Here is a 142,606-nt window from a genome sequence, read left to right on the forward strand (position 1 = left end):
CTCCCCAAACTGCCCCTCCCCACTCTGTTCCCCAATTTTGTTCATGGCACCTTCAAACCCCCAGTTATCTTGGGGCTTAAAACTCCAACCATTGTTGACTCCTTCCTCTCTCTTGCCTCCAGGTTCAATCCGTTGCCAAGTCCTCTCCAGTCATCCCCTCCTCTCCATTTTTGTTGTCACTGCCTAGTTCTGTATTTCTCACCTCGACTACTTCCAATGTCTCTTAGCTGCTCTCCTGGGACCAGTCTCTGGCTAGCTCGGTTCTAATTATGTTCAGCCACCTTCCAAAGAACCCATTAGGTTGGCGTTCGAAGCTGTCTATGATTGAACCCAAACTTACCTTTCTCATATTTTCACAAATTCGTAAATGAGTGTTCTGCCGACATTGTAAGTTACTTTGGGTTGACGTTAACAAATTATTCTTTAAAACTGTTATTGCTTTTGCAGGTTCCACATACTAACCTGTGACTCTTCTCTGCAACCTGCAGCTTTTTCACGTGCGTCTTACCGTTACTTTTACTTCAGACTCTCTGCCCTTCCAATTCTCCGCAGTCGGATATTCTCATACCTTGGACTCTTCTGAATATATAGTAGCCGCTTGGCTTGTTGACGTGCCAAGGGGAAATGTGGTTCCAGAGCCAAATTGTGAGTGCCCAGAGCTAAAACCTCATTCTGCTTGCCTTAAGCTCTCATTCCCTCCCCCAGGACACACGCCACCATTTTATTCTGCTTTGGGGGTGATCACGGGCCTAAACATTGGGACCGGAATGCCGCACATTCGTTTCATAGACAAGGGACCCACAGCTCCCTTTCCTAGTTGGGGCCGGTTTATCCTTTTGCTTTGCAGTGGTTTTAACCAGTCACACAGCCTCCTCCCCCCCCCCCTCCCTTCTCCCGTGTGCACAGGGGGTCTACACCCTAGATTTCCCGCTTTTCAAGAACTAGATTTGCCTCCGTCCACTCTGTCCTCCTCTCTACTTAGGGACTTCCACCCTTCTCGCTACCCGCCCGGCAGCCACAGGGCGTACAGTACTGTAAGAAGTGATCTCTTAAAAAAAAAAGAGAGAAAGAAAGAAAGAAAGAAAGAAAGAAAGAAAGAAAGAAAGAAAGAAAGAAAGAAAAGGGGGGGGACAGAAAAAAAGCTTCCCGGGGTTCGTTTCAGCCCGGGCAGGTGGAGACGGACCCCACTGCACCACGAATTCCTAGTGAATTACGGGCTTGCGCGCCGCCGGTAGCCTGCCTCTCACCCCGGCACGAGCCGAGCAGGGCGCTCCCCGCCTCCCGCTGGGGTTTAATGACCTAAGCAACTTTCCTTGCCACCCCCCTCCCCGCCCGGTGTTGGTACGGCCTGTCCGGCGTTCGGCGTTCCACACCCCCCCCCTCTCCTTCCAGGTTGGTTCAGCCCCCGTCTACTCTGGGGTGGTGCTTAGCCGGCGCCAGACCGACCCTCGACTTCGGAGGGGCAGCGCCGTTCCTCTGGGAGCTTCTTCGGCGGCCGCTTCGGCTCCGTCGGCCTCTTCAGCCTCCTCAGCCTCCGCCGGGACCCGAGACGTCGGTGTATGCCCCACCCCTGACCCCGCTAGAGATATGTCCACCCCGGCTCGGCGGCGCCTCATGCGGGACTTCAAGAGGTAAAGCACAGGGAGCGCCGAGGCCGGGGGCTGCCAGGCGGGGCACAGGGCGGGTCCCGAGGCGGGCTGGCTGCGGTAGGGGGCAGCCCGGAGCGGACGCGGGGGCCGGATTGCGGAGCCCCTGTCTGTTTCCCTGAAGGTTGCAGGAGGATCCTCCGGCTGGAGTCAGCGGGGCTCCGTCCGAGAACAACATAATGGTTTGGAACGCGGTCATTTTCGGGTGAGTCTGCGTTCCGGATGGTGGCGAGAGGCGGGGGACGCGGGCCGGCCCAGCCTGCCCTCGGGGACCGGCCCCCCTCGCGAGGGCGGAAGGGGAGAGGGAAAATGTTCGGGTCCGGCTGGGCCTAGGCGCCTCCCCGGAGCCTGTGCCTCGATTAGCTCCGTTCCCGCTGCCAGGGGAACCGTTTGGGGTTCTGAGGGGGGCGGAGCGGGGAGTGGTGGCGGTCAGGCGCGGCGGCCTGCGCCGGGCTTCGGAGCCCGAAACATGGATCTGGACTGGCTTTTCTGACCCAGGAAGCAGCGGTTTACCAGAGGTTCACTTGGCAGAGCTTGGAATAGCCATCTCTTAAGATGAGCCTCTTAAGGGAGAAGGGAGCCCCTTAAGCGGGAACTGACTGTTTTTCTCTGTGTTGCAGGCCCGAAGGGACCCCGTTTGAGGATGGTAAGAGAGTTTCTTTACCCACCTTTCAGGACCCTGGTCGTCTCTGGGGGAAAGGGGTCCCGGTCATCCTGAAGTGCCTCCTACTTAGGAACCCGCTTCTCCCTAGCCTCTGCCTGCTAAAGGCTTGACTGGAATCCAATAAGTGGCCGGTGGTTCTGACCATTGTCCGCTTGACTAGAACTGCACCTTTTTCCTTGCTTGTTTCTTTAAAAAAAAAAAAAAAATCTGGGCAAGGCAGCCGCTTTTTGAAAGGAGCTTCATAGCACCGATGTTAAGGATTTTTGAGGTCTGGGCTGTGATCCTGTTAAATTCAGCTCCCTCCCAAGATACTGAGTTAGTATCAACCCAGCGACTTGCTGATAGACTCAGAGACCCCAGGGACCGCCTAGTTCAGAATTCTACCACAAGGGCAGGAACTGTGTTCAGCAGGTGCTTAATTCGTGTTGGCCGGATGTTGGAGGGGTGCAAGAATCCCTTGCCCAGGACTGTCGGGTTTCTACCGTGGTCTTTCATGGCCAGTTTGAGTATAACATTGTTTCTCGTTTTAAAATGAGTTTTCAGTGTGCTTTTATCAAGACTTTACGGTGAGTAGTCTCCAAGCAGCTTCACAATTGAGGGTATCCTCAATGTCCAGCCTACTTGAAGGCACCATGTGTACCTATAGGTACGTGAGTTTTCATGGATTCAGGTTTGACTTTTAAAAACACTTGAGTTGCTTTTTAAGGATTTAAAAAAAAATTTCTCTTTTGAGATAATTATAGATTCATGTGTAGTTGTAATTAATAATAATACTCCAGAGAGACCTTGTCTACCCTTCACCCATTCCTCCACCCCTCTGGTAACATCTTGAATGACTATCCTACAATATCACAACCGGGAAATTGACACTGATAAGAGTTTTATGTGCATCCAGTTGTGTGCGTGTATGTATGTGTGGTTGTTTTCTGAAAGCTTAAAACATTTAACACATGATTAAAAGTATTTGAACTACCGATCGACATCTTTAATACTTGAGGTATTCAGAAAACAGAAGAATCTTTGTTATTTTTTGCAATGACCATCTCTACTCATTTAGCAGTTGCCACACACACACACACGTGCACACACGCATGCACATAACCCCGTTTGAAAGTAGGAACAAAAATATTACTGCAAACTACTAAGTATATACTTCTGTTACTGAGCTGGATTGCCTTTTGATGCTACCAGCCTACAAGACGTTGTGAGATGGGGCAACATTGGCCAGTTTTATACTTTGCCCGAAATACTCAGGTTTCCCGAGGAGACTGTGGACAGTCGCCTGAATACTTCCTCCACCCCCTGAGTGTTAAATATCACTGCTCCTCAGTGTCGCTAGAAAAAGAAATGACAGCAACAGTGAGTGATTCTGAAGGCACGCTCCTTGGGTGCAGTAGATCATTTGAGCACATCCATACATAGCAAGAGCTAGCTAGACTTCATTTTCCTCTACTAGACTGGTGCTAGTTCTTTGTACCTGGGCACTGTGTGCAGATTAACTGTGTCTTTGCTTTAGCTCCAGCAGACTTTGTTTTCATCGGCTTTCTCCCCCCCCCCCCCCCATTTTCCTCCGACAGCTTCATGCTGGGCACAGCTTTATTAATAGTACATCACTTTGCCGGAGGACTGGCTACTTAAATATTTCAAGGGTGCTTCACTTGTTTTAAGTGGTATGAAATGAGAAGGTACTTAAGGAATCCATTATCTACCTGAATCTTCCCCGTTGATATCACTTGTTCTATTTTTGATGATGTGCCTATCCATACTGGCATTATGGAAAGGAATTACTCCAGCTAAATAACAATACCCTTCTCTGATTCATTCTGTCGAGCAGTCTGCTATCCGTGGATGCTTCCTCAGGTGTCTAGAACACTGATTGTGGGGACAAAACATATTTTGACCATATTTTAATACGCTTTGTTTGCAATGAGGGAATTTACTAGAAAAGACTGATGAAGGACAAGTGTCATAATTGGTTGTGAGGTTTCCAATGTAGTATATAAATCAACAGCTCCAAAACTACTTTTGCTGCTTCCTTGTAAACGCTTTGTGGTGGAAATTTCTGAAACAGCCAGGCCCTACTTAAAGAGATGAAGACTTAAGAAAAGGAACCCTTCAAGGTATTTTGATTTAACTTCACACACTTAAAGTAAGAGGAAGATGTTCCCCACACACTTAAAGTAAGAGGAAGATGTTCCCAAGAACTTACCTTGCTACCAAACGAAACACCGGGGGGCAATGCTTCCTCATCAGAATATCGTAGTATGTATGCTGAATTCAAAGACTATGGAAAAAAGTATTCTCCTTTGCATCATCTAAAAATTATTAATAGACACAGTAAGATACTCGTATTTGCTTTTCACAATAGGTGTATTCTTAAGAATTTGGATGTAAGTCTTTTAAAAATGAATCACTTAAAATTCACCGAGGGTGTTCTTAAGGTAAATACATCCTATGATGAAGAGGTATTATGTTAAAAATCAGAATTTCCAGTTCAAAACAAAACGAAACAGAAGCATGTACTTTGTTTTCTCCTCCGGGGTCACAAGCTGGTGGCCAAATGGCAGAAAACACCTGCCGAGGTGTTTCCTTTGGCCAACATGGTGTTTCCAAAAATTTGAGTTTGTAAATGTCTTTAGCAGAACATACACTCTCTAGTTTAACGATATCACTCCTTATTGCCCTACACCAGCCATTTAATACATATAATTTCCCAGCCCCTATGTATAGACGGATTAACTGATACTTTCTGTACAACGTTTTGTCCTCCTCGGGAAGATGAACACAATCAGTACTGATTGTGTACAGTGGTGAGGCTTAAGTTTTCAGTTAATTTAAAGCCTAATCTAAATATCCAGAGGATAAGAGCACTAGTCTCAATTGCATAACGTTCTAAGATTTTAAATTTCCTTAACGTTTGTTTCGGATCTCCGAAATGGCATTGAGGGTTGTATTAAAGAGATTCTGATTGTTTAATGTGGCCAAAAGTATAAGATTTGGGGGTAAGTCCTAATTTATATTCAAGTACACGTAAGCAGGTGGCTTCACTACGCAAGATACTAAATGAGCTGTTTTAAAAGACTTGATTAACTTCTTTGGTAGCTAGCTAGGTAACCACCTTGTTGAACTTCTGGGCGAGCATTAGGCAGAAAATTCAAGTCAGGAACCTTTTGAGAAAGTTTGAGAGCCACCAACATACATACTCACCTTGAATTCAGCTGTGAGCGTTTGGTGTAGGTCAGAAAGTAAGTACTGTTTAGGATTTGAATTCATTACTTGTATATTTCTTACTGATGGTGAAGTTTGGATTTTTGGTTCTTGCCTCCTTCAGTTGAGCGTTTGCAATTTTTATAGCTACGGTATGTATGGAGCACTTACTTTGTGTTACTGTGCGTATTTTCCCCTCCTTTAAACCTCACAACAATGTTGTCTGCTGGTTACTGTTCTTGATCCCATTTTACAGATGAGGAAATTGAGGTTTAGTCGAGTTGAGTGGCTTTCCCAACTAGTAAGTAGCAAAGCAAGGAACTGAGCCCCCGTCTTGGTGCAAAGATGCTGTTTTCCCCACTGTGCTCTACCGTTTCCACGCACGCCCGCCTTATGCGTTGCTTTACCACTTTTAAGCTATCCTCTTGAATCTAAAGTACCTGGGAGCTCTGTGTGCTATTAAATCCACCCAATTTTAGAGCAATTCCTTGATGATAAATCTCTTACCTATAATCTAATCAGATTTCAACATCGAGCCAATGTGTTTATACTTGAGATACCTAAGGAAGCTCAAAGTTTTGGACTAACACTCATTCCCACTTTCTCCTGCGTATTTTAATATCAGTAGTACTGACAAGGATGAACTGCTATTTTTTTCCCTCAAAAATAGGAAGATTTATGACCAGGTGGTAGGTTAATAAAGCAAAGTAGGTTCGGATGGAATATAGCATGTGTGTCCATTCCAACATATTTTCCTTTTCGCTCTTAGTTATAATGCATAGTATCTTCAGATCTAGCTTTGCACACAGCTTAGGGAGTAACAGTAGTTTGGGGGAATAGGTCTATGTTACATTTTAAATTATTCTAAAACCCCGGGAGACATGTTCATACTAAGGGCAGCTTTGTTACCAAATTGTTTCCTAGCAGTGTGCTGGTAGAGAACAAACTTTGGTATTGTTACATGTAACAGATCTAGCAACAGAAGGTAGTCTTTTCTTTTTTCTTAAGTGGCGGATAAACCTATTCACGGAAGGAGGAAATAAATTGCCAACTCTAAAGGAACCGTTAGCAGGGTATACTCCACGTGAAGGGTGGTCTGTGGTTTCAGAATAAATGTATTCAATGGACCAGAGTAATACAGTAGAACATCCATCACCTTAGGCCAGACAGTAACTGATTCCTTAAGATAACCTGAAGAGATTTCAGTCAGGAAAAAACAATCGCCCAATTGTTTTTTTGAATTTATTAAACCCAATTTAAAAACTGTTTGGGAGGAAATAGTCTCCCCCAATCACAACATCCTATGATTCTTGAGTGAGATCCAGTTTGTTCATTCCCTATAAATAAGTCTGTAGTATACTTTAGGGCCTCCTGCTACCTTCGTTGACGCGTATTCAAGGGAAATAAATTCATTTCACTAGTGGCCTAAACAAACAACATTAGAAAGGTAAATTTGCTGGAGACGTGAATGCAATCTAATGTGATTTTTTAATTACTTCTGCCATTAATTCCCTCTATTAGTGTGAATAATTGAGTTGATTTTATAGTGAAGTACCTCGTGAGTCATACTTAAGGACTTTTGAGAGAGATTGTGAAGTTTTTCCTGGCTTGCGTTCAATTATGTTTTCATTATAGTGTTGCTATTATACGAAAAGGAGCCAGTGAACACTTGTATACTTATTCCCTTCCATGTTAAAAAATAATTTGGTTATCGATTTGTATTTCTAGCATGGATTCTGGAACCTCTGTACTCCGTTCTTTTCTAGTCCATTTCCAAATCACCGGAGAGTTCAAGATGGAGGCCGGTTAAAACAGGCCTTTGAGGCCTTTCAGCCATCTAAGGGAAGAGGGCCAAATTCTGGCTCTTGTTTCTGGTCATTTTGAGGATGTCTTCAAAATGTACAGTGGCTAAAGTTATCCTGCAGGCCATAATTTTGCGTTTAAGATGGCTGTGTTTAAGTTCGGGGGAGAATGATGGCAAAAGAAAACAAAACAAAATCCCCTTTGGGCGGTGGTTCCTACCCTATCTATTTTTAGAGCAGTTTCTGGAGATCTTGCCTTCCCCCCTACCTGGCCTCTCTTTCCTCTCTGCAATATACCTTTGCATTATTTCATTTAATACTGGAAAAAATGCCACGTAGCATTAAAAGAAAGTGCTACTGAACAAAGTGATAAATCTGTTTCTTAAACCTTTCTTTTCCAACTACAGGAACATTCAAGCTTACAATAGAATTCACTGAAGAGTATCCAAATAAGCCACCCACGGTTAGATTTGTCTCTAAGATGTTCCATCCAAATGGCAAGTAGCACTCTTAATGCAACATTTTAAACGGGTACACTGTTAATTATGGAGGTGTCTCACGTTTCCTACTTATCGGTCTATAGTACCTGGGCATTTGTTTAGGCATCTTGCTGTTTCCTGAAAACTGAACTCGTCCGTGAGGGTCTGTTGCTGTCTTGATCTCTAGTCACAGAACTGAAGCAGTGAAGGCACTTTGCCTTTGCTTGGAGCCTGCAAGCCGCCTGGTGCTGATGATCTTTGTCATCCACTTATTGCACAAAAATAAGGATGCTCTTGATGTTTCCTTTTAATGTCAGGCTGGGATTGGGGTAGTCTTGTGGCGTGGTTATTTTCACGTTAGAACAGTTTATTTATTTAGAACAACAGTTTTCAAATTTAGATGCAGATCAAAATTACCGTGGAACGTTTTCAAAAATACAGATGCCTTGGCCCCACTCCAGAGCCAGTGAGTATCAGATTCTGTGGCTGAGGGGCTACAGTGTATCGGAAAAGCAGCACAGGCGATCCCTACCTTACCTTCTGCCCTTTTTTTTTTTCTTTTTCCCCTTTCTCTCCTCGTAGTAAGCCTCAGAACAGCTTGCTTTTCATTCAGGTTAGTAAAGTATTTTCCAGGATATCAGATATTCTTATCTTCATGTCAAGGAGACTTTGCGAAGTCTGCGCTGTCGTTATTTCAGATAAGAGACCGAGTTTACACATTTCGTGGAATAGATTTCCCCCAAATCGGGATGCCTAGGGACCCTGCCGGAAAAACGTGTGTGATATCCTGGATAATACGGCAGTCTTTTCAGAAGAAAGAGCACAAAGTAGCTTCTAGTTTCATACCAATTCTATTTGGCATTCTCGGATTATTTCACTAGCAGTGATGAGGACTCTTTTTAGGAAGCTAAGTGAGAAGCAGTTTAGGAGTCTTTAAGCCTCACGAGCAAAGTAGTCTTGACTGTACTTGTCTTGACTGTGTTACAATGTTAACGGGTTTTATTGTGTTTAACGTACCGCTTCTATGCTCTCAGTCTATGCAGATGGTAGTATATGTCTGGACATACTTCAGAACCGTTGGAGTCCAACCTATGACGTGTCTTCCATTTTAACATCCATACAGGTGATTGTTCTTTAATGTGACCACCTATGGCCTTTGCTGTGTGTATATTAGCCCTTGAATTGTTTCTGGCACTCCTACCTCAAGGCAGAGGGCGGGTCATTAAGACCCAAGCGCCCCGAAATCACGTATTTGCCTAGCGAGCAGCGGATTGATGGTACTCTAGGTTAGGATGCTAAGAGAGCCAATGTAGTCGTTACTTAGGACAGTTCAGCGGGTTGTTTGGAATATATACCTCTTTGCATCGAGGGACTGACCTGTTACAAATTGTTTCTATAGTCTCTATTGGATGAACCCAATCCCAATAGCCCAGCGAACAGCCAGGCTGCTCAGCTGTACCAGGAGAACAAGCGGGAATATGAAAAACGTGTCTCTGCGATAGTAGAACAGAGCTGGCGTGATTGTTGACCCGGGTGCAGCGAAAGAAGAGGCCGGTCAAGAGAAAAATCTATAGCGATGTGTTTGTCACCTCCCTATTCTTCAGTGTCATTACATTTACTTTATTAAAAGCAAAATAGCTGTTGTGCTGTTTCCATCTTCCCTTGCCAAGCTTTTCCTACCCCTTCTCCCCTCTCCTTGAACATCAGAAAACACCCTCTAGGAGATCAAATGTACTGTACCTGGGTTACGTGCGAAATTGACTAATGCTCAACTCCTTTTCTGTTGTGTCTCATCTCCAGTTTTAGGGCAGGATTGTGCTACTGTGCTTTACACTGAGCTTTTAAAGTGAACCGTTACACAAGTGGTGCTTGCGCACAGCTCGATGACCAGGATGTTATTTTTAACAAAATGACTGCTGAAGTGTTTCATCCTGGCCGGCCCTTCACTCGTGTTGGATGTAGGCGCGAATGTTTGCAATATGGCCTATGGAAAACGGGGGAACACATCCATGTAAACACCCATTTTGAAAGAGCAGTGGAAGCCCCACACGCTAGGATGGTAAGGTCCGACCGGTACGAATGACAAGATGGTCTTTACCGGTAGGAAGGGAACGGTCAGTGAAAGGGCTCCGCCCCAGGCGCGCAGCGATCGCCGTAACTGACACGTCCTCTCCTTGCGGGATGCTCGCCGGGCTCACCCATGCTAAGTTTCAGAAGACCTAGAGGTTTAATCAGCCCAAGGAAGGGAGCCTGTCTGTGGCAAACTGTTTTTCCACTCGACTCCTGAGTTCATGCTGCATGCTTTTAGTTTCTTCGTCCCTTTCAGTATTATAAGAACCTTAATGTTCTTTCTGTGGATATTTATACTTTAGATAGTACGTTTCAGCAGCAGCGTGGGACAAGGCTTGTACATGTTTCGTCTACTGTTCCATCGTCCCCTTTTGTGCATTCGTCACTCCTCTAAATCAAACTTTGCACAAGTAACCCATGTAAAAAAATGTACATTTTTCAAAACTTGTAAATAAAACTAACCTTAAAATTTTGTAGTCAAGGTATAATTATATTTTAGCTCACTATGAACTTTTAGTATTAACTTATTGGAATCTCACAGCTACTCACTTTCCCCCTTGAAATAAACATGGTGAAAGCAAAATCACAACACTCTGCGAGAGGAACAAGAGGAGTAGATCTTGTTGGAGAGGACCTTCTTTCTTGTCATAAGTGTTAATGCTCTGTTCTCTTTTTAACGTTTTAACAAGAATGTAAACCTGTTAAATAAAACGAAGTTCCTTCAGCATACAGTATGGTCAATCAAGCGAATGAAGCGGGGTCGGGGGCGTCGACGCACCTGGGTGTTCCCGGCACCCTCCCCTACCGAGACCTAACTTGTCGATCCTGACATTCCACCCCTTTCGAAAGCCCTGGCTTGTAACAAATAGCACAAACTACTCTACACCGGTACTTTAACCCCCGCATGAAGTTGGGGCGTACAGGTAGCCTCAGTCTGCCCTTGTTTAAACAAAACCGCTCTCTCCCGAGGAGCAGCCTAGCTCGCGCTAAAGACGCCAGAGCAGTGACTTCCTAGAAACTCTCCTCTCTCGTTCGGGGTAGGGGCGAGATGACCTTAAACGGAGTCTTTACGGTGTGTGTACTCACTCAGCCTCTAAGACGCGGCACTTAGAGGGGCCTTCCGTGGCAGAGAGCGTTCAACACGTCAGAGGCGGCAGCATCCTTACATGTGCTCACGATTTTCCCTTGAGTCCATTTCTGCTTCGAAGTAGAGCCACGTTACATTGCTCTTTATTTGGTAGATTAGTTTGACATTACCTTTTTCACCCTACCGTGGCTGGGTACCTTAAATATGGACACTGTTCGTCACACTTGAAAAAATTAAGGTGAGACGCGGAGTGCGCAGATTTAATTTTTGTTTTCTTTTCACACACCTCCTGAGAAACCCTATTCCCAATTTGTTTCATGGGATAATCCTTTGAAAACCTTACACCCGAGTCAACAAGCTGATGAAGCTGATCTCTGAAAAGCATCATATCTCGAGGTCAAAGGCACTACAAAAACCATTCATTCAAACATTTAATGCTAATTTGCCTTTTTTTCTTTACAATTTTTTTTTTTTTTTTTTACAAATGCCACAGGCTGCCTGCATATAATTATAACCAACAAGTTAAAACAGATTTGGAGGTCCCTTTATAAAATGACAGTGTGATTTGAACTTGAGTCTTCAATTCTGCACCTGCTGGTACCGGGGTGGGGGTATGAGGAAGAACCAAAGTTGTAATCAAGAGTCCTTTATTTATTTAGGACCCATCTCTAGCTTCAGGGGTTATCACAGCAAAGTGAATGCATTGTATTCTACTAAAAATAGAATCCCAACAGAATGCATGAAATTCCCATTCATTTTGCAAAGGGGAGGAGAAAAATCTAAAAAGTGAATCTGTGAGACTCAAGGCTATATATAACTGACAGAGTTACTTCCTCAGTATAACGTATGTAAGTAATTCAAATAAAACTTGCAGCAGCTCATGTATGCGTGCTGGTTTTATAGCAAAGGTACTGAGTTTAAAATGACTGCAATTTTGAAGAAAGGGAAAATACAGGAGCCAACAGAACGGGGACAAAATAGAGCAGCAAGGTTGCCCAACAGCTCATTCTCATTAAACCCATTTCTCAACAGATTTTATTTTCAAACAGAGGTAAGTGACTTCACCCTAATTCCACGTCAATAGGAAAGCTAACCTAAGAAGTTAGGAAATCTGGACCCTCAAATCCAGAACCAAACATATACTTGTCCCCCACCCTCCACAAATTGTGTATGTATGCATATATATGTACACACACACACACACACACAATTTGGCCCAATTATTTGGGAGCCTTAACTGTGACCACATTAATCTTCTGTTCCGTTGAACTTAATCTAAGTAAACCAGATTCATAGATAACATTTCCCTACTTCCCACCCCACCCACCCAGCCCCGCCCCCAAAATCATGCTGGGAAGAGGAAAGCAACATAAAGAGAGAAAGGAGTTCTCTCACACCCCTTGATCCCCAAAGCCAACTCCTACTCAAGGGAACGAAGGCTGGCTTTTCCAACTCACTAGCTGAACCGCAGCTTCTCAAGTTTGGCATGAGCCTTGTGGGGTGAAAAAAAAAAGAAAAAATCCTGTAAAATCCATAAACATGCCGGCTTCTGTTCCCTTTGCTATTGTTAAAATGTGAAGGGCCAAAACAGAACGCACACCTCGTTGCTCTTTCTACCAACGTCAGGAAAGGCCACCCACTGTAGGAAGAAAGGGAGTCAGTGAGAAGCAAACATCACACACAGTTAATCACCGTGGGTGACTAAAAGATGGAGATCCAGGTGTAAAAGTGAATCCCTTTATATGTTTAAAATATCGGTTTAACTACCATGGACAGCTTCTTCATGCAAAATGGAGGGGAAAGGAAATTACTGTTTATGGTGGGCCGACTGCATGTCAGATACGGTGCTAAACGTTTTAAGACACTGTGAGCAACCTAACTGCCCTGTCATTTCGTTGGGAGTGTTTAACTATCGATATGAATAGTCCTCTCTAAATAGTAATACTGTAAATATTAATACCTGCTCTGAGATACAAAACCCAAATCACGTAAAAGTAAACAAACAGCCTGAGATCTGGTTGCAGCCAGCAGGCTGGGCCATAGGAAAACGTGACGGGTGACTGGCTAGCTGTTCGTATCTGCCAACTCCTTTTATGTTCATCCACATGCGCTCTGGGGTGGAAATATTTTGTGCAAACACCACTTCCCCCCTCCAAAGATCCAAAGTGTCACCACTAGGCTGCTGCCCGGAAATAAGCACGCCACCATTTTGATCAACTTTGGCTCCTTTTTATTCAGGAAGCATATGCTAATTCTTTTTATACATTTTTTTTTTTTTTACATTCCAGAAATAAGCGAAAATAGCAGTTTTAAATATGTTACAAAGTTGGCTTTTGGGGCTTGGTAAGCTTTTTGAGAGAGGGACCGGCCAACTGACCTTTTCATCAAAGCACCAATGTATCTGCAGTCTTTTTACCAAGTTCTACCACGGTTGTGGCCGCCTCGGACGTGCGGTACGTCCAAACCGTGTGAAAAAGCTATAACGGAGAGTTGCTGTGAGTCTCTCTGCAAGGCACCAAGAACAAACAGCTCCAGCTTTCTTTCTTCAGACTGAATCAAAGTTTTTGAAACTTTTCAACGGCTCTCTCAAGTAGTGCTCTCTCAGCATGAAAACTAGAATTGGTTAAAACTCCTATATCACAAGATACAGTAAATCACTTTCAATATTCTGGAAACCACATGGTAGAAGTTATAAATAAAGGAACACTAAAATTACTTTAAGAAAGTTTTACATCATTTAGTCGGTAAGGACATTTACACGTACAGCACAATTTACTGTCAAACATTCTTTAACTGGCTTCACACAGAGATGAAAATAGTAATACAAAACGATCTGACATTTTCAGTAAGTCTGGAATTAAGACGGTAGTTTTATTGTCGTCGATATCAACTTTACATATTGTTGCAGATTGCTGTGCTATGCCCTTTCAAATGAGAATTTCTCTCTCGGGGTGAAATTCCATTTGGACATGTGTTCTCGCTTTGTACAAACTAGCAAAATCTGAGGGACACAGCGATATCAGAGACACAAACAATAACCGCACAGTATCCTCTGCCGAATGAAGCTAATACAAGTGGACCGAATTCTTCGGGTTCCAATACCTAATAAAGCACTATATGAAATGAACAAGGTGAAACATCTTAAGAATGAATATACTCTGCAGTCAGGACATGTAGCATTTCTTTAATTCACAAATCTGCCTCGTCGGGCATTTCCAAAATAAATTAGCAACATCTCAATTTGCTTGAGGCATCACAAGCTCGTAATGCCCCACCTGGCCTTCCTGTTTGAGCTGATCTAGGAGGTCTTCCTTCCGTCTCTTTCTACCTACCACCAGGTACCTATCGTGGCCTACCCCATGCGACTTACTCTTAAGACCGTACTTCTGGGCAATCTGATGTATTTGCTTCCGCTCATCGTTAGTCAGCTCCGTAGAGAAAGTCAAATCCGTGTGGCTCTCCGAGCGGGCATAGTTTCTGATGATCTGTTCAATATCTCTCTTGGCGATTTTGTTCACCCTCTCTACATCGAGACCCAGCCCTTCTCGCTTATGCTGCTCTTTGACGGAGATGGGCTCCCGAATGCCCTCGCCAGATTTACCTAACCCGCCACCCGTCCAGCCCATCTTTCTCAGCAGCTGATTTCCTATGTTATCTTCCTTGATTTGTTGTTTGTAAGCCTCCTCTGCCGAGCGGCCCTGGATTTCATTTCTTGAAATCACGTCTTCAATAGCTCCTTTCTTCAAGTTGTTAATGACGGTCGGCTGGGTCTTTTTGAGGGTCTTTACAGCTTCTCCAGCAGCTTCGTATTTGACGGTTTTCTTCACCCCAACTGCTTCTGCAATTACTTCGCTCTCCAGAATCACCTTGCACTTCCATCGGAGGCCCGTCATCCTTTCGTACACGTACTCGACCGTCATCCGGTTAAACTGAGCGGTGTCGTTCAGCGTGCACACCGGGTTCGAAGAATTCTCATAAACTACGAGATCCTTTATATCCTTCTTCTTTCCAGATCCCCTGGGGGAAGAACCTGTTTGGCACTGTGAACTTTTGACAGATGGGTAAGTGGGCTGTGTTTTCTGAAGGATTTTCAAAGCCTCATCGGCAGCTGCGTGCTTACTTGTTTTTTTGGTTCCGTAACCTTCAGCTAAACAGTGATCTTGCAAGAACACTCGACAACGCCACGTGCGATTTGGCATCATCTCGTACTTGTATTCAACTGACATTTTGTTGTATGAGGCAGAATTGTTAAGGATGCCAATGGCATCGTTTGCATTTTCCGTAAGGACAAAATTGGTCCAGTGTTTGGCGGAAGCATTAAAAATCGGCTGCCCAGAAGCATCTTTGGCCAGCACCACCAGCTCTTCTGGTGGTTTCAGAGCTGGAGGAAATTCATAGGAAGGCATGCCAATCTGACACACCACAAGGTCCTCCCCGATCGTGTGCTTGAATTTCCGTCGGACAACTCTAACTTCAATACGTTTCTGCAAGAGTTTTACAGCTAGCTCAGTAGCGCGATCCCTGGACCCATTCTTGCTGCCGGCATAACCTGTGGTTAAGTAGATATTTTGGCATCTAACTTCACAAGCATAACCATCTGTTAGAAGTTTTTTATTTTTGGGGATGTCAGCAGGAGGGATTTCTTTTAAAGGAGCGTATATATACTCAGGATTTGTCTTACATGCCTGAATACACCGAGTTAACATATATGTGTAATTAATTTTATCAGATCCAGAAGTCATCTCTGGATTAGAAAGGTTCTTCCAGATAGTCGCTGTTAATTTTTCAATAAAATACTGCTTCTCAGCTACCACTGACTCAGGAAATGTCTGTGACGGTGAAGGCTCAGGAGCTGACTGAGAGTTTGCCTGCTGTGATGTGCTGCTTGGGGCAGGGTTCCCACTGTCAAAATACATGTTGGCTGTTACAGGCTGGTCTTTTGTGAAAATAAATCCCGATGAATCACAATACTGAGAATTCCCATCTTGTATACTGAAAGAGTCTTGAGTATAATCTTGGTATATGTCTCTCGGCATGCTGGCAAAATGTGTTTGTTCATTTACCTCTTTTGTCTGAGGGCCATAAGGATCTTCCTGTCTTTCATCTTTTGAACTACTAGCTACAAAATGTACAGGCTCAAAACGAGGTCTCGCATGGAATTTGGAACCGGCTTGCTTTTTAGGAGGATTTTGACCTATAGAATGAGTGAAATTTACAATTCATTAAAGAGGGAATATTTCAAAGGAAGCAAACAGGAAAAGAGCACCAACTGTATTATTTGCAAGTGGCACTGTCGGTACAAGATACTTCCCATCACAAAAACTTCAGGTCATCTAGGCAAAGGGAGTCAAGTATCAACGTAGGATTCCAGCATAAGGACGGATGTTCCCTGTCCTAAGTGTAAGGGAAGAAACTTGATAGAAAATATGCCACTGCATCAAGTACGCAGGGCACCACCACACGTGACTGGTGGAAACTTTTGTAGCCAATGAGTTCAAGCACAGGTGAAGTGCACTGAGGAAGAGGTAGTTCCAGTATACTCTCACAACACCTGTGCTGAAAGGCGCCCTTCTGAAAACCTGCAAATGGAACAGATGGCTCTGATGCAAAAGAGATGACGGCCAGTGGTGTTTACACAGCCTCTCTCTTTGGTACCAGGGGTGAGTGACTCTGTGATCGTTCTCTACAGACCTGTGACTAAAACTCAAAGAATAATAATCATCAAAAGACCCCAAAGGTTTTCAAGTCAAAATCTTAGTTCCAACCTATTCAGCACAAAAGGGCGGTTTGCTATGTTTCATTTCTAGAACAAATAGCAGCTGGGAACTAATGATTTATGGGGGATATCAAATTTAAAGCTACGGAAGAACTCTCTGTCGAGGCTACAGCAGACACTAGAGCTTCCTCCCTGTAACACCGTTCAGTAGAAAGCTGGTCCATCTTGGACCCATCCAGGAGGATTTAGTTACTTAGATGTTCTAATGATCAGAGTAATAAGGCTGTTCTATTTGGAGGGAGGTTCCATGGCATGGACTTCAAGGATAGCATTATAGTGTGACCTCAGTATGCTTAGTGTTCAGTTCTATTTACCATCCTCGGGAAAAACAACAACAAAATACTGTACATAACTAAAAGTTAAAACTCTTTTACGTAAGTCCAATGTTACCCATGCTATTTAAAATCACATAGCACGCTCATATCATTCTGAAAAAGCCATGTCGTTTCTTCAAATCCCACCTTCCAGAAACAAGCATACTCACCATCACACGTTGAGAGGTGACGTTTTTGACCTTTGGAAGGTTTGGACAGCATCAGATCATATGAAGGCATCTCCCCAATATCAATACCTTCAGCCATTTGCAGAATTTTTTCCATCAGGCGTGGGCTGTACCTATTTAAATTAATATAATCTATAGTTAAAACAGACAAGAATGTCGTTTTGAAAAAAGCTTCTAAATGAGCCAATCTTGTAATTGCTCCCAGAGGACCTTATCAACAGAGCATCTTGGCTATAAAACTGAAGAATCTACTCTAAAACATTTACCTATCAAATGAGTAATTATGTTATTTCATTAGAAGACACAAAACATAAAATCAAGAAGTTTAAGTGGGGGCGCCTGGGTGGCTCAGTGGGTTAAACGTCTGACTCTTGATTTCGGCTCAGGTCACGATCTTCACTTCGTCAAATTCAGGCCCACACTACCAGCGCAGAGCCTACTTGGGATTCTCTCTCTCCTCTCTCTGTTCCCCTCCACCCACTTGCACTCTCTCTCACTCTCTAAATAAATAAATAAACTTTAAAATATTTAGGGGAGATCTTATCTTTGATTTGCAAGTACTCATATAGACTCATGATTCATTTTTTTCTATCATATATGTATACTATATGTAAATAACCAGTTTATATATTTATAGAAGTACTAAGAGTGTTAAGAGTGGCTGGGTTGTTAACATCCAGACTGTGGTCTCTGCCATTTCCCACAAAAAGGAACCGGGGTCCTTAGGGGAATGGCTGATTCCAAGTCTGGAGCAGGAAATGTACAAGATGAACGTGGGAGAGATTACTGTGCTTGGAAACAAGAAAGCTATGAAAGACCTCATGGGTTGTGTCAAATGGACTCAGAAGCCAATCTGAATACACTACTACCGGCAAAGTGAGACAACTTGAGCATCAGTAAGGGAATCAAGTCATTATTCCAAAACAGGTAGTATTAAAGGAAGAAAGCAAGCATTTATCTGGAATTTTCCTGTATAAATCGTACCTCTGAGCAACTAAGAAATAATCAGCAACGGCTGCTAAATCTATTAGGTAAAAAGCTGATGGGGAAGAATCCAGAAACAACTCCCAGAAACATGCTCAACTAATTGTTGACAAAGCTGCAAAAGCAACTCAACAGCGGAAGGACAGCATTTTCAACCAATGGTGCTGGAGTAAGTGGGCATCTCTAGGCGACAAACAGAACCTCAACCTACAGGCTCCCGGCTGGCTCAGTCGGTTAAGCATCCGACTCTGGCTTAGGTCATGACCTCACGGTTCGTGAGTTCGAGCCTCACATCGGGCTGTCAGCCTGTCAGCACAGAGTCTGCTTCAGATCCTCTGTTGCCCTCTCTCCGCCCCTCCCCCCTTGCGCCCACCCCAAAAATGAGTAAATGTTTAAAACAAACCCTTAACCTAAACCTTACTTCTCATCCAAAAATTCATTTGAAATGTATCATGTACTTAAATGTAAAATGTAAAACTACAAAACTGATTGAAAAATACAGGATAAATCTTCAGCATCTAGGGCTAGGCAAACAGTTCTCATACTGGACACCAAAGGTATGACCCATAAAAGGCAAAATTGGTAAGAAGGACTTCATCAAAATTAAAGCCCCTGCGAAGAGGATGAAAAGACAAGCTACAGACTGGAAGAGATATCTGCAAACCACACACTTGACAAAAAACGAGTATCTAGTACAAACATCTCTCAAAACGCAACCGTAAAAAATATGTATTTACAAATGAACAAAAAGACGTGAACAACATTTAACCAAGAGGACAGGTGCACTGCAAATAAGCACACAAAAAGATGGTCAACACCATTAATCGTCAGAGAACATGTAATTTAAAACCATAACGGGGTATCACAACACACCCTCAGAATGGCTAAGTAAAAAACAGCGACATCAAACGCTGACAAGGACACAGAATGCGGATCATTCATATGTGCCGGTAGGAGTGTAAACTGGAAGGGCCATTCTAGAAAACAACTTGGAAGCTTCTTACAAAATTAAACACACAATTACCACAGGACCTAGCAACTGCACTTTTTTCGGGCCGTTTATCTCAGAGAAATCAAATCTTATGTTCACACAAACACGTGTACGTGAACGTTTACAGCAGCTTTATTTGTAACAGCCAAAACGTGCAGTCAGCCCAAAAGTCCTTCAACAGGTGAGTGGTTAAGCTCTGGTACATACACACCTCAGAACACTACTCAGCAATAAAAAGGAATTAAACAGATACACACAATATTGCATACGAGGGGCAAGGAAAGGGATATGCTTATAAAAGGGTCACGAGAGGGATCCTTGTGGTACCCGAACTGTTCAATATCTTGACTATGGTAGTGGCTACACAAACCTACACATGTAATAAGCTGTACTCAACTAAGTAAGTTGAGTACACACACGAGTACTAGTAAAACTGGGGGATCTGAATAAAATCAGTGGATTGTGAACAAAGGCATTATCCTGATTGTGATATTACACAATAATTTTGCAAAATGTTATCATTAGGGGAACTGATTAAAGAATGCAGGGCATCTCTGTATTATTTCTTACAACTGCGTGTGAAGCTACAATGATCTCAATGAAAATTTCAATTCAAAAAAGTGGATGGGAACTTTATAATCTTAGTATCACGAAAAATGAGACAAGCAGACATGTGTCCCCTTACGTGATGACAGGAATTTCAAAGCACTATCTATAAAGTATTCTGGCCCTCTAAATAATCGAACTCAAACCTAATCAAGCCCCTAATTCCCAGGAATATGTTAAACATCACCACAAGAACATAGCCAGCCAAATCCAGAACGAAGGAAACACTATGTGACAATCCAATTTCTTCATCAAATAGCGTGAAAATAAAAAGGACAGGGGAATGGGTTTACAGGTTAAAGCAGACAGATCAGCCAAATACAACGTATGGACCTGGTCTGGACCATGAATCAAACAAACCAACTGTAAAACACATTTTGAGGGACACCTGGCTGGCTCAGTCGGTACAGCATGCAACTCTTGATCACTGGGGTTGTGAGTTCGAGCCTCACGTTGGGTGTAGAGATTACTTAAAAAATAAAATCCTAAAAGAAATACATTTTGAGACAAATGGAGAAGACTGAACATGGACATTGGATGATTCTAAGAAATTATTGCTCATTTTGTTGAGTGTAAATAATGGCGTTATAACTATTTTTAAAAATTCTTGGGGTGCCTGGGTGGCTCAGTTGGTTAAGTATCTCACTCAATTTCGGTTCAGATCATGATCTCACAGTTCATGCGTTCAAGCCCTGCATCAGGCTCTGTGCTGACAGTGTGGAGCCTGCTTGGGATTCTCTCTCCCCCTCTCTCTGCCCCTTCCCTGCTCTCTCTCCGTCACTCACTCAAACATATAAACTTAAAAAACATAAATTAAAAAAATTATCTGGTACAGATACATACTGAAGTATTTGGAAAGTTTATTTATTTAGAGAGAGAGAGAGAGAGAAGAGAGAGTGCAAGGTGGGGGCAGAGAGGGAGAGAGAGAATTGAGAGTCTGATGCTCAACTGACTGAGCCATCCAGGTACCCCAAGATTTTAATATACTCCAGACTATCTCCCACAAGGAACGGGGGGCATAATAGATGAGCGAGAAGGACAGCATGACAGACTGTTGATATTTCCGAAGTCAGGTGATGGGCACGTGGAGGTCCATTAAGGTCTTTTACTTTTGTGTGTTACTTTAATTTTTTTAATGTGTATTTTTGCGAGACAGAGAGAGAGAGAGACAGACAGACAGACAGCACGAGGAGTCAGGGAGGGGCAGAGAGAGAGAGGGAGACACAGAATCCGAAGCAGGCTCCAGGCTCTGAGCTGTCAGCACAGAGCCCAATGCGGGGCTTGAACTCAGGAACCGTGAGATCATGACCTGAGCTGAAGACGGACGCTTAACCGACTGAGCCACCCAGGCACCCCAAAACGATTTTTAAAAGGGCTCCTTATAAAGCAGATTGGCTGCTTGACAGACTATCATATAACTGCAGAGAAACAAACATACGGGCTCAAGTGAAGTTTTTGTTATCATGGGGACCTACTCACCCTGCCTACCTTGAGAGCCTTTCCTGGCCAATGACCAAAAGAGAGACTCTGGGTGCCATTTGGGAAGAAAGTTCTGAATACGAGTAACTATCACCCCTTTACATGAATAGGTTCTGAACTTGAAGGAGGGTAACGTTTCCCACTTTTGGCACAACCGGTTCCACACCCATCGGACAGCTTTCCTCGCAAAGCGGAGCATCGAGACGCGGCGGCCTTCACAGACAGATTACCACAAGCTAGCTCAGTCATAACCTGCACTCTCCACGGATAATTGCTACTGTTGCTGCTATGGAAATGCCAAGAGCAACCTTGTGTTCACTTATTCTTATCTAAACAGCAGAAAGTAGAGCCTCAAACGCTGTACTTTCTATATATCACTTCCATCCATATTTGGGAGTTCAATTTCCAAGGTATAGGATGAACACAAATGACTGTGAAAATGAAAGTCTATAAATCTTAAACCTGTAATGCCACTTTTGCTACCTGAATTGGTACTATACTCAAGCCACTCACCTTGAGTTCCAGGCATACCCTCCAGACCTTCAATTCCGGCCTGATTCCAAATATGCTGTACAGCTGTAAATGGCATGCATCCGGTGCTCATTCCATTCACTTTTGTCTCGGGTTTCTTCCAACAGTAGTAATAATTATACCTACTTGCTGTTCCCTGTTCATTACATCTGCCACAAAATTCAACATCACCCATGGGCTATAAAAATAAACCTTTGCACAGGTTGTGAACACAGACAGCTTAGTATTAGTCATAACACTGAGGAAACCCAACCAGCTCAAATAATAATGGGAAAGACTGTATAGTCCCTAACTCTCAACATTTCAGAGAACAATGCAAATATTAACCTAGAGTCTTTAACAAGACCCTTAGGATTGCATTCCCATAAAATACTTCTTATTTTTTTTAAGTTTATCTTATTTGAGAGAGAGAACAAGAACAAGTAGGGGAGGGGTAGAGGGAAAGGGAGAGACAGAATTCCAAGCAGGCTCTGCCCTGTCAGTGCACAGCCTGACGGAGGGCTCAATCCCACAAACTGTGAGATCAAGACCTGAGCTGAAATCAAAAGTCTGATGCTTAACCAACTGAGCCACCCAGGAGCCCCTATTATTTTTATTTGAGAGAGAGAGCGAGCGAGCATGAGTGCGTGAGCAGGGGTGAACCTTTTTTTTTAATGTTAATTTATTTTTGAGGGAGAGACCTAGCAAGGATGAGTGGGGGAGAGACAGAGAGAGAAGGAGAGAGAATCCCAAGCAGGCTGTCAGCGCAGAGCCTGATGTGGGGCTCAAACTCACAAACCGTGAGATCATGACCTGAACCGAAATCAGACGCTGAACTGAGCCACCCAGGCACCCCAAGAATCTTTAAAAAAATTTTTTTTTGATGTTTATTTATTTTTGAGAGAAAGAGAGAGCATGCGTGCAAGCAGGGGAGGGGCAGAGAGCCCAATGTGGGGCTCAAATTCAGGAACCATGAGATCATGACCTGAGCTGAAGTTGGATGCTTAACGGACTGAGCCACCCAAGCACAGAGGGAGACAGGAAAGGAGAAAGAGGATATCTTTGTTTTTTTTTTTTGTTTTTGTTTTTTTTTTTTGAGAGAGGGAGAGGGAGACACAGAATCCAAAAGCAGGCTCCAGGCTGCAAGCTGTCAGCAGAGCCTGACACACGGCTCGAACCCATGAATCATGAGATCATGATCTGAGCTGAAGTCAGATGCTTAACTGAGTGAGCCACCCAGGTGCCCCAGAGAGAGAGAGTATCTTAAGCAGGCTCCATGCTCAGCATGGAGACGGATGCAAGGCTTGATCCCATGACCCCGGGATCATGACCTAAACCGATATCAAGAGTTGGACTCTCAATCAACTGAACCACCTAGGCACCCCTGGTTCCACAAACTGAAATTTTTTTTTTAATGTTTATTTAATTTTCAAAGGGGAGAGACAGTGTGTGAGTGGGGGAGGGGCAGAACAAGACGGAGACACAGAATCCAGAGCAGGCTCCAGGCTCTGAGCTGTCAGCACAGAGCCTGACATGGGGCTCGAACTCACGGACCGAGAGATCATGACCTGAGCCGAAGTTGGACGCTCAACCGACGAAGCCATTCAGGTGCCCCTGGTTCCACAAATTGTAAATAAGCCAAGCCAGTAAAGCTTTCATTACTGTTTTCCATTATATTTTTTCTGTAGGTGTATATATATATATATATATATATATATATATATATATATATATATATTTATACTTTACTTATTTTTAAGAGAGAGAGAAAGCAGAAGAGGGGTGGGGGGTGGACAGAGGATCTGAAGCAGGCTCTGCGCTGATAGCAGAAAGCCCAATGCAGGCGCTCAAACTCACCAACTGTGAGATTATGACCTGAGCTGAAGTTGGATGTTTAACCGACTGAGCCACCCAGGCACCTCTGTAGATTTAAGTAACACCTTTACTCCAGAAATTTTAGAGAACCTACCAAGCAAAGCACCTGCAAATTCAACCACTGATAACTTCATTAACATTTTGGAGTTTACTTTTTATTCCTTTTTTATGCTTTCCATACCACTCCCCAAAAAATTCCTATCAGATCATCTATATGCAATCTGGTAGGGTGACGGCATCGTTCTTACAGTAAGTTTTTTTCTACGTCATTACCACGAGTTTTTTTTTAATTTTTTTTTAACATTTATTTATTTTTGAGACAGAGAGAGACAGAGCATGAATGGGGGAGGGTCAGAGAAAGAGGGAGACACAGAATCTGAAACAGGCTCCAGGCTCCGAGCCATCAGCACAGAGCCCGACGCGGGGCTCGAACCCATGGACCGCGAGATCATGACCTGAGCTGAAGTCGGCCGCTTAACCGACTGAGCCACCCAGGCGCCCCTTACCACATGAGTTTTAATGGCTATACAATATTCTCTTACGGAGAGACCATGATGTAAATAAAGGTCATTAAGACAAATCTAATCAAGTGATTTTAAGATGCATGCGTATTATATATTTATGTCTATTAATTTACCCACTTGATCATAAATGCTTAAAAAACAAAGCCAAACAACCTCAGCAGGTTTTTAGAGTCTTCAAAGACAGCTTATTATGTACGAAGCTTTTGGAAATCAGGACATTATTCAAGTCCCCTCATGCCTGGCATACATAAAGAGGATTTATAACAGACAAAAACATTTCACCTTATGAATGTTACATTCTTTTTATTTATTTATTTTGAGAGAGAGAGAGAGACAGAGAGAGAGAGAGAGAGAGAGAGCATACAAGCAAGCAGGGGCGGGGCAGAGAGAGAGGGAGACAGAGAATCCCAAGCAGGCTCCATGCTGTCAGCACAAAGCCCGATATGGGGCTTGAACTCACAAACCATGAGATCATGACCTGAGCCAAAATCAACAGTTGGACACTTACCCAACTGAGCCACCTAGGCAGGTGCCCCATGAATTTTACATTTGTGAAAAAAAGATACGTGCATACTTAAGATCTACAGTGGCACTTGAAATTTAACAAACATTCAGCAATGCTTCCAAAATTTTATTTATTTATATTTTAAGGTTTATTTTTGAGAGTGAGTGGGGGAGGGGCAGAGAGGGAGGGAGACAGAGAATCCCAAGCAGGCTCCACACTGTCAGCACAGCACCCAACACAGGGCTTGAACTCACGAACCATGAGATCATGACCTGAGCCGAAATCAAGAGTCTGGCACTTAACTGACTGGGCCATCCAGGTGCCTCAATGCCTCCAAAATTGAAAAAAAATTATTAAATTGCTCTACTAGGTTCAAAAAAAAAAAAAAAAAAAGCTGAGGTTTCAAAACTAAGCAAAGATCAGAATTCCCAAGTATAAAATTATTTACTCAAAACTATTAATAAGACTCCTAACATCGTAAGTGAATAACACACAACCAGATTATTGATCAATCTTTTGAAAGCTCCCACTCCCACTTCTTTAGCTGGTGGCTGATGCATGCTACCGACGTGCAAAGTTATTTTCACAACGTGAACGCAACTGGCCACCTACCTTCCAGAAACCAGTCTCTTATCAACAAGGAAGAGACAAATAATCAAGGTGGCACACCTGGTTTCATCTTAAGATCTATTTTTTCCTATTAACATCTCATCAAAGATCAATAGGCCAGGATTCTTCTTCTGATCCTATCGATGAAGAACGATTGGAAAAGAGAATGCTCCACTTAACCAAACATTCTGCTTTATTAAATATGGTGGTTGCATTATCTACAGTTTTTAAGTAAAACACTGCACGGTTCCCTAGGCATTCATACAAACAATTATATAAGTGCTGTACGTGCAGCTGATTAGAAGACTGTGCTAACTTTTCTTTAGCCACAGGACATATCTTAGAAATTGCTTGCAGAAACAAATCTTGAGAGGTCGTTTACTTTTATGAAACAGACAAATAAGAGTGAAGAGAAATAATTTCAGCTATTTGAGCTTCCTGGCTGCCCGGAAAATGATGAAAAAGCTGACTGGAAAACATTGCTTATCCTATAAAGCAGTGGTTCTCATAGTGTGGACTGGTATCACCTATAAAGCAGTTGTTAGAAATGCTAATTTGGGGGTCCTGCCCCATACCTCCTGAATCAGAAACTCTGGGGGTGGGGCCCAGCAATCTGTGTTTTAACAAGCCTGACAGGTGATTCTGAGGCTTCAGTTTGAGAACCACTGTTACAAGATACTCAAGCTTGTTGTGGGGAAAATCACTACTATCGCCAAAAGGAATGAAACATGGTTTGCCTCCCTGATCATGTGGGAGCTCCTCCCGGCTGGGTCCTATGATCAAGAAGTTTTCAAAGCTATCCTTGACCTAGGAGGAGTTATTTCAGCCCCAACTAAAACAGAACACAGAAAGTCCTCCAGTGGGGGAATAAAAGTGCTATTATTTGCAACCTGTTCTAAAAGTCAAAGGATGAACTTTGAACAACAAATTAACAATTTAAATTTAGAACGGGCTGTTTCACCATGTATTCTGCAGTTCTTTCGACAAAACAGTCTTCTCTCATGGAAGAGACCAGAAAATGAGCTCTGCCAACATCAACCTTAACAAGTACTGGAATATAGATTTTACCCACCTGAAGATGACAGCTAACATAAAGCCTGACTCAAGTGGAAAACGGCACTTGGTCCCTAGCTTCCAAGATTCTTTCTTGCCTTTGCCCTTTCTCCTGTATCTATGTGATCAGATATAATGCAAACATTACTCTTCAGTTAAGCTATTCGATAATGTTATGGCAATTCTTGTATGGATGGAACTGACTTAAATGTGACATGATGAAGAATGGTGTCACACACACAAAATGTCCTGAATGCTTGAGCTTTTAACACCAACTACCAGTGGCCTGTTTTGTGTTGTTTAATGCCCTAGTTACATAAAGGGCTGTTGTTCTTGGAACGAAATCCTGAGATATAATAATGATGTGACTTGTGTCAGTTACTTGCTCTCACTCCTGGTCCATCCTTCCCAAATATGGCAGCTGTGTCTCAGTGGAAAGAGCATCAGAAGACCTGGGTACTGGCCCCAACTGCGGGACCTTGGAAAAGTCTCTTAACTTCTTGGCCTCCATTGATTTAGCTGTAAAAATGAGACACCACCTAATTCCCAAGGCTGTTGTAGTAAACGAGAGACATAAATAATGAATACATTTTGTACAGTTTAAAGCTATATTCATCTGTTCACTCCACACATATACTGAGTGGCTATTACGCAGAAGACACTCTTCTGGGCACTGAGGATAAAGGTGTGAACAAGAAAGTAAAGACCTCTTCCCCAAAGGAGCTCACATTCTAGAGAGAAGGTAAGATTTATTATTAACACAAAGGATAGCTGTTCTCCCCCATGTACATTTTTTCTTCAGGATTCAGATTTCCTGGGACTTTCTATGATATCAAGGAGATCTATAATTACAGGATAAAAGTACATTTTCAACTGCAAACAATAATATTGTTAAGTGAAGGTCAATTAGATTTATCTAAATTAATAACTGAGGCTTCCCCAGTTGTAACCAGTTCCTCCAGTGAAATCATTGTCTCTGGAGGCAGAAATTATACTAACCTAGAGAAGATAGGAAAAAAGTAGTGAGCAAAACAAAGTATATACTGGATACTACGTTCAACAATTAAGGGTAGATGTGGACAATCCTATTTCTCTGTATCTGTTATGGTCATTCCTAGAACTGAATTGGCTGAATTTGATCTGATCATTTTCCAGAATTTCTCATCCTAATAAAAAATTCACCGTAAGCCCTAAGTGTCAAAAAAAAAAAAAAAAGCCTCTCAAGTCTACCAAAGGCATGATTAGTTTGGGGGGTTCCGAAGGACACAGGTCCAAGTAGTCTTGTTTTGTTTTGTTTTAACGCGTTGGAACCATACTGCAGTCTCCATTGAATGCAAAGAGCTTTCAAAGAGGCCTGTTCAGAACATGCACCAGGTTCTAGGAAAGGGCCACGGACACAGACACACGCACACACACCCACCCACACCCCTAAAACCTCACCCACAGGCCAAATGTTAATCCTTCTGATCACATGCAAGGTGAAAGGAGAGCAATCCATTTTTAGAATAGATATATCCATCTCTTTGTTTGCGTCCAGGCACATTATGCGCAAACCTACAAGCAAGGCGGACCCTGCAGCTAAGAGACCTCATACAAACCGCCTCCCCAGCACAACACAGTAAAACCCCGCCGGGGGGCTGGTGTTGTTTTATTTAATGGGGCTGGAAAGAGGGAGTGGTCAGGAGGAGACTAGCAGGGATCCCTCCCCTCCCCCTCGCCCAGCAGACCCTCGAAGCCCCGACTGTCGAATATCTCTGCGGCTACCGCATCCTTGGAAGGTCCTACGCAGGTCCGAGATTCTGCTATTCGTCATTTCCCACGCCCTCCCAAACCACCACCACAATGACCACCTCTCATCAGTCGTCTTCCAGGTGCTGCTTTATTTCCATCCCTGGTCCTGGAGGAGCTGCTCCCGCGATTCCCGCACCCTCTACCACCTCGCGCGGCCAACCCCCCAGACCAATACCGAACCCTCTGGAGTCCTCCAGCACCTCCCAATCTCCATCCAGCCTCTAAGTCCTCATCCGTATCCTGCCCCCGTCTCTATCCCGATCCCCATCACCGAGCCCCCTGCCCCGGTCCGTAACCCCACCCTCACACCTTCCTCACCTGCAGCCCAAGAAAACGTGGTTGGTCCAGGCGGCGGAGAGCGCGAGGAGCTGGTCCAGGGCAGCCCCGGGATAGCTGTGCAGGTGCCGACAGATGAAGCTGCGCCGCAGAGCCCACTGCCAGTCACTTTCGTGGCTATAGCGCCACTGCTCCAGCACTGGCTCGGGCGGGGGCGGCGGGAGGGGCGGCAGCGGCGGCGGCGGGAGGGGGGGCAGCGGCGGCGGCGACAGGAAGTCGCCCCCCAACAGCAGACGTCCGCCAGCCATCTTCTCCGCCCCCAAGCAGGGACCCCGGGGATGAAGCCGGCTACCCACCAGGAGCGAGCGGGAACGGGGTGAGGGGGGGGGGGTCGGTGGGAGGGGCCGGGTGAGGAGGGGGTGCGCCGAGGCGCGAAGACCAACTCTCAGGGGACTGGAGTGTGTGCGTGGGGGGCGACCGTTAAAAAGGAAACGGCGAGCACGCGCTCACGTTCCGACGCCGGGGCGCACGCCCGCGGCACTCCTCCAACTCTCGGAGGCGCAGGACGGCGCCCGCCGCAGTCACACGCGCACCGGGGAGACCAGGCCAGGCCCGGTGCTCCGCACCTCTAGCGACCCGCAGACCCACACACTGCGCGGCGACCGGGGGAGACACCAGCACGCTCTGCCTCCCCTCCTCTGGGTTCTAGCCTACCTACCCGCGTGCCGCCCCGAGGTTGTGAGGCCAGTACGCGTGCGCCGCGGCTGTTCCCTAACTTCAAAATCCCGTCGCCGAATCTCGCGCGACGTACATTTTTTTTTTCCTCCTATGACGACTACGGGCCTTTGACGCACTACGGAGACGAGCGGGGGGCGGGGACTTCGGGAAGGGAATTTTGGAAGGTTCTCCGACGTTCGGGAGCTTGAGTCCGTGAAATCCCTGGAAGGCGCCCGCTGACGATTGCTGGCACGACGGCTCGGCCGACGCTTTGGCCTGGGTTTCCGAGCGGGTGCGACAGTGGGACCGTGCCCTTTGGGGAGGGACTTCGGTTTGGATTTCACACTTAAAAAAAAAAAAGTCAGCTCGCCCAGGCGCCTTTTCTTCAGAGGCTAGCTTGAAAACCTCTGCCCCGTGCGTCATTAGCTTTGTATTTTATTGTGAAAACGTAGGGGAAAGGTCACGCTTGCAAAGAAAATCATCCACAGCGCCGCGTCTCAATCCAGCCACTTGTATCGTCCGTACGCCATTCCAATTGCGGACAAATGGAGACACCATGTTGACACGGGGCTGACCGCAGTTGCAAGCAACTCTGTATACCATGTACCAATTTAAAACGCGCAACATAGTGCATTCCAAAAGGGGCCGAAAGAAGAGGGGGGAAAAAGCTGCACAGTAGCAAATGGCTAAATCACTCTGGAGTGAAATGTGTCACTCTACCTGTGGAGCTTCTTCCCTCAGTGTCTGCCGCCAACCCGCGCTATTCAAGTAATCAAGAAGTGTCTCTCAGCGGGAATTTACACAGCACCTAATGTATGCTCAATATAATGGAAATACAAAGGAAGAAGGAACAGGGGTGTTTCTGTTATCCTAGAACTGATTACAGTCTTGGTTGGGGGGGAAATAGTCCTGCGTAAAACTCAACGTCCCGCTGGCAGGACCGTTGGATGAGGTGACTTTGACCCATTGCCCTCTTTAAGTCTTTAAATGACATACTTAAAAAATATGTTTATCTAGGGGCGTCTGGTTGGCTCAGTGGGGTAAGCATCTGACTTGGACTCAAGTCATGATCTTGTGGTTTGTGAGTTCGAGCCCCGCGTGGGGCTCTGTGCTGACAGTTCAGAGCCTGAAGCCTGCTTCGGATTCTGTGTCTCTTTCTCTCTCTCTGCCCCTTCCCCACTCGTGCTCTCTCGCGCGCTCAAAATATTATTTATCTTTGAGCGAGACAGAGAGCGAGAGAGCATGAGAAGGCAGGTCAGAGAGAAGAGAGAAAGAGGATGCCAAGCAAAGAGATCGGGAGAGAGAATGCCAAATAGTGTAGATCCTGACGCGGGGCTGGAACCCACCAACCGTGAAATCACGACCTGAGCCGAATCAAGAGTGGGCACTTAACCGACTGAGCCCACCCAGGCGCCCCTAAATTGTATATATTTTTAAATGACATATTTCTCATTGCGTGACACATCTAATGTGTAGGGGTGTATGGACTAAGAAGATATAGCACTTTTTACAGTTTCATAATGATTTATTTCCACATCTGTCCCATTACACAGAGTGCGCTTGGTTTCTCACTCAATGGTAAGCATTCAGATTTATCGACGTCATGGTGGTCTTCAAATCAAGTCAGAGAACACGATACTAGGAAGGAAGCTCAGAGCTCATACATTCAAGTCACCCTTGTATGAGTCACAAAAATAAGGCCCGAGAGGTAAAGTGACTTGCTGAAGGGTGTAGACCATTCCCGGCAAAGCTGAGATCAGAATCTCGGTCACCTGACTCCTTAGCCAGTGCTCCCCCAGTCATTTGCACTGCCCTGAGTTTGTTTTGCTTTGTTTTTTTCTTCTTCCTCACAGAATGTATCACTTTTTGAAATTCATTTTGTACAGCTTGGCTATTCCCGCCCTCCCCCAACCATGGCCGCTCCATGAAAACAAGAAACTCATCCATTTCGGTTTTAGCACCACCAACACCTGGCTCCTGTAGACGCTCCACAGACGCTCCACCAACACCTGGCTCCTGTAGACTTGTTGAATTAAATGAATTGCTGAATGAATGAAGGCTCTTCCCATTGTCCCAATCTCATGAAATTCATTTTCTTGGAGCTTACATTTTAAGCCGATTTATTATTTCACAGCTGGGTTAATTTCAGCCTAAACTGCCAACTTTTATCAAAATCAGCATTGTATTCAATACACATCTCTCCTAGAAAGAGATTTGAAAAAAATAAAAACTCCTTCCTCTCAGCTTGGATTAAAGCTTTCCCACCATATAGCAACAAATAATTGCAGTCTGAGTTTTGAACTTGGGTTATAAAATGAAAGGCTGGGGCACCTGGGTGGCTCAGTTGGCTAAGTGTTGGACTTCAGCTCAGGTCACAATCTTGCCTTTCGTGAGTTTGAGCCCTACATCAGGCTCTGCACTGCAGAGCCTGCTTGGGATTCTCTCTCCCTCTCTCTCTGTCCTTCCCCCGCTCTCTCTCTCTCAAAATAAATAAAGTTACAAAAAAATGAAAGGCAATGAAACTGATGTTAGGGGCCATTTCCCCTGGGACCACCATAACTGGATTCCATTTGTAATTCCCACTATGGAAAAAAACACTTCCATCCTCTAGAAAATGAAACAAAAACTTGCATGATATTCCATGACCTTCTTTCCCTGGTAATCCTTCTGATCAAAAAATCCTTCAGCCAACCTATCTTCAGCCCAGTGAGTAAGAGCTGAAACCTCTATGCAGAATTATCTGAACAATGGTTGAAGGGAGGTGTGGGAGGGAGCAATGATAAAGTCAGCCATCCCAATCTTTTAAAACAATTTTTTTAATGTTTTATTTATTTTTGAGAGAGAGACACAGAGACAGAGTATGAGCAGGGGATGGGCAGAGAGAGAGGGAGACACAGAATCCGAAGCAGGCTCCAGGCTCTGAGCTGTCAGCACAGAGCCTGACGCGGGGCTCAAACCCATGAACCACTGGATCATGACCTGAGCCGAAGTCAGATGCTTAACCAACCAACTGAGCCGCCTAGGTGCCCCAAGGCAGCCATCACAATCCTAAAATGATCCAGAAACTTGGTGTAATCATCCATCGTCCTCTCCTCCATCATCTTTCTCTGCTCTAACACAGGCCCTTGCCACTGTCTTTACACTACACACACACACACACACACACACACACACACACACTGACAGCTCTGAGCTGTCCTTTCCCTGCCCTTTCCTGTGGGGGAGTCAGTGAGTGATGAAAAGAGGGAAACCTGGAGCCTGGCCCTACCCCACGCCCATAAACGACTCCAGAAATTAGATCACCGAAAATTCTTGACCACAGTAGTCTACACTACAATATCCTCTTGCGGAATGTTTCCTAGTGGATCAAAAGCAATAGCTGAGTGCTCCCACTGATCAACTCTTGGTAATTTGAGCACCAAAATTATTAAGGACAGCAATGAACTATTGAAAAAATAGGAAGCCCTAAGTCCACAGCGATACGAAGTAGATAAAGAAGTAACGTGGGAGAAGGGAATGCCCTCACTTACTATGTGCTGACCAGTAAAAATGAAGGGAGTGCTCGAGTTGGAAAATCGTCATTATGCAGATTGGTTCAGGCAAGAATTATCAATAGATACTAAATCTAGGGGGGAATTTTTGAGGAGCAGTAGGATATGTGCATGAACTTATGGTTTCCCCCCACAGATTATTAGTAGCAAAGAAGGGGGAAAAAGCCCCAGTAATTATATAGTGGAGAAAGTGGGCAACACCTTGACCTAAAATGAAAATAATCGATTTTTTTAAGATTTTGTCTCATTTAAAGTTTATTTATTTTGAGAAAGAGAGAGAGAGAGAGAGAGCAAGCAGGAAAGGGGCAGAGAAAGGGAGAGACAGAATCCCAAGCAGGCTCTGTGCTAACAGCCTGATTGCGGGGCTTGAATTCACAAACCATCAGATCACGACATGAGCCGAAACCAAGAGTCAGACACTTAACTGACTGAGCCACCCAGGTGCCTCAAGTGTGTGGATATACTTTATAGTATTCTCGTAACTTAATTCCAAAATTAAATGTTTGAAAAGTGCAATAACTCCCTACATTGTTGGAAAATCTCAATCTAGCTACCTCTTAATTACTTTTTATTGTGTGTCCAACTTTACTGGGCTCTCTGAAGCGCTATAAATGATGTTCCTACCCTTAGGAAGCTTAACATCTCTTGGGGAGGGATGTCTCTGAAACAGGAGGCAGCAAAGATAAAAGTTCAACTAGGAAGTTTGAAAATGGAGAAGAGATCAGGATACGTGGATGGGGTCAAGAAGGACGTCAAGGAGAAGGTAGGGCCTGAGCCTCGAAAGCAGGATTTAAATCAGTAGAGGATATTTTAGACAAAGTCACCAAATAGTTTCTGTAACTCCAGGAGAGGCCTGTGCAGACTGAGGGACTAGAATGAAGACTGGGTATCAGGAAGGATTGAAGCATCTGGTTGAGTAGATGAGATGCGGCTAGCCTGTAAGTTCCTCAAAAGCAGAATCTAACTGGATCTCATGCAAAAGCATCCCCCATAGCATAGGGCACTGGGCCGAACCCACAGAAGGTGTTCAGTATATCCTTATTGTTAGATTGAGCACAAGTAATTCAAGCCCAAACCCAAAATAAGGAGTTTGGCCCCAAGTCTATACATAACAGATAGACATATACTTTTTTACAGGTGTTGAGCCCAGGGCAGGGACTTTCTAAAGCCCAAGCCAAACAAGCTAGGAGGTGGTGCAGGATCTGGAGAGACACCAGTGTAAGGTAGGACCAGGCAGCAAAACCACCGTGAGGTACCACTGTTCTGATACAGAACTCTTTCAAGGGGTACCCACATTTGAAAAGAGTGGCTTTGCAAGAAAGCTGTGCTTGTGGCAAAGAGAGGAGTCTCCCTAAGTGGGGGCATTTCAGATAGCAGAGGGTACTGCTTAATCTCAGGGCTTACAACTGGAGCCCTGGTTGCTAGGTCTTTGTTGAGGGTTCCAGGGGCCCAGCTCTCTCCCTAGAAGCAGTTGGCATTGTCACCTGCTCAGCAGTGCCCCAGGAGCACGCCCTCATGGCCACAGCAGGCCCCTGGCCCCACCGATGCTCCAGCAAAACTGTATGCACATTTTAGTTAAACCCATCCCCCACGCCCACCCCACCCCACCCCCCACTACCTTGCATTAAGTGTTCAGCCGTTTGTCTTTATTTCTGATTTCTCTCGACGGGCCAGTTACTTCTAATGCCTTTGGGTTCGTTGGTGCATCACTAAGCACTAAAATGCATTAGAGGTGGGGTCGGCAAACTACAGCTCACAGGCCCAAACTGGTCCCACCGCCTGCATCTGAAAGGCCCTCATGCTAAGAATGGTTTTTACATTTTTGGATGGTTGGACAAAATCAACAGCAATAATTCAGGACATGGGAAAATGAAATTCGCGCGTGAATTTTATTTTATTTTTTTAATGTTTCTTTATTTTTGAGAGAGAGACAGAGACAGAGTATGAGCTGGGAAGGGGCAGAGAGAGAGAGGGAGACACAGAATCTGAAGCAGGCTCCAGGCTCAGCACAGAGCCTGACGCAGGGCTCAAACTCACAGACCGCAAAATCATGACCTGAGCCAAAGTCAGACGCTCAACCAACTGAGCCACCCAGGCGCCCCTCACGCGTGAATTTTAAATTTCAGTATCTATAAGTAAAGTCTTCTTGCACCCAGCCTATGCTCAGTCCTTTTACATAGTTATCTATGGCTGCTTTTGTGTTTGTGCTATAGTAACAGTTGAACAGGTTGCAGAGGCCACATTGCCTGCAAAGCCTAAAATAACTTACCAGCTGGTCCTTTATAGAAAAAGTTTGCTGACCCCTGGCTTACAACAATGGTTCTCAATATGGGACGATTTGGCCCCCCAGGAGGCATTTGGCAACATCAGGAGACATTTTTGGTTATCACAACTTGGGGGGAGAGGTGGGTGCTACTGACTTCTAGTAGGTAGGGACGCTGCTAAACAGGCTACAATGCACAGGGCAGCCCCTAGGACACAGAAGTCTCTGCCCTCAAAAATCAATAGTGCTGAGGTTGAGAAACCCTAGATTAGAGGAACCTAAAGTACTCCAAGTAAAGGGAAAACTCCATCCTTAATAAGGGCTGTGGCTTATGGAACAACCAGGTCGTTAAGTTACATTAGCTCACGTAGCTTTCACAATCACCCTGCAAGGGAATTACTTATATTCTCCTTTTACAGAGAAGTTTTTAACCCAACTTGCCCCGGAGCACACACGGATAGCAAGGGTGCTTGGCTCCAGAGCCTGTATTTTTCCACACCTAAGTGCCCGCCCCTGCTCAGTGACGTCATAAGCGAGTGTTTCTCTCTCTCTCTCTCCCTCTCTCTCTCTCGACTGCCCCCTAGTGTGTGAGCTGCGCAGACGCAGGCCAGTGTCGTTTCCTCCGGTACAGAGAGAGAGGATAGGGACCACGCTAGGGTCTCCCGCATCTGACCAATAGGAAAATGAAGCCGAGGAAAAGAAAACCCTACCTCGACTGCAACCGGAATTGTCGAAAACTGACCGTCCTCCCCTCTTGTCTACTTTAATGCTGGGGACAACAGAAGGCTTCCCTCCCTGGTAGACCCAGGACATAAAGTCCTACTTGCTATCTATAGAATGCTTTTCCAGTCATAAAGAACAGTCATGTTCATGAATTTTCGGGATGCTCACATCACAGGGTTACATGAAAGAAAACATGCGGCGCAGAGTTCTGAATTTGCTTCAGGAATCAAAACTCATCCCAGAATCTTGGGAGGATCTGGCACTTCATTTCCAAGACACCTTTTATCCTGGAGGATAATCAGCTCAATGCAGCAGTTAAATCCACGCTAATGAAGGAAAAGAAGAGGACTTCCTGCCCCACCCCCACCCCGCCCCGTGGGAATTTCAGGCCTAAATGGGGAGGAGGGGCACAGCAGGGCCCACCTCCTAAGACTGCACACGGGCTCACCTCCCTGAGCCCCTTAAGTCATCCACTTGGAAGGCAGCCACCCACCCCGCCCAGGGCAAACCGTGGTGGAACGCATCCCTTAAGGATTTAAGATCAGATCACACAGCCATCGAGCATTTCTTTGAATTTTATTGAAAATTGACATGGACATTAGAAAGGTACCAAGCTAAACAGTGCTGGTTTCGGGAGGTTTCTCCTGGCGAATGAAAGCCCCAGAGGGGCAGTGACTGGTCACACTCTTGAGCAAAAAAAAAAAAAAAAAAAAAAAGGGAACGAAGGAGAAGAAAGGAAAAACAAACACAGATTCTGGAAAACATGCAAAGAGGCTCTCTCAGGAGACCCTGGACAGCGGAATGGCGATGGTGGTGGGGCTATACCGGAATAAGCACACTCACATACATGGTATTTTGATGCAAGTTAAACCAATGAATTCAAGGCAGATTTCTCAACATCAAAGCTCTCCTTGCAGAACCCGGGTTGGACGGAACCCTCTCTCAAAACCCCGACTAGCCTTGGAGGGTTGAATGAAGTCATTTTGCTCTAAGTTTAAACCCGCCTCCTGTCTCTCCCTTCCCCACCTGAGTGTTAGTGGATCCACTTCCCCCCTTGCTGGGAGGGGAGGTCTGCAGAAGGTCTGTGAATGCTGAAGATAGGACTGTCGCGTGGCTTTCTCTTCCGTATTCAAAGATGTTTAATAGTGGCCTTAGACAGTCAACCCATCGAACCGGAGAATTGGCATTTAAAGAGGAAAAACAGAAAACTTGTGAACAGCACATCCACACCCACAGCTGAGGTCTCCGGCCCCAGTCACTTACACTTGGGTGAGTCGTCTGCAGTTGTCTCTCTGAGGTCACATTTGGTCCATTCTCCAGCTCTGAAGGTTCTTTTCCTGCCTTGTTAGGTTAGGATATTTCCATTTAAAATACCAAGTAAGTCAGGAGAGAGCTTCTTGCCTGGACACAGGGACACATGAACACTTGTGGAGTGTGCAGTGTGTGTGTGCGCGCGCAGTTGGAGGGGAGAGGGGGTTGGTTGGTTTCTGGTTTGAGACAATATGGAACCCTAACTCTTCTATAATGGCAGTCTTCTCCTTTAGACTTAGTGCAGCTGCTGGAGACAAGATTAAAAAAAGCTAGAGAGGGAGAGAGAAAAGAGAAAGAAAACACGAAATTAGCCGAAGAAAAAGGACATCCAAAGTTAAGACAAGGCAAGGGGAGTGGGCAGTGCGAGGTAGCAGAGATTATACTTGGAGAAGACAGGTTAGAGATGGGGACACTGATAGACGGCAAACACTGGGAAATCTGCCGAGAAGGTTTTTAAGAACACCACACACCAGTTTAAAGCTTCTTGTTTTAATTAAAAACAGCCACATGTGAATGCCAAATGATTAAAACCAAAACCAAAACCAAAAGTGATCTGCACCTCAGGTAGGAAAAGCAAACTTCTCGGCTTAAGAGAAATGAGGGTGTGTGTGTGTGTGTGTGTGCGCGTGTGTGTTTGTGTGTGTGTTTGATCGTGATCGTGATCACGTGGGGATTTTCCAGGAAAGCTCGGACCATTCCTAATGACTGGTTTTGTTTCACCTGAAGTTAACAGAGTATTTAGGGTACTTAAGAAAAACAATAACCATTGTACTAATTTAATAGCCTTTTCACTGCAGAAGGAAAAAAGAAACCCCTTTCTGTCTACAGTGAGAAAAGCTACCCAATAAAATAACTATTTTAACCCTTTTAATCGGCTTTCTAAAGGCCTCATGTTCACTCCCAGGTTAGATTTGTTTACCAAACTTCCTTGATTACGAGGATCATCTAGGGCACCTGGTAAACATTCGCAGGCCTGGGCCCCACTCCAGACTTCCAGGAAAGCCGACCAGCCAACAGGCACCGTCAGCAGAAACACTCAGTTCAGGAGCTGGCCTGGTCCGCTGCTTTGCCCGCCCCTACCCACTCCATCCTCAGATATTTTTCTCTGGGGGGGAAAAAACCCTTCAAAGGCCCTGTAATGCTAACTATTCATTTTCTCCGAACATCAAAAGACCTGGGTCTCCAGGAACCTATAGGAACAGGTTGAATCCAGTTGTGAAACGGATCGGGAGTCAGGACACACTGAATGTCGCCTGGCTTCTGCTGTGAAACAGAACTGGGACATCTGGCAAGTCCCTGGACCTCTCTGGGCCTCAATTGCCCTTACCCGGGAGGGGCGGGCGAAGCGGGTCATTATCTGTTTAATGGACCGAAATTTCTCCCTCGAGGTGAAATTTCTGCCTAGTCCCTGAAGTCCTCCCAAAGGCTGGGTGGGCTACTACTTTTGAAGTTTTCGGAACTCCTCAGGTCTCAAGTAGTTAATCCGTAAAGAAATGTAAATGAGGGGGCCTCCTACTTGTAATGCAAATAATAACCCAGAATAACGGGGGTCCAACTGGTTGTTTAAGTTTGAGGTTCTAGGGGAAATAGCCGTAAAACCGGACACGGAGACATCAAAGCTGCAAATAAGATGCCTTTCCCATGGAGACTTGACAGCTTTAACGTAGCATCTCTCTGAGCTACTGGCTGAGTATCCACGTTTTTGTGTGTTTTATACTGTTTTGAACCTCCAAGCACGGGGTCTCCAAACATGCTCCACGACGAGACTTTCTAAAGGCCCTTTCTAGTTTCTCAAGAAACCAGCTTATATTTCATACTCGCCTCTGGTCACTAACCAATCAGTGACTCACCAAACAATACACAGCAAAACTGCGCGCTTGTTCTGCCAGCAAGAAAATGTAAAGTGTGTGTGTGTGTGCGTGTTTGTTTTTTCCACTTTTCGCTTCCTACCATGGAAGAGAGGAAACCCCCTCCCCATTCTCAACACTGCAAAAAGCCCGGAAAATTTGGCATAGCCCGGTTTAACTGTGTGTTTTTGAAGAAGAAGGAAAAAAAAAAGGCGATAAGGAAAAAAAAAAAAAACCTCAAAAAAAAAAAAAAGATATACAAAAGAAGGTCATGATCAGTGCCAGTGGACTCGGAGGCAGAACCCAAAAGAAGAAATGGGGCTCAAAGTGAAGTACACGGCAGGGGTGGGGGATGCTGCCTGGCACCCCAAAGGAAAGCTGTCAGTTAAAATAGGAGCCTTGGCTTTAAAAGGCTAAATGGAGTCCAGTCCAGCTGTAGCAGGGGATACTATTCAGTACACAGCCATGGATTACTGCAAAGGAAGGGCAGAGAAACGGCGTGTTAGCCACACATCATTGCCAGGTGACCTTCAGCTCGCTCGCTCGCTCGCTCGCTCTCGCTCTCGCTGGCCAAACACCAAAGGCCACACTGTACCTCGTGGCCCTGACGTTGGAGGGCTCTTTACCTCACACGGGTTCCCAAAGTCACTATCAGGTGGGCCCGTGATAAAAATTGGGGCTGGAAGTTTTAGACTGGAGATAAGGTTTGGGACCTTCCAAAGCACAACACCTGGTGTTTGCCTCCCCAACCGATTGTCTCACCTCTTCTTATGGGGGCGGGGGGAGTGGGGGGGGGGGACACATGCAAAATACGGATTAAAACTCCTGACATGCGCTAAATAGACGGGAAGACCCATCAGTGCAAAACTGAAGACATTGCTTCTTTGACCGCTCGGTTTGGCAGTTTCCAACATGGGCCTGCTACTGGCTCTGCCTGATTGGGGTGCTGTGGAGCCCTAAGGGAGATTACAAAGATACTGAAACACCTCAGAAGAATTCCAGAAGTCTATCATTGAAGACACTAGGCTGGTGAGAATATTCAGGTTTATTCTCCCTTCTGCATTTGTGGGGTACCCGGCATTATAGAGAGGAGAAATCTATGCTATGTTCTTCAGCAGTCGAGTTTTCTGGAAAGGCCTCGGCATAACTAAACGCGTTCTGGATTAACGCCACTCGAGTGCACTTACTCGGAGCGACTCAAAACTGGAAAGGGCCGGGCTCAGAGGCCAGAGGGAAAAGGCACCAGAGGACCTCCTACTGGAGCCCCCTCAGAAGGGGCCGTGGCCCGGTGCCTGGGGACCAAGGGGAAGAGCTGTGCCGACTGGCTCTGACCCAGCCACGGTGGACGCAAATACTTCAGGGGAACAAGCAGCAGTCACGAGCAGGGAAGCTGGTGGTGGGGAAGGGCAGATGGGACCATGGAACGTGTCACAGTGTGGCAAAGATGGCCGGGGAGAGGCCGGCGGGGGAGGCGCCAGGAGGGGGGCTGGGATGCGCCAGGCATCTCCGAACCACGGCGACCGCTGGCTTCTCGACCAGAGGCCACACACCATCCTCAGACTCCCGGGCTTCTATAAACTTTGGCAGGAAGAGAGGGGAGGGCACAGGTGGCGTGCTCCCCCGGACGTGTTAAGGGGGAGTTAGAGAAAGGGAGGCCCAGCTCTGTTGCGCAGGAAAAGGGCGTCTACAGGAAGCCCAAACTGAAAATGAAAAGAGAAGTTGGGTTAATGAACGGATGGATTAATGTACCAAAAAAAAAAAAAAAAAAAAAAAAAAAGGTTAGAAGAAAATTGTCATGACGACTAATGGATAATTAGAATACAGCTATGTTAGAATAGGGTCTTACTGCATTGGCTCCTGGGAACATGCTTTCTCTCTCACACACCCCCACACACCTCTGAATGGCAGGACAGTGGCGTTAAGCTGGCAAAATCATTATCAACAGCCACCAGAATACTTTCTTCTGAATTACTAGGTCCTAATGCCCCCCCCCCCCCACGCAGACACTACAGGAATCCTGTCAGCAAATCTCCAGGTGGCCTCAGGCCACTGGATAGAGCGCCAGGCTCTCAGGCTCTCAGCCACAGACTGCGCGGTCCCTTAGGGGAAGCAGAGGGGGTGGAGCTTACTTGGGAGCAGCCCCAGTCAACTGACTGGTGCCCCGGGGCAAGACGGTTCGAGAAGTATCCGGGGATGGTTGAGGGGTTCTGCAATAGGGTCCGGACCACAGTTATCTGACAAACCTGAGCTACGGCAAATCCATTATGGGTTTGCGTTCGCCCAGCACTTTCACCTTGCTGTCATTTAAACTTTCATGCCGGTGACATTAGCAGAGCAAGTAGCATCAATCCCCTTTTGAAACTTACGAGGAGACGGGAACAGAGATACCAACGGACGGTTCCGTGGTCACAAAGAAAGAGTCACAGGATCAGAACCTGAATCCTTTGGCTCTTTGATCAAGACTCTTTCCATCACACTGACGTGTTCGTGACAACTCCTTGCCTGTGTTTCTAGCCTCCGTTTTATTACCCGCAAAGAATACGTTTATCTCATTAAATAAAGGCTATTAGATGTTTGCGAGGGATAGTTAAAAGCATATGCAGATGTGAGATGTGAGTATATTTGTAGTCACTTCCTCAGAGTGAACATATCCACGCACCCACACATTCTCTCCCTCTCATGTGAATAGCCATTTATCCCAGAAATTAGGCGTTCCGCATTCTTGTTCCAGTTCTGCCACTCACTCACTGTGTGACCCTTGGTAAGGCTCCGAAGTCGCTCACTCCTCCATTTGCTCATCTTGCAAACTGAAGATTAATTATTCCTTCCTTCTCTACCTCCCAGGATTGTTGCAAGGTGAAAAGACTATGTCGTCTGGAGACACGCTCTGGAAAGTGTTAAAACACTATACAAAATGCTCACCTCTTATTTTAGTCTGTCTACTCCCGAGGGGAAGAGAGGCCTCAACAACACTGCGATGGCCTATGCTCTGGGCTGCACGGGAAGGTGGATCTATTTGCGCATGTGTGTACTGTCCACGTGCTGCACGCCCCCCCCCCACACACGGGTCAAGGGGCCAGTAGCCACCGACATACGGTATCTGCGGCTGCGTATGGGTCACAGAGGAATTTCCCTTACAATTGCAGACAGCAGGCCGCAGCACCTCAAGCAATTTCGAAAGCAGTGAGGAAACAGAGAGCCTCCCTCTGCTGGCACTCCAGTTAATGAGGGGTGGCCTTTGTGATCCGCCCCTGGACCGAGGGCTTTGGGGAGGGGGCAGGCTTCCTTTGTGGCTTTCAGATCCCATGGGGCCAAGGCCTCCCTCCCTTGTTTGGATTGGAACCACTTTCACGGTCTACTGGGGAGAAGCCTGCCAGGAGAAGCCGACACTCGGGGTTGGGGTTGGCTGTTCCCACCGTGTGCCAATCGCTTCTCACTGGTACGGCGCGGCTTTAATGATCGTTTCGCCAGAATTCATTTTCATAATGGCTACCGACAACGATCTACTCAGGGAAACCTGACCCGAGTTGTGACAAGCCACGTGCACCGAAACCCGAATCAACTGAGACCTAAGCTACCGCGATACAGCTTTCCTGCTGTCCTCGCTGAAAATGGGGGAACAAAGAACGGAGCTGCTCTGGGCGTCAGCCACTTGGCTGGGCACCAGAACTACAGCAGCGGACACACGCTGTAGGAGCTCGTGGCCTTCCTAAGTGGGAAGTCGGCCCTTTCATTGCTGTCAACTAACAGGGGCTCCGAGACTCGCCTGTCAGCCAGACAATATACCATCTCGTTGTTCTTTGAGGGTTGTTCCCTTTGGCTGTTTCAGGGGCTTTATGTTTCAGAAGCCTGCCTGGACTTCCTCTCGAGATTTGCTTGAAAGTAGGATGTTTTGCCAGCTGTCCAAAGTCCCCAGAGTAGTAGCTGTGGCCATCGGTTTGGCGACTTCACAGCGGGCTTGCCATTTAAATCATAAACTACATTGGTGAGTGGGGAGAAGTCTTCTCAGTATTTTATATTCCCCGACCCAAACAAACCACGCGGAACAGGCATTTATGAGACAACTAGAGTATTCTGAACACTGACTAGAAATTTTATGTTAACAAATTGTTAATTTTGTAGGTGTGATAATGGTAGCGTAGTGGTTATGTTTGTTTGTTTGTTTGTTTTTAAGCATCACTGGCTCTTAGAGCTACATGCTAAAGTATTTCCAGATGAAACGATGTGGGTTTTGCTTTCTAGTGCTCCAGCATGTTTGGGATAATAGAGGAAATGGGACTGGCCAGATGTTGACAGTTGTTTGGGGGCAGGGTTTGGGCACACGGGGCTGCGTTATACTATCTTCTCTCTTCTTTTGTTCCTGTTTGGAAGTTTCTATGATAAAGTGTAAAAAACAGTATTAGGCCTAATTATGTTAAATGAAACATATTTATGTTTCCTCCCTGCTCACTGAGCCTAGAAGAATAGACAGAAGGTGCTTAATCATCGCTACAACCAACCTATAAACCACATGACGTCAAGGACGGCTTTTATTCAGTCTGTAGACGTAACGCCTAGCCCTCAGGAATCCATGTTACCAAAGGTTACCTTCTTGTCAAAGGCGCACATGAAAGCTGGTATTCATAAAATGAAATGTGAGGAAGTCTCTATAATATTTGAAATCTCTTTTCTTCCACTTTTACTATAGGGTTTTTTTTTGGGGGGGGAGGGGTGCACATAGCCAAAGGGAATTTGAGAACTTGAACCCCTTGAATAAGAAACAGCCACCACAGGGAAATAGAGAAGCAAGTTTCCATTGACTTGGAACATACCCAAACCTGGGGTCAATGCCAAGTGTGACATTGCAGGACAGCCTCGCAAACCCAAAAGCTTCCTCGTCACTTACACGTTAGTTAATTTTGAAAGCAATGACTAAGGCACTTGTAAGAAAAAAAGAACGGCCACAATTGAAACCTCAAATATTGAGGACCCACGGGATCCTCCTGCGCTACTCAACTCTTCTAACAGCGAGTCTGAAAACGCTCCGCTTTGAACCACGCATGCAAACATTCCACACGTACACCTGAGACCACAGCAAACTATGTCCCCATACTGTAAAGTCCCAAGAGCTAGGACAGTGGAGCGGCTTCTTGCGTGATTAGATGTTGGGTGGGGAGTGGGATGTGGGGACATGTGTTCTAGAAGCCACTGGCGTTTCTATTTAGAGTTAATAAAGCTTACCAGGACCTTGGGTCTCATGCAGCATGCAGCAAACAGCAGAGTTAACTGTAAAACAGTAAGAGCTGATGAAGAGGGAGTGAGCTTGAGGAGAAATCCAATATTATGAGCTGACACAAACAATGATGGGTTAGAGATCAAAGGAAATGAGGAAGAGTGGGGACGGGGAGGAAGGGCGGGCTGGGAGGGACCCCGGGAACACCAATATTCTTTCGTAACCTCTTTCAGGGCAGCCAATGGAAATTCTGAGTATGTGACTCTATTACATCCAACCACCAACTCTTAAGAAGTGCCTCCTGCCACCGCCTCTACCCTCCAAACCTCCCCGCCCCCCACCAGCAGCACTATGGGAGCAGAGTGGCCCAGATCTAAAGAAGGGTTTTCCAGAATTTAGCCAACTGTTCATGGCATTACAGAAGAAGCCCAAGGAGCACCTGGGTGGCTCAGTCAGTTTAGAGTCCAACTTCGGCTCAGGTCATGATCTCATGGGTCGTGAGTTCAAGCCCTGCATGGGGCTCTGTGCTGACGGCACAGAGCCTGGAGCCCGCTTCGGATTCTGTGTCTCCCTGTCTCTCTCTGCCTCCTCCCCTGCTCACACTCTGTCTGTCTCTTTCTCTCAAAGGTAAGTAGACATTAAAAAAAAATTATTAAAACAAAAAAAGAAGCCCAGGCCTGGGCCATTTCTGTGTCTGGAAAGATGGGAGACGACAGTCTATTTTGCCCTGATTGCTAATATGAAGTCCCACACGCCAGCAAGGTTTTCATACGTCTCGGAATTGGACAAAGGCGCCGTCACCAATTCCAAATATTCCTGGAGACTGGACAGACACGCCTCCCTATATAGGGTCCTCTGCCTGGAGTGAGAGAGGGGGATCAGTTCATGTGAGACAACTAGGAGAGAACCTGGTCTGACAGAAACTTCCACTGAATAACTGAATTGGGAGTATTTATAGTTTAGTGTCAGTGCGGTCCAAACACAGGAATCTCCTAGTTCCGGCAAGCGGGCCATGAAGTTGCCCCAGGGATTGAGTTGACAAATACCACAGGCTATGAAGGCAGCCGGTTGGAGCCGGAAGACACATTTAGGTTTTTCTGATCTTAAAAATAGGAACCCATTCCTGCTGGTGCAACTAACACACAATGCCAGATCAGTGTGTCCAGTGACACTTCTTTTCTGGTTAGTTAAAGCTTATCCATCAGGTAACACCAAAAAAAGTTCATTAGGCAGTGATCTGACACCTAGTGGTTTAACTCCGTAACAAACATCTCTGGACTGATTGGTGAAAGTGTTCAAATTACACTTTGAGTCATTGGATTGCCAAGTTGAGTGCCTACAAATATTAGATCTTTTACTGTTGTACGGAAGCCACTGTTTCACTCCTAAGCGATTGGCCAGGCACAGAGGCAAGTTAGGGGTTTCCTCCTTCCGGCAAATGTCCAACAGTTGAGTCAGGAACAAGTAGCTAAGAACAGAAGGCAATGACCCTGGACACCTTTCAGACCCTCAGGCCCCTTTAGTAAGGACATCGCCCAACAGTGCCTCCAAGGGCTCCCCGAGTCCCACTGCAGAAACTAGAGCAAAAGGGACGACCGGACAGTTCCTGGGGTTGTGTACGTCCCTCTGGAAATGCTTCCAGACTGTCCTCTGGCTCCGGGATGACAAATGGGTGACTTCGGCAAGCAAAGCCTGGCATTGGGTCAGGGTTACGGACCCACACGTAGGCAGGAATCCACGCTAGCCTGCCTTACCAGATCCCAGGAGACCTAGACACCCTGTGCAATCACTCTCCACCTTGAGGGTGGGCCACACGGAATCTACTAGCATCTGAGGTCTCCCCACCAAGTTCTCAGCAGCCCAGGCCTGAAAGAGCTAAGCAGCTAAGAAGGATGGAGAGGACAGGGTGGGAGACCAGGACTGGGCAGCAGCCTTCAGTAGCAGCAATTCAACTGTGCTGGCTGCAGCTAAGTGAGGATGGGGTTGGGGGGGGTGGTGGCTACAGACATGGGGAGGTGAACACCTCGGACACAGGATGAGCAGGCCGGACCGTGAGCCAGATCGGCGCCAACCTCTGGGGAGAAAGGGGGTGCCCAGAGGCTCCGCCAAGGCGCTCTCTCTCCCCCCGACCCTCTATCTACCCTTCCTTTCATCCATCTCTTTCTTACAACTCTAGAGCTCTTTTGATTTCCTTCTTTCTTCTTTGTCCCCTCCCACATTCCGGTTGCCTCTCCTCTCCTGTCCCTCCCTCTCCCCCTACCTAGAGCTTTGCAGGGCTTTCCTAAGCGGCCGAGCACAGGTGCCGGGCCTCTGGGACGTCAGCCATCCCCTACTCTCAAGTCACCCAAACTCAGGGGACACTGAGACCAGTTCTGGGCCCCCAAGTGCATCTGTCAGCCCACAGCTCACCTCGGGCCACCAGCCCTCAGGCCCATCTGTCTCCAGGCCCTGCACTGAGGGGGGAGGAGCAGGAGGAGAAAGAAGCCAGAAGCCCAGAGCAGCCTAGCACTTACTTTTTCTTCTCTTTGTCCCTTTTCAGCGTCTGGGAGCCTCCGGCCTGGGAGCCCTGCGACTGGAGCAGCTCAGCCGCCGTCTTTCTCTGTTTGAAGGCATTCACTTCATCGTCCAGAGATTTCTTCTTATCCTCCAGTTTCTTCTTCTCGTCCTGGTGTAGCTTCTTCAGCCGGTCAAACTTCTCATGCAGCTGGCGGGGGGCACAGGGAGTCTGAGGACAGTCCTTGCTTATAGTGAGTTCCCAGCTGAGCCGGCCCGGGGCGGGTAGGTACTGGTGGGGGGGGGGGGCGTCCTTCAGGGCCCTGGGACCTTAGGAGACTCTCTGCCAGGAACTGATATGAGGGCCCCAAAGGGCACTGTGTTCTGGAGAGTTCCCTTCTCCTGCCACTTTACCTCCACGTTTCTGCTCTTGAATATGGGCAGGGAACTATGACTGGCCATATTAATTGTGAGTATCAATAGCCTTTCTGTTATCATCTGTACGTCACGAGGAAACAGAAGGTTGGAGAAGTTAAGGAATTTGTCCAAGGTGAAACCATTCTTTAGAGGATGATATTGTGAGATCTCCCGATATGAAAGGGGCCCCTGCCTTTTCTTATGCGCCTTTAATCAAGGAGGATCATCAAGGATTGCAGAGAAGACTTCCGCAATGCCAAAGCTGGTCAGAGAAAATACTTGTCCTCAGACATGGAAGGAGATAAAAGAATTTTATAAAATAGAATGAGTGCAGAGACCTCAGCTTTGACCAAGGGGAGACCCAGCTAGCTCTGAATAGAACCAGATACCCAGGGGACACCTGGGTGGCTCAGTCGGTCGAGCGTCTGACTTGGGCATAGGTCATGACCTCACGGTTCGGGAGTTCGAGCCCTGCATCGAGCTCGCTGCTGTCCGTGCAGAGCCCACTTCGGATCTTCTATGCCCCCCCCCCCCACTCTCTGCCCCTTCCCGGCTTGTGCTCTCTCTCAAAATTAAGTAAATTAAAAAAAAAAAAAAAAAAGAATCAGACACCCAAAGGAGAATGGGAAGAATATTCTGGCAGGCCATTGTGGTGGCAAACTAGAATGTGATCGATTACCCTGAATACTAAGAATGGACCAAGCATAACCTCACTTGCTTTTGGAGAGAACTTGGGATTCTGTAGCACTCGAAGCACAGGACAGAGGGGGCCAGGTCTCCGGGTCCTACAGGTATTTGGGACTGCCACGTAGTGAGGGCCGGTGGGTGCCAGGCTTGCCGTGTAGACCAGCTTTCAGTAGCCACTTGGGGTAGGGTGGTGGAAGCCCTGCCCATCAGCTGCTCTAACCTGGCTTTTGTTCCTTGGCCTTTCATTCATCCATCTTTGAGATCTCCTCACAACTCCCTCCAAAACTACTAGGTGACATTTTTCTTTTGGAAAGTGACACTGAAATAAAATCAATATCCATGCCATGGACTTTGGTGATGACCCTAGAGAGCCACAGCAGATGACAGGGGGAAGAGACTTGGGAAGTAAGTAAGTGCTTCCCTTTTATTTTTTTTTAAATTTTAAAAAATGTTTGTTTATTTCTGAGACAGAGAGAGACAGAGCATGAGTGGGGGAGGGGCAGAGAGAGAGAATCAGAAGCAGGCTCCAGGCTCTGAGCTGTCAGCACGGAGCCCGACGCGGGGCTCGAACTCACAAACCGTGAGATCATGACCTGAGCCCAAGTCGGTCGTTCAACTAACTGAGCCACCCAGGCACCCCCCCCCCACTTTTTTTTAGAGAGAGAGAGAGAAAGTGAGCACGAATGGGGCAGGGGCAGAGAGAGAAGGAGAAAGAGAATCTTAAGCAGGCTCCCACCCAGTGCAGAGCCCAACGCAGGGCTCAGTCTCATGAACCGTGAGATCATGACCTGAGCCAAGATCAAGAATCAGACACTCAACCAACTGAGCCCCCCAGGTGCCCCGGTCCTTCCGTTCTGTATGGGTCTCAAGGCCCAGAGAGATGAAGCAGTCACTGATGGCTAAAACCGTAGCTGAGGCCACTGACTTGGGCAGCCGCAGGCAAACCAGTAGTGGACCTTGGGGACAAGGCAATGGTTGGAGGACGAACTTCACTCTGTCAGCCATGACTTACCTGATGAAAACCCCAGATAGACCAACCGGAGTTTAAAAACTTGCCAGGGCTGCACAGATGTTCCCTCACTGCTAATGTGAAACGGGACCGAATATCCAAGTGACCGGGGAAATGCCCCAGCTGTCACTGATGTAGGTTTCAGTAAGGTACTTAGGACCGCCTGGGAACACCTTTCCCTGTGGCTGTCAGAGCAGGTAGCATGGGGTGGGACAGCCAAAAAAGTGATCACCTGTCCCTACCGAGCTCTGACCTGCCAGGAAGAGGGAAAAGAATGAGTCTGCACCTGACTCTGAGGGGGTAGGTCACGTCTTGATTCTTGAGCAGCGTTGCTCACTAGAACTTTCTGCGGTGATGGAAATATTCTGTACCTGGGCTGTCCAATCCAATCGCCACTCGCCACATGAGGACTGAGCATTTGAAATGCAGAGGAACCGAGTTTTCAATTTTACTTAATTTTAATTCATTTAAATTTAAATAGCTCCACGTGGCTAGTGGCTACCACATGGGAGTGTGCAGCTCTAGAGAATTACATAGCTCAGAGAACGAGAACACATCCTGGCCTTGGGGAATGAGGGATCAAAAAGACATGTATCTGGGGCTGCCTGGGTGGCTCCATTGGTTGAACATCCCAACTTCGGCTCAGGTCATGACCTCGCATTTGAGTTGGAGCCCCACGTGGGGTTCACTGCTATCAGCGGACAGCCAGCTTCGGGTCCTCTGTTCTCCTCTCTCTGCCTCTCCCCCACTTGGGTGCACCCTCTCTCTTTCTCTCTCAAAAATAAAAAAACATTAAGAAGAAGAGAAGAAGACATAGATCTCTCAGTGCCCTCGGTGCCAGCCAAGGCAGGGCTACAGATACCGCACCCCTTCCTGCCTGGAAGCTGCAAGGCTCTAGCTGGCTGTGCCCCTGGGGCAGAAGCCCCTGCTGTGCCCAAGCTCAGCCCCCTCTTTCTTGCCTCCTGGGCACTCAGGGTTGCATTTACCTCTTTCTCCGCCTCTTTAAGTTCAGCTTCCTTCTCTTTGACTCTCTGGACGAACATCTGTCTCATCTCTTCCTCTTTCTTCTGGAGCTCCCCTAGGAACTCGTTCCTTTTGGCCTCATACGTCTCCTGTAAGCTGCAGACACGGTCAGGTTAATCCCCCTGCCTCTGGAACGGTTCCCATTCAATGAAAACTGGCGCCGGCGATCCTCCTCGGGTTCCCCCCAGCCTCCCCCAATTCCGGGACAGGTGCAAAAACAGAACCGCAGAGCTGCAGGCAGCTTGCCTAGCATGTGACTGCAGGATCACAGGGCTGCTTGAGGGGGACAGGGCAGCCCTGGTGAACGGACACAATATTTGGAACCGGACTTAGAACATCTGCTTCTGTGCCCTGGTTATACAGGCGAGGAAACCGGACCAGAGAGGTGAGGTGATTTGCTCAAGACCACATGGCTAGCCAGGCGAAGGGCAGGGACCGGAAGCTGGGTCTCTCATCTCTTAATCTGGATCCTTCCTCTGCATTGTGCTCCCAGGTGCTGGCTCTGAAACTGACTGCAGTTTCAGAGTTAATAGTTAATGAGCTATTAACTAGCTATAATAGTTCATGAGCTATTTCTTTCTTTTTTCAAGTTTATTTTATTTTATTTTTTTTGACGGGGGGAAGGTCAGAGAGAGAGGGAGAGAGAATCCCAAGCATGCTCCATGCTATAAGTGCTGAGCCCAACATGGGCTCGATCCTATGACCATGAAATCATGACCTGAGCCTAAATCAAGAGTTAGACGGTCAACTGACTGAGCCAACCAGGTGCCCCTTAATGAACTATTTCAAACACTTGGTGAGACTCCATCATGTGCTAGACACAGAACTAAGTGACACTATGCTAGTCACTCAACATCTAGAGCGGACAGCCACTATGCCCACCATCAAGGAACTCATGGTCTACTGGGAGATGCCTAGGCCAAGTCTCCCTGACCCCAGCCTGGACTCAGTTTTATAGAGATAGGAGTCAGCCTAGTGAAGAAGAGGAGGAATCATGCTCTGAAGAGGGCGGCATGTGGAAAGGCACGTGTGGAGAAAGGATGATGTACTTGGGGAACCAGGCGTAGTTCAACATGGCGGGAGGGGATCAAGCAAGCTGTGAAGTAGAGGGCGTTGAGATTCCTGAGTCTGTCTGACAGGAGAGAGTAGGTGTTGGACGCTGTGTTACAGACTTGGTCATGTATCCACTGCGGGGTTTTAAGCAGGAGGACTGGTTTTTTTTTCAGGCAATTTGAAAATGAGAAAGACCACTCTGGCTGCTGCATGATGGACAGACTTCCCAACAATCCAAATAAATGATGGGATCTCTGCCTCCCACACACAAAAAAAGCCACACACACACACAAAAAGAATGAGATCTTGCCATTTGCCACAATATGGATGGAGCCAGAGGGTGTTAACGCTAAGTGAAATAAATCCGTCGGAGAAAGACAAATACCATGAGATTTCATTCACATGTGGGATTTAAGAAACAAAACAATCGAAGAAAAAAAGACAAACAAACAAACAAAAAAACCAGACTCTTCAATACAGAGAACAAACTGGTGGTTGCCAGAGAGGAGGTGGGTGGGGTATGGAGGAAATAGGAGAAAAAAAGAAAAAGAAATGATGGGATCTGAATGTGAAGGGCTGGTAGGGACAGAGGATTTGGGGGAAGTTAGGGAACAGTAAGGGAAGCAGAACTCCTGGAGCTTGGAAGCACTTTAAAATAATTCGGGGGGTGCCTGGGTGGCTCAGTCGGTTAAGCATCTGCTCTTGGTTTTAGCTCAGGTCACGATCTCACATCTCCAGGACTTTGAGTCCCACTAACAGCACAGAGCCTGCTTGGGATCCTCTCTCCTTCTCTCTCTGCCCCTCCCCAGCTTGCGCTGTCTCTGTCCCTCTCAAATAAATGAATACACTTAAAAAAAAAAAAAAAAAGGAGTAAGCTGAAGAAAATGAGCGTGCCATGAGGCCAAGAAGGAGTAGCGAGAGAAGGACTCAAACCAGACAGGTCGGTGCTAGAAAAGCCAGGGCAGAGAGAATTTCCGGAAAGGAGGCAGTGGGGTAGGAATATCTAATGTTGAGTTTAAATCAAAGATGGGACTCGGAGCCCATCTGAAAGCTTTCTTAGCCCGCAAGTATCTCCCTGACTTCCTAATTGCGGCCTGACATTTCCTGAGAGGGGACTGAGCTGTAATAAAGGGCACCACATAATTTAAAATGTGGGGCTTGGGGCGCCTGGGTGGCTCAGTCGGTTGAGCGTCCGACTTCAGTTCAGGTCATGATCTCACAGTTCGTGAGTTCGAGCCCTGCACCAGGCTCTGTGCTGACAGCCTGGAGCCTGCTTCACATTTTTGTCTCCCTCCCTCTCTGCCCCTCCCCTGCTCACACGCTGTCTCTCTCTCAAAATAAATAAAGATTAAAAGAATTGTTTTTTTAAATGTGGGACTTATGTCACGCCGCATGCATACAGATCAGACGATGATACTTGGCGTGTGGTTCCTGTCGGCATAGCAAACCGCTTTGGAAACAGTCCTCTTCTCTGAAAGCACCTCAAGTTCTGATTTGAGACAGACGTCAATGGTTATTAACACCCGGTCGTCAAAACCAAACTTGCGCCTGAACGCCAGACACTAGGGACAGCGCCTGAAGGGCCTGAAGTTCACTGATACGCGTGCAATGACGGCCACCTGGTTCCACCTGGTTTGATAATGGGAAGGAGGGGAAGGAGCGGATTGGACACCCGGCAGGGCAGTCGGAGTCTGCTGAAGGACGTGGGTCAGAGGACAGGCACAAACTGCCACGTTGCAGAAAACAGCCTCGGCTCCGGGGTCCCCTCTGCTAGAGTTGCCCGCGGCTAGTGCGCATGTGCGTACGTGCGCGCGCAGCAAGGAGCTTGGGCGCCCCCCCCCCCTCCCCCGGGTCCTCTGGGCCTCCGGGGCCAGGCGCTCGCCAAGCCCGCTCTGCCACAGCCGCGGGGGCGACAGAGTGGACCGGGCAGGTGACAGCCCTGCTGCTCTAAGGTCTCGGCACCTGCGTCTCGCCTCCCGTGTGAATTCTCCCGGGCAAGCCTTCCGCAGCCCCTGCGTGGGCTGGGCTGGCCAGAGAGGTACCTGAAGGGCTTGCTGTCGGGGTCGGTGTCCTGGAAGCCCATCTCCTCCAGCTTGCAGCGGCGGTACAGCTCGTAGTGCCGGCTGTGGGTCTGCTCCCGGAGGTCCTCCATGTTCACCCGAATCAGCATCTCCCGCAGCTTCACAAAGTCGCAGTGGGCCTCGTTCTCAACTGCACGGCAGGGGCGGGGGCATTGAAAGCACACTGAAAGGCAGGCTAGGAGCAGCAGAAACGGACAAAGCGACAGGCCAGGCGCCTAACAGCGACATCGCCTTTCCACCTCGCGTATGCAGAGCCCGCGAATGTGCCTCCTGATTCACTTTCCCGCTGCAAACGCCCATGAAGAGTCACAAGGATGACAGTAAGGGAAGATTGCAAGACGGCCAAAAAATACCTGGGAAGACATTCCGTAGCACCCCGACCCAAATTCGCGGAGCAGACACTCACAGGACTGTTTGTTTGCTCTGCACCGCTTTGGGGATAATGGCGAATGCACATTCAGCCATCTGTCCCAATACATATTTGCGGCATCTCTGTTCCCAGTATTGTATGAGGCGCCGGGAATTCAGAAACGAAGTCACGGAGTTTTGCCCTAAGGAGCTTAGTTTAGTGAAAAAGTAGATGCAAAGAGACGAATATAATACAATGTAAAAAATTACCAACATGGAGGTGTATGGCCAAGGCACAGTGAAAGCCCAGAAGAAGGGGGCGGCGAGGGGGGGGGTGCACTAAGAACTCCTAGCAGAGTGAAGCCTTCACCAAAGAGGCAATTCTTAAGTTAACTCTCGACGGAAGAATCTGAATTTATCAGGCAGATAAGGAAATAGCCCATGCAAGGCCTCGGTAAGGGCAGGCAAGGTTATGTGGCTGGTAAATTGCAGTTAGGATTCAGACGCAGGCAATCTAAAGGCCAGGCAAAGGCTCTGAGCAGGTGCCACGTCTAAAGAAGGACATCTATAGATGGCAGTGACAAGGAGGGGTGTGGACCGCAGGTGTGGCCCACCTGGACGGTAGGTAGTAGCTTCAGAGGAGGTGTTTTTTAGGGGGTGGATAATGGCCTGACAGCAGCAACGTGGCCAGGACAAAGTGGACCCCACTTTCCGGCCTCAATGACGAGCCCCCTCCTCAAAAGAGTATGGCATATGGCAAAGGGTCTGCATGCGGGGCAGTGGCCAAGAAGGATGGAGACACAGACCAAAGCAAAGCAAAGTGGACTTCTGGTTGGAAGGCCAGGCTGTGAGCAGCCTCTGGCCCGTGTCTCCTCCAGGCATGGCTCCACTGGGCTGCTGTGGCAGTGTCTGGCCTGACCATGTGGGGACGGTGGTGTCTGAGACCACCAACAGGCACACTCACCCTAGGTTCTGTCTTACTGGGCCTGGGAGAGGGTAGTGGGCGCGGGGAGGGGGTCTGGGACGACAGGGTGGGGCACAGTTGCAGCAGACTGCCTCGTGGCTATCAGAGCAACCTTGTCAGAGCTCAGATGGGCTCACATAACCCCTCTGCTTACGACCCATTGCCTTGGGGCGCCTGGCTGGCTCAGTCCAAAGAGCATGTGACTCTTGATCTCGGGGTCTTGAGTTTGAGCCCCATGTTGGGCATAGAGATTGAATAAAACTTTTTTTAAAAATCAAAAAAGACCCATTGCCTTGGGGCTAAAGCCCCTCGCTGCCATAGAACCTAGGCTAACATTCAAAATCACATCAGGGGCTCCTGGGTGGCCCAGTCAGTTAAGCATTTGACTCTTGATTTTGGCCCAGGTCATGATCTCGCAGTTCGTGAGCTCAAGCCCTGCACTGGGCTCTGTGCTGACAGCACGGGGAGCCTGCTAGGGATTCTCTGTCTGTCTGCCTCTCTGCTTCTCTCTCTCAAAAACAAATAAACACTGAAAAGAAATCACATCAGTCAGGCAACCTCTCAGGTCACTCGAACACGACAGCGAACTCCAACTTCTAACAAAAACTTTCGAAAATCCCTTTGTTGGTTAGGTGTGTGTGATCTAAATCGGACGAAGTCACTGGAACCACGCCTGCTGCTTTCTCCTCATTTTATTTCAGGTTCCCGTCTCTCAGGCCACAAACTCATTCCCAGTTAGGACCGTGAGTCCAGGAACCATTCACAAATGTTCCTAGCAGAGGATCTCAGCCCCAGATGGCAGAGAAGGACCACAACCTAGCACAGGTCTGATAACCAGTCTTGTCCTATCTATGGAAAATCCAGCTATCACTGGAGGGTCTTTGGTGCGCCCTAAAGCATGCCAGCCTTGCATGGGGGTGGACAACTTCCCACCCTCTTTCTGTTGTTTGCTCAGTGGCAGGGACAAGTGTACTGTGAATCAGCGTCCCTCTGGCACACGGTGCCCCCGTGCTCAGAGACCCAGCTTACAGCTGAAGACTTGGAAGACCAGACACCTTCCACCCATGGCAGTGGCCTAGGCCTTGCTTTATCCACAGAACTGGCTAGCCCCAGGGACGACTTACAACATGTCAGGCAGACCACAAAAGGAAGTTTCCTGAGTGTACATACAATACATCTGGGCTCTTTTTTTAGAGACAGAGAGAGCACCAGTGGGGGAGAGGGGCAGAGGAGGAGAGAGACAGAAGCCTAAGCAGGCTCCACGCTCAGCGGGGCTTGATGCCGCGACCCTGGAATCATGACCTGAGCCGAAATCAAGAGTCGGATGCTCAAGCGGCTGAGCCAACCAGGGGCCCCACAATACGTCTGGGTTTGTTTTTTTTTTTTTTAATGTTTATTTATTTTTGAGACAGAGAGAGACAGAGCACAAGTGGGGGAGGGCAGAGAGAGAGAGAGAGGGAGGGAGACACAGAATCTGAAGCAGGGTCCAGGCTCTGGGCTATCAGCACAGAGCCTGACGTGGGGCTCAAACCCACGGACTGTGAGATCGTGATCTGAGCCAAAGTCGGACGCTTAACTGAGCCACCCCAGGCACCCCAATACATCAGTTTTTAAATTGTAAAATAATCCTATATATACAGAAATAAAGAAGTAAAAATGAATACCAATGTATGTACAACCCAGGTGAAATAGTACCCACACCTTGTGTCCCTTCCTGGTCTTGAAACGGGACTTAAGCACTATCCCGACTTTGGGCTTTATCATCCTTCATTTTTCCTTATAGTGTTGGCACTTACGTATGAATTCCTAAAAATATATTTATCTTGTTTAGTTTTGTCTACTTCCGGAATTCATATAAATGGCATCATGTAGTCTTCTATGATTTATTTAATCCAACGTTATGTTTCTGAGATTCATTTATGTAGAAGTAACTGTAATCCATGCATTGTCACCACTGTCTAATATCCCATCATAGGAACACTTTGCAGCTCATCCAATCTATTCTGGACGGGTATCTGGGTTGTTTGTTAATCATTTGCTGTATTCTGGTACATCTCCTGATACACCCGGGCCAACACACACGCTTCCTTGGCACGCTCCTTACCTTGCCTCACGTACATTTGTTTTTGTTTTGGGAACGCTTTCTCCATTAGAGACAAAGAGAGCTTGCTCGTGGCAGAGAATCGAGGTATGGGGCCAGAGCTTGCCTGTGGCTGTTTGAAGCCCAAGCCGAATGGGTAGAGACCCAGGACAAGTTAGACACTGGTCACACAGAGGCTGGAGACAAGCAAAGATGCAGACGGTAGGGGCTCCCTTGTCCCGGTCTCCTGGAGACTCACTCACCTTGCACTGTGCCCCAAGGATACTGCCGTGCCTTCATCATCTTGTTGCCTATCTTGAGTTCTTCTGTGCTGCCGATGACAGCAAACGGCAGGTGCGCCTGCAAATAGAAGGCAAACCAAAGCTCAGAGCTCCAGGGGAAAGGCACCGAGCGTCCCTCCATACGACTGCTGCCTGGCTCTGGGGCCTCGGGCCCTCATACTGTGGTGTCCCTCCCTGTCGTCATCAGGAGGCATTTCTTTTTTGTTAATTTTAAAAAAAACATTTACTTATTTTTGAGTGAGAGACAGAGTGCAAGCAGAGGAGGGGCAGAGAGAGAGGGAGACACAGAATCCGAAGCAGGCTCCAGGCTCTGAGCTGTCAGCATAGAGCCCGACACAGGGCTTGAACTCACGAACACGTGAGATCATGGCCTGAGCTGAAGTTGGATGCTTAACCGACTGAGCCACCCAGGTGCCCCAAGAGGCATTTCTTAAGCTCCGAGCTGTGTGGGCATAAGAGGCCTCACCCAGGCTTCTCCTGTTCAGAAATTCACAGCAGGTGATATTGACATGGCTGAATGCATACAGAACACGCAAAGGTGGAAAATAAGGAGAATAATGAGCAGATACAACGATTAGCTAGTTACTCAGAATTCACAGGTGCTGATGGGGAAAGCCTTTGGAAGATGGGGGAGTGGGATGAGGCACCTACTTGTGGATAGAGAGGCTAAAGGGGACCGAGGGGGCTAGAATCACCGCCCCCTCCCAGAGGGTGAGAGCTCCTGGAAACCGGTACATACCGGTGACTGAGCTGTATACTCCTTGTTCTCATCCTTCCCCGGAGCAAGAGCTCACACTGAACACTTGAGCCTAGAAGTCAAGTCCACAAGTATTTTCCCACATGCCCATGACTGTGCTGGGTTCTGTTTTAGGTGCTGTAAGGGAGGCAAAAGAAGTAGAAGACACACTCCCTCACCCTCTAGGAGCGTACAATCTTGTTGGGGGCACCTGAATTACATACCCAGACTCGTCTAAGACAGAATATGACCAAAGGTTCAAATGTATGGTCCCATGCCCGCACATAGTAGGTGCTTAATAAACACTCCATGAATGACAGTAGCAGGGCCATGAAAATAGTAGGGAGGAAAGAAAGACAAAGCACACACAGGGGTATGAGCGTGGTGCTTGCAGGGGTAATGAGGAGCTAGGTCCGGTTGATGAAGGTTTTGTAGGTCAGAGAAAAGGCAGCTGACCCCAACTGGTAGCGTGGAGCTTGGGGAACACAGCGCCCTGTCTCCCAGGGAGCTGGTCAGGTTACAAGTGCCGGGACCACTGGCCAAGTGGAGCCACTGAATAAAATAGTGTTTACAAACTAGGTGATCCTGGGTGGGGCTTTACCCAAAAGGGCTTTACACAGACAAGTAAAAGTCCGCTGGGGGAAGCTTCCTTGGCCTGCTTGGAGAAATAGGCCTCAGTCTCAGATATTTGGACTCATTTGCTTCCTCATGCATTCTACAAATATTTACTGAGCCTCTGCTATGTGCTAGGCATTAGTAGTACCATGTTGAGAAGGCTCAGAGCCTGCCCCTGGAGAGCGCACAGTCTGGTAGGGGAGAAAGACATGCCAGCAATAATACTACAGTAAAGTCTAGATTATAAACAGAGATTCAAGAGCTGCAGGAACAGAGGAGGGAGCAGCTGACTTCGTGAAATCTAAGCGGGAGGAGGTAGTAACAATTGAATCTTTCCAACAGCACTGTGAAGTTAGGTATTATTATCCCCATTTTATAGAGAAGGAAACTGAGGCCCAGTTGCCAGCAGAGACACCGTAGTAAGGACCAGAGCCAGGGACGGAACCCAGGGTCTATCTGGCTTCAAAGCCCACCACTGGTCTGCCACTCCCATGTAGGGGGTTCGAGCAGCAGATGGGCTAAGCACTCTAAACCCTGGGGTGAACTTGGCCGGGCAAAGCCAGATTATAAGAAGCAGTTCAATTCTGGAAAAATTCAGGGGGCGCCGAAGTCCTGAAAACCCTGCCCAAGGGCCAGAGCCTCCCTGACTTCTGCCACCCGGCTTTGTAGGAGGGACATCGGGGCACAATTCATTCCCACTCAGGGCCCCAAGACGTGTTGGGAATCTCAAATCCACCCTCCAACACTTTCTGGGAAAATGCTGTCTCTCTTGCACAGAAGAGGTTCCAAAGCTTCAGCCACGTGACACAAAAGTGCCAGAGGGCGGCGATGCCTGAGGGCTAGAGGAAAGGAGAAAAAAAAAACCAAAAAACACCAGGAAGAGAATAAAGGCATAAAAAACGTCAGGTTTTTATTCCCTTGGGCCTGTTGTTTTTATCTCCACAAGACATTGTTAGTTAGAATGACGGGGTCACTTGCTTCCCCTCTGCCTTACAGCGCTGTCATTTTATCTGTCCCCGCTCCAAGACACAGCCCCCGCCAAGGCAGCTTCAGAGAGCTCCTGAGACCTCCCACAGCACACTTTGCAACTGGCATCCAAGTCCGTCCGGATAAGTATATGCAAGGTATCACTTCCGAGGGCCCCCAGGCAGATTTCACTGGCTTGTCTCAACAGCCCTACTGGGCGGTTATCATACATCCAATTCGTGATTTGGGGGAAGCGACCTGTCTAGGTCCCTAAGTCCCAGGCCCAAATCTTTCTGGGGGGCAGGAAGGACACGGCACTTTAGCTGCCAGCCTCTCCCAGCCACCCACAGGAGCCTGCGCTCTGCCTCCTGGCTTAGATGGCATCTGCCGGAAGCCAGCTAACCATGAAGGGCAGGGAATCACGGGGCCGGGCTCTGTCTGGCCCTCCTTCTGCCACTCTTGAGAGCCCAGTGGCTTTGACAACCAGGAGGAAGTCAAGCAGAGCGGGGAGACGCTAAACCAACCAACCACACTCCCGGGGGTGGCACTTTGTATGTGGGGGCCCAGGGAGGAGACTCTGAAGGCCACAAGATGGTGCGGTGGCTGAACCATGGGCAGATTTGCCCCCCAGGTGTCAGAAGCCCTAGTCCCAGAAAACGCAAGAGATACTCTCAAGCCTCCTCTTGGGAATCTGTTCTCAGATTCACCTCGTGTCTACCCTAAATTCCTCTCAGTATGTTTTACAGTGCTTGGTGCGGGGCGTCTGGGTGGCCCAGTCAGGTAAGCATCCGACTCTTGATCTCGGCTCAGGTCACGATCTCACGGTTTCTGAGTTCGAGGTCCACCCCGGGCTCTGCGCTCAGGGTGCAGAGCCGGCTTGAGGTTCTCTTTCCTTCTCTCTGCCCCTCCCCAGCTTGTGCCCTCTCTCTCTCTCTCTCTCAAAATAAATAAACTTTAAAAATTAAAAAAAAAAAAAGTAGGATCCTAACCTAACTTAAAAAAATAAAGTGTTTGATGATCCAATTGGCACGAATTGTTCTATTCCTGCTCCAGTACAACCATTACGCTTGGGAGGCTGGGTGACCGTTCGCCTCAGCCTGGTGAAATGGAGACTGTCAGGACCGTTTATTCCTTGTCTGATAATAACCTGATCAGGAGTGGCTTCCTCCCAGGGTGGACAAGATTTCCCATTTCAGGCTCTGACTGGTGATGCTCGCCAAAGGATGCGCCAACGTTGGAAATGGCACTGCCGCCTCAGGAGAAGGGAGTGGCTGCCGGCTGTGGGTCTCCCTGCGACCCTACTGGTGACGTCACCCACGTGCCCTCAACGGGGTCGTGTGCCTTTGGGGGAGCCAAACCCAAGACCTCACAGATGGCCAACCAACTGAGCCGAGTCAAGTAGCTGGGCTTATTTCCTGGCCCCTGGCTGCGGTTTGAGCCATTCAGAGAACAACTTTCAAGTTGAACAACGTAGCAATTTTTAGTATTTTTTTAAAAATTCTTTTTTTTTAATATGAAATTTATTGTCAACTTGGTTTCCATACAACACCCAGTGCTCATCCCAACAGGTGCCCTCCTCCATGCCCATCACCCACTTTCCACTCTGTCCCACCCCCCATCAACCCTCAGTTTATTCTGTTTTTGAGAGTCTCTAAAGGTCTGGCTCCCTCCCTCCCTAGCTTTTTTTTCCCTTCCCCTCCCCCATGGTCTTCTGTTAAGTTTCTCAGGATCCACATAAGAGTGAAAACATATGGTATCTGTCTTCCTCTGGATGACTTATTTCACTTAGCATCACACTCGCCAGTTCCATCCACGTTGCTACAAAAGGCCATATTTCATTCTTTCTCATTGCCACGTAGTATTCCATTGTGTACGTAAACCACAATTTCTTTAATGTTCATTTTATTTTTAAGAGAGAGACAGAGCGTGACTGGGGAAGGGGCAGAGAGAGGGGGGAGACACAGAATCCAAAGCAGGCTCCAGGCTCCGAGCTGTCAGCACAGAGCCCGATGCGGGGCTCGAACTCACGAACCGCGAGCTCACGACTGGAGCCGAAGTCGGACGCTCAACCGACTGAGCCCCCCAGGCGCCCCGCAATTTTTAGTATTCACGTCCACAACCCTGAGAGTTAGCAGAGCAAGGGTTGAAAGCGGCGGGCAGCCAGACCTCTCAACGCCCTTCTCTCGCCGACCCCCAACCTGAAGTGGTTTCTCAGACCCACCCATAAGCCAAGGCGGAGGCTGTGACCTCACTATTCTTATTTCCTGCCGTGAAAAATCCCTAGAAAATCCCTAGCGGGGAGCAGCGGGATGGCGGCACACTCTTCTCCACTTAGGCAAGAGGCTTCTACCTCCTCCAAACCAGTCCCCGTGACAACTGGCTGGGGTGGCTGAGGCTATGGGGCTGGAGTCAAATCCAGGATTGAAAGGCCAGCACCCATCCCTCCTGCCACCCACGCCCGGGTTTCTGATGACACGGCCCCGTACACCACAGCTTGTCCAAAGACCTTGGGGGCTTTCGACACGGCTGTTCTGGTGGCCGACAGGCTGAGCCATCCCGTGTATGTATTTCAGAGCAGCCACTCCCCACCCTTTCTGCCCCTCACAAGGGGCATTCACATGCATGGCCCCCTCCCGTGGGCATTGCCCAAGTCCAGGCCTGCGCTTTCCCGCTCAAAAAAGCATAGCGGGATGTCGGGGAATGGGTGCTGAGTGGTGTTATTATAGGGATAACCCTAAAGCCGCTCAAATCTAGTTTTTCAAAGTGAAACACTGGCACACTTGTAAGGAATGACCCAGAACCTCTTCGAAGCCAGAGCAGCGTGGCTGAGAACCGTGGCTTCAGGGCACGAGAAGTTTCCAACCTTGAAGCTGAGCCCCAAATGACTGTCACTCCTGATCCGCAAAGGAGTGAGAGGTCGTTTTGGGGGACGCCTCGAGATTGCGGGGAACTCTTTACCTTGTTTGTTCTTAGCAAAGCAAACCGCAAGCCTGAAAGCTACCTGTAGGTAGCTGTAGGGAACCCAAGGGTTTTTTTAAATAATTTTTTTTAAGTTTAGGGGCACCTGGGTGGCTCAGTGGGTGGAGCATCCCACTTCGGCTCAGGTCATGATCTCCCGGTTCGTGAGTTCGGGCCCCACGTCGGGCTCTGTGCTGTCAGCTCAGAGCCTGGAGCCTGCTTCGGATTCTGTGTCTCCCTCCCTTTCCGCCCCTCTCTCGCTCCCTCAAAAATAAATGAACATTAAAAAAATTCTTTTAAATAATAATAATTTTTTAAGTTTATTTTATTTATTTTGAAAAAGAGAGAGCGAGAGAGAGGGAACACACAGCAGGGGCAGAGACAGAGAGGGAGACAGAGAGAATCCTAAGCAGGCTCTGCACCCTCAGCGTGGAGCCCGATGCGGGGCTTGAACTCACAAACCGATAGATCACGATCTGAGCCGAAACCACGAGTCGGACGCTTAACCGACTGAGCTGCCCAGGCGCCCCAGCAGGGAACCCAAGTTTGAACGTTATCTACGGGGCCTGATGCTCTGAGGTGACTGAACGTTTCCGGACATCAGGGCCAGTGACACCACGTGACCCTTCTCTCTAGGCTCCCCTCGTTCTGCAGGCCAGGCACCCTTTCAGGTTTTCTCTTGACAGAGCCTGGCTTCCATCAACACGCCCTGACTGCTTGAGAGAATAAGCACCCATCTCTCTGTTCACCGCCCCCCTTCTTTCTCCTGCTCAGATCAGTCAGAGGATAGAACCCCGCCCATCACAAGCCACAGAGCCTCGCTCTCGGGGCCAGATTTGTCAGAGATGATGAGGGACTCCTCGTCACGAACATATCTCAGGTGTACGGATGGGCAGGAAGTCAGGCGGAGACCATGATTTACCGCCCCGCTACGCTCATTTGTTGGCCAGTTCATAGGAGGTGGGCAGCTGATGCCATAATGATAACTTGGGGGCAGCGGCGGCAGAAAAGTTTTCTAAAAACGGCTTTTATTACCAGGCTTTCCTGAGTTTGGCTATACCCAGGCATTATGTCATCAGGAAAAACTGATGCCTCTCAACAGGGAGGAAAAAAAAATCTGTTCCCAAAGCAGAGGCTTTCTGAAAGCCATTAGCTGTCTCCTTGAAATCACAACATTGAAGATTTCACAGCAACAGCATCAACACGTTGTAAAGAAGCACGAGGACTCCCCGCCGTCCCTCGTTACTCATTCCTCCAGTTGGGGGCGGGGGGCGGAAATGAGAAAGGAGAGGAAAGATGGCAAGTCGGGGTGGTTTTTTTGATTCATTCACACTTAATAAAGCAAAGCATAACCCCGAAACTTAAAAAGAACATTTCTCTAGTCACCAGACAAATCGGAGGCTATATGTCATTTTTCCTCCTGGGGGCAGAGGGCTCCGTTCTCCGAGTACGGATTATCCTGCAGTCTCGGGAGCAAGCCAACTTTTTGGCCGTGGTTGCCATGGCATTGTTTGGGTCAGAGATGAAGACCGTTTGCCTTTCTGGCGGTCCCGTGGGGGCTGGCTTAGACCAAGGCGGCATCAAAGAGGGGGATGGCCAGAGAGGTCCAAATTCCCGGCTCCAGACTCTTCCTGAAGTTGCCCTTTCCCTCCCTCGGGTCTCTGGCAATTAATCTCTACATCTCTGAGGCTTTCAAGCAGCCACCACTAGGGGAGAGGAGCTGTTTTGGTTCTGGATCCTTCCTCACAAACCCCTGAGACTCAGATGATCAAGAGTTGAAGACACTAAAACGGACAGGGATGTCTAATGGCTAGTTTGTAAAAATAATAATAATACAAATAAACAGCAAATGGTCAGAAAGTTGAACCCCTGTTGAACTCACGTTCATGGTTCCATTGATCTCTGCCACGGACTCGTCATCTGTCGGGAACTGGTAGATCTGAACCCCGTTGCTGACAAGTTCACTGGTGATTTTGATTTTGAACTTCGTTAGCTCACTCTTAGAAATGGCATCTGATTTGGCAATGATGGGGATGATGTTCACCTAGGGAAGGAAGGAGCAAAGTGGGATCATTGCTGGTGATCTGTGGCTGAGAGAAGCGTGACAGAGGACCTCCACCAGCTGTCAGAAGGAACAGCTCAACCCAATGGTCTGGGACTGGCCCCCTTGTAGCCAGGTTACAATAGAATAAATGACAATGGGTGCTGTTTGCTAAGTGCTGAGTACATGGATTAAGCCAACTCATCCTGACAACAACCCTCTCGTTTTACAATGAGAAATTGAGGCACAGACAGGCTAAGTAACTTGTCCAAGGCAACAGAGCAGGTAAGTAGCAGAACTGGGATCCAGATCCAAGTTTAGCCTTATTCCTAAACCCATAGTCTTAACCAGCTCAGACCCAAGCTCATGAGCTGTGTGATATCTTAATATCAATAGCACTGCTTGGGTGATTCATTTTTTTTTTAACGTTTATTTTTGAGAGACAGAGAGAGACAGAGCACGAGCAGGGGAGGGGCAGAGAGAGGGAGGCACAGAATCCAAAGCAGGCTCCCGGCTCTGAGCTGTCAGCACAGAGCCCGGCACTGGGCTTGAACCCATGAACCATGAGATCACGACCTGAGCCAAGGTGGGACACTTAACCGACTGAGCCACCGAGGCACCACACTGCTTGGGTGATTCAAAGCAGAAGGATGACAGCTGAGAATCTGTGGTTGATGAGGGGGGAGGTGGCCACTCCTTGTTAACAGTGAATTGTCCCAACCTATCCAGTGCAGGCTAGCCCCAGTCACTGTGACAGTGACCCACCCACTCGGGTGACGGCACGGAGGGGAGGCAGGGCAGAGCTCGGTAAAGATGCACACCCAGCCCCCTTCTGGCAGCAAACTTATGGACCAACCCGGCTGGATGAAGGGGACCCTCTCAGTTACAGTCTGATCGAGTCTTCATGCAAAAAGGGTTATACTGCCCGAGTTCCACGATTAGTTTCCGCATAAAGCAAGCAAGTAGACATGCCTGATTTCAGACAGCAGGGGGAGGGCCCAGGGCCACCCCAAAGTTCAATCCACCTGAACCCTGCTCCTTGAAATTACTCCAAGAAGGCACAAGGCTTCTGCTGCTGGAAAGTAAAGAATCGTGAAATGCACATGCCTTCGTGAGACAGGGCACACCCAAGCTCAGGTTCACACGGAGACCACAGGCGTTCCTGCCAGCAGGCTCCGGCACGGCAGCATGGGTGGTGCTTGGGCCCCGAAAGGAGCCCTACACTTGGAAGATGAACTCTGCCTGCTCGGCACTTTGCCTTAGGAGAACCTCTGGAGATTGCCGCCAGTTTCCGGTGCTAGGTGAAAGGACTGGACCCTGCAGGCACCTCTCGTGAAGTCTATTCAGGAGGCTGGTTGGGGGGAGGTCAAAGCCAAGGTGGGACAGCAGGCAGAGCAGATCCCCCTTGTCTCTTTTCACCTGGTCCCCACAGACACACCTGCCAAAGGCTGCCTACTTAACCCAACCCAGCCACCAGGCCACCAGCGCGTGGCTCTCTGCTGCCCTGTACAGGACATGCAGGGCATGATGACATTTCCAGAGCAGGCAGTTAGTCACAGGTTGGCGAGCTCGGTGCTGCAAAAAACTGAAAAAAATTACTCCTGTTTTGATCATAGCTGAATGTCGGTTTTTAGCGCTGAGGTGCTAGTAAATAGCGCATATAAATTAGACTTTTGTAAAGTGAAAACTCCTTGGAGTCAGAGAGAGCTAGGTCCAAATCGTAGACCTATTACAAGCTGTCTGACCCGGAGCAACCTACTAGGCTCTCTGTGCCTCAGTTTTCTCATGAGTGAATGCGAATAATAGTATCTGCCACCCTGGATTACTGGAAGGAGGAAAATAAAATATTGCATCTCACGTACTGGTCCCAGTGCCAGGCACATATGAAATGTCAGGGGGGAAATGTATTTTTTTTTTTTTTTTAAAGAATCCTGCATCGATTCTTTCGGAAAGGAAATAATCCTTTCACATGAAGAATTCTTGTCCAATCTGGTGTGGGACTTACATTTTCCAGTTTCTCTTAAAGCGGGACGTGCCTGACCCCCCCCCACCACCACCTTTCTCCGGAATGGAGGTCATATAACTCGGTGTCACAGATCTGAGTTCGAATCTAGATGCTGCCGGGAGCTGGCTATATGGCAACAGGCAAGTCATTAGTCTCTTAGAGCCTCAGTTTTCCCTTCTGTAAATGGGGGATGATAGCGTTTGCCTACAGAGTTGTGAGAATCCAAGGAGATGTTCCATGAGGTCCCCACACGGGAGTGGCATAGGACGAGGATTTGACAAGCAACAGCGGTCATTGTTGAAATAATTACGGATCATAGAGAACAGTAACTCTCAAAGTCAAGTTTTGCACGTTTGATCCTAGGACAGGCCAGTGAATACTGGAGCAAAGGAAAAACACCTTTCCGTTGCCAAGGGCTGAGCCCCCTAGGCCCAGCCGGCCACCTTGCCTGTATCCAGCCTTGTCCTAACCAAGAGGGATCAGGGCCGAAAGACGGCTCAGGATAAACCCATGCCCAGCGCTGGCAAAACAGATCGCGAAGCACACAACACGGGCACTGGGTCCATGACACCATCTTTCTGGGACACCGTCTGAGGGACAGGGAATGAAGGAGAGGGGGAGGAGGCCACAAATCCTCTCCCGGAATCTGGCATCCGCGTTGCACAAGAGACCAGTAAGCTAGATTTCCCACCTGCCCCCGCCCCTGCCCCCGCACCTTACTGTCCAGCTTCTTCATCGTCACGAGGTCCAGAGACTTCAGGGAATGACCCGTGGGGGCGATGAAGTACAAGCAGGCGTGGATTCGGGAGTCATGGTAGGCGTGCAGGACCCTGCGGATCTTCAGCTCTTCCTGCAGGTAGGCCTCGAACTGGGCGTCGATGAATTCCACGATAGGCTTGTAGCTAAAGGGGGGAGCAGGGAAATGGCCTGACGGCTGCCAAAGCTAGGATTTCGATCCAGCCCCTTTTATCTTAGTTTAGTTTTTAATATTTGTTTATTCAGGGGAGAACACGGGGGGGGGGGGGGAGGGGTGGGGGAGGGGGACAGAGGATCCGAAGCGGGCTCTACGCTGCCAGGCTGACAGCGGCGCGCCCGACGCGGGGCTCGAACTCACGAACCGTGAGGTCATGACCCGAGCCGAAGTCGGACGCTCAACCGGCTGAGCCCCCCAGGCGCCCTGATCCAGTCCCTTTTAGAAGTTTAAAATGCCCTCGGTAATCTGACTCTGCACATCCTGCTAGGTTTCTCCATCTCCCTTCAATGGGCCTCCGATCCCGACAGGCCGGCCACCTCCTTGGTCCGCGCAGGAGCCAAACTTAGGCCTATCCGTGTACCTTCACTCTGGAATGCCCCACTTCTCTCTTCTCATCCCAATCCTGCACTCCCAGACCTCAGGAGCCATGGAATGTCCACCTTCTCTCCCACACAGCCTTCCCCGCCTCTGCCAGAAACCCCTTCAGTGACCTCAGATCGCTTACTCTTGCTTCACGAGGATCACCGTTCCCTCAAATAGACTGCGTCCCTCTGAGGGGCAGAGACCACGACGGGCACGTCTCTGTCCCCCATGGGGCCCCGATGCAGTGTGGCGTTCACTGGCATCTCTGGGGGTTGGGGGGGGTGCTGATCATGCTCCAGACTGGGTCCCCCGTCTTTGCTTCCTCCGTCTCCCCCCAGCGCCTAGTATGGGAGCTGGGTCCCAGGGGGTGGCCAGGACGGGGAATGTTGGCAGAAGGCTCTGGGCTCTGCTCAGTCTTGCTGGGTTCATGGCACTGCCTACGAGGCTCCCCCGAGGGCCAGATAGTTTTCTGGTTCTCATTTCCTTCAAGAGCGTGACTTTAAAACCTAAGCATTTGGACAAAATTTGGTAAAGACACTCCCCTCCACACCCTCCACACCCTCCACACATGTACGTACACACACACACACACACACACACACACAGCTCACTGAGTCTCCACACAGAATCCCCTTTATGACCCCAAGTCCTGCCAGGGCGTCTTAAACAAGAGCCAGCCCTCTGCTCCTCCCTGTCCTGGGAAGCTCGTCTCTTTTCTCCCAGGCCACTCCTGCCGCCCCTGCAGCCTCTTTCTGCTCTAACTAGGTCAGCTTTGCTTCGGCTTTGCCTCTGCTCTTATCTCCCCGTCTCTCTGATCTGTCTCTCTGATCTCCCGGTCTGTCTGCAGTGTCCGGGGCTTCCTCCCTTCAAGCTAGAAGAGGTTTGTCATCCAGCCCCGGGGAACTGAGTTTGCAGATCCCACTGCTTGATGGAAACGTGATCAAAGGGGGTGCGGGGACCAGCCAACGCTTCCCACCTGCAGGAGGCCCCCAACTTGAGCCTTTTTGAAAGATCCTCCAGTAGAGAAGGGAAAATAGCTTTAAAAAAAAAAAAAGAGAATCACCAAATCCTAGATTCTGAGAGCCACATACAGAGGAGAGATCCATGCAAGGTATCTCTGGAGCTCCAGAGAACAATCTAAAAATAAGATCCTTTTTTTTCTTCCTTTGATCCCTCTGAGCCAAACATCATTCTGAAGGGTAACAGCATCCAAGAATCTCTTGGTTGCAGACATCCTTAGAAGGTTCTTGAAGAATTAGGAGTAAGGGGGGGGGTGGTGCATCCCTTAGACTTATCTAATTAACTTTTGGGTGATGGGCTCATTTGTCTCCATTATATAACTCTTTTCTTTTTCTTTTTTTTTTTTTTACTTGATTTTTTTGGTTCTATGAAAGGAGCGGAAAGAGTGCATTTTGAGCTTTTTCTACCCCCCACTCCAGTCCCTGGTAATACCCTGGGCCTCTCTTTCAGCTCCTGCGTCAGGCTCTTAGGGGTCCCCGAGGCGGTGCCTGGATCAGACCAGCCAAACCAGGCAATGAACCCACAGCGTTCGGTTTAGACTAATCCTGAAGGGGTGATCTACCTTTGTCTTACTCACCTGTGTGTCCTCGGTGTCCAGCATGCTGATCTGGAATAGAGTAAGCGTTCCACCCCACTCTGCTGTGCTCACTGGTCTCCAGTCCATGATAAACAAAACCCCTTACTCCCGGAGACAGTCTCTGCACAAACGTTCCCTTCTCCTGGGTGATACCTGACTCCCCTTCAAAGATGCGGCTTCCCTCATAAACCTTCTCAGCTGGGCAGTTCTACATCTCTCACAGCCGAGCTCTGTGGAGGGGCGGAGAGGGCACCTTTCTTCTTGCTCGTCATTCCCCGCCTCCCTACAATCTCTTCCATCTCCTCCAAAACCCATCGCCAGCATAACCCACCCCTCATCGTCACTCATGTTTTAGGACACAGGCTTTTCATCTGGGGTCCACGGACCTCCAAGGGGCCTATGGATAGAATTCATAGGATCCACGAACTTGGGGTAGGAAAAGAACCACCTCGTTGCCACTAAGCTCTCCCGAAAGCTTAGCAATTTCTTCAGGCACAAGGGTACTAACGAGCTACAGGAATTTGAGCAGCACGTGTGATTTCACGTGCTGGAAATCACCGATATGTTGATTTCCTATCGCAGTTGTTGCAAATATCTCAAAATAGCCTTTATACTTACACACCTTCTAAATGATGAGAGTTGTGGACCTGTGTATAGATATTCTAGGAACTAATAAAGGACGTGGATTACTAAGTCACAGTTCGAAAACATTTCGGGAACTGTATTTTTAGTATAAGAGTCGTGTTTTAGGCATTTAAAACCGTTATTCTAAGAATGAGTCCCCAGGCCTCACTGGCTAGCTAAGGAGGCCAAAAGCACAAAACAATTCCTTGCCTGGACATTATTACTTACTCCTTTCAGATAGTGATGTGTTCTGTGAAGACAATAAGATAATGGCGATAAAAAGTGACCAGGAGAGGGGCGCCTGGCTGGCTCAGTCAGTTAAGCTTCAGACTTCGGCTCAGGTCATGATCTTAACAGTTTGTGAGTTCGAGCCCCGCGTCGGGCTCTGTGCTGACAGCTCGGAGCCTGGAGCCTGCTTTGGATTCTGTGTCTCCCTCTCTCTCTGCCTCTCCCCTTCTCGTGCTGTTTCTGTCTCTCAAAAATGAATAAATGCTAATAAATAAATAAATAAATAAACAAACAAAAGTGACCAGGAAGGCTTCCCTGGCAACGTGACCTTTGAGCTGCACCAATGGAAATAAGAGAGCCATGAAGGATCTGGGAGAAGAGCATTCCAGAGAGGAATAATAAAGGTAATGGTCCAGGGGAGATTTCCAGTAGGTGCAAGGCAAGGGAGCTAGCTGGGAGCGGAAAAAGAACAATGAGCTATTCACAACTGCCCAAAGGTGAAAGCAACCCAATGGCCATCCACCATTGGCTGGCTGAATAAAATGTTGGATCTCCAAACAATGGGATGTTACTGAGTCCCTAAGAGGAAGAACAGACTGATATGCGCTGCCGTAGGGACGAAATCTTGAAAACACCCTTCAAGTGAAAGAAACCAGACACAAAAGGACAAACATTGTCGATTCCACTTAGATGTGTGCCTAGAATAGTCAAAGTCACAGGGAGAGAAAACAGAATAGCAGTTGCCAGGAATTAGGGGAGAGGGGAAAGGGAGTTATTCTGGGGGGATAAGAATGTTTTGGAACGAGGCAGACGTGATGGCTGCACGACACTGGGGATGTATTAAATGGCACTGAATGGTTCACTTTCAAACAGTTATGATTATGAGGGACGACTGGGCGGCTCAGTCGGTCGAGCCTCTGACTTCAGCTCAGGTCAGGTCATGAACTCACAGTTTGTGAGTTCAAGCCCCGCATCGGGCTCTGCGCTGATGGCTCAGAGCCTGCTAGGGATTCTGTTTCTCCTTCTCTCTGCCCTTCCCCCATTTGTGTGCGCGCTCGCTCTCTCTCTCTCTCTCTCAAAATAAATAAATAAACTTAAAAAAATTGTTTTTCAGATGACCTTGGGTTTCTTAAACATAGTGTAGAAAACTAATGATTTTACCGCTCAACGAGCACTTTTCAGTGGTCGTCCTCCTTGACACTGTTGACCAATCCCTTCTTTTTTTTTTTAATTTTTTTTTAACGTTTATTTATTTTTGAGACAGAGAGAGACAGAGCATGAACGGGGGAGGGTCAGAGAGAGAGGGAGACACAGAATCTGAAACAGGCTCCAGGCTCTGAGCGGTCAGCACAGAGCCCGGCGCGGGGCTCGAACTCACAGACCGCGAGATCATGACCTGAGCCGAAGTCGGACGCTCAACCGACTGAGCCACCCAGGCGCCCCGACCAGTCCCTTCTTAAAAACACTGCCCTCTAGCTTCACTGTCACCAGAATCTCCCGCCTCTATAACTCTTCTCACTCGCCTTAAACCTTGGCCCGTCTGGAAGGTTCCATCCTGCGCCATCTTTTGGTGTCTTGCTCTGCATTGCACACGCATTCTCTGTGTGCCGGTCCTCCGTGCGGACGCAGCCATCCGAGCTTCCCCTGCCAGAGACTCACGAGGCCTGGTCACAGACACCGTGCTTGAGCACAACCGTCTCGGACAGCAAAACCAAGGTGGCACAAGGTCAAGTCTACTGGAACAATGCCCAAAGTGATAACAGCTAATTCAGTCTATCACCATCCCTGCAGGCACCTCTTCTTCCCTCTACCCCCGTCCCTAGTCCGCTCTGTCCTCCCTGGACTCATCCCCACCCCCCCCACCCCAGCTCTCGTCCTGTAAACACGCTCCCACTATGCCCTTTGAACCCTACCCCCCCCACCACCACCACTGAGCCACGATAAACACAATTGCCTACGGCTTTGCCACTCGGGCATGAGGTCCTTGGACCGCAGGCACGGGCATCAGCTGAAGGCTTGCTGGCAATGCAGTCAGTCCCCAACCCAGACCTACAGGACCAGAATCTGCATTTTCTCAAGAGCCTCAAGGCCTTGTGTGTGACATTAAAGTGTAAGCAGTGTTGGCCTAGGTCATCTTCCTTTTCAGAGAACTTGCCTACCTCTTTGCCCTAATGGAAACCTAATTCCGCGCTCCCCACCCCCACCCCAGGATGCTGCAACCCTGAGGGCATCTGTACCTGGCGGCCGTCTCTAGCACAAGCAGCTTGTTCTCCCACAGCCTGTGTGCCTTGGGGTCAGCGGGGTGGGCATTCGTGCCGCCCCTCAGTGCCACTCCTGGACTGGGACTCCTCTCTACCTCGGTGTAAAACCCTTTCTCCTTTTGACACGCACACCACCCTCCTCTTAAAAAAGAAAAAAAAAAAGTCTATTTTAAGAGAGAGAGAGAGCACGCGCAGGGGAGGGGCAGAGAAAGAGGGAGAGAGAGAAAATCCTAAGCAGGCTCTGAGCTGTCAGCACAGAGCCCGACGCAGGGCTCGGACCCACGAACCGTGAGACCGTGACCGGAGCTGAAACCGAGAGCCGGACGCTTAACCGACCGGCACCCTCTTCTGGTGTCACCTGACCCACAGTCCTTCTCCCCATTCTGGGTGACTGCAATGTGCTTGCGGACAACCCATCAACCTCTAGCCTCTTTATTCCTTGATTGTCTGAACTTCACAACTGTCACCTCCCCCTGCTCCAGCCAACTCCATGCCTTACCATTAGCCAGACCAGCTTCACCCAAGACATCCTGCCTCTAACACCCCGCTCTCTGACCACGGGCTCACATCTTTCCAACCCCCTTGCCCCTCCGATCCTCCTAAACCCGGTCTTTCACCTCATGGAGTCCTCTGGGGCCTTGACCACTGTTATCTCACAGGCTGTCAGCCCCCTGTTGGCCTCATGTCCTTCAGCCCGGGCCGAACCCCATAACTCACGACGTGAACCACTCTTTTATCAACACCTTCATCTCCGTTGCACTCAGCACGTCGTAGGCTATTGTCTGCCCTCGTCGTCGGCATCCTAGCTGACACGTTCAATGGATACATTTGGTCTTGAAAGGTAAACACTCAGAAGGGTTTTCTTTGTTTTAGGTTTCCCATCAATATAGATTTCATTCACTCGACAAATAGGTACCGAATACCCACTGTATGCCAGTTGGCTAACTCATGCTAGATCCCCCACAACCATTTAGTTGCTCCGTGTTGTGGATTCTTTCTCTCACATCCTCAAAGGTTCTGCTCCTGTTCAAGCCCTCAACACCATCATCATCATCATCTCTCTCTCTGCCTCAAAAACATCACCCATGGGGCGCCCAGCTGGCTCAGTTGGAGGAGCATGCGACTCTCGATCTCGGGGTCGTGAGTTCGAGCCCCATGTTGGGCGCAGAGAGGACTGCAAAAAATAAACTTTAAAAAACAAAAAAGAAGTCGCCCTGACCTCTTTGCCTCCCCCTAGACAGTGCCTTATCTCTTTCTCCCAGTCCAGGAAAGCTTTTTAAACGAGCGGTCTACGCCCACTTTATCTGCTTCCCTTTTTTAAACTTCACTCTGTTCTAAATGTATTTTTAACTATGTGACCGATACATGTACTCACTCTCCTCTCCTAGGAGGTAACTACTATTTTCAGTTTGTTGATTCTCCTTGCCGATCTTTTTTTCTGTGCATTCATACGGGGCCGGGGGCGGGGGGGGGGGGATGTGTTTGCTGTCTTATTGTGAAAGGTGGATTTATACCAATGGCATCACGATCTGTGTCTCATTCTGTAACTTCTCTTTTCACTTAATGACATGTCCATGTGAGTCTACGCAGACCTACCACATTCTTTCCAACTGCCAAATACAATGCCCTGGGGCGGCGGTACCACAGCTCACTTCGTGGCTCTGTTGGTGGAAATTTAAAGTGTTTAAAAGATTTTTTTATTCCCCTATCCAGCGCTGCAGTGAATACACTTGTCATGAAGTGTGCAGTCGTTTCTCTAGGCCGTATACCTAAAAGTGGAATTGCTGGAGCATAAGGTTTTCGCATTGAAAATTTTGACAGATCTCACCATATGTGCCCTCTAAAAAAATCTGTATCAATTTACATTCCCGGCAACATAAATGAAATCAGCTGGTGTTAGCAGCCATTGCATTATCATCTTTTATTTTTTGCAAACCTGATGGATGAAACATCTTTTTCATGGTTTCCTTTTGCGCTTCCCTAATCACCGTGACCTTGGGTGAGCATCATTTCATATGTTAATTGGCCATTTACGTTGCCCTTTCTGTCAATTACCTGCGTCTCATTGAATTGTAGCTCTTTTTACAATTGAGAAAGATCTTTTGTCTGTGGTATAGGTTGCAATCATCTCCTCCCCGTGTGTAGTCTGTTCTTACTTTTGTTTATAGTATCTTTCAATACAAAGGGTGGTTTTTTAATTTTAATAAGTTTAAATCTGTCGGTCTTTTCTTATATGGTTTTTGGATTGTGTCACAGTTAGAAAAGCATTTTCTACCCCTAAAGCTATAAAAATATTCTCCTATATTTTCTCTTATATTTTTAGAATTTGTTTTTAATCCAACTGGAATCTATTTTTGTGGCCAGTGTTTGTGTGGGAGGGTCTCATTTTATTTTTTCCTAAAGGGTGGCCTATTTTTTTTTAAAGATTATTTATTTTGAGGGGGGAGGGGGAAAGAGACCGAGCCCTAGCAGGTTCTGCACCTTCAGTAAAGAGCCCATCAAGGGGCTCGAACTCACGAACAGTGAGATCATGACCTGTGCAGAGATCAAGAGTCGGAAGCTTAACTGACTGAGCCACCCAGAAGCCTGGATGGCCTATTTTCCCAGCACAATTTCCTGAATAGTCCATCCATTCCCTGCTGACTTAGATATGCAAATTCCCATGTAAATATGAACTTGATTTTGGTCTCACTTTTCTGTTCTATTGCTTTTTTTTTTTTTAACGTTTATTTATTTTTGGAACAGAGAGAGACAGAGCATGAACAGGGAGGGTCAGAGAGAGGGGGAGACACAGAATCTGAAACAGGATCCTGGCTCTCAGCTGTCAGCACAGAGCCCGATGTGGGGCTCGAACTCACGGACCATGACCTGAGCCGAAGTCGGATGCTTAACTGACTGAGCCACCCAGGCGCCCCTGTTCTATCGTTTTGCTACTTTTTTTTAAGTTTTATTTATTTATTTTGAGAAAGAGAGAGAGCGCGCACAAGAGAGGTGCAGGGGTGGCGGAGAGAGAGAATCCCAAGCAGGGGATCCAACGCGGGCCTCCAACTCAGGAACCGCGAGACCATGACTCGAGCCGAAATCAAGAGTTGGACACTTAACCGACTGAGCCACCCAGGCGTCCCTCTTTCTGCTATTCTGATGCCTTTATTTACTTACCTTCCATTCACTCATGGCAATTGAACTTCTACCCACAACCTCCCTGGAATTGTTATTCCTTAATGTACTAGTGATCTTCATGTTGCCAAACCCAGTGGATATTTTTCAGTTCCATTTATTATTCCCTCCCCAGATGCTACATGTCATGATCATAACAATATCTTCTGTTCTTGAGTTACTGTGCCAGGCACTGTTTAAGCATTTTGCACACCAGACCGGTCAACTGTGCCTCACCACAACCCTCTAGGGTAGGCACTGGTATTATCGTCATCCCCACTTTACAGGTGAGAAAACTGAGCCCTAAAGAATGGAAGTGTCTTGGGGCGCCTGGGTGGCTCAGTCGGTTAAGCATCCGACTTCGGCTCAGGCCATGATCTCACACTCCGTGAGTTCGAGCCCCGCGTCGGGCTCTGTGCTAACAGCTCGGAGTCTGGAGCCTGCTTCGGCTTCTGTGTCTGCCCCTCCCCTGCTCATGCTGTCTCTGTCTCAAAAATAAATAAAAACATTAAAAAAAACTAAAAGAAAAAAAAAATGGAAGTGTCTTGCAGTGTAAGCTCCAGAGAGTTGGTGTTTCTTTTTTGCAATGCAAGTGCCAGAGGCATCCACTTCAGAGATGACTGATTATCTCGAAAAAACACGGGTTGCCAGCCACCTAAAGGTAAAGAGCCAGCCACCCCTCCGCGCCCGCCCTCCACCCCCCCACCGGGCTCCTTTGTTTCAGAAATCTCGGTTGATTTCCTTATGTGACCATTTGGGCCATTTGCTTTTCTCTTCCAGCACTTTAAATTCACGATCTTATGTTTTAAAGTCACCGATCTAGAGCGAGCCCACCAAAGCCTGGGCCTAAACCCCCCACCTAGATAAAAGCAGAACCAGGACCTGTGAATAATAAACCTTTTTGGTCCTCAAATTTCCTGATGGTTATTGCTGAAGGCATCTTGTTAGCGTAAGAACCACAGGGGCCGGTCCAGCCACAACATTAGGCTGAGAGCAGCACAAAATGTTTGTCCAAGATCTCTGGGCTAGTAAGTGCAAGTTGGGATCTGAACTCAGGTCTGAGAGCAAAGCGTAAGTTCCTAAGCACGCCTTTTTCTAGCCTGGCTCAATCTCCCTCTTGCTCCTACATCTTTTTTTTTTTTAATCTTTATTTTTGAGAGAGAGCATGAGTGGTGGAGGGGTGGGGGGGGCAGGGGATCCGAAGCGGGCTCTGCGATGACAGCAGCAGGCCCCATGTGGGGCTCGAGCTCACGAACCATGAGATCATGACGTGAGCCAAATGCTCAACGGTCTGAGACACCCAGGTGCCCTGCTCCTACATCTTTTAAATAGTGGCTTTCCCCAGGATGTGGCCTGAATCACTGCTCTTCGTAGTTGACCATGCACCCTGAGTAAAGTATGGCATTCTGGTGTTCTGCTTTAATGAGGTTGCACGGACATATCTGTGCCCAAATGGCCCCGTCAGTATGGAGAAAACACCGCTTTTTATTACAAATCCCTGGATCTTACTCCACCCTTACTCCATCCCTGGGCGTATCTTACTCCGCCCCAGCCCACTTTCTGGCAGGCTTTTCATTTCTACTTCTTCGAGTTTGTATTATTTGATTTTCTATTAGTACGTATCATGTTTATAATCAGGAAAAACAATGAGAATATTACAAGTGTAACGGAAATAGATTAGCCTCTAAAGTGCCGTAGTCGGTTCAGTCCTCCCAAACCATCATTACCAGGGCTGTTTCCAATGTTAGACATGCTGAATGGGGGCACCTGGGCGGCTCAGTCCGTTAAGCGTCTGACTTTGACTCAGGTCATGATCTCGCAGTTTGTGGTTTTGAGCCCCGCGTCGAGCTCGGTGCTGGCGGTAGGTGGTATGTATGGAGCCCAGTCAGGAATCTCTCTTTGCCCGGCTTACTCTCTCTGCCCCTCCCCCACTTGCACTCTTTCTCTCCGTCAAAATAATGACTAAACTTAAAAAAAAAAAAAAAAGATATGTTGAATGTGTGTTACTGAGACTTGCCAGAAATTTAATAGAAAAGATCCTGAGCAGTCTGCAGCTGAGATGACCCAAAATATCCCCTTTTCCCCAGGGTCCAATTTATTCTCAACCAAACAAGATTAGCACAATAAGCAAACCTATAAAAAGCAGAGGTGTGTCCGTCTAGAATTTCAATTTTTTTTTTTAACGTTTATTTTATTTTTGAGACAGAGAGAGACACAGAGCATGAACGGGGGAGGGGCAGAGAGAGAGGGAGACACAGAATCGGAAGCAGGCTCCAGGCTCTGAGCCATCAGCCCAGAGCCCGACGCGGGGCTTGAACTCACAAACCGTGAGATCGTGACCTGAGCTGAAGTCGGACACTTAACCGACTGAGCCACCCAGGCGCCCCTAGAATTTCAAATGGAAACCAAAATTCGGTTCAATCACTAAGAAGCTAAATCTATTTGTTCGTTAGAAGGAAATGAGTATGGCTGTTGGAGCTTTAAGGGAGAAATAGGAGCGGGGCGCCTGGGTGGCTCAGTCGGTTGAGTGTCCGACTTCAGCTCAGGTCAGAATCTCGCAGTTTGTGAGTTCGAGCCCCGTGTCGGGCTCTGTGCTGATGGCTCAGAGCCTGGAGCCTGTTTTGGATTCCGTGTCTCCCTCTCTCTCTGCCCCTCCCCCGCTCGTGCTCTGTCTCTGTCTCTCAAAAATGAATAAACGTGAAAACCAAATTTAAAAACAAGGGAGAAATAGGGGAACCGGGGATCCAGTTCATCCAGGAAGCAAGAGAATCCTCAAAGGATGAGCAGACCCTTCTCAAAGCGATGAACGGCCTTTTCCAAGACAGGTACGTGTGATAACCATGTGACATCTAGTTAAATCCAGATGGTGCCCGACCCCCAGCCCTCCACACACCCCCAGCTCTGAGGCACCCCACCCCTCACTCGCGCACCATTCTGAATAAAGCTGATATGAACATCATAGTCAAATTTGGTAACAACCCCCGCTCAGTCTCTCTGCAGAATGTCTTTTGCTCCGTTTGCTCAGTCAACATCCTAAGGTGTTCGTCTTTAGCCCAGCATTCTGATCCCTGGATGGTCTTACGTGGCTCTGTGGCTGGAACACAGCTCCCTATACCTTGATAACCCGAATCTTTATTTCCAGTGCAGACCCTCTGCTGACCTCTAACCCTGTATGTTCCCTTGCCTCCGCCTCGAGGTCATCAGGTCTCTCGGTCCCCAGACAGCTCAAACTCGACATGTCTAAAACACAGCTGATTGTTTTAGAACCTTGGTCTCTTATATTAATTCTTTCACTGAATACCGCCACCATTTGTAGACCCTCCAAAGCCAGAAATCTGGGCCTCATGCTAGATTCTTTTTTGCCTTCACAACCCCACACCAGGTCTCTGCTGAGTCCTGGTGATTCTACCTACTCAGTATTTACCAAATCTGCCTCTTTTTTTTTCCCTGTCTCGGCATCTGTGTCACCTCTGGCCTTGATCTAATTGGTCCAACAGTCTCCTAATTGGTCTTCCTACTCTCCATACCCTTCCGAAGAATCCTCTTCAAAGGTCGGACTATCTCCTTCTACTTCATAAAACTCAATGGCTCCACGTCTGCACATTCTAGAAATTCCTCCATGATCTGACTCCTGTTGACCTCTTCAGGCTCATCTCCCCCTACTTTCCTCGAGCTCACGCCAAGCACTAGCCCAGGGGCAGACCCAGGTACTGTGGGACCTAAAGCTTACACGATTGGAAAGGCCCTCCAAGAAAGACAAAACAACATTATGACTAAAAATCAGTCACAGGGCCTTGGAAGGGCCTATGTAAGAGGGGGCCCCGAGGCTTAAGTTTCATTAGCTTCACAGTAAACCTGCCTCTGAGCTAGCCAAACAGAGCAAGTGACAGTTCCTTAGAATGTTCTTCCACACTTTTTTTTTTAATGTTTTATTTATTTTTGAGACACAGAGAGACAGAGCATGAGCAGGGGAGGGGCAGAGAGAGAGGGAGACACAGAACGGGAAGCAGGCTCCAGGCTCTGAGCTATCAGCACAGAGCCCGATGTGGGGCTCGAACTCACAAACCATGAGATCATGACCTGACACAAAGTCGGACGCTTAACTGACTGCGCCACCCAGGCGCCCCTCTTCCACACTTCTTTGTCTCTGTACCAACAGTCCTCCCAGCCTGGACTGCCCTTCCCTCCCTTCCCTTGTCTGTCTGGCAAGAGTTCATCCTTCAAGGGCCAGCTCAGGGGGCACTTCCTCCGTGAAGGCCTCCCTGACGTCCCCACCTGGAACTGACTCTTCTCTCCTTCATGTGCGCATGGTAACTTGACCTTCAGCTCTTTGTCCCCTGTCCTTTACAAAGCATATCGCACTCGATGGAACTTATTTGCTCAAAACCGGCCTTCCCTGTGACTGCCTCAAGGGCAGAGACAAAGTCATTCCGTTTTGGGTTGTCAGGGCATGGCAGTGCCCCGGCATGTCTACCCAATGGAATGGAGACCTCACCCACGTATACTGGAAAGACACCCTTCTTTTGGCAAAGCGGGCCGAGTAGAATGGTTGATGTAAACAGGGACCCCGGGGGGAGGCGGCGCTTGCGTCGGCAGCCTGCACGCGCCATTTGGGGAGGACGTCCAGGAAGGACCCCGTGGGGAGGTCCTCCCCGTGGCTTCCCACCAGCCTCCACACCCCATGGCTTTCCTTACCTGTCTTCCTTGTTGATCTGGTCCCCAAAGCCCACTGTGCTCACAATTGTGAGCTTGAGCCCCACGTTGCTCTCTTGGAGGTCATAGGTGTTGGACCGGAGCTGGACACCCGGCTGCGTGTGGGTGGCTGGCTCCCCCTCAAACTTGGTGTTGAACAGGGTGTCCATGAGGGTCGACTTGCCCAACCCTGTCTCTCCTGAAAAGCAAAAGGATAAATGACGGTCTGTTCACACAGGGACCCTGCACGCATTCCGTATCAGGTTTTGGATGTCTTTTCATTGACATGGAAACATGTACATGATGAGACAGTAAATGAAGAGCGTATGAAACTATACAGACGAGGGGCACCTGGGTGGCTCAGTCGGTTGAACGTCGGGACTCTTGATTTCCGCTCAGGTCATGATCTCAACAGCCCTGGGATGTATTAGCCAGTAGCATCTCAGGGTAGTGGCATTGGGGTAATTCTTTTAGTCTTCCTACTTTTGTGTTACTTGAAGGTTAATACGCATTGCTTTTATAGTCAGAAAAAGAAACTACGTACAGGCAGTGATGGAGAGGTAGGGTTATACCTGGGAAAAGTCCGGAAGGAAATACAATATACTCTTACCAAGGGCTACCACTGGGTGCTGGGCTTATGCTCGGTTTTCATCTCTCCCTTTAAATGCTTTTGTGTATTTTCCAGGTTGGCTATGTGGAACACAGATAGCTTTTGTAAGAAAAATTAAAGGGCTATTTTCGATTTTAAAAGAAAGGGACAGTGGTCCCTTGTCAAATAAATTATCTTCTGAGGATGCCCAGACGTGTACCCCAGGAAGGGGGGGGGGCATTTTTAGCTAATGGGGAGGGAATTTAGCAGGCCACAAATTCTCCTCCTTCAATTTCAAACAAACCCGTCGTGTGTTTGTTGAACTAACAGGCTGCAGAATACTAATAAATTAAACCACAAGAATCTCAAGTCTTGACTTTCACACCAGGGAGACGAGTCGGGGAAAGGCCGTGGGGACCGGCAAAGCATTCGGGAGGTCATTCCTGGGGGATTGGAGGGGATGTCAAGCCTCTGCCAGGAGCTAAGGGGTCTTCAGGGAAAGAAGACATTGGGGGAAACTTGGTGGCATGGCATTTGGGCAAGAATGTCCCATGAGGCCACAAGCTGGGCCGGGTACTACAGGCCCTTATCATCTCCATGGATCCAGACTATTTGGGCCTCCGCCCCAACGCCCGGCGATTCAGGCATGCCAGGAATAGAAGAGTCAGTAGCTAATTACCCTGGATTGCCTCTGGAATACCTAGACCACCCTGCTATTCCGGTATCCTCACCCTTTGCTCCCCTTCCCCCCTCCCCACCCCTGCGATGTCTCCCCAGGGGGCAGTGGGTCAGCACTGGGCAAGTCCTGGCCTGGCAAATCGCCCCCGCCCTTTTGTGACCGACAGTCCAAATCTGCAAGGGGGGGTCCATGGCCAGGGTTGGAGCTACAGTGTGTATAAATGCACAACGGCCCGTCTGCTCCCCACCCTCTGGGAGGAGGCCATCTTACATGCCTTCTATCGTGAATAATGAGCTCTGAATGCAGGACGTGCTTTTTCAAATATCTGTCAACGATGAGAGAGCTTTCTGTGTGTGCAGAGATTGGGTGAGAGAGAGAGAACAAGAAGAACATTCAGCTCAGCCCGGCTCCCCAGCCCCCCAGCCCAATTCCACAGCCAGGTCTGACTAACGTGGTTGATTGCCAGGGTGCAGGAAACTGGTTCCTCACACAGATCATGTTTCCAGCCAAGGTCTGCTATACCTATTAGCTGCAAAGATTCTCCCAGAAGAGGCCCCTTTTTCTTCCTCCCTAAAGGAACAGGAAGTATTTGGGGCTCAAGAAAAATTTGGTGAGGTGGGGCCTTTGCAATGGGAGGTGACAGAGTTGGCCAAGCACCGGAATGTATCACCCCCCCCCCATCCCCGCCCAAGGTGGGGGTGTGGCACCTCTGAGGAGGGAACACAGCTCACCCTTAAATCACCTTCCCTCCGGGCGCTGCCGTTCAAGCTACATTTGAGCCCATCTTTCTTTTTTAAGTTTATGTATTTATTTTTGAGAGAGAGAGGGAGGGAGGGAGGGAGCCGGGAGAGGGAGAACCACCGGGGGAGGGGCAGAGAGAGGGGGACAAAGGATCTGAAGCGGGGCTCGAAGCACCGAACCATGAGATCATGACCTGAGCCGAACCATGAGATCATGACCTGAGCCAAAGTCAGACGCTCAACCGACTGAGCCACCCAGGCGCCCCTTGAGCCCATCTTCATGCATGCCTGATGACTTTTCCATGTGCGTCCGCACCTCCACCCCCTTCTGTTCCGTGAGCTCTTTGCTGAATGCCCCGCAGCTCCTAGAGTGGTGGGCCTTGACTCCCCCGCACCCAGAGCTGGCTCCTTGGCCCCCCACCCCCCATCCTAAGGATTCGAAGAGACCAGGGGATGGGGCATGTTCCCGCACTCCCGGGCGCGCCCGACCAGGGCGCACACAGAGGCGTCAGGAGCAAGGTACAGACTGCCTGCAGGCTGCTCTGTTTGCACAGCTGGACGGATGGAGGCCGGCCAGGCAGGGCAGGGCAGGGCAGCAGGGAAGAGCAGCAGGACAAATGACCACCCGAATGCCTGCCAGCACGAAAGGGCTGTGGAAATTAGATGCCCAATGATGAGTGGAAGAAAAGAACCTGCGGGTGTCCAGGGAATCGTGATAAATGCAACATGAGAAGCGGGCAGAAAATCAAGCGAGCCGGTGCCGTGGCTATCGAGTGCTCCCGTTCCCATTTCCCATCACTGTGGAGCCTGGGGGGCGCGGGGGGGGGGTCTCTCTTAATGGTTGGCGCAGACCCAGCCTGAGCCTAGGATGCTGTCTCCTCCCACGCTGCCCTGGGCCCAGCATTGAGGAAGATCAGGTCAGCCGCCTCCACACCCCTGCAGGAAGGTGGGGACTTGGCAGATTCCAGCAGGAAACCTCGGGAGCCCCGAGGGGTCCATTTCTCTCTCCTCCTCCCTCCTTGTACAGACGGCAGGGTTTCTGAGCCCTTTTTAAACCATCACCACCGGCCAGGAGGATTCCATCTCACTTGGCTTAATGTAGACGGTATTCTGGAAACACCAGGTTTTTTAGAAAAGAGTTGCAGTTTACAACACGTAGTGTGAAATACGCCGTCGCAAACTATACCCCCTGGGATCGTCCCATGTCGACCTCTCTACTTAGCCCTTCTCCTCTGCGTCCTCTGGCACCTTGTGTAAATAAGTCCTTGCAAGCGATGAACTGCAGAGTCCCAGCCGGGTCGTCGGTGGATGCCCAGCCAAGGGTGTTCCCCTCTCTGGGCCCCAGTCTCTTTTTCCATAAAATGAGCAGGTTGGAGTAATGATAATAGCTATGGTTTCTGGAGCACTTACTATGTGCCAGGCACCTGCTGGGATACTTCTATTTTCTTATCCATTCCCCACAATAAACCTATGAGAGCTACTACCGTTTGCCCTTAATAAGAGTCAGCCAAGCCACTCCCCAGCCGCGTGAATTCGCCCCACTCCTCGGTCTCTCCGCACCTCACCTTCTTCATCTGTAAAATGTGGAGGGAAGAGCTGGTCTAGGGTCACGACGTAGTAAGTAACCGAGTCAGTACTGAATCCAGTCAGTCTGACACTGGAGCCCATACCTCTGACCCACATGCCTTCCGTGCGTCCCGCAGGCGTGCTATGGTGGGGTTCATTTGGTCACTGGACCAATGTTCACGGAGCCTCTAATAGAAGCCACGCGCAATTTTAAGGGGCTAAAGAGACAGCGATGAACAGGACAGCCACAGTCCCTGTGCACACGGAGCTCAGGGTCACATGAAGCTAAAGTGCCTGCCAGCTCCAAATACTGGAATAAACCAAGAGAGCGGTCCGGGAGTTCAACAAGGAGGTGATGTTCAAAAGGACACCCTCCAGGAACTCTAGGGAGCCTACGGACAAGGACAAGGTCATGCCTGGCTCTGTGAGCTTCCCGATCTTCTCTCCTTCCTGATCTTGCCGAGGCCTGGCCGACAGGGGCGCGCTGCTCCCCCAGCTTCCTGCAGACGATCCCAACCCCTCGTGCAACCACGTCGCGTTGGCACCTTCAAATCAGCTGAAGTGGGCAAAGGCTACAAACCAAAGCGGCGTTTCCCCCGAGAGAGGGTTGCTGCACGCTCTCGCACCACGGCTCGCAGCCCGCCTTCGACAGGTGAGCGGCTGCCCTTCCCAGAGATGAACGCGTGACGCCATCGGCCCCTGACCTTGACAGAAGGCTAGCTGTCCCTCCCCGTCTCTCCAGTGAGCCTCAATCCTGCTTCGCTCGCGCGTTTCCATTCCAAGTTCAACACAGCCAAGTTGAGCCTGGAATCCCGAGCAGCTTCAAAGTAAATATTATCATTATGACTCTTTGCACTCCTCACAGGCATTCCTGCTGCTGGCACATTCGGAAGGCTGTGTCTCTTCGGAGCTCTTTCCCAGCAGTGCAAAGCAACGGGCCCCAGAACATGGGTACTGCTGGTTCCGGCGGCTCCTCGGATGCCCTCCTGTACTGTATCTAGCTAGGATCATGGGACCTTTGCAATTTCCAAAGCTAAGTGACTAGTATGCGGGGTTTTTTTTTCGTCAGGGGAGTGGGAGGGCGAGGGGAACCTCATCCCATTCAGTAATTATCGCCAACCATAGAAAATCTGCTCGAGGGGAGTCATGATATGCCCACACGCATGTGCCTCGCCCTCTGAAAATAATAACTGTGCAGCACCTGGGTGGCTCAGTCAGTTGAGCGTCTGACTTGGACTCAGGTCATGATCCTGTGGTTCGTGGGTTCGAGCCCCACATCCGGCTCACCGCTGTCAGCCTGTCAGTGCGGAGCCCGCTTCGGATCCTCTGTTGCCGTCTCTCTGCACCTCCCCTGCTCGTACTCTCCCTAACCCAAAATAAAAATAAGTATCTAAAAAAAAATGGGGCGCCTGGGTGGCTCAGTCGGTTAAGCATCCCACTTCAGCTCAGGTCATGATCTCACGGTTTGTGGGTTCCAGTCCCGCGTCGGGCTCTGTACTGACAGCGCAGAGCCTGCTTGGGATTCTCTGTCTGCCTCTCTCTGCCCCTCCACCCCTCAAAAATAAGTAAGTAAACTTTTCAAAAAATGTTTACTTATTTTTTGAGAGAGAAAGAAGAGAGCGTAAGCAGGGGAGGGGCAGAGAGAGAAATAGAGGATCCGAAGCAAGCTCTGCCCTGTCAACACAGAGCCTGAGCAGGGCTCAGAACCACGAACCGTTGAGATCATGACCTGAGCCAAAGTCGGACGCTTAACCGACTGAGCCACCCAGGCGCCCCAATAGATAAACGTTTTTAAAAATGCCCTATGAAAAAAGAAGAGAAAATCCTTGGGGGCATATAGTCTATGCCTTAACAGAATCATTTTATAACAGTCATTAAGGGAGTAAACCTGATAGTTATGCACAGGCGGTAAGCATGACAGAATGGCCACGGAAAGTCCCGCGAGAGAAAAGGTCACCTTCGCCAGTCAAGCTGCGGACCCTTCACCAAGTCAGTGACAGTACCCGGCCCCATGGCTGAGCTGAGATTGCAGCCTTAGAGCCATTCTAAACCACACGTGACCTTGGCCCAAATTGTGGGTTCTCTGAGCAATGACGGGGTTGTGAACACAGACAGAGAGCAGGATGCATGAATCACAGGCTGTTTGGGATCAGGGATGGGGAATGAACTTAACCCAGGCCAGGTTGGGGGCATTCAAGGCAGGCGCCTGCGGCACCAAGAGAGGGGCTCATAGGGCTATTTCCGAGACCTGGCAAGCAGGGAAAGAAAGAGAGGGGGTGGGTCTTCGGGGGCGAGGGTCTCTTTCCGACTCTTCCCCCTCCTGAAGGGTCTGGGGCGGTTCCCCAGCAGGTGCACGCGGAAGCAGCTGTAGCCGTCCAGCACCTGGGTGGGAACTGGAGGACAGGGGCTTACTATTTCTCCCACCCACTACCTGGAGCTCGGCTGCCTCCTCCTCTGGGCCCTAGGGGAGCCCGTGGTCCCCAGATCCCATTGCCCTTCACCTCTCGCCCTCGGAGAGCCGTTCTGATTTACATGGCCTCCCTCCTGAAGCTTTACTCACCCACCCAACTGCACTCGGTTGAAAGGCTGCTGAGGGCGGGCCTGTCATTTCACCTTTCATCTCCTCAACTTCAGTACAGGTCATACGGAGCTCTGGGAGGAATGCCAAGGGAATCCAATATGTTTGTGCGGAAATCTTTCAGTAATCAAGTATTATGCGAAATAAGTTGGCCAATAGCCAAAGACTGGAGAGGTTTGGCAGTGCTAATATTGGATGTGATAGCACCTTGCGGTTGATCACCGTGGCTTCTGTTGATTTTGTGTCCTTCTCCTAACAGCATCTCATCATAACCACGAGCAGGCTTCTGGCATTTGAAGAATTAATGGCCTCGCTGTGGACTCTAAAGGCCCGTGACGCGTCATTCTGTAAAGCACACATTTCCATCTCACGGGCTCCCAAGCTGATGTGTGGGAGTGAGTCATTCGGCTAGTGAGTGAGCCTAGCTGACTGCCTGTCGTCCATACTGAGAAGTGGCCTTCTTCTCTCTTCATCTTCCAGCGGGCAGTTACTCACCTACAGAAAACGATCTGACAAAGGGTGCTAAGGGTAGAGGAAAAGAAAAATAACAAGTCCTAGAAAATGAATGAGCTTAGACAGAAAACAGAACTTTAGGGGCGCCTGGGTGGCTCAGTGGGTTTAGCGTTTGACTCTTGATGTCGGCTCAGGTCATGGTCTCACGGTTCATGAGATCGAGCCCCGCGTCGGGCTTTGCACTGACAGCAGGGAGCCTGCTTGGAATATTCTCTCTCTCTCTCTCTCTCTCTCTCTCTCTCTCTGCTCCTACCCCACTCGTGCTCATGTGCTCTCTCGCTCTCTCTCAAAATAAATAATAAAAAATAAGAAAGAAAACAGAACTTTAGACTACATTAAAAGAGTAAAATATCCAATTCAGCAGTGGTTCAGAGCCTCAATGAGAATGAGTTCCCCATACACTCTCTACAAAAATAAGGAAGAGCAATTAGCCAAAGTGTGTGAGTGTACCAACCAGCGGGAAAACGGACTCTATTATGGTATTTACACAATCGTTAAGGTTTAGAAGTAGGTCGCTGAAAATACGCAGGTACACTTTACTGCACTGTGGAGTGAAAATTATATGCTGTGATTGTGTTTGCAAATTTGGGATTCTTTTAAGGTCTTAAGGAGAGATTCTGAGAGACTGTCAAGGAGCTGTTGCTCCTCGGCTCCAAAGTGCCTTTGTATTCTCAAAGGATGTCGCGCTGCCGCCCCCCCCCCCCCCCCCCCCCCCCCCCCCCCCCCCCCCGGCAGTTCGAGAAACAGTGGGAGGGGCCAAGGGGGTGGGCCAGACCTGGGGCTTTGTCCTGGCTCCGCCACTTATTCTGGGCTGCCTCCCCTGACTCTCTAACCCTCCCCAAATGTCTGGGTCTCCACCTGCCCTGTGAAGATACAAATGCCACTCGCTCCCTCTGCTCGCTTCGCAGAGTCCTGGTAAGGACTCAAATTGCTACCATGCTGAAGTGTTTGACAGGGATAACGAGTGGTTCCTGTGGGCTTAACTCATTCATTCATTCATTTCAGAAACATTCCTGAGCTCTCTTTGTGCTGTGATTGGCACATTCGAAGTGACTAAGAAGACATGGTCCCCACACTGGAGACTAGAGGTCCAGGTGGAGACAGGCTATAAGAGAATAAAAGAACTTGTTGCTCGGCTGTATGGTCCCTGAAGTTGAGCTCCAACTGTGGCAAGCACAACAGGGCTGCAGAGGAACAGACAGCCCCAACCCACTGCCCACAGCTGGTGGGCAGGCACCCTTCCACAGCCACTACCTCCCCCGCCACCCAAATTCTGTCCGGCTCCGGTTTTCTCAGTCCAAAGGAACTTGACAGCCGTAGCTGAGCCAGCCAGCACCCTGACCACATTTCCACAGGGTGTCACAGCGCTCAGTTTCCCCCAGGGTACGGCCACGCCTTCTGGTCTGGCCAGGGAAAAATATAATCACAAGCCGGCTGCTTACAAAAGCAAACAGAGGGATAAAAGAGGAAGAAGTGGGGAAAGCACTTTTGCAAATAGATCAGAATGGCTCAGTATTTAACCTAATTACCTGCAAAGCCACATCCAGCCATTAAGGATCCATATTCTGTAATAGAATTTCCTGCTATGGAAATACTCACCCACGCACAGGATGTTGAAGCAGAAACCCTGGCTGACTGACTTATTCACCAGCTGGTCGGGCAAGCTGTCAAACCCCACATGTCCAGCCAGGGGGACAGTTCGGCAGCCTTCACCCTAATTTGGAAGGGGAGGGAGGGGAGAAAAGGAAAACGTGCTTAAAAGCAACCTGGGTCTCACTTCTCATCCAAACGATCTCAGAGCGAGGAAGTAACGCTCGCCCAGGCCCCGTGTGTCTTATCTTCCCATAGCTACTCCCGACTCCAAAGCAGAATGGCTTAGAAATCACCACCGGCTTAGAAATCACAGATTCTTGGGGCACCTGGGTGGCTCAGTCGGATGGGCGCCCGACTTCAGCTCAGGTCATGATCTCGCGGATTGTGAGTTCGAGCCTCTGTCAGTGCAGAGCCCGCTTCAGATCCTCTGCCCCCCTCTCTCTGCCCCTCCCCCGCTTGAGCTCTCAAAAAGAAATAAATATTAAAAAAAAAAAAAAGAAAGAAAAGAAAGAAATCACAGATTCTTAGGTACGGGCATCTCCAGGCTCCGCGATGAATGTCACCCTAGTTCCAGACACAGCAAACTGCAGAGGGGGCTCACGACAGGTGGGAGGGCGGGTTCAGGGGTTCACGGACTTGGGTTAACTCTTGCCTCCACCACTTATAAGCTGGGTAACCTCTCGGAGACCCCGTTTCCTCCCACGTCTGTCCTAGGAGACAGAGGGTCTCGAATGTGCCACAACGTACAACGAGCTTTAAGCACAACGCCTGGTCCATGCCTCTGTGCTCAACGAACATTACAACAGGACTTCAAAAAAGCAGTTAGTCCTGTCTCGAGGGCATTTTGGGCAACCACAAAGGTGGCTCGGTGTAGAGGTTAAGAGACTAGGCTTTGACCTCTGACAGGTCTCTGTGTGAGAATCCTGCCTCCTTCACCTTCTGACCTCGGACAAGTTACTTAACTTCTCAGAGCCTCCCCACCTGTAAAATCGGGGACGCGTAGTTCCTAGCTCATAGGACAGGGGCGAGGAGGACACAGGATAATGTTCCTCAAGCACGGAACACGGTGCCTGGCCTGTGGTGGGCACTCCGTCAACAGCAGCACCTGTTTTTCTTGCACTGTGAGATCACCCATGTACTCGGACTCCCCCAAATAACATGCGATGCCATGGAACGCCTGTGTCTCCCCCCAGCCAGAGAGAGCGGCCTCCAGGCTTCCGCGGGACCCCTGGTCTCCACAGGGGTCGGCCAGGCCAGTCGCAGCCCCGCAAAGCAGAGGGCCTTTGCTTCCTTCACCTGCTAGTCCCAGAGCTTCCTATCGTTAATGGTTTTACACCAAGATTTCGATAAACCGGAAAGGCGCCAAGAGCAGTCCAAGAAGGGCATGGTTAGTGCCAGGAGGCCCGCACCGGCATCCCGGGCTGTTTGTTCTAGCAGGCCGTCTTCGTGGTCGACTGCACCTGCTTTGAGCCTAGGTCCCACGGAGAGGGATGGGCTGGGCCCCCTCAGCAGGTCTTCCAAGAGCGAGAGACAGGATCAGGGCCGGGAGCGCCATCTGCCAAGTTCATTACCCTCACGCGTCTCACCCCTCCCCCCACACTCCCGGTGGAGTATTCCTGACACAGCCATATGCCACAGTCTGAGTTGGCGTATTCTGGACCCCAGAGGGGCGCCTGTAAACAGCTGGGTTTCATGCGTGGCCCACACCACTCGGGGCTTGTTCTACACACACCCCTTTCTGCTTCCCCTCACCCTCCACCCCTTTTCTCCTTTTTCTTAAAGCAGACGAACGAAGGTGGAAGTTTCCCACCGTTTGCTCTCGGTCCTCACCACTGCAGGGGAGAGAGACTTAAGGGCCAATATGCTTTCTCGATGGATCCTCCTCCGTAGCGGGTATCGGAAATTGGGACAGACTCAGAGCTGAGGTTTCCTGAGCCGTATTTTATCGCCCCTGGCCGCCTCTTCCTGTGTCCAAATTCAGCACCGTGCAACTCTGGCCTCTGGTCCAAGGGCCAAAAGGAGAGGAAAGGGACTTTTCAAACTGAACGCAGTGGAGAGATGGGGCGAGCCCCACACCTGATGCTTAAAGACTTACGTCATTGTCAACAAAAACTCACAAGAACCTCCCATGTGCCCCTTCCCCGTTACCTCCCACCTAGCACAGTGCCGTAAAGAGTAGAAGGAAGCGTGTATGGGCTTTATTCCCTAGGCAACGGGGTGTGGGGGCCCTTTGAGTGTCTTGAGCGGGGAGAGCCATGATACAGGTTTTTGAAAGATCATTCCAGCTGCGGGGTGTTTGACTGACTGATTGGAGAGAGCGAGCAGAGGCAAGAAGACAGAGGACTCCACTAACACGGACCTGGCAGAGAGGCATCCAGGCACCGTGCCAATACGTGCTGCTTGAACTGAGCCGATCTGACTTGGGACTCAGGAGGGAGGAACAAACTTGAGAGATGTCCTAAAGAAGGGCGATCACTCAATCAGCGATTGGTGAAGAGAGGGTGAAGGGACAATCAGAGCTCTAAGGCTGCAAGGTTCTAAGCCTGGGAGCTTGGATTGGTGATGGCACCACGGACAGAAAAGAGAGAAGCCAGGAAAGGGTGCTCGCTTAGTGGGGAAGTTGAGGATTCTGGTTTTAGATAAGCTATTACGAAAAAATTACGTGCTATCGGGCTTTTTATTTTCTAAGAAGTAGCAAGGTGCACTGTAGAAATTGTAGGACATAGGGAAAATTGTAAAGGAGAAAACAGCAGTCACCCATAACAGCACCCTCCAGAGATAACCACTGTTAATATTTACATACATTTCCCTCCGGTCTGTATACCTTTTGTTTCTTACAAAATAGGGATAATTCTGTATGCTCCTTGACAAAACCTGGCGCATAATATAGTATGGACCTTTTCTTGAGAAATGAAGCATACTTCTAAAACACTATTTGTGTTGGCCATATAGCATTCCATTGTAGGAATTCACCATATTTTCTTAAGTAATCTTCCACTGCTAGACGTTTAGCGTGTTTCCAAGTTTTAAACAGTATGAACAATAATTCTCTTTCTTACAGGTGTGCATAGATCTTTGATTATTTCCTTAAGTTGAACCCCTAGAATTGAAGCCTGCTGGGTCCAAAGGCACACACATTTCAAAGACTTCAGTACAGGGGCACCTGGGTGGCTCAGTCCATTAAGCATCCGACTTCGGCTCAGGTCATGATCTCACAGGTCGTGGGTTTGAGCCCCGAGTTGAGCTCTGTGCTGACGGCTCAGAGCCTGGAGCCTGCTTCCAATTCTGTGTCTCCCTCTCTCTCTCTACCCCTCCTCCCCTCAGGTTCTGTCTTTCTCTCTCTCAAAAGTAAATAATCATTACAAAAATTTTTTGAAAAAGAAAGACTTCAGTACACGCTGAGGAATCACTCAACAGAGAATAAATAGTACAAAGGTCTACTTCGGCCACCAATATGCAATAGTGTCTGTTTGCCCACACTTAGACCAACACCAAGTTTCTGAGGCTTTTTAACCACTGGGAATGGAATCATTGAAAACTGGTATCACAACATTTAGTTTGCACGTGAAGGGGAACATTCCTTTTATTGTGTATTCTGTATTGTGTATCTATACACGCATTGTGCATATGTACACATGTATGTGAGTTGCCTATTCAAGTCCTCGCCCATTTTTTAGAACATAGGTGTCTGTCTCTGTCTTCTGGATTTGTAAAAACATTTTATATGGTAAGGACAATACTGAAAAGCCATTTTGACTTTCTGGTGAGATATGCAAGAGAAGAAATCTAACAAGTACTTAGCAATATGGGATTGTAGGCTCAAGGAGAATTCAGCACTGGAGGATGAATTTAGAAGTGGGAGGAAATTGGATGTGTTCTTTAAGAGATAGTACAGGGAGAAAAGAGCTAGGCACTGAATGCAGGAAATGTCCATAAGTAAGGAATGGAAGATGAAAAGGAGTCTTCCAAGACGGGGGAAATGATCGGAGAAGTTGGAGGTGACCCAACAGTCTTCTAGCACCAGAGACCAAGGTTGAAATGAGGAAGAATTACAGAGAGCTAACCATTAGTCTGGATTTGATGAAGGTCACTGGTGGCTTTAGAATCCCTATTTTTCTCTGTATCTTTTTACCCAGTGTCCATCCAATACACCAAAATTAACTGGAAGGTTATGGAGACTTGGAAGCATGGGAGCTGGTTACTGTGTTCTTCCTGCTAAAGATTTAAGCAGCAAACTGTTTAAAAGTATTTATTTATTTTGAGAGAGAAAGAGAGCATGTGCACAAGTGGGGGAGGGCCAGAGAAAGAGAGAAAGAAAGTATCCCAAGCAGGCTCCGCACCGCCAGCTCAGAGCCAGATGCGGGGCTCAATCCCATGAACCATGAGAGCATGACCTGAGCAGAAACCAAGAGTCAGACGCTCAACCGACTGAGCCATTCGGGCGCCCCTAAGCAGCAAACTTTTTGTCTCAAGGCTTAGAGTCGAGAAAGCTTCAGAAATGTATTTGTATATATATTTCCTGCTTTAGGAAATCCTGTCTAGTGAGCACTATTCACTCTTGTTTTGATGAATCTTATAAGATGTCAAGGTCATCATGAGTGTCAGTTCTCATTGTTCAGAGCTAAATATGTGGAGGTAAAAAAGGACATCGGACTGAATGTACACTGACCCCAGGACAGCTCTGGAAGTTTCTTCCCCCTCTCTCACTAAAGTTCTGCTATCTCATCTCTCTCCTCTTTCTCCTTAAGGTGGCCTGATGAATTGAGGTCTTGATTACAATGTGCACCAGAGAAGATGGAAATGACAACCCAACGCTACTATCTCAAGTTATCACCTGAGTAGCAGGTGGTGTCACGTTCAAGGCTTGAACTGAGAGGCTAGAAGGATCACAGTCAACAAAATGTTAAAGGGCCCGTTTCCTGTCCCCCTGCAACCTCCCCTGGGAATCTATTCTACAGAAACTCACGTGTCTGTGCAAAGATCCACGTATAGGGAAATTCATCACAGCCTCGATTACGATACTGAAAAACAAGGGGGAAAACCCACAGATGTCTGATAATAGAAAAATATTGAACTAAATTGTGATACATGCATAGTCTGGAATATTCTGCAGCCATTGAGAAGAATGTGGTAGGTCTGTATATTCTGATGCAAACATCTCCAAGACATATTTATATTGTAGCAAAAAGAAGCTCGTAGTACAATAAGCACAGTAAGAGCCCATATATGCAAAAAAAAAAGCCCTATATATGTGTATTTGCACATAAATGTATGTGAGTGCATAGAAAGGGGACAGAAAGGAACCCACTAAACCAGGAACGGTGGCTACCTCAGGGGAGCAAGGTGGAAATGCGGGGGTGGGGGGGCTTCCTCAGGGGGACATTCAATGTGCTTCTGTATTGTTTGATCCTTTTACAGCATGAATGTATTCACACATTACCTGTGTCATTTAAAAACATGTTTAGTACAAGAAAAGAGTTCTCACTCAGCTTTGCAGCAGAGGTAATTAGGATGCAGAGTCTGAGAAGAGCTAAAAGAAAGGCAAAATGAAAGAGGGCTCCCTCGAATCGAGAGAGCCCCCCCTCCCCTCCCCTCCCCAATTCCATTTCCTGTTTTCTCCCCATCTGCAGTCACCTGCGGTTTGAAATACGTTATACCACATTTCATATCACAGGCAGAAGCTCTGCTCTCTTTCTCTTCCGCCTCCTCCCCTGAGGACACACCAATCTCATTTTTTAATTGAATATTCAAAGGTTCGCGTTACGAAGAACGAGTTATGGCGGTTCCAGCTGTGCATCTTCCTCTCACTGCCGTTATTCGGAAAATAAAGAGTCCCATAAGCACCCAAGTGGGCAACCCCTGGCCCCTTCTACCCCCCCCCGCCCCGCCCCTCTTCCAACCTTGGTGGCATAGGAAGCAAACAGTATATGAGGCCCTTGGGAACTGAAGGTGCGTCAATATCAATGGAGTTTCTGGCCTCCTGTTTCAAGCCCCGTGGCTAAGTCAGTAGCTGACGTTCTGAAGGATGAGACCAAAACCAAAAGGTTGGAACTCATTGCCGACCACTGGCCTTTCCCTAAACTTGCTCCTCTGGCCTCTCTGCACCTCGTCGTAGACACACTGAAATAGGATTCTCTCGTGGGCCTGATCTCTCACACCTTCCCTTTTCTCCATCATAGACCCTGCAAACCTTCAGGATGATCAAAATCAGTGAATAGTTCAGTGATGCACAACGGAATATTAAACAGCTGATACAAATATCTTCTAAGAATATTTAATGACAAGGGAGCACCTGGGTGGCTCAGTCGGTTAAGTGTCCGATTTCGGCTCAGCTCATGTTCTCCCAGTTCGTGGGTTTGAGCCCCGGCGTCAGGCTCTACGCTGACAGCTCAGAGCCTGGAGCCCACTTCGGATTCTGTCTCTCTGTCTCTCTCTCTCCCTCTCAAAAATAAATAAACATTAAAAAAATTAAAAAGAGGGGCGCCTGGATGGCTCAGGCAGTTAAGCTGACTTTGGCTCAGGTCATGATCTCACAGTTCGTGGGTTTGAGCCCCATGTTGGGCTCTGTGCTGACAGCCCAGAGCCTGGAACCTGCTTCAAATTCTGTGTCTCCCTCTTTCTCTGCCCCTCCCCCGCTCTCTGCCTGTCTGTCTCTTAAAAATAAACATTAAAAAAAGTTTAATAAAAAAAATTTAAAAGAATATTTAAGGAAAAGGAAAAATGATCACCAAATATGATCAAGCAAATAACAAAACAAAACCCCAATCATTCCAATCATGGGGGGCGGGGAGTGTATATGTTATTTTTGAAAGCTTGGAAGAATATTCAGGTGACCCTTGAACAACACAGGTTTGAAGGGCCTGGGTCCACTTATACGTGGATTTTTTTTTCAATAAATACAAGGTAGTCCTATAAATGTATTTTCCCTCCCTTATGTTTTTCTTAATAACATTTTCTTTTCTCTAGTTTACTTTATTGTAAGAATATAAGTATATAATACATACAACATACAAAGTAGGTGTTAATGTTACTATTTATGTTATCAGTAGTAAGACTTCCAGCCAGCAATAGGCTGTTAAGTTATTAAGTTTTGGGGGAGTCAAAAGTTATACGTGGAGTTTTGACTGTGTGGGGGTCAGTGCCCTTAACCCCTGCCTTGTTCAAAGGTCAACTTTACACCAGAATGGTGACAATGGTTACTTTTGGGTGGAGGGAATGCAGGTTGTTGCTTTTCTGTGTTTCCCAAATTTTCTACAATAGGCATATTTTACTTTGGGGGGGGCATAGTTTACTTTTATAACCAGAATAAAAAGATTCCTTTCTAAAAAAAGATTCTATGATGATACTTTCCTAGGCAGGGAAGCAGCCTCGGCTTTTGTGGCAAAATCTTCAGCTACAAGTACCAAAAAAGGTGCTTTAACATACAGATAACTAGAAAATTCGGTTAAGTATTCAGCTTTCGGGCAGTTTTATTGTATGTAAACACTTACTTTAACAATAATACAATAAAACCCTATTATTATCCTTATTATAACATTACTATTATATCTACATAACTTATTATTATACGGTATAACTTATTATTATAAGGATTCATGTGAACCAGCAGTCGAGTCACATATCCGGAAACATGCCGCTAAAAGACTTGATGAAGCAATCAGGTGGATGAGAGCCCGATCTGCTGCCTCCAGCGCCACCAAGAGAGCGGATGCCACTGTATCATCAGCCATAAGAACCCCCAAAAGCCCCAGAAAAGCCTTTTGGTGGGGGTGACGGGGGGCCGGGCAGCTTAGGGGGCCCTGGGGAGGCACGAAGGAAACCATGCTTGCCATACAGGGAGAAAGGTCCGTTTGGGGCAAATCCAGTAGATGAAACTCTGGATTTTAATACACCAGATCAATTCCTGAGTGGCTTTTCATTCTATAAAAGGACTCGCAGCAGGATTCCATTAAATGGCCAGCTCTCCTAGCGCATTTAAGATGGGATTCAATAGACAGAAATTCAGCTGTCGCGTACCTCTATAAGACGACAATGGCAACACACCCCCACCTGGACAGACTGTCTGAAGGGCTGTTTCTATTCCACTTAGAGAGACCCTGCTGAGCTAAAAGCACAGACTTGCCTTTTCCACAACTCTGTCTCTCCACCCAGCTCAAGGAGTCAAAGCAGGGAAGAGATGGAGTTAACCACCTCGGTCGGAAGCAGAAGCAGGCAAGAGCCTCAAAGAAATTCAGCTGCGGGACCAGGAAACACTCAGAACCACACAAGGTTGGAGCTGGTAACGCCCTTCGGGCTCCGACCCACTCCGACCCGCTCATGTTACAAAAGGGGAAACAGAGATTCAGAGAGAGGAAGTGACCTGTCCAGAGTCACAGAGTGATTTAGTGGCCGAGGAGTGGTGCTGGGCTCCAGGGCCCTGTCGAGAGGACTGCTACTCTCAAATGGAAAAGCTGACTGCAGTGACAGACTTCTTTACGCAGCTGAAATGTGAGGGCATGGGGCCTGTGGCCTGATGACAGTCCAGAGGGAGGAGGGTCACGGAACACGACCTGGAACCCTATGGGCTCCGCAAGGCGGCTCCCACCCACAGAAGGCAACTGAGGCAGCAGAAGCCATGGAGGGGCTGGTCCTCCTCTTCTGGGTTCCCTCTGCCCTTTCTCTCCCTTCGGACTCGGGCCTAAGCCTCCGGCCCGGGGCCACTCCACCCAACTGGCCAGATTCTAGGTACAACAGCTCTACCTCAGGCCAGGGGCGACCCCTGCTCAGGGTGGGTCAGCCTCTCCCACAAGAGCCAGACTTCAAGCCAGGCTCTTTAAACAGAGTTTTCTAGGTGTTCTGGTCACTGTTATCTCCAATCTGCTAAAAAAAAGAAAAAAAAGAAAAAAAAAAAGAAAAAGAAAAGAGAAAAAAAGAAAAAGAAAAAAGGTTTACTCACAGGCCTCTGGATGAATGCCCAACTGTCCTCTAGGGAGCCTGAATTTGCCTCTGCCTCCATCTGGTCTCATTTAAAGTGGATCTGAAAAAACCCAGTTCCTGCCTCAGCGCCGGTGTTCAGAGCTGGGGGCCTCTGCTGGGAAAGGAAACCCAACACTACCTCACACCTCATCAGGGTCGCCAAAGCGGGGTTCTGCTCCCGCTCTCCCCCACCCCGGGGTCTTCAATGGGGGGGGGGGGGGCTCAGAGGGGGCCCTGGCCGGAGAAACCGGAGCCCTGAGGCCTGCAAATCTCTTCCCCAGTCCCCTGTAAGTGAATGGAACGGATGACCCAAGCCCAGGGCGAGCTGACAGCACGTGTCACAATTCAGCAGATGGCTGCCTTTAATGGGGAGACACAGGACAAGAGGATAACATTATTTCTCACCCTCCTGAGCATGTGGCCTCCTTCCTCTGTGCAAGCAGCGGAGAAACCCACGGTTTCAAATCCCAGCAAAAGCCTTCTCCTGCCAAACCGAGGAGGAAGGGTCTGTGTTTCTAATTTATTCTGCACCCCCCCCCCAAGTTGTTACTTAAAATAATCCATCATTACACGGCTGGTGGCTCCAAGATTTTTATTTAAAGCAATATGGAAAGAAAGAAAAAGAACGAAAACCCACACGTAACCCGTGGCTGTGCTATCTGGGATTTAAGCTGAGGATCTTTTTAACATCACCGAGTCTTCAAAGAACCCAAGTATACTCTTCTCTGACCCGAGTGTGCTGGCGGGGGTGGGGGAGAGGCGGTGAAAAGAGGGGGAAGTTGGGGTAATGGCAGGATTTTTATTGCTTAGAAACATCACGAAAAGGGCAGGTTTGGCTTTTATTTATTTATGTATGTATGTATGTATGTATTTATTTTTTTTTTAATTAATCTGTGTCATCTGTTATGTGTTTCATTGTTTCGTCCACTGACCAGCGATATCGCTTTGGACTAAGTCACATGGTCTCCCCGTACCCATAAATGAAGAAAACAGGAATACTTGTTCAGGAAGCTGTTGGGAAAAATGAAATACAGATGGAAGCATTTGGAGATCGCTGAAAGAAACATGTTATACTTATCTATGGTATTCTCTGTCTTCCTCTTCTCTTTCTTTCTTCAATGGGGTCTTAAAGTACATGCAACTTAAAAGCCCTTCTCAATTGTTCATGCTAATACGAAACCACGGCTCTGATAATCCAGAAACCCAGGCAAGTCCAGAAATCAGTCCTATTTAGTTTTGGAATACCTTTTTCCAAGGGGCTTATCTTCCTAATTAGTTTTGCTCAGACTAATGCTCCGGGTTTGTTCCCTTACGGCACACAAAGGGAGGGGCCATGCTGGGTAACAAAGCCAGCAATTAACAGAAAATTTACAGCAGAGACTCCACAAGGTAAATGCTATGCACATGACTGCAGATCAAAATCTCATTATGCTATACAGACAAATCGCTCAGCTGTAATGCAGTTTTGTAATAAGAACACCGCTACCACTCAACATTTCCAGGATTTAGGAAATGAAAGGAAACGGGACTGATTCCTGCCTGTCATCTGGAAGCTTTCGGAGGGCACGGTCCTGTGTGCCTCGGCACCACCATATCCCCGGCACCTGGCACAGGGCCTGGCGGAGTTGGTGCCCAACCAACTCTGTTGGAGGAATGAATGAATGAGAACAGAAGCGTGTGAATTAACAAATGAGATGTCCCCGGCCAGGGAGCAGGGTGAGAGCTCAAGCATCTTCACACCTACCCCTTTCTTAGCTGAAGCCCTCAGGAAGCCTTTCCAGTCACCCACCGCCCCCGTTCACGGCTGGATTAGGTCCACTTGTAGTGAATTCTCACAGTAGGCGGCAGCTCCTTGTGCCGCATGGACCACAATGGTAATCACATGGCTATTGAAATCTGCCTCCATTATTAGATTGTAAACTCCCTGAGGGAAGGAAGGGCTGTGTGCCTTTGGTGGGGGGAGGGGAAGACATTGTCGTCCCCCCCCACCCTTTTTCTTTTGAAAAGTCTCAAACACATAGAAGAGTTAGAAAAATGGTACAATGATCACCCATATACCCTTGACTTAGATTCAATAACTTGTTCTATTTGGGGCCATGTAAATTTTCGTCTGTGCTGTATCTTCAGTGAAGGTATGGGTACATACTGGGGCTTTGCTCTCCCGGGTCGGGGTATAATATTACTTTTAGTGTGAGGTGGTAGATATGGCTGAGGCTGGAGCTTCAAGGGAAATCAAGGGTTAGGTGCCATTTGGTAGCAAAGATCAGAATGCAGAGACCAGCTTCTCCCCGCCTAGAGGTGGTTGCCCTGAGACAGCTGCCCCAGACCAACCCCAGGTAAGGCAAAGTTAGCCCCTGCAAGATCCTTCATTAGGGAGAAAGACCATTACCGGGCTGCCAGTGGAGGAGAGCATCGTTGCCCACATTGTGGGATTGGTTCAAGCCAGAACCAATGAGCCGTTCTTTCTATGGGACAGCACTTACAGTCTGGACCCCAAAACACAACATTGAAAGAAACAGCTCGATGAAAGGCCCAGAAGATACCGCCCCTGAGGCCTGGGCTGTGCCTTGCTTGGTTACCATGGAGAAGTCATATGACCTCAAAGAGTACATCCTGGGGCACCCAGGTGGCTCAGTTGGTTAAGTGTCCAACTCTTGGTTTCGACTCAGGTCACGATCTCACAGTTCGTGAGTTCGAGCCCTGCATCGGGCTCTGCACTGACGGTCCGGGGCCTGCTTGGGATTCTCTCTCTCTCTCTGTCCTTCCCACACTCTCTCTCTCTCAAAGTAAATAAATAAACTTAAACAAAAAGTATATATTAATAGCAGCCCAAGCCACCTCACGGGCAGTGGTTGGGAGTGGGGATATCCCAAGAATCTTCTACAGTTCTCTATTTCACAGCAGCCACAACTGGTCTCTCCAACTAGACCATAAGCTTACAAGCCAGAAACTATGTCTACTACTTTTCTTTTTTCGTATAGTTGACCAGGGCTAGCCATAGTGCTGGACACTGAGCAGTCAAAAATAAACATCTGTGGACGCAATGGAGAGAGAGTTTTGTCACACAGAATCTTTGTGGTGTTCATTCAGATGGGATCGTGTTGTGTTGTGTACGCCAGAGCTGAACTTCCAAGCTCCGTGCATGCCCAAAGAAGGGTCCTATCCAACAATTCTGTGGCCTGTTTTAAGTCACTAATGATGTTGCCTTACTAGCCATGGTGACCCTCAACCACACACACACACACACACACACACACACACACACACGCGTGCCCCAGAGCAATGCATGTGTGGCACCATGTCCCGGAGCTCATTCAAAAGAACTCCTGAGCTAGGTTTATTCTCCAGACTTCTCTTTCCAAACCCCGCATGCATATTCCTTGGAAGAAACAAACAGCCATCAGCCGTCCAAGGTCTCCTGAGTTAATTCCATCTTCCCCAGGCGAATTACAACTTCTTGCAGACACAAAGAGCAGAGAGACAAATGACACATAAACAAGAGCTTTACAGCCTGGGGGAGGGGGGCAGGGAGAGTGACGTCAGTTTTCCCAGAAACCCATTTATCCTGATAACAAGGTTTCAAGTGCTTGGGCTGCTCTTTCAGCTTCAGAATCTGGCATACAATTAAGTTCTTCACCGTGCAGTATGGGCAAGGCCAGCCAGAGCAAACGGGGACCATGCAAAGCAAACCAAATGGCCCTAAACCACCCCCAACTCCCATCCGCAGAACAAAGGGGACCTCCGGGTGGCCCAAATTGTGCCTGAGGTGAAGCACAACCTTCTGGAATGTTCCCCTTTACAACATCTGCCCTGCAATCCTAATCCAGGCGAGGGGGACTGGCGGCAGAGTATGGACAGGTCGATGCAAATTAATTAGCTGACAAGAAAAATCATTAGCATCCTTTTTGGTCACTAAAAATGGAGCAAATGTAATCCAGGAGAATAATCCCTCGACTTCGGCCATGCCATCTCTAAAATGCAGGTAACAGGGAGCAGAAAAGCTCTCTGAGAACCCTCAAGATGCCACAGCAATAAATATTACAGTGCCAATCTTAGAGCGAAGAGAATTCTCTCAAATTCCACAATCACAGAGCACTGTCTCCTATCTACTGGTCCTTGCACATCAACATAAAGAGCTGGGTTGAGGTCTACAGGGGTTGGGGAGGTCCAAATGAAATCACCGTGCCCTTCCAAACAGGGACCAGAGGGGTGTCATGAATTCATGTATATCCTGTAGAGAAAATGCTATCAGATTCTGAAAACAGATTTTGAAAACAAATCAATTTCAATGGCACCAGATACCTAGAGGCTTTTTTTTTTTTCTTTCTTTTTGCACTGGAATTGCAGTGCATGGATTATTTCCCTGAAGAAGTAAGCCACAGGGTTTAAAAACTTGCGTGTGTGTGTGTGTGTGTGTGTGTGTGTGTGTGTGTGGTTCGGAGATTTCCATCAAGTAGCATTTGATGTTCTGGAATTTCATCTACCTCTACTTCACTCTCCTTCCTCACCAAAGAGTGTAGGTAACTGTGGGCTTCTTAAAATCTCAGACACCCATGGATGAAAAGAAAGGCTAGATTGTTGCCCCAAATGGAATCATCCCCTCCCTGTACAACCACGCCTCTGGTCTGAAAACACAAAATAAAATAAATAAATAAAAACCAAACAAACAATCATGGAGCCTCAGGTCACTTCAGTATGATTTCTCTGAACATCCCAGGCTGGAAAACTTCAGTTCTTTAAAAGAACATTTTTTTTTCCCCCAGAGTCTGCTGCCAACAAAAAGAGAGACGGCATCGCTTTTACAAGCCTCACACTTATTTTCCTGAGTCCCCGCAGAAAGAAGCCGGCTCCACAGGTTTTGGCATACCAGCCCAATTACACCGAACACGGAATCCAGAGACACCCAGTGGCCCGCAAAACCCGGGTCAGGTAGCCAGAAACATGCCAAAAAACGCAGCCAGCCACCTACAGGCCAGCGAACTGCACCCCCGCCCCCACCCCCGACACACACAAATGGGACCCAGAGGCAAACAGCACAGAGGAGTCGGGACACACGCGCACACACCACGGGGGTGAGCGCACGCAGAGAAACAGGCGGACTCATCTAGGGTCACAGACAACCCGGGCGCCGCCGCCCGCCGGGGAGGCACGAGTGCGCGCGCGTGCACTCACACGCACACGGTGATACACACACTCAGCCGCAGTCACATATGTAATGCACATGGAGAAACCCTACCCCCCGCCAGTCACCTCCCCGCCCCCCTCACCGCTCACCGCCTCCTGCCCCAGGCTCACCCCAGCCCCGCGCCCCTCTTGCAGGGGAGGCCCGGGTCCCGGCCGGCGTCTGGGCTCCGGGGCGCGGCCCGGCGCCAGGAGGAAGCAAGGCCCGGGGGGAGGGGAGGGGGGGCGGGGGGGGGCCGGGGACCCCGAGGGCTAGGCGGCTGGCGCGGCCATTCATTCGGCAACGCCCAGCGGCGCGGCGGCAGCTGCAGCGAGGGAGGCGGCGGCGCTCGCTGCGGCTCTCGGGCAATGCAAGTTCGGCCGCCGGCCCGCAGCCTCCGCCGGGGCCCCCACCCGCCCGCCGCCACCGTTCCCGGGGAGCGGCCGGGAGAGTGAGCCGCTGACCCCGGGAGCAGAAGTCCCGCCGCGCCTCGGCTCCTGGATGCTGCCCGCTGCCCTCCTCGCCGCAGTGGCGGCGGCGGCGGCGGCCGGGTCTCCTCCGCCCTTCCCAGGCTCCCGGCACCCCAGCCCCGCACTCACCACCTGGCGAGCTATATCGGTCGCTGCCATCGCTCCTGCGTCCGCCAGGGCTGCCACGGGTGCCGCCGCCACCGGAGCTACAGCACAAGAAACAGCGGAGCTCCACCGACAAAGAGAAAGTGTTACACTTCGGGCGCGACCAAGTCCGGTGGGGGGAGGTGCAAGGGAGGGGCCCCCGCGCCGCTGCTCCAACCCCAGCCTCCCCTCGCTGGCCCACCCCTTCGGAAGTGGGGTACGGGGAGGGGGCGGATTTCACGTGCCGCTTCCCCCTGCGGCGAGCCCCGTTCCAATTCTCCCTGTAACCTCGGCTGTAGGCCTTTGCGAAGGGGGGCGGGGGCTCCCCTCGGTGACCACGTCCTCTGCCCCCCCCCCCGCCACTGGGCTCCGTGGTACGTCCCGACCTCTGCTGAATTGTCACACCCCCCTGCTCTCGCCTTACATCCCCGAGTCCCCAGACCCCAGAGGCTGGGAGGGAACCCCCGCCCCTCCCCCTCCCGCGCACAGCTCGGCGGCTGAGCTCTGCAGTCGCCCCCCTTCACTCCTCCCCGTCCCCCGTCCCCCCTCTTCTTGTCCTCCCAGATCTCCGGGTGCTCCGGAGGGAGCGCCTGCGGCTGGGGACTCGAGGCTCCAGCACACCTCCTCCCCCCGCCCACCCCCCCCCCAGTGGCCCGGGAGTGCGGCTGGGGCCGGAGTGGGGTGGGGGGGCAGCTGCGGCACCTGCCGCTCCACGGTGGAGCTTAGAAAGGGGGCAGTTGGGGGGAGCCGCACTGCGGCCCCGCAACTGAGCTGTGACGTGCGGAGTCTGGGACCAGCGGACTCGAGGTCCCCTTCTGCCCTGGGGTTTCCGAGCCTCGGATGCTGTGGACTATAATTTCGTGGAGGCGAGCTCACCACTGTTGGGTACTTAATACAGACGGACCCCACGCCTCCTCTCCCTACCAAGCCCTCTCCCTACAGGCGCTCAGAGAGTGAGCCGGGGCTCAGACCACCACCCCCTTCTAGTGCCGGGGCCGCCGGGGAGTCTCAGAGGAGGAGCGTGGGAGTGACGCGGGGCGGCCTCCGGTGGCTCTGTCCCGCCCGGATTTCCCCTTCACCTTCGCTCAGCCCGGGAGAAGGCGGCCGGCTGTGCGCAGTGAGAACCTCCGAAGGCGGAGGCTGTGCCAGCCTGCTTTCCTCTTCCTCTCGGCCAACCGCCGCCGCGGGTCCTCTCCCTTGCCCGCGGCACCCCTCCACCTCTCTGGCCCTGAAGCCCCCCGCCCCTCTCCCGGGAGCGGCTCCTTCCTAGCTCCCTGGGACTAGCGAACCCTGGCCCACTTGGCGTGCCCGAGGTTCTAGCGGCCGGACACCCTGCTCCGCTCCTCAATAGGGCTGGTGCCCTGGTCTCGGAGAGGCACCCAGACCCTCGAGTGGAACCCGGGACCGCAGGGGTAGGCCGGGCCATGGGCAAAGGCCGGGACAGCGAGGTGGCCCCGGATGGGGAGGAGGAGATGGCCCGAGAGCGGCCCAAAGGCGGGAGCGGCGGAGGGGGAGGCAGGAGGGAGGAAAGAAGAAAAACAGGAACCAGGGAGAGAGAAGGAGAGGGGACCCGATACAGAAGCCCAGGCCTGGGGAGAAGGAGGGAAGGCAGAGAAATGGGGTGGCCACATGAAGTGTCTCCCTGGCACTTGCTTCCACCTGCCGGGACAGTGCTTCTCACACTGACTCGGGGAGCTCTCTCCATGCGCAGTGTGAACCGGGACTCGGCAAAATGCATCCCCAGTGCCTAGTTCTGGGTAGGGCATCCAGGAAGTGCCCAATTAAACGCTTCCTGAACAGGAGGGCAGGGGATTTTGGATGGGGGAGGGGCGGGTACAGAAGAAAGACACACAATGAGAGGGTAGCAGTCGGGACAGTCGTGACGAGCCAAGTATTGGGGGCGCCCACTGTGGGCCCATCATTGCGCCAGAGACCCAGGAGAGGCCAAAGGAGAAGAGCCGGGCACAATCGGGGACCAGTAGGGGGGACTTAGGCAGACAGCGCGAGGCCTCAGGGCGAATGGTGATGGCTTGGAAGAGGGGCGGCTTTTGTCTCCCAGTCCCGCCGTCGGGGGGGGGGGGGCGGGGGTGGGGGGAGGGCTGGGGCAGGGCCTGGGGGTGGCGCCAGGCCCTGGGTTGGGGTGGCAGCAACACGAGGGACCAGCGCTGTACATGAGGAACCGCCGCAAGGCAGGGCCCAGACCGGATGGGGGCGGGGAGTCCGAGGTGACCCGCCGCTTCCCGGCTGGGCGTCTGGGAGGGAGAAGGGCCCGAGGTCACTAAAGGATCTGGACATGGGTCTTGGGTGGTGGCGGGACGAGAGGCGCGCGTCTGGAAGCCAGGGTGAGAGCTGATACCCAGAGGGTCGCGGGCCGGGAGGAGGGCCGGGTGGAGCGGGGCTCCCCAGGAATCCTTCCTGCTCCCCGGCCCACTGCCCTCCCGCCCCAGCGCTCCGCGCTGGCCACAGCTCGGTCCATTTCAGCCCCTCCGGGGGCTACCTTAGCTCAAAACCCTTGGCTCCCTGCCCACGTGACCCACTCGGCCCGTCGGTCCCTAGGGACCCTCAGAACCTCGGAGGCCTCCTCCTCCAAAACGCTGGACCTCGCAAATTGGAACCAAGTGTGTCATTCGAGTGTCCTGCCGCCCTTTGTTCCCTCTAAGATCGGCCACCCGCGGCTGCAAGCCCTCGCTGGGGCCGGGGCATCCCCGTTTCCGTGGGATGTGGGTTGGTGTCTACGTGGGAGCAGGTGTGCCTGTGTCCCTGTCAGCGCGTGGGTCAGCTATGTGTCTGTGTTTCAGTATGTGTCCGTGTGTGTATGTGTGTGTGTGTGTGTGTATGTGCAGAGAGGCCTCCGCTCACAATGTTCTCAGTTGTAGGTACCTTGCCTCACCCGGTACAGCGGGCGGATAACTGAGAGGTGTGGCTCATAATGCTCATTTCAACCAAGAGGTTTGGGAGCTCACTGGGTTGGCGTCACCCAATCTTTGGCCCTGGGTCACCTGCCCAGGCACAGGGCGGGCAGGAAGGCTGAGGCAAGAGGGCCTGGAATGTCTGTCCCCATGGGTGAGCAGAGCAAAAGATCCCCTTCGTGAAGGGGCGTTGTGGACTCTCGGGCACCGCCGTGAACACTTGCTCGTGGTCCCTGTGCCCTGGCAGGATCCTTGGGCCCAGCACAGCGTCTGGCAGGTGCTCAATCAATGTTTGTTGAGTGAATGAATGAACGGAAGCATTTAAATGTGGTGTTTTCAGTGTTTCCACTGTCCTCGAGGAAGCTGGATCGCGCAGCGACTTCCCAGGGCCAGCAGGTGACTGTCATTAGCATGCTAATGTTGTTTGTGGAACCAGACTCCTGGGGAGGGGAAGTGGCTACCCCTGCTAGCTAGGAGTGGACCCTAATTGGAGCCAAGCTTTAGAAAGATCACTCAGACTGCTGGGGTGGGGGCGGGGGTGCTAAGACTGAATGGGGGAGGGGAAAGAGGGCAATGAAATGGAGCTGAGAGCTCAGGAAAGCCTTCGTCCTGAAATCGTGGCTTTATGGAAGCAGAAGGAGAAGGATAGCCGCGTCGGGCGAGAGCGAAGAAGCTCGAGAACAATCCGAAAAGATCAGAAAGTTGGAGGGGGAGGACAAGGCAAAGCAGAGGGAAAGTGATCTGGGAGTAAACAAATCCAGATAGTGCTGATAGAATCAGAGACTCAGTTAAGGGGTTCAGCCAGGATGAACTAAGGAGTCCTTTGTGCATTATTACCTGCCGCCCCGGGTTGTACACTCATTTATGCCAGCGGTTCTCAAAATGTGCTCTTTGTCTAGCAGCGTCACCTGGGAAGTTAGTAGAAATGCAAATTCTCAGTCCCCACCCAAGACCCACTGAATCAGAACCTAGAGAGGGCTGGGCCCCAGCAATCTGTGTTTGAACTCAATGCGAAAGTGTGAGAACCGGAGGGACGGGACACAGGACTGGTAAGATGTGGTAGGATATCGAGGGAAAAGCTTGAAGCCTGGACTCAAGCCGTAATGACAGATCCTGGCGGATTTCTACATGGACAGCATAAGGGTACCGAGTGCATTGGGTTGGGGAACGGGTGCCAAGAAACGTGCAGGGAGCTGGAAGGTTCTAAAAATAAACTTTGCTTCCTTTGCAATTTTACTCACTCGTTCCACAAATATGCACCAGCCCCCGTTGCACATCAGCCACTGTGCTAAGTGCCAGAGGAAAAAAATGGGTGACGAGAATCCCCACCGCGACGACCCGAGGGAGCTCCCAGGCCAGTTGCCAGATACCTTGACAACCAGGGAGGTGAAAAATGGTATCATCAGCCAGGAGCCAGACCTTGGGGAGATAGAGACCCAGAGAGGTGAAGAGAGGCACCTGAAAGGACAATGCCCGCTCAGTTTGGAAACATGCCCATCGCAAATGGATCCGATGCTCACAGTGGGGAAAAAATAAAATCAGATAATGGCTAGAAATTGCTCTATTTTACCTTTTTTTTTTAACCATAATTTTTTCCTAAATCTTTGACAGATGCTCTTGCTTATCCGCTAGCAGGCGGCGAAATGAATGAACGAGAAGCAAATGAATATTAAACAGACGATCTCAGTATTGATCATGCTTAATTCAACAGTTTATTTTTTTCACGGACATCTGTGCTTGCCGCTATGATTTCATATTGCGCACACATAAGGTAGACGTATTTTCTGCTAGCAGAAGTATTCTTCTGAAAAGTGTTTCGTTTCATATGGTGCGATTTAATATATCAATTATTTCGTGGCATTCTGGAAAGGACACCAGGGCGTCCAAATGCTGTGCCATCTGAGCCAGTTAAAGAAACTGTCCCTCAGAGAATGAAGAGCCACTGAATGGTTTTGAGCAAGGGAACGATATGAATGGGTCTGCGGATTTTGGAAGGTCACTCTGGTGCCAGCTTGGGGTCAACATTGGAGCAGGGAGCGACGAATGCAGTTAAGGACTTGGAAATCAGAACACTGTTAACAGCAAGAAATGATGGCGTCAGTGACATGACAGTGGAGTTCGCGTGGAGGGAACAGAGTCAGCATTCAAAGGGGCCACCCATTCTCGGTTGGCTAAGCGTCCGACCGGCTCAGGTCATGGGTTCAAGCCCCGCGTTGGGCTCTGCGCTGACAGCTCAGAGCCTGGAGCTTGCCTGGGACTCTGTGTCTCCCTCTCTCTCTGCCCCCCCTCCCCTGCTTGCACTCTGTCTCTCAAAAAATAAAATAAAACCTTAAAAAATTTAAAAAATGGTTTCAAATAAAAATAAAAGGAGCCACCCATTAAGGGCTCTGTGTGCCACGCTGAGGGTGCTGAAGTTCCAACCTGTAAGGACTAAAAGATTAGCCTTTGAGACCGTGTTTCTTCGTGGATGGTACCTGAACGTCCTCCTGTGTCAGAATCAGCCACACGGCTTCAGGTGGATACAGAGGCCCGGACTCCACCCCGGACCTGCCGAATGGGACTCTGTTCGGGAGAAGAACAGGTTTCTCGTGAGCTTCCCTGGTGGCTGGGAGGTACATCCCCAGCTAGAGAACCACTTGGCGGGCGGCTGTTGAGCAGTGGCCTGACGCAGCGAGATCTGCGTCCACACCACACGAAGAGCTGGTTGAATGAGGGCAGGACTAGAGGCAGGCAGGCCAGTTACGAGGCCACTCCAATAGTTGCAAGCTGGCTCCCCACGTCGGGCAAGAGCCAGAATTCCGGAGAAGGCTTCCCGCCCACATCATGATCCGCTACTTCTCCTTATAGCCTGACCTGCACACACAGACTTAGACAAATGAAACGATTTCGTATTTCCTCAAACAATTCTTCTTTGTCGAAATGAGTCTTCAGTGGCCTTCCCAGAGTCACGGTGTTAATCTAAGATGCATAACCATAGAAAGTGCATGGCACACCTACTATACCTGTGGCCCTCACTGCACTAGGTACTGCGGGAGGTATAAAGAAATGTAAGGGGGGCGCCCAGCTGGCTCAGTCAGAAGAGCACGTGACTCTTGATCTCAGGGTCATGAGTTTGAGCCCCACATTGGGTGTAGAGATCACTTAAAAAAATAAATAAATAAATAGGGACGCCTGCGTGGCTCAGTCGGGTTGGGTGTCTGACTCTCTCTTGATTTCGGCCTGAGTCATGATCTCACGGTTCATGAGCTCGAGCCCTGCGTCGGGCTCCACGCTGACAGTGCAGAGCCTGCGTGGGATTCTCCTTCTCTCCTTGTCTCTCTGACCCTCCCCTGCTCACGCTCTCTGTCTGTCTCTCAAAATAAATCTACGTTTAAATAAATAAATAAAACTTTAAGAATAAAAAGAGGGGCGCCTGAGTGGCTAGTCGGTTAAGTGTCTTCGGTTCGGGTCATGACCTCGCAGTTCGTGAGTTCGAGCCCCGCATCAGGCTCTGGGCTGACGGCTCAGAGCCTGGAGCCTACTTCTGATTCTGTGCCTCCCTCGCTCTCGGCCCGTCCCCCACTCATGCTCTGTCTCAAAAATAAATAAAAACATTAAAAATTTTTTTTAATAAAAAAAGAAATATAAGGTGTGATTTCTGTTCTCAGGGAACTAACTGGGGAGATTAGCTATATAGGCACTAAAAGCCAAGGAGTAAGTCCCAAATGTGTCATAAGGCAGGATCCAACATGCACCATAGACAATAAATACCAATGTTTTATTTCTTAGCCTGTGATGGTCACACAAGTGCTTGTTTGCTTTATAAATATTGATTTTTGCTGTATACTCTTTAGGAACTCTTCTGGATGTGTGCTACATTTGGCAAGATAAAAAACAGTTTAAAAAGACAAGGAGCGCCTGGCCAGCTCAGTCAGTGGACTCTTGATCTTGGGGTTGTGAGTTCAAGCCGCACGTTGGGTATACAGATTACTTAAAAATAAAATCTTAAACAAAAACTTTAAAAAGTAAAAATACAGTAAGCTCTATGAGTTGAATGATATTAACAGCCCCTAGACATGGTACCAAATCTAGGGAAATAAGGTCTCTACCCAGTGTCCTTACAGTCCAAAGATGAACCACAAGCACTCTGAAAGGATTGAAATATGAGACAGAAGGATCCCTGCCTGGCTCAATCAGTAGAACGTGCAACTCTTAATCTCAGGGTCGTGAGTTCGAGCCCCACGTTGGGTGTAGAGTTTGAAAAAAAAAAAAGAAAAAGAAGAAGAAGAAGAAAGAAACAGGGCGCCTGGGTGGCTCAGTCAGTTAAGTGGCCAATTCTTGATTTCGGTTCAGGTCACGATCTCGCGGTTCGTGAGTTTGAGCCCCGCACAGGGCTCTGCGCTCACAGTGCAGAGCCTGCTTGGCATTCTCTCTCCTCCTCTCTCTGCCCCTCTCCTGCTCTTTCTCTCTCAAAAATAAATAAAAATGTTTGTAAAAAATTTTTAAGAAGGCTGATGTCTTTAAAAAAAAAAAGGTGAGGTCTTCATTTGTTTCAATCTCTCAATACTTTGAATTTAGGTACTGATTTATCTTTGTATCCATATACATGTGCACATGTATGTGTGAACATGCACACACACACACACACACACACACACACACACAGCATCTTATTCCAAAACAGATTTTATGGGTCAATAAACTAGGAATAGCACATCAGGATTAAAAGAGATAATTCAAATATGCTATTTATAGTGGGTTGAAATGATTGCTGTGATAAAGCTTTAAATATGATTCTTAACTTCCTGGAAGCCTTAATAAAAGGAGAAATACTAACTGGCCTACTTTTATGAATTCTCTACACAAGGGTCACTAAGCGATTCATTAATCCCACAAATATTAATTGTGTACCTACTGTGCGCCAAGTCTTAGACTAGATACTGGAGACCAATGGCGAGCAAAACCAGACTTGGTCCTTGCCTTCATGGAGTTTATGGTCTAGTGGGGAAAACAGACAAGAATCAAATAATCACACACGTCAATGCAAAAATAAAACTGTAATAAGAGCAATTTTTGTACCCTGAGAAACTATAATGGTGAGGTGGGGTTGGGGGGGATACAGACGGGACTGAGTCTAGCATGTCAGTATAGGAAGGGGGCTTCCTGGAAGAAGTGACATTTGAATGGAGATTAAAGATTAGATAGGAGTCAGCAAGGTGGGGGGGGGACAGGAGGGATAAGAGCATTCCAGGCAAAGGGAGGAGCGAGGAGCGTGTGTGATGGTTCTATTCAAGAAACAGAAAGAAAGCTGGTGTGCCTCGAGTACAGAGGGACTGGAATGGTATGGAATGAAGCTGGAGTCGGGCAGAAGAGCCAGATATTTCAAGGCCCTAGGCTGTTGCAAGTTGTTTATTTATTTATTTTTTAGTTCTAAGCAATGGGAAGCCACTGAGAGGTTTAAGGCAGGAGTGTGGCATGATCAGACTTGCGTTTTGAGATGTTCCCTTGGCTTCATCACGGAGAGCACATTGAGGGGAAGAAAATGGCGGCAGGAAGACCAGTTAGGAGGCGATAGCAGTAGTCCAGCTGAAGGATCATGGAGGCTTGTACTAGGGTGGTGGAAGTGTACCCGGAGAGAAGAGAACTTACCTGCGAAATACTTAGAAGGTACAGACAACCCAGTCTTAATGATGTGGGAGAGGAGGAAGACAGAGATGCTAAAGTTGGCTCCTAAGTTTCTGGCTTATATCATGGTACGTTTTATTGAGAAGGGGCACACTAGAGAACCTCTGGTTTGAGGAAAGGAGAGAAAGCCTTTGGCTCCAGGTTGGGAGACGTGGAGTCGGAGATGCTTTTGAGACACTGAAGAGGAATCATTGTCAAGTAGGCGATTGGAACTCATAGAAGAGAGGCCAGGCCTGGAGATATAAATCTAGAAGTCATTTGCTTATAGGTCATGTTTAAAGTTATGGGAATGGATAACATTACCTAAGGAGAAAATAGAGAAGAGAAGAGGACTCCAGAGTAATCTCTGGAAACCACCAACATGTAGAGGTGGGGAATGGGAAGAAGAATCTGAGAAGGGAACTGAAAAGGAGGAGCTAGAGAGGTTGGAGGAAAACCAGGATCCTGTATCACTGAGGCCCAAGGACAAGGTCTCAAGAAGGTAATGGTCAAGAGAACTGAATACTGCCAAGAGGTTGAGGAAGGTAAGGGAAAACTCTTCATAGAATTTAGGATTCACAGAGGTCATTGAGCTGGGCAAGAGCTGTTTCAGAGGAGTGGTGATGGCAAAAAATGGCTTATGTGTGTTGAAGAATGATTAGGAAATGAGTAAATGGATTCAGAGAGTCTAGTCAACTCTTTGGAGAAGTTTGTCTGTGAAAGAAGACAGAGATGGCATGGTAGCTAGGGAAGGATGAAGAATGGGTTGTTTGGTTTCTTTTTTAAGTTTATTTTGAGAGAGAGAGAAAGAGGGGCAGAGAGAGAAGGAGAGAGAGAGTCCCAAGCAGGCTCCTCACTGGCAGCACAGAGCCCGATGAGGGGCTCCAACTCATGAACCGTGAGATCATGACCTGAGCCAAAACCAAGAGTCGGATGCTTAACCAACTGAGCCACCCGGGCGCCCCGGGTTGAGGTTTCTTTAAAGATGGCAGAGAAGGCTCGAGAATGTTTAAACATAATTGGAAAGGAACCAGGTGAGAGAGAATAACTGAATATGCACAGTGGTTGCTGGTAAATGTTTAACAACCTGTTCTCCAAGGGAAAAAAATCAAACTCTAATATTGCAGATTTCCATAGCCGAAATACTCTCACCATGCCTGATTTCAGGCGATCGGGATGAGCTCTCAAGCCCTCACTTAGGCTCCAACATTCCACTAACAAGAGAAAGAAGGATTAAAATGTTCGGTTACCACCCAAGTGTATTTTTTCTTTTATGAATTTCCTGTTCAGGCACCTTGTCACTTTTATATTGAAACACTTATTTTCCTATTAATTCATACGAGCTCTTTATATAGTATGGATGCTAATCCTTTGTCAATTTTATGACGGATTTTTGTGTAAAGAACTTAAAAAATATGTATACAGTCAAAATCTATCAGTATTTCCCTTTATGATTTTTCCCTCAGTGTTCTGCATTTCTTTGTAAATTGGTAAATTTGGCACTCCGCTTTAATTAATGTGAACTTGGCTATCATGAACTTGTTTTCCTAGATTGAAGTATTTTATTTTTGTTTGTTTTTAAAACTATTATTATTAGGGGCGCGTGGGTGGCTCAGTCGGTTAAGCATCCGACTTCAGCTCAGGTCATGATCTCACGGTTCGTGAGTTCGAGCCCCGCGTCAGGCTCTGTGCTGACAGCTCGGAGCCTAGAGCCTGCCTCGGATTCTGTGTCTCCCTCTCTCTCTCTGCTCCTCCCCCACTCATGCTCTGTCTCTCTCTCTCCTTCAAAAATAAATTTAAAAAACATTTAAAAAATTTTTTTAAATTATTATTATTATTATTATTTAGTCATAGAAAAAAATACCTAACATAAAATTAACCATTTTAACCAATTTTTAAGTGTACAGTTGACTAGCAGTAAGTACGTCCACACTGTTGTGCAACCATCACCACCCTCCATCTCCAGAACGTCTCTCGTTTTCCAAAACTGATACTCCATACCTTTTAAATAATAACTCCCCATGTCTTTTGCCCCCAGCCTTTGACAACGACCATTACACTTTCCGTCTCTATGAATGTGTCTACTCTAGGACCTCACGTCAGTGGAATCATACAGCTATTGCCCTTTGGTAACTGACTTACTTCACTCAGCATAATGGCCTGAAGGTTTATCCATGTTGTAGCATGTGTCAGAATTTCCTTCCCTTTTAAGGCTGAATAATATTCCATTCTTGGCATGTGTGTAGCACATTGTGTTTATCCAGAGGCTGACGTGTTCTGAGTTGCAAAGGTGAAGAACAAACCGTGGGTCTTAGGAAATTCACCAGGGTACTAGCATCCTGTGAGTTCTCTTGGTGGCCCGGGAACCCCTCTGACCTCATCTTTTCTAGTAATTATTTCAAATATCATAGTAGGACAGAAAGTTCTTGCGAAGAGTCTGCCCTCTCCTTTTTAAATTTCTGCTCCAATAATTTGAATCTGCACCTCAATTGCCTGGACAGATATTCTCCCCGCCACGGTGAATAGACCTGGGAACCTTTAGTAAGCCAGTGCCATGATTCTATCATCACTTGTCAAGAGATATCACAAAAAGTAATCAGTCGTGGTATTTTACTCCTATTAGAGGCAATTAAGGTAAAATTGTAGGGGCGCCTGGGTGGCTCAGTCGGTTAAGCGTCCGACTTCAACTCAGGTCACGATCTCGCGGTCCGTGAGTTCGCGGTCCGTGAGTTCGAGCACCGCGTCGGGCTCTGGGCTGATGGCTCAGAGCCTGGAGTCTGTTTCCGATTCTGTGTCTCCCTCTCTCTGACCCTCCCCCGTTCATGCTCTGTCTCTCTCTGTCTCAAAAATAAATAAACGTTAAAAAAAATTAAAAAAAAAAGATAAAATTGTAACCATTGACTTTAGCACATACTTTGAGAACTCAACTGGTCAATATTAAATAACTTTATAAAGTAGGTTCAGTCACCTGAGGGCATATTGACTGGCAGCTAATTCAAGCAAGCCAACGCATGGAGAAGTCATGTTACTTAAAATCAGACATTTCAGGGGTGCCTGGGTGGCCCAGTCGGTTAAGCAACCGACTCTTGGTTTTAGTTCAGGTCATGATCTCATGGTTTGTGAGGCTGAGCCCCAAGTGGGGCTGTCAGCACGGAGCCTGCTTGGGATTCTCTCTCTCTGCCCCTCCCCCACTGGCTCGCGCACACGCACGTGTGCGCGCTCTACCCCTCTCTCTCTCTGTCTCTCAAAAAAATTCAGAGGCACCTGGGTGGCTCAGTCGGTGGAGCGCCCGACTTCAGCTCAGGTCATGATCTCACCGTCTGTGGGTTCAAGCCCCACATCGGGCTCCGTGCTGACCGCTCAGAGCCTGGAGCCTGCTTCCGATTCTGTGTGTGTGTGTCTCTCTCTGTACCCCTCCACCACTGACACTCAGTCTCTGTCTCTCAAAAATGAATAAACGTTAAAAAAAAATTCAGACATTTCATAGTGTCAACCTCCAGCTAAAGGTTCAAGTCAAGGACGCAGCCAGGGTTTGAAGGAGTGGTCAAGCGAATTCACTTATTTGTTTATTCAATAAAGGTCTATGGAGCATAACACCAGGGATACAGCATGACCAAGTACTATTACAGAACTTACATTCTCGTTGGGTGTGGAGAGAAAAAGACATACAGGCTCTTTTAATTTTTTTTTTCAACGTTTTTTATTTATTTTTGGGACAGAGAGAGACAGAGCATGAATGGGGGAGGGGCAGAGAGAGAGGGAGACACAGAATCCGAAATAGGCTCCAGGCTCCGAGCCATCAGCGCAGAGCCTGACGCGGGGCTCGAACTCACGGACCGCGAGATCGTGACCTGGCTGAAGTCGGACGCTTAACCGACTGTGCCACCCAGGCGCCCCATACAGGCTCTTTTGATACAGTGTGGCAAAGAGAACAACGTGGCACTCTGGAATACCTCATGGGATAGGTACCTAATTCAGACTCAGATAATTCAGGAAGGCTTTCCAGAGGCAGTGATAACTAAGTTGAAGTCTCAACGGCAACAAGGGTTGGTTGAGTGGAGAAGACAAAAGAAATTATCATCTTATCAGGATGAGGTCTAAGATTCAAAGACCAGTAACCAGAGAGGGGCTGAGAAATGACAACAAAGTGGTCAACAAAGGCTCAGGAGTGGATTCCAGTGGTGGGAGTCCATTATCTTGAGCTGGAATCAAAAACTGTAGGTGATCATGGGTGTGTATCTGGGAGGGGGAGGGCATAGTTTCTGGGATTAAGAACCTTTCGTTGTCCCTGCGGAGACACGGGATATGGGAACTTGGGAGAGATCTCCAAAGGAAGGCTGAAATAATCACGCCTCAAGTGCAGGTGAGATCTGGTCAGAAGAAACAAACACGCTTTGGAGAAGCTCATTTTCATATGGTGTGCCCCGCCCCCACTCCTCAAAGGGTGCCTATGTGGTCTTTCCAGAGCTGGAATAGTATTGACGTTATTGGTTAATTCCATGCTTCATATTGTGAAACTCAGGGACTCAATAAAGCACTTTTTTGACATGCTGGCAAATACCCAAAGTTGCCTCCTACGGAAGATCTAGGCTTCACTGTAAGTAGTTTCATGGCCCACCTCCAGAGGTCCTACGACCTTCCATTTAGGTGAGCCCAGAGGTTAAGCTTCTCAGTTTTCATAACAGAATATCTACCAACCACCTTCCTCCATTGCTTTCCAAAATAAATGGATTAGCCCTCAATAAACAAGAGAGAGAAAATACTAGCGCTCTAAGCCCCTTATCAGATGTTACAGGTTTAAATGATTTCCCACGTAGTTCTGATCACAAATCTAGACAAGAAAACTGAAATTTCAGTAAAGTTTGCTTAAGGCGGGGGGGCATCCACATTTTTTCCATCGTAGGTCACATAGTAAAAGATACAGAGATGTGCATGCCACATAAACGGGTAGTAAGAGTGAAATATGGCTTGTTGGCCATTCATTGATATAGATTGTAAAGACAGTATTACAAAAGCATCCAGGAGGTGCCTGAGCGGCTCAGACGGTTAACCGTCTGACTTCCGCTCAGGTCATGATCTCACAGTTTGTGAGCTCCAGCCCTGCATCAGGCTCTCTGCTGACAGTTTGGAGCCCACTTTGGATCCTCTGTCTCCCTCTCTCTGCCCCTCCCATGCTCTCTGTCTCTCTCTCTCTCTCTCTCAAAAAAAAAAAAAAAATTAAAAAAAAATATCCAGAAAAAGTTGGATCAACTATGTTTACTCAAAAGTGCATATTTATGGGGCTCCCGGGGAGGCTCAGTCGGTTAAACGTTCGACTTCAGCTCAGGTCATGATCTCACGGTTGGTGAGTTGAGCCCCGAGTCAGGCTCTGTGCTGACAGCTCAGGATCCGGAGCCTGCTTCGGATTCTGTGTCTCTTTCTCTCTCTCTGCCCCTCCCCCACTGACACTCTGTCTCCCTCTTTCTCTCTCTGTCTCAAAAATAAACATTTTAAAAAAGGTGCACGTTCATAGGCCTATTGTTGGTCACTGGTCAATTTCATTTGGTTCGATAAGAGTAGAACACTGATATTTAACAAAATGAACCAGAAGAGCAGGAGCTATTCAGTCCGGGCGCGTCTCATGCTGACTCCAAAGACAGACTCTCGGGGGCTTCAATTTAGCAGTTTCAAGAAAGAGAACACGCTTTCAACTGCATCAGGGAGACCTCGTCTAGAGACTGGCTCTCCAACTGGAGAAGCTGGGATAAGGTTTACTTGCAAATTCCTGGTGGACCAAGTTCACTGAGCTGAATGTTCACACACCCTAGTAGCGGGTTTGATAATTTAGCGACGGGCAGGGGATGAATAAATAAAGGACAACCTAACGTCCTCTCAAGGCAATGATAAAACATGTCTTTTAAATGATATTTTGTTTGTTTATGAAAATTGAGGACTGTTGGGTACTTGTCAAAACGTATAAACTCGATCAATTGTGTGATCCGCGGGTTATATCTACTAAAACCGTAATAACTAGAGAAAACGAAACCTTTCAACCTCCTCTGACCATCCCGCCTTTGTGTCTTAAATTCTGGAAGTTGGCTTTGATCTCGCTGTTATTGCTCTGGGCTTTTTGGCTTGCAGATTCCTAGCTCTGTGCACACGCGTGCACGCGTCTAACCTAAGGTAAGAGACTCCCTCCTCCCGCCTCCCTCCTCCCCGCTCCCCTCTCCTGTCCTTGGCTCTCAGGATCTTATGGTCTAAACTCTCCTCTGCACCCCTCCTCCTGCATCCAGGGAAGAAAATCCTCGCACAAACTGACCGACTTCCCACCAAATAGACGGTAGCATTCTTCAAAACCCATGAACGCATTGAACTCAAGATAGCTCGGTAAATGGAAAATGCGTGGCTTCCACTTGGAGTCTTCGTTTCCTTGGGCAAATCAACAGAGCTTTTGTCCCCCGCAGTCTCAAGTGCAACGTGTTTAGACGTCTTGTCACATCCAGAAGAAAATATAATCTTGCGAATCTCTGGAGGTCTCACAAATTGGATTTGGGAACTCTTATTCCAAACGCCCTTGATGAGATCAATCCCTTCTAAATAGCTCATGAACTGCTCATGATTAAAGGCGTGAGCACAATAAAATTCCCAATCTTTATTGCTTCCTCCAGCACATCATGTGGTAAACCGGATGTGCCAAATTTATGACATGAGGGCAATGAATACATTGTTTAAATCTTGTTTGCCTTTCAAAGCAGATGCTCCGTGTATAGCAAGTGAACTTTTTTCTATGTTTAAAACTTTGTTTTTTTTTTTAATTTTTAAGTAAGTTTTATGCCTAATGTGGGGCTTGAAGTCATGACCCTGAGATCGAGAGTAGCATGCTGGGGGCGCCTGGGGTGGCTCAGTGGGTTAAGCGTTGGACTCTTCGTCATTTCCGGGCAGGTCATGATCTCACAGTTAACTGAGTTCGAGCCCCGTATGAGGCTCTGTGCTGGCAGTGTAGAGTCTGCTTGGGGTTCTCTCTCTCTGTTCTCTCTCTCTCTCTGTGCCCCTCCCCCACTCACACTGTCTCTGTTGCTCTCAAAATAAATAAATAAACTTAAAAAAAATTATAAAAGAGTTGCATGTTCTAGACTCAGTGAGCCTGGTGCCCCTTTCAAACTTAAGGCCCTTACTTTGAGCTGGTTGGAACTTTCCAATTCATGTGGGTTGCTATAAAAATGCATGGCCTCTGGAGCCAGACCCCCTTAGGTTTAAATCTGGGTATGCTTCTTACTAGCTATGTGATCTTAGGCAAAATGCCTCACTTCCTTCTGCCTTGGTTTCTTCTTTCCCTATAAAATTCAGATAATGATAATAAGAGTATTTTGTGGAGCCATTATGAAGATTAAATATGTTGAAATTTGCAAAATGCTTAGGACAGTACTGGCATATAGGGAGGTCGTATGTCAATTGTATCTCAATACAAAAAAAATAAAAGTGAAAGAAAGGGCAAATGGTCTGAATAGGCACTTATCCAAAGAAGAAAGACAGGTGGCCAATAAGTTTGTGAAAAGATGCTCAAGATCACTAGGCTTCAGAGAAATGTCGGTCAAAACCACAAGAAACACCTACTCCCACACCCATGAGGAGAGCTACAATAAAAAAGACATACAGTAACAAGTGTCAGCAAGAAAGGGGAGAAGTTGGAACCCTCCTTCACGGCTGGCTGTAACGTATAAAGGGTGCAGCCGCTTTGGAAAGCAGGCTGGCAGTTCCTAAAATGTTAAGCACGGAATCACTCTATGACCCAGCAATTCCATTCTTAGATATTGCAAAAGAAATGAAAACATAGGTCTACCCAGAAACTTGTATGTGAAAGCACACAGCAGCACCAATCGTAATAACCAAAACGTGGAAACAATCCAAACGTCCATCAATGAATGGTTGGTGAAATGACATGTGGTACGTCCATACAATGGAATATTATTCTGCCTTAAAAAGGAATGATGTTCTGGGACACCTGGGTGGCTCAGTCGATTGAGCCTCCAACTCTTGATTTCGGCTCAGGTCATGATCCCAGGGCTGTGGGATCGGGCCCCGAATCAGGCTCCACACTGAGCATGGAATGTACTTCAGATTTTCTTGCTCTCCCTCTGCCCCTCTCCTCTGATCTCTCTCTCTCTCTCTCTCTCTCTCTCTTTCTCTCAAATAAAAAAAAGTATCCAGAATAGGGAAATCTATAGAGACAAAAGAGTAGATCCATATTTGCTTAGAGCTGAAAAGACTAGGAGGGGATGGGGAGCGGCTGCCGATGGCTATGGGGTTTCTTTTTGAGGTGAAGAAAATGTTCTAAAACCAGATTGTGACAATGCTTGCCCATGTCCCTGAAATGCTAAAGGTCACTGAGTTGTACCATTTTCTTTCTTTCTTTCTTTCTTTCTTTCTTTCTTTCTTTCTTTCTTTCCTTATTTATTATTTTAATTTTTAGAGAGAGTGCACACACATGAGCAGGGGAGAGAGAATTTCAAGCAGGCTCCACGCTCAGCACGGAGCCCAGGGTGGGGCTAGATCCCATGACCTGAGCAGAAATCAAGAGTCGGATGCTCAACCAACTGAGCCACCCAGGCGGCCCTGAATTATACCTTTTTTTTTTTTAAGGGGATTAAGGTTTTTTTTTTAATGTTTATTTATTTGAGGGCGGGGCGGGGCAGAGAGAGAGAGAGAGAGAGAGAGAGAGAGAGAGAGGGAGACAGAGGACCCGAAGCAGGCTCTGTGCTGACAGCAGGCAGCCTGATGTGGGGCTCAAGCTGACGAACCGCGAGATCATGACCTGAACCGGAGTCGGAAGCTTAACCAGCTGAGCCACCCAGATGCCCCTGAATTGTAGCTTTTAAAAAGGAGAATCGTCTGATGTGAATTATGTCTCCATAAAGCCATTATTGAGACAAATCTCTGCGGTGACAGGTGCAGAAAAGAAACCGGAGGCGGTGAGACTGGAGGCCACGGAAGTGACTGGTGCGTGGTCGGGGCGGGAGAGGATGAGTTCTGAGCTGGAACAGGGTTTACAGAATAGATTCAAGAGAGAGATTCCAGATGGAGGTAGGCCAGGACTCGGTGATGATTGGGTTTTGGCTTGATTCTTTGTTCCATGGTATCGTCGGGACACTACCAGAGTTTGTACCCGCGCATTGCCCTTTGTGTACAAAACGACCACACTGCTCCAAGCTGCTACCATCATAAGTCATCTTAACTACTGCCCTCTTGGGTGGCCAACCTGCGTCCACTCATCTTCCCTGCCTATCTGTTCTCTACACTGGAGCCACAGTGGCCTTTTCACACTGCAAATCTGACCATGTCGTCCTCCTGCTTTAAACTCATCAATGATTTCCCTTTGCACTTCAGGGAAAGACCGAAACCCTGAACCCACCTGAGCAGCCTGAATGTCCTAGCCCCTGCCTATCTCTCTGACTTGCCCTTCACTCTTTGTGCTCCGGGTCCACTGACTGCTTGTAAGCGCCTCACCGTGTTTGTTCCCTCCTACCACAGGGCCTTTGCACGTGTTGTCTTCTCTATGGAATACTTCCTTGCTTCACTTGGTGACTCCAACTCTCCCTTCAGTTACCAGCGTAACCATCACTTTCTCGGGGAAGCCTTCCCTGATGGCCCAAGTCCCCTATTTTTAAAAAAAAAAAAATTTTTTTTTCAACGTTTTTTATTTTATTTTTTTGGGACAGAGAGAGACAGAGCATGAATGGGGGAGGGGCAGAGAGAGAGGGAGACACAGAATCGGAAACAGGCTCCAGGCTCCAGGCCATCAGCCCAGAGCCTGACGCGGGGGTCGAACTCACAGACCGCGAGATCGTGACCTGGCTGAAGTCGGACGCTTAACCGACTGCGCCACCCAGGCGCCCCTAAAAAAATTTTTTAAGTTTACTTACTTTTAAAAATTTTTTAACGTTTATTTATTTTTGAGACAAAGAGAGACAGAGCACGAGCGAGGGGGGTAGGCAGAGAGAGAGGGAGACACAGAATCCGAAGAAGCAGGCTCCAGGCTCCGGGCTGTCAGCACAGAGCACAACGCAGGGCTTAAACTCACATGGACCACAAGATCGTGACCTGAGCCGAAGTCGGACGCTCAACCAGCTAGGCCCCTAAGTTTATTTTGAGAGGGAGAGAGAGAGAGACAGCATGAGTAGGGTAGGGGCAGACAGAGAGGGAGGGAGAATTTCAAGCAGGCTCTGTACTGTCAGCCCACAGCCCAATGCATAGCTCAAACCCACAAACCATGAGATCATGACCTGAGCCGAGACCAAGAGTTGGATGCCTAGTCGACTGAGCCACCCAGGCGCCCCCCAAGTCGCCTATCATATGTTCTCAAACCTCTTTGTACTTCTCCTCCATGACCGTTATGACAGGTGCAGTGTCATGTTTATTTATGGTATCCTTTGATTAATGTCTGTGTCTTTCATTCAACAGCAAATGTCATTAAGATCTGTATCTGTGGCCATTTTTGTTCACCATTGTATCTCTGGTACCTAACACAGAGTTAGGCGCATAGTTGGTCCTGAATTATATCTGTTAAATAAATAAACCTCGGGAACAATTTTAAATGCTAATTAAAGCCAACAGCGATCTACCCTATTGTGCCCACAGGTTGGCAAAGTTTAAAAAGATTAAGAGTACACACCATAGGCAAGGATTAAGGAAAACAAACACTATCCTACTCTGGGCGCTGGGTGTGTAGATTGCTATGTCCTTTGTGGAGGGCAATTTAGACCTTCAAATGGACCCCACAATTCTACCCATGAAAACGTATTCCAAGAAAACAATCACTCGTGTGCATAATGGTATACACAGGGAACGCTCACAGAAGCACGGTGTGTAATAAGAGAAGGCTGAAAACAACCCAAATGTTCAACAATAGGATATTAGTTCAATAACTCATGGTGCCTTCATACAAGGGAATACCGTGAAGCCATGAAAAATAATCATTAAATTGTATTTATTGACACGATAAGATGTTCATGCTAGTAAAAATAAGCAAGTTACTGGGGCGCCTGGGTGGCTCAGTCGGTTGAGCGTCCGACTTCGCTCAGGTCACGTTCTCACGGTCCGTGAGTTCGAGCCCCGCATCGGGCTCTGGGCTGACAGCTCAGAGCCTGGAGCCTGCTTCCGATTCTGTGTCTCCCTCTCTCTCTGGCCCTCCCCCCGTTCATGCTCTGTCTCTCTCTGTCTCAAAAATAAATAAATGTTAAAAAAAAAATTAAAAAAAAATAAGCTCCATCTTGCTCCCCTGGAAAGCAGTTTCTCAGGGAATCTGTTCTTTCTCTTGGGGTCTTGCACATTTTATCCTATATTGTTCTATATTGTGCTAAAAGCTTTTACGAAAATCTACTCACGTATCACTGACATAATGGGCGAAGTTTCAAATCCCAAAAAGAAAAATAAAGATAGAATGCCACAGGTAAATATCCATATATGACCATATGCATATCTGTGGTAGATAAACACATATATTAAAAGGATCCAAATAATAATTACTACAAAAGGACTAACAGCGGCTGTTCTGGGTTGTGGGGGATTATGGGTAACCTTTATGCCTTTCTTTTGCTTGTCTGTATTTTCTATAATTAGCATCTATTAGTTTTGTCATAAGAGAACATCATGAAATATATTTCGTTTTGGAAAAACATTATAATGGGAAAAAAAAATGCATTACGGTGAGAAATCGAGGCCAAGAGAGAAGGACTGGTTATGCGAGCTAGCCAGCCCATTAGGCCCCCTGGGCAGATCCACGAGAGGGGCCACATTTTAATGAGAAGGTTGCTTAGTGACCGTAGAACCGGAGCCAGGGGCTTAGCTGGATGGCTTTCATGTCCAAAGACAGCAAGCTCCATGCTCTACTACCTTCACCTCCGCTGCCCGCCCTGGATACACAGCCTTTGAAACAGCCTCGCATACCTCGTGCCCCAAGAATCCCCCCCAAGATTGTTTGATCCCGTTGTGCTGGACCCTCCTTGCTGTATAGGACTTAGCCTCACCTGACCCGTCCTAGAGACCGACAGGAAACTCTCAGCTCCACCGCTCAGCTTTGCATCCATTTGAGGTCTGCGTCTGACCCTCTGTTCTGGCACTTGCCCTTGGTCCCCGCGGCTTCATTTGCAGCCTCTCCCCGATGGCTTTCCCTCTGGACTTGTTCCTTGACTCTCCCCACTAAGCTTCTCTAGCTTCTCAACCCCAGCAGGGGCCCTGCCTCTCCGTGCCCCACTCCTGGGGTGGGGGCAGGGTGTGGGGATTCAGACATGCACCTGACAAGTGGCCCAGACATTTCAAGAAGCTGAGTGAGGCCCTCAGACGTGATGGCACTGGGTGGACCCTACCAACTCATTTTCCAGTTCCTGTGTCTGTAGCCTTAACGACTCCCCTTCTGACCAACACATCCTCTCTTCAGCTTATAACTCTCTGTTAAGTTACAATCAAGTTTTTACTCTCCCTGCTTTGGGCCTGGGAAATATTTTGCCCTTAAAGTATTTTTTGTATTTTTTTTTTAATGTCTGATCTTCTCCAGTATATGCTAATTTTATTACTTCAAGGAAGGGATTGCCCCACAATTCTCCTACACAGATTTAAAGCTGCTAATCAACAGAAACCAAATCGTATTTTACAAACATTTTTTAATGTTTTGTTTTCATTGATTTTTTGAGAGACACAGAGAGAGAGAGAGAGAGACAGCATGAGCTGGGGAGGGGCAGAGAGAGAGGGAGACACAGAATCTGAAGCAGTCTCCAGGGTCTGAGCTGTCAGCACAGAATCCAACACGGGGCTCGAACCCACGGACCATGAGATCATGACCTGAGCCAAAGTCGGACGCCCAACCAATTGAGCCACCCAGGCACCCCACCAAGTCACATTTTAAATCTCTCATATACCCTTAGCATTGAACACAAGTGCACATATAGCAAGTGCTCGGTAATAACTGAGTGAAAGAATGAATTCAGCGAAAGCAGATTCGAAACATACAGACAACACAGTGGGGATATTGAATAAATCAGCTTTTTAGAGTTCGAGTCTCAAAATATAAATTTATTACTAATTGCACAGATAATACACGAATCCAATCTTATAAAAGACAAAACAAGGGGCACCTGGCTGGCTCAGTCAGTGGAGCACACGACTCTTGATCTCGGGTTATAAGTTCGAGCCCTGCACTGGGTGTAGAGATTACTTAAAAAAAAAAAAAAAATTAAAACTATTAAATAGGGGCACCTGGGTAGCTCAGTCGGTTGAGTGTCCAACTCTTGATTTGGCTCAGATCATGATCCCAGGGTTGTGGACTAAGCCCTGCATGGGCCTCGCAATGAGCGTGGAGGCTGCTTAAGATTCTCTGTCTCTCCCTGCCCCTCCCCCCCACCTGCACACTCTCTCTCTCTCTCAAATAAAAACTAAAACATAAATAAAGTAAAATAAAATGAAATACGTAAAATAGAAAACAAAAACAAAAGAATAAAGTCAAAGTTCCCAGGGCATCTGGCTGGCTGGGTCAGGAGCATGGGACTCTTGATCTCAAGGGTCATGAGTTCGAGCCCCACGTTGGGTGTAGAAACTACTGAAATAAATAAATATTTGTTTCAAAAATGTCCAAGTGCCCATTCGCCAAACATCTCCAAACCTAATCTCTCCCCTAGAGGTAACCACTGTTTGACATGTGCCTTCGGAAGCACTTTATATGTATATCTCTACCCAGCACTACCACGGAGTGAACTCAGAGATGCATTGTTAAATGAGAAAATATTGCAAGGCGATATTTACAATCTGACACCACATTTTTTTTTTTAACTTTAATTAACTATGACTTTGGTTCCAGACCCAATTCCAATGTGTAGTGGTGCAGGGAGAGAGGCGGCATTTCTTGGATACCATTGAGTTGAATCCTCAGTATTGAGTATATCCAAGAATTGCCGCCTCCCCCCGCCCCCACCCCACCGTGGTCCCCGCCCCGCCCTCCCCCCCCCCCACTTCAGATGTTAATGGCAAGTATGGGTTGTTAGGGCTATAAACCAGATGTTCCCACAGCCCCCTCCTCAGGCTCAACTGATTGGCTAGAGTGGCTCATAGACCTCAGGGAAACGTGTTTACCAGTTTATTGCATGACGAGGACGAAAATGAACAGCCAGATGGAAGAGACGCAGAGGGCAAGATGTGTGGAAAGTGGCACGGCGCTTCCATGACCTCCCCGGGAGCGCCACTCGCCCCAGTCTCCATGTGTTCACCAACCCGGAAGCTCCCGGAACCCCATACTTGGGGGACTTTATGGAGGGGTCATCACGTAGTCATGATTGGTCATTAATTCCACTCTCAGCCCTTCTCTCTTCTCAAGGACATAAGGGCCAGGGCTGAAAATTCCAAGCTTCAAATCAAGACTTGGTCTTTCTGGTGACCGGTCCTCATCCTGGAGTCATCCAAGAGCCCGCCAATAGTCACCCCAAAGACACTCCTGTCACCCTGAGATTACAAGGGTCCAGGAGTCCTGTGTCAAAAATTGGGGTTTGGGGCACCTGGGTGGCGCAGTCGGTTGAGTGTCTGACTCTTGATCTCAGCTCAGGTCACGACCTCACACTTCGGGAGGTGGAGCCCTGTATCGGGCTGTGCCCTGACGGCACACAGCCTGCTTGGGATTCTGTGTCTCCCTCTCTCTGCCCCTCCCTGCTTGTGCTCTCTCTCTCAAAAATAAATAAATAAAAAATAAAAATCCCCAACATCAGAACCTTGGGGAATTACAAGGGTTCAGGAGCCTGTGCCAGGAGCTGCGACAACTATTTTTCCATTATAACCAAACCTTTTCACCTTTGAGGAGGACATTAGGTCCAGCCACTGTGCTGGTCTAGACCACGGGCGGCAATACCAGACCAGCAAGCGCCTTGCCTCAGTCCACCGGTGTTCACATAGAACTCGATTCACAGGCATAGAGCTAGCGGGCTCTCTTTACCACCAGGCAGTAGGGCTGTGTTTTCTGTTAATCCAGGCGAAGGGGAGGCACAACCCGCCCCCATTAGGCCCTTGGAAATTCTGACACACAGGTTAAAATCATAGTTACGCTTTCTTGGTCAGGAATCAGCCCTGCTCCCAGCCCTCGTCACTGCAGTCCTGGTCCCGTGACCACCGCATCGAGTAGGAGGAACAAAGAGTTGAGGTGATGTGGGGAAGAAGAAACAAAAAGTACAGTCATGACACCTGTGTCTCCCCTTGGCAAGAACTGCAGAGTCGATACTGTGTTATGCTTCGTGAAATAAGACAGAGAAAGACACTCTATGATTTCACTTACATGTGAAATCGACAAAACCAAACAAAGGAACCAACGAAACAAAACAGAAATAGACTCATAAGTACGGAGAACAAACTGGTGGATGCCAGAGGGGTGGGAATGCCTGAAGTAGATGAAATGGATCGAAAGGTAGAAACTTCCAGTTATACAGTAACTAAGTCACAGGGATGTAAAATACAGCACAGGGAGTATAGTCAGTAATATTGTAATAACTTTGTGAGGTGACTACACTTCTTGCCGGTGAGCATTTTGTAATGTATGTCATTTGTATAATTTGTAATGTAATCACTATGGTGGGTACCTGAAACCATTTTTTTAATGTTTATTTTTGAGAGAAAGAGACGCAGAGCGTGAGTGAGGGAGGGGCAGAGAGAGAGGGAGACACAGAATCCGAAGCAGGCTCCAGGCTGCGAACTGTCAGCACAGGGCTCGATGCGGGGCTGAACCCACGAACCGTGAGATCTTGGCCTGAGCCGAAGTCGGACGCTCAACCGACTGAGCCACCCAGGCTCCCCAACCTGAAACTAAGTTTTAAAAGGAATTGGATTTTCTTTTTCTTTCTTTTCTTTTCTTTTTTTTTTTTGAGAGAGCATGCATGAGCCGGGGAGAGAAAGAAAATGAAAGAGAATTTTAAGCAGGTTCCATGCCCAACATGGAACCCAACACATGGCTCAATCCCACAAATGGTGAGATCATGACCTGAGCCTAAATCAAGAGTCGAATGCTCACCTGACTGAGACATCCGGGCGCCCCAAGGATTGGATTTCTAAAAAATGAATTGAATAGTCATATCAGCATCACCCCCCATCCCCTGTCCCTCAGACCCACCAGAAGACAGAGGAACCTGGCCAGTGGGGACTTCATGTTCATGTTGGACGTGAGCACACACTGGTGAAGGCATGGAAGCCAGCCCTTCATGCTTTTATGTCCCCATGTTAGACAACCGTGGTTTCTCATCGTCCGTTCCATTCTCTGTTAAATCGGTACCCCGAGGACATCTCCCTGCCCATTGTTGGACCTTATGGGCTGCCAAATGAGTCCCATGGTCTGAAGAAATAACAGTCAGCTGTCCAAACGGCTTCAATGTCTTCTGTTCCAATTCTTTTCTTCTCTTCTTTCTTTTCTTTTCGAGAGAGAGGAAAAGAGAGAGTGCACGTGCATGCAAGAGCACAAGCAGGGGAGGGGCAGAGGAAGGAGAGAGAGAGAATCCCAAGCAGTCTCCACGCTCAACGTGGGGCCGGACTCAGGGCCTGATCTCACGACCATGAGATCATGACCTGAGCCAAAATGAAGAGTCCAGCTTAACCTACGAGCCACTCGGGTGCTCCCATTCTGCCTCTTTTATCGTAGTCAGAGCATTTGCATCTAACACCGGGTAAGCAACACCCAGTCTAGCTAGGGTCAGCGTCTATTCCTGTCGGAACTCATTTGGTAGCCCCAGGGCTGCCACCATCAGGCTACATTCAGGGCCTTCCCACCAGAGAATCGGCCACACAGCCATCTGCGGTCTCTGTCTCTTCTGTTGGCAGACAGAACAGTTTTATTGGCTTCCTGTGCGATCTCTGCTTGTCGATTCCAATCATCTTCCACACCGCGAAGGGACTTCCTCCGATGGGCACTGACGTGTCCTTCTTGAATGCACCCCTCTAATTTCCACAGAGCCACACCCCGCACAGGCCTCCCTTTCCGAGGCCAGATTTTCATTGTCCTCCTGTCTGACCATATGACCGGACCATTGGCTGCTTCCCAGGAGTCAGTAAAAACCCCAACAGAAGGGCTTTTTCCACCGAGCTGATTGGGTTTTACCTTCTTTGATCAGAGTGGTGGCCATCCAAACAAGGTGCTGTCCACTCAGCATGCACCTGCCACCCACGAGTCAAGCAGCTCTTTGTTGGTCCATTGAGAGCTGTTTATAGGGCACTTTCTGAGTCACAGGAGACACCAGCAGGTCCCCAGGCACTTCCTGAGTCAGTCTTGGCGGGGAGGGGGGGAGTCTCCTTGCTCATGAGCATTTCCTCCTCACGATCCAGTATGAACTGCTTCCATTTTACTGTGGAATTCTTCTGAGCACTGCCATTTCCATTAGAGCTTTGTTCCAACCTCACCCAAGATGTTGTGAGCATTTCAGGTTTCAAGAACATCTTATGTCCTGGGGCACCTGGGTGGCTCAGTCGGTTAAGGCATGAACTCTTCATTTTGGCTCAGGTCACGATCACACAGTCGTGAGATTGAGCCCCACGTAGGGCTCTACACTGAGGATGCAGCCTGCTTGGGATTCTCTCTCTCTCTCTCTCTCTCTCTCTCTCTCTCTCTCTCTCCTCTCTCTCTGTCCCTCCCCACTTGTGTGCTCTCTGTCTCTCTCAAAACAAACAAACAAACAAACAAACAAACAAACATCTTATGGCTTTTGGTCATCAGGGTAGCTTCCATTAATGTCTGAAAGCAAGATGGTGAATGCCCCTCAAATCAAATTCTCTAGTCCAAAGTGCCAGTAGTCATCGCTGGGAGGTTCTCATAGACTTTTGCCATAAGTCCTTGTCCACTGTCTGCACAGGGCTAGCGGCCAGACAAATTGTCCCTACCAATATTGTGCAGGCTCAGTCAATCTTCCTGATTGCCATTTAGCATGCCAACTTCACATTGCTTGAAAGGCTGATTTGCATGCTTTCTGTTTTAAAATACTAGGTAGGGGAAACATTCCCCAGTCAGGTATAACGTAACTTTCCAAAATGCAATCAAGCAATGACCCAATCATTTCACATAAAGACCGTTCAAACATATCAATGCTCCTATAACCTTTTACCTTAATTCCATCAACCCTTACATTCCTAACTGTAGCCTCCATTAGGACTTCATCATCATATCTTGCTTTTACAATCTGGAGAGGGAAGGTGCTTCCGGGCCAGACATAATTAATGCCCATTCCCACGTAGGGGAGGGCTGAGACCTCCCTGTAATAAAAGACAGATTAACGGGAAAAAAACACAAACGGAAGTTTAACGACATGCATACCTCCTGTATACATGGGTGGTACCTGGGAAAACTAACTTCTAGAAATGGCCCAAGCCACCACCTCAAATATCTCCAGCTAAAGACAAAAGATGGGGGGGTGTAGGAAGCAGTTATGGGAGGTTCCCAGGCAAAGCACAGTAAAGAGGGTAAGGTTGTTCTACAGATTTAAGCCCCTGCCTTGTCCACTGATAAAAATTTCTAGAGATTTCTCAGTCCTCCTTCTTTATAAATGTAAATGTCCCTTCCAAAAGGGTAACTTGTACTTGGTTTTCAGACTTTTGTGTCTATGGTTTCTTCAAAATAGCCAGCTCAGGATAATCCTTATGCCAAAGAGACTTTTTTGAGGTGGTCAATTCTGCTCCCCTTTACTCATAAGCCATTCAGGAGACACAGCTTATTTACATAGGAATACCGTTTGCATTTTCCGGCTTCCACTATCCTATCAACCATTATATTTGAAAATTCTTTCAATCTACTTATAGCCTGAATCATGGTTTCACCAATGTTTTGGTACCAAAGTATATGAGGATCCTATGAGTCTTGGAAACGTCTCTTCTCCATCCCTTGACCATTTTACCCACTCTTGTGCAAAAGGTTTGGGTCCACAGCAAGGGACCAAGCCAAGGGACCCTGGACTTTTGTCAATCTTTACTCTGATTAACCTGCCTAACCATTGTCCCAAGTTACTGTTGGTCAGATTTCTCATAATAATCTCCGCTGTCCAGCTTTTATTTTATTTTAATGTTTGTTTATTTTTGAGAAAGAGAGACAGAGACAGAGACAGAACATGAGCGGGGAAAGGGCAGAGAAAGAGAGAGACAGAGAATCCCAAGCAGGCTCCACACTGTCAGCACAGAGCCAGATGCGGGGCTTGAACTCATGAACCATGAGATCATGACCTGAGCAGAAACCAAGAGTCAAACACTTAACTGAGTGAGCCACCCACTCTACTATCCCTCTACTATCCAGCTTTTAAAATTTTAACACCAAACAGGGGTAAATAGAGTAGACTTATTTGTGTCACTTTAATGTTGGGGACCAACAGGGACTCCCTTTGTTCCACACAGCCTTTGGTAATACTGATTAAAACCTTAGGGGCACCTGGGTGGCTCAGTCAGTTGAGCGACTGACTCTTGATTTTGGCTTGGGTCATGATCTCACAGTCGTGAGATCTAGCCCCGAGTCGGGCTCTGAACTGAGCACAGAGCCTGCTTGGGATTCTCTTTCCCTCTCTCTCTGCTCCTCCCCCACTCACGTGCGTGATCTCTTTCTCTCTCAAAATAAACAAATAAACCTTAAAAACAATACCTTCAGGGGCGCCTGAGTGGCTACGTTGGTTGAGTGTCAGACTTCGGCTCAGGTCATGATTTTGTGGTTCATGAGATCAAGCCCCTCACGGGGCTCTGCACTGACAGCATGGAGTCTGCTTGGGATTCTCTCTCTCCCCCTTTTTCTACCCCTCTCTGGCTCACACTCTCTCTCTATCTCAAAAATAAATAAACATTAAAAAAATATATTGATGCCTAAGGGCCCCTGGGTAGCTCAGTCGGTTAAGTGTCTGACTTTGGGTCAGGTCATGATCTCGCGGTTTGTGGCTTCAGCCCCCGAGTCCGGCTCTGTGCTGACAGTTCAGAGCCTGGAGCCTGCTTTGGATTCTGTGTCTCCCTCTCTCTCTGTCCCTCCCCTGCTCGTGCTCTGTCTCTCTGTCTCTCAAAAATCAACATTAAATTTTTTTAAAAAAAAAAGAAAGAAATGGGATGAACAAAATGGACATGAATGGGGTTAAATCTGTTCAAAAGCAAAATTCAGCTGAGCAAAATTTGAAGATCTAATTGACTCTATTCAGCGATTCGCAAACTGGGCAGCACGTCATCTGGCAAGTAGAGGGACACCCCCAGAAATGCAAAATGGAAGGGTTTTTGTAGGAAGGAGGATGGGGCAAGAAAGCTGCAAGCAATGAAAAGCCAAGATTGTTTCAGGCGAGATCACCTTCCCTTGGGAGAAGGACAAGGATCTTATTATGCAGAGTCTGACACGGGTGTCCATCTCGTGAACCTTAAGATCATGACCTGAGCCAAAATCACGAGTTGGACGCTCAACCAACTGAGCCACCAGGGGCCCCTCATCCCGTTTCTTAATAACCGCCTGAAGTCTTTCACTCTGCCGGGGAGAGTATGGTGGCTCTTTCCTTCCTGTTTCCTCTTGGTTTTGCCCTTTTCTTTATTAATCATTTAAAAATTTTCACCCTAGGGGTGCCTGACTGGCTCAGTCCATAGAGCTTGCAACTCTTGATCTGGGAGTCATGAGTTCAAGCCCCACATTGGGTGTAGAGCTTAAACACACACACACACACACACACACACACACACACACTAAAAAAATAGTAATTAAAAATTTCCACCTCCGGGGTAAGAGTCCCATAACTCTGCCCTCAGCCTCTGCCCATTCTGTTGTCAATTAACTTACTGGGGTTTGTTGTTGTTGTTGTTGTTGTTGTTGTTTTGTTTTGTTAAATATATTTTTTTTTAATGTTTGAGTAATCTCTACACCCAATATGGGGCTTGAAGTCACTACCCTGAGGCCAAGAGTCCCATTCTCTACCGACTGAGCCAGCCAGGTGCTCCTCCCCTACTGTTTTCATTAGCCTCTGTAAGAACCGTCAGGGGAAGCTGAGGCAAAAAATTCCATAAGGCTTCCAGAACTGTTTTTCAGTTTTGCAACTCTAAGTTTCCGCGGTGTGCTCGTGTGAAAAGGGCCCCTTAAGCACAGCATATACCGTGACCCGGATAACAAGCAGGTGTTATATTATTTGGCGGGTGAATATCACGGTCATTGTAAGGCCAGTCTCACGCAGCTTGCATACGAAACACACCAGCTGCTTCATCTGGGGTGTTCCACTGGCATTTGTAGGGGGAGACCGAGAGTCCCCTTTCTTGGGCTGAACGGATCTTACAGTGGCTTCTACCCAATCCACCAGGCTGGCTGTTTCCGCAGGAATAACCTCCTGTGTGTGTCTGCATCGCATGTATGCATATGTGCTTGTGTCGCAGTGAGCTGTGGGTCCCGCATCACCCCACATGTGCTCTTTCACTCGGCAGCATTGAAAACCAATGACAAAAAACAAAGAACCCTAATTCAAAAGGATACAGGCAACCCTATGTTTACTGCAGCACTGTTTACAATAGCCAAACAATGGAAGCAGCCCAAGTGTCCATCAATAGATGAACGGATAAAGAAGATGTGGGGTGTCTTGCCATTTGCAACAACATGGATGGAGCTGGAGAGTGTTGTGCTAAGTGAAGTCGGTCAGTCAGAGGAAGACAAATACCACATGGTTTCACTCATACGTGGAACTTAAGAAACAGAGCAAACGGGCAAAGAAGAAAAAGGGAGAGAGACAGAGACAAACCAAGAAACAAGACTCCTACCTCTAGAGAACAAACTGATGGCTACCCTACGGGAGGTGGGTGGGGGATGGGTGAAGTAGGCGATGGGGATTAAAGAGGACACTGAACATGATGAAAAAATAAAACAAAATTATTTTTAGGAAGCCAAAACAAAGACGCTCCTCCCAAATTAGTCACTCTCATAATCCAAGGCTTATTTATTTATTTTTTTTTGGGGGGGGGAAGGGGCAGAGAGAGAGGAAGACACAGAATCCGAAGCAGGCGCCAGGCTCTGAGACGTCAGCACAGAGCCCGATGCGGGTCTCGAACTCCCGAACCGCGAGATCATCACCTGAACCGAAGTCGCATGCTTAACTGACTGAGCCACCCGGCGCTCTCCCCCTTGTTTTTTATTTTTTTAGTTTTTGGCTGGTCTATTATTAAATTGACATAAGACAGGGGTGTCTGGCTGGCTCAGTCGGCAGAGCATGTGACTTTTGATCTTGGCATCATGAGTTCAAGCCCCACGTTTTGGATAGAGATTACTGAAAGAAAGAAAGAAAGAATTCCGCTAAGTGTCTGACTCTTGATTTTGGCTCAGGTCATGATCTCACTGTTCGTAAGTTCAAGCCCCGAGTCGGGCTCTGCACCGGCAGCACCAGAGCCTGCCTGGAATTCTCTCTCTCTCTCCTCTCTCTGCCCGTCTCCTGAATACTCTCTCTCTCTCTCATAATACATAAATAAACTTTAAAAAAGAAAAGAAAACAAAGGTTGCCCTGTTAGGCAGAGAAGTTTTTAGTGGAAAAGGTATCTCTGGCAAGAGCTCTCCAATTTAGGCAGTTGAGGGGGAGGTAAAGAACTTTTCCTGAACCTGCTGGGTTTTGGTGGCCTTTAGCTCAAAAGAATCCTCACGTCAAAGTGACATATTTTGGGGCAGTAAACTCTGCTCCCCTTCACCACAAAACCAAACAACTGCTTCACACGAAACCCCCTGCTTTCAATGGTTTCTTGGTTTTTGCCCTGCCCCCCTGTTGACTACCTGCTTGGTGACCAGAGGTCATAGAGATACGTTCTGTGGCCCCTACAGAATGGTTCTTTTCCTGGGTAGCTTTGAGGCTAGTGACTGAAGCTCTGGCCAACCCAAATCTGAGCTCCAAAAATAAAACTGTCGGTTATTTTACCAGCAGCAATGCGTTTTTTTTTTCTGGAATAGCAATCCAGGACCAGAAGGCTGTGCAGAACCACAGGCCAATCCAGAGAACAAAGGAGAGGCCCGCTCTTTTATAGAGGAAAGGGGAGTAGTTGCGAGGGGTTTTATGAATAAAAACTCTACTGGACTAAAATGGGACTTCAAGGTACAGTGCCTTTTCATTGGCTGAGCTGTGACGTCTCTCATTGGCTGGGCTGTTGCCAGGAGAGGAGAAAAACCTTTCTTCCTCCTGCTGGGGTAGTAAAGTAGCTACCTCAGTATCAACTTGTGTGTTTTCCTGTTGGGTCTGCACTTGATGACTGGTGGTGGGGTGTGGCAGCTTCCCCTGTTGGTCTCCCGACTCCATTCTAAACAAGGTTTCCTCTTATCAACTTCCACAAGCTACTATAGATAACAATAACCAAGGGATTCTATGTTTAGGTTTTTTCTTTCTTTACTCTTTTTTTTTTTTTTTAAGTAGGCGTCACGCCCAGCGTGGAGCCCAACGCAGGGCTTGAACTCACGACCATTCCCACCCCACCTCCACCTTTCATCCTTTCTCTTCCCAAGTCACATGGCTGCTCTAGCAACTTTCGCCTCGCTGACATCAACTAAAATCGGTTCTGCACACAAATTAGACACCAGCTGTAATGGAAAAACTCAATTTTCCACCCGTGTAGGGAAAACCCCAGTTCTTTCTTCCTATATCTTTCTCCCATGAGTCTACCTTTATTACTTGCAAAACACTTCACTTCTGATCACCAAATGCGTGGAGTTTTTTTCCCCTCACAATATGCAATTCTTTGCAACCCCAGCTGGGTGTCCTACAATTTAAAAACAATTTTTAATGTTTATTTTTGAGAGAGAGAGAGAGAGAGAGACAGAGACAGAACACGAGCAGGGGAGGGGTAGGGAGAGGGAGACACAGAATCTGAAGCAGGCTCCGGGCTCCGAGCTGTCAGCACAGAGCCCGATGCAGGACTCGAACTCGCGAACCACGAGATCATGACCTGAGCCGAAGTCGGACGCTTAACGGGCTGAGTCACCCAGGCTCCCCTGAAATTTCCAAGCTTCTAATCATGGTTTGTTCTTTCTGGTGACCAGCCTTCATCCAGGAGCCCACCCAGAGTCGCCTCGTTAGAACAAAAGGCACTCCTGTCACCCAAGAAATTACAAGAATCTCAGGAGCCTGTGTCAGGAACAGGGGTTAAAGCCCAAATATCAGAATAAATGATGCTCTTGGTCCCCTTACCACTTGACATCGCAAGGGTTTCAGGAGGTCTGTGCCGGTAACCCCGGGGCAGAGACCAATATATATTTTCTATTATCTCACAACTATGAATTCTGTATGCCCCAACTAACATGTTTATGATATTGAGTCTTCATATTCCTGAACATGGCGTGTCCCTCCAAATACTCAGGCGTTTTATGTCCGTCAATAAGAATATAAGTCTTTTTTTCTTAAGATTTTATTTTTAAGTAATCTCTACGCCTAGCGTGGGGTTCGAACTCACAACCCCGAGATCAAGAGTCGCATGCTGTACCGGCGGAGGCAGCCAGGCGCCCCAAGAGTGCAAGTCTTTATTGTGCTTAACACAGTGTCTTATAAATAGTTGGTCCACAATAAATATTTGTTGATGCTTATGTGATAAGGCTATCCTTGGGAATTAGAGATCAAGAAGGCAGGGCCAACCTTATGTAAAAGTAGGTCCAGTTTCAGGCAAGTTTGTATTTGCAGTCTTGGTGTTTCACTTCTAAATCCTGACCTTCAACTCGGTGTCCCACATACACCCACACTCCCTTGTCAGCAACCCGCAAGCCTAGGGCAGAAGTGAGAAGCTGGGTGTGCTAAATAAACACTTGGCAGATTTCAAGTGGCCACGGAATTCTGGGAGCAGCAGCTGTCTACGGAGTGTACTTGAGACGCCTTGCTGGGGATGTTCCGCCCCCAAGACCGACGGACAAGTTCCGCAAGGAGAGTGATCACAGAGGATCCGTATCTAAATCAGGCACTGGGGGCGCCTGGGCGGCTCCGTCGGTTAAGCGTCCAACGGTCGATTTCGGCTCAGGTTATGATCTCACGGTTCGTGAGATCGAGCCTCGCGACGGGCTCCACGCCCAGCGTGGAGCTTGCTTAGGATTCTCTCTCTCTCTCTCTCTCTCTCTGCCCCTCCCCTGCTCATGCCCTCCTCTCTCTCAAAAATCAATCAATCAGAAATAACATACTCCAGGGTGAAGTGTGAGTAGGGCACCCATGAGAGGGACAGCCAGGGCTTGAGTCTCTGAAAATCCAGGAATTACCTACCCTCCATGACATCCCCATTTGTACCGGACAAGGGCTGGCCTCGTGCGCAGAGAGGGAGCCCGTGCGTTCCTCTGAGTCCTGCCCCGGGTGGCCGTGTGGGCTGCTATGCAGAGCCTATGCAGTAGCCAGGTTCCCTGTCATGTGTTTACTCCTCGATGCTCCCATCATCACTTCAGTTCTGCCGCTCTTCCCTGAGCTGGGCAAGCCTCAGCCGCAGGGGTCGAAACGAAGGCTGTGGATGCGTCTTTCATCGGCTGCTGCGTCCCGCTGGCTTTGCTCACTGCTGTCTTCCTCGGAGATCTCTCCAGTTCTCATTCATCACATCCCCGGGGCCAGTCCCTGCCGAACCACTAAGATCCTGCGGAACACTGTTCAAGGGGACCAAGAGCCTGTTCTCTCCTTCCCTTTCAATGTCACTGATGAGCGGATACGTACTGCTCGGAGCCTCGTTGTCACAGCCTTCGTGCCTTCAGCTCAGAGGAACATCCATTGGTCACTAGGACAAATCCCTTGAATCGTGGCTTCCGGAAATGGGGTTGCAAAATTGTGCCTCGTGGAGCCGATTCTCAGCACCTGAGGAGGGCTGTTCTTAGCACTCGGAGCTCAGAGTTTCTATCCGTCTTGAAAGGGAAAGGGGAACAGCGCTCTCAAAAGAATTAACATACTCCAAATCAATGGTGGATTAGTCACACCGGTGTTCCAGGCAAGGGGAAGTGGAAGGAATAAAGGTCCAAATGTATACAAGGTGGTACTCGGGAGAGACCACAGAGCCAACCAAGAGCTGATGTCCAGCTGCCAGTGCAGAAGTAAAGGTCCCCTGTGGCTCGAGCACACTGCCAGGGACCAACGGCACCCGGCTTAGTCGGTAGAGCATGTGACTCCTGACCTCAGGGCTGTGAGTTCAAGCCCCACGTTGGGCGTAGAGCTTACTTAGAAAGAAAGAAAGAAAGAAAGAAAGACAAGAAATCATATCAAACCAATATACAACGGTCACTTTTTGGTGTCTGTACGGGAGCCGTCCCTCTCCTGCTCTGGGAACCTCTCTGACCCATCCACAGGATGGGCCCTGCATTGGTTTCCTGCTGTAACAAAGTACCAAGGACTAGGTGACTAAAACTCCAGAAATGTATTGTCTTGCAGGTCTGGAGACTAAAAGTTCAAAATCAAGGAGTCATCAGGCCACACTGCCTCTAACACCTGCGTGGGGAGTCAGTCCTTCTCGTCTCTTCCTAGCTTCCGGTGGTTTGCGGGCAATCTTGGGTGTTCTGGGCTCGTAAGTGCATGGCTCCAATCCTTCGGGTTCACATACCTTCCCCGCTGTGTGTCTCGCATGGTCTTAGCTCTGGCCGTGCCTCTGTGTTCAAGTTCCCCCTTTCCTCGAGGACACCAGCCATATTGGATTAGGACCCACTCTGTTGACTTCATTTCAACTTGATTACCTCTGTAAAGACTCTCTCTGCAAATAAGGTCACATTCTGATGCACTGGGGGGTAAGACTTCAACATATCTTTTTTTGGAGGGACACAGTTGAGCCCATAACAGTCCCCCAGGAAACCATGCTTATTTATCTTTTTAAGTCTTTTTTTAAAAAACTAAAAAAAATTTTTTTTTACTGTTTTATTTTTATCTTTGAGACAGAGAGTCAGAGCATGAGCGGGGGAGGGGCAGTGAGAGAGGGAGACACAGAGTGTGAAGCGGGCTCCGGGCTCTGAGCTGTCAGCACAGAGCCCGACGCGGGACTCGAACTCACGGACAATAAGATCATGACCTGAGCCGAAGTCGGACGCTTAACCGACTGAGCCACAGGTGTCCCTAAAAAAAATTTTTTTAATGTTTATTTTTGAGACAGAGTGCAAGTGGGAGAGGGGCAGAGAGAGAGGGAGACAGAACCCGAAGCAGGCTCTAGGCTCCAGCTGTCAGCACAGAGCACGATGCGGGGCTCGAACTCGTGAACCGTAAGATCATGACCTGAGCGGAAACCAAGAGAGACGCTTAACCAGCTGAGCCACCCAGGCGCCCCGCGTCCGCCATCTTTATGCCGTCTTTCAGAGTGGGGCTGGCTACTGTCCCCTCGCCCAACGATCTTGGCTGCTCAGGGTCCATGGTAGCTGAGAGGAAGAGGAAGGCAGCCTGACAGGCTCAGAAAAGGCTGGCGACACCCCGAGAAGCGACACCTTTTGAAAGTGGAGTTCTCCTGTTTCAATGCACAGAGCTTGCAACTTTTCTGTAGGCTAGAAATCATTTCCGAAATAAAAGCTTCCACTCTGAAACCATTTTAATTGCCTTCTGGAGACTTCTTCACTCCTTGCAGGCATCTCTGGCCAGGAAGGGGAGGGGCAGCCCTGTGGCGGGTAGGTGGGGGTGTTCCCTGGGGGTAAGGGAGCCCTGAGCTTTCTTTGCTGCTATGAGTTCATCTCCACTGCACACTGTAGGTTTCGAGATAAATCTGGTATTAGTCAATATAGGCCTTTTTGCCAGGGTACATGACGTTGGTTTCTAATAGAGGCAAAAATCTCCCAGATATGTGAGTGCCTCTCAAAAGTGCTACCCTCTGGGCCGCCTGGGTGGCTCAGTCAGTTAAGTGTCCGACTTCGGCTCAGGTCATGATCTCGAGGTTCATGGGTTCGAGCCTCCCATCGGGCTCTGTGCTGACAGCTCGGAGCCCGGAGCCTGCTTCAGATTCTGTGTCTCCCTCTCTCTCTGCCCCTCCCCTGCTCACGCTCTGTCCCTCTCTTTCTCAAAAATAAATAAACATTAAAAAAATTTTAATTAAAAAAAATAAAAGAATCTCATACAAGGGAAAAAAAAATCACATACAGGGCTGCCTGCCTGGCTCAGTTGGTAGAGCATGCGACTCAATTTCAGGGTCGTGAGTTCAAGTCCCACGTTGGGCATGGAGCCTACTTAAAATTTATTTTTTTTAACGTTTATTTATTTTTGAGAAAGAGAGTGAGCACGAGTGGGGGAGGGGCAGAGAGAGAAGGGGACAGAGGATCTGAAGCAGGCTCTGCCCTGACAGCCCCACGCGGGGCTCGAACTCACAAGCCGTGAGATCATGACCTGGGCCGAAGCCAGACGCTTAACTGACTGAGCCACCCAAGTGCCCCAGAGCCTGTTTAAGATTAAAAAAAAAAAAATTGGGGCGCCTGGGGGGTTCAGGCAGTTGAGTGTCCGACTTCGGCCCAGGTCATGATCCCACACTTCATGGGTTCGAGGCCCGAGTTGGGCTCTGTGCTGACCAGCCCAGAGCCTGGAGCCTGCTTCGGTTTCTGTGTCTCCCTCTCTCTCTGCCCCTCCCCCACTCTGTCTCTCTGTCAGAGAAGAGTAAATAAACATTAAAAAATATTGTTAAAAAATCACATAAAGACATGTAAAATTATAACCATAATCAGGTCCAGGAAAGAGAATTAGCTGAGAACCCATAATAGGAGGAATTCTCAGGCCTTTTCTGAGGTAATAATCATAAGATCAAAGGATGAATAGGTGTTAACTAGACAGAGTGGAGGGAAGATTTGTTTCATAAAAAAAGGGGGGGGTGGTATGTGCAAAGGCCCTGTGGTAGGAGGTGGCTGGGCATTCACGAGGAACTGAAAGATGTCAGTGAAACTAGAGTCCTGAGAGCAAGAGGGACCTTGGGAATGATGGGGCTGGAGAAGAAGCAGAGCCAGACTACACAGGGCCTCAGAGGCCATGCCAAGAATTGTGACCTTTATTTTGACAGGAAGAGAAACTATTGAAGTACTTTTGACAGGGGTGAGTAGAAGCAGGGAAACCAGTTAGACGGCCATCCAGAATTCCAGTCAGAAAGATGAGTGCACAGGTGAGAGTGGGGACAGAGACCCAAAGAAGATCCATAGCCACAGAACTTGGTGGTGGGTTAAGTAGAGGGGGTGAGAGCAGAGAGTGCAAGTATGGAACCCACTGGAAGACAAGAGGGCCGGAGGTCTAGAGGTGAGCAATCATGTTGAGTTGGAGAGACCTGCTGGAAGCCGAGCTATCCCAGCCTGATGGCAAGGCCCAGGCCGTGGACGGATTGCTTCACCGACCGTGAAGCTTCTTGTACTCCCGCTTTTAGGTAATTTGGCCTTAATAAAAGTCTGTTGGGGAACTGCCCTCGACAGGCCCCCTGGAAAAAAAACCCATTAGGAGAGAAAATAAGGTTGCGCGAGAAATTGTGCGGCCTTACGTTTAGCCCTTGCCATCCCCTATGGAGGAAGGATAGCTTCATGCATTTGCCAGCAAGGGAGGCCGATAAGGGAGAGAGAAATGGTTTTGAAAGCCTCACTCCGGCAACTAAGGAGTGTATCTCTGGGCACAGATCACTCCAACCCCTAGGCCCACTTGGCCCCCCGGAGGCATTCCAGATGATGACTGAACCTAGTCGGTTAAGGTACAGAATGCTCATTGGTTCCTAGGTGCATGGTCTCTCTGAGAATGCATAAGGCGTGGGTTTCTAAGGCCCTCTTGGCCCCCTCCTGGAACCTCAGACCGAGGCGAACACTTTTGTTCTTCGAAACCACGAATGGTTCAGGGAAACAACTAAGAGGTCATGTCCCTGTAACTGTTCCACTTGAGGTGCTGAGAGATAAATGACCTTTCGTGAAAACAGCAAAGCAAATACTTTATAGATTATAGATCAACGTAGCGACGTAATAAAAACAATGAAAGCAATTAATCAATAAGCAAAGGGCAGGAGGGAACGTTACAAAAAAACCAATCATGTTTTTCCTTATTGGGTGATGATACAAAGGTCCTGATTTAGGACAGACCTTTTGTCTGTGTCCATTTTTATTTTTTGTTTTAGTTTTTAGTTTAGTTTTTTGTTTTACTTGTTTTCCGACGCTGTTCATCCTTCGGGAACCCCTAGACTGGCAGTTCAGACTGGCGTTCAGAGGCATGTTTGGGTCAGCCGTATAAATTTGGGAGTCATGGGCACGTAGATGGTATCGAAACTGGGAAGGGCACAGAGAGGAGTCAGGAGGGAAGAGTACAGACGCAAGAAAAAAAAAAGCACTCAGGAATGAGGCTTGGGGTGCCACCTGCTTAATGGCCAGGGAGAGAAGATTGAGCCCGCGAAGGAGACAGAGAAGGAGCAGCCAGAGAGGTGGGAGGAAACCCAGGGGACGGTGGTGCCACAGAAGCCACGGGTATCAGCAAGGTCAACATCTGAAAATTCTGTATTTTCAGTAGAGGGCTGAAACATGACTTTCAGGCTTGGTGACAAGGAGACCCTTAGTGACCTTGCAGATTGCTGTTTCTGTGGAGTGGCAGACTGGTGTGGGTGGAAGCAGGGGTGAGTGGGGAAGAAGTGGAGGGAGCGGGTATAGACGACCCAGGAAGTGCGGTTGTGATGGGGACAGAGTAATGGCAGTGGCTGGGAAGGGGTGTCATGGGGTAGAGGCAGGGATTGTTTGCTTTGTTTTTCATGAGGGTCTTGAGCTGACTGTGATGCAAACTAGCTTAGAAACAGCAGAGGACAAGGGCACCTGGGTGGCTCAGTCTGTTGAGCGTCCAACTTCGGCTCAAGTCATGACTCACAGTCCAACTTCGGCTCAAGTCATGACTCACAGTTCGTGCGTCTGGGTCCCGCATCAGGCTCTGTGCTGACAGCTCGGAGCCTGGAGCCTGCTTCGGATTCTGTCTTCTTCTCTCTCTGACCCTCCCCCGCTCACGTCTGTCTCTCTCTCTCTCTCTCTCGAAAATAAATAAACATTAAAAAATAAAAAAATTAAAAACAGAAAGAAAAAAAACAGCAGATGGTCGAAAGAGCTTGGGCTTGACCTCGGTTTAAATCTCATCTCTGCCAGATGGCACGAAGGTTAGAGGTCAGGCCTCACAGCTAGCTGTAACCCCAGCTCCACACTCAGACTCCCCGGTGTGACTGTGGGCCTGTGCTGTGCCTCAGTTTCCCTCTCTGTCAAGTGGGTGTAATAAAAGTACCCACCCCATAGGATGGCTGTAAGAAGTGAGATCATTCATGCAAAGTGCCTAGACCAGCGAGTGCCTGGTGCACAGTTAGTGCTTGCTATGCGTTAGCTGCTATTATCATTGCTAGCTCATTGGCCTTGGCCGTGTCAGTTAACCCCCCATCTGTCTTTCATCCTCTCATTTAACTTCTCTTTTAAAGTTTATTGATGTATTTTGAGAGAGGGAGAGCGT

General features: G+C 48.4%; 3 protein-coding genes across 9 annotated transcripts; 1 reads left to right on the plus strand and 2 right to left on the minus strand.

The window, feature by feature from the left end:
- The first annotated feature begins 1,366 nt into the window (after window positions 1–1,366).
- On the plus strand, window positions 1,367–10,592 carry UBE2A (ubiquitin conjugating enzyme E2 A). The gene is made up of 6 exons (XM_027054231.2): window positions 1,367–1,631; window positions 1,771–1,851; window positions 2,267–2,292; window positions 7,727–7,816; window positions 8,833–8,921; window positions 9,198–10,592. Exons 1-6 carry the CDS (start codon window positions 1,588–1,590, stop codon window positions 9,324–9,326), a joined length of 459 nt encoding a protein of 152 aa, XP_026910032.1. The 5' UTR covers window positions 1,367–1,587; the 3' UTR covers window positions 9,327–10,592.
- A 2,562-nt stretch (window positions 10,593–13,154) lies between these two features.
- Window positions 13,155–29,217, minus strand: NKRF (NFKB repressing factor). The gene is made up of 3 exons (XM_027054244.2): window positions 28,479–29,217; window positions 17,216–17,346; window positions 13,155–16,149 (listed from the first exon to the last, which is right to left on the minus strand). Exons 1-3 carry the CDS (start codon window positions 28,742–28,744, stop codon window positions 14,192–14,194), a joined length of 2,355 nt encoding a protein of 784 aa, XP_026910045.1. The 5' UTR covers window positions 28,745–29,217; the 3' UTR covers window positions 13,155–14,191.
- Window positions 29,218–36,249: 7,032 nt separating this feature from the next.
- On the minus strand, window positions 36,250–102,980 carry SEPTIN6 (septin 6). Of its 7 annotated transcripts, none has more exons than XM_027054383.2 (11): window positions 102,706–102,980; window positions 92,957–93,011; window positions 87,997–88,111; window positions 79,736–79,931; window positions 66,554–66,740; window positions 63,675–63,836; window positions 56,479–56,575; window positions 52,785–52,953; window positions 49,653–49,785; window positions 46,574–46,764; window positions 37,475–39,321 (listed from the first exon to the last, which is right to left on the minus strand). In XM_027054383.2, exons 2-11 carry the CDS (start codon window positions 92,990–92,992, stop codon window positions 39,297–39,299), a joined length of 1,311 nt encoding a protein of 436 aa, XP_026910184.1. In that variant the 5' UTR covers window positions 92,993–93,011; window positions 102,706–102,980; the 3' UTR covers window positions 37,475–39,296. The 7 variants fall into 7 exon arrangements, with proteins under 7 accessions (XP_026910181.1, XP_026910184.1, XP_053057583.1 ...); XM_053201608.1 differs by lacking the exon at window positions 102,706–102,980 and adding an exon at window positions 96,926–96,978; XM_027054381.2 differs by lacking the exons at window positions 37,475–39,321; window positions 92,957–93,011; window positions 102,706–102,980 and adding exons at window positions 39,876–40,548; window positions 44,069–44,113; window positions 96,926–97,006.
- Between the last annotated feature and the right edge of the window lie 39,626 nt (window positions 102,981–142,606).

The sequence above is a fragment of the Acinonyx jubatus genome, chromosome X (assembly GCF_027475565.1).
Source record: "Acinonyx jubatus isolate Ajub_Pintada_27869175 chromosome X, VMU_Ajub_asm_v1.0, whole genome shotgun sequence".
Taxonomy (NCBI): domain Eukaryota; kingdom Metazoa; phylum Chordata; class Mammalia; order Carnivora; family Felidae; genus Acinonyx; species Acinonyx jubatus.

Excerpts from the sequence above, each read along its gene's own strand:
- UBE2A (XM_027054231.2), top strand. The coding sequence starts at position 1,588 with ATGTCCACCCCGGCTCGGCGGCGCCTCATGCGGGACTTCAAGAG. Across the intron at positions 1,632-1,770 it reads CTCATGCGGGACTTCAAGAG|GTTGCAGGAGGATCCTCCGG; the intron begins GTAAAGCACAGG and ends GTTTCCCTGAAG. Across the intron at positions 1,852-2,266 it reads TGGAACGCGGTCATTTTCGG|GCCCGAAGGGACCCCGTTTG; the intron begins GTGAGTCTGCGT and ends TCTGTGTTGCAG.
- NKRF (XM_027054244.2), bottom strand. The coding sequence starts at position 28,744 with ATGGCTGGCGGACGTCTGCTGTTGGGGGGCGACTTCCTGTCGCCGCCG. Across the intron at positions 17,347-28,478 it reads CACGTTTTCTTGGGCTGCAG|GTACAGCCCACGCCTGATGG; the intron begins GTGAGGAAGGTG and ends TAATTTAAATAG. Across the intron at positions 16,150-17,215 it reads TCACCTCTCAACGTGTGATG|GTCAAAATCCTCCTAAAAAG; the intron begins GTGAGTATGCTT and ends CTCATTCTATAG.
- SEPTIN6 (XM_027054378.2), bottom strand. The coding sequence starts at position 96,985 with ATGGAGGCAGAGGCAAATTCAGGCTCCCTAGAGGACAGTTGGGCATTC. Across the intron at positions 88,112-96,925 it reads GGGCATTCATCCAGAGGCCT|GGTGAAGGCTGCCGAACTGT; the intron begins GTGAGTAAACCT and ends CTTCCAAATTAG. Across the intron at positions 79,932-87,996 it reads CTTCAACATCCTGTGCGTGG|GAGAGACAGGGTTGGGCAAG; the intron begins GTGAGTATTTCC and ends TTTGCTTTTCAG.